The 126,666-nt window shown below is 42.8% G+C and overlaps 4 protein-coding genes and 1 long non-coding RNA gene across 10 annotated transcripts in view; 4 read left to right on the top strand and 1 right to left on the bottom strand.

Annotated features, from left to right (window-relative positions):
* The window catches only part of LOC115176012 (transmembrane protein 268), a 17,332-nt gene extending 9,677 nt beyond the window's left edge, over positions 1 to 7,655 (bottom strand). The window contains exons 1-3 of one of the 3 annotated variants that reach the window (XM_029735731.1): positions 7,552 to 7,655; positions 4,887 to 5,016; positions 4,276 to 4,370 (exon numbers count right to left, since the gene is read on the bottom strand). In XM_029735731.1, coding sequence (XP_029591591.1) covers positions 4,276 to 4,370; positions 4,887 to 5,004 — 213 coding nt within the window. In that variant the 5' untranslated portion in view covers positions 5,005 to 5,016; positions 7,552 to 7,655. Of the gene's footprint in view, positions 1 to 4,275; positions 4,371 to 4,886; positions 5,017 to 6,048; positions 6,376 to 7,551 lie in introns of those variants that run through there. The other 2 variants (XM_029735729.1, XM_029735730.1) reach the window with 2 other exon arrangements.
* A 10,382-nt stretch (positions 7,656 to 18,037) lies between these two features.
* On the top strand, positions 18,038 to 44,285 carry neu1 (neuraminidase 1). 2 transcript variants are annotated; one of them, XR_003872138.1, is made up of 8 exons: positions 18,038 to 18,279; positions 19,809 to 19,998; positions 22,331 to 22,593; positions 25,719 to 25,901; positions 28,088 to 28,307; positions 28,456 to 28,680; positions 43,607 to 43,668; positions 43,828 to 44,285. XR_003872138.1 is itself a non-coding variant. In XM_029735733.1 (6 exons), the coding sequence occupies exons 1-6, from the start codon at positions 18,205 to 18,207 to the stop codon at positions 28,674 to 28,676; spliced, it is 1,152 nt and encodes a 383-aa protein (XP_029591593.1). In that variant the 5' UTR covers positions 18,038 to 18,204; the 3' UTR covers positions 28,677 to 30,825. The 2 variants fall into 2 exon arrangements, 1 of the variants encoding a protein (XP_029591593.1); XM_029735733.1 differs by lacking the exons at positions 43,607 to 43,668; positions 43,828 to 44,285 and having other exon boundaries at positions 28,456 to 30,825.
* Positions 44,286 to 56,244: 11,959 nt separating this feature from the next.
* On the top strand, positions 56,245 to 95,893 carry LOC115176016 (protein PRRC2A). 3 transcript variants are annotated; one of them, XM_029735736.1, is made up of 16 exons: positions 56,245 to 56,558; positions 59,722 to 59,873; positions 67,431 to 67,608; positions 67,947 to 68,043; positions 68,139 to 68,232; positions 68,377 to 68,520; positions 73,176 to 73,432; positions 76,066 to 76,306; positions 76,836 to 76,959; positions 77,206 to 77,410; positions 77,599 to 77,697; positions 80,067 to 80,667; positions 83,470 to 83,735; positions 90,829 to 91,168; positions 91,420 to 91,642; positions 92,060 to 95,893. In XM_029735736.1, exons 2-16 carry the CDS (start codon positions 59,759 to 59,761, stop codon positions 95,124 to 95,126), a joined length of 6,051 nt encoding a protein of 2,016 aa, XP_029591596.1. In that variant the 5' UTR covers positions 56,245 to 56,558; positions 59,722 to 59,758; the 3' UTR covers positions 95,127 to 95,893. The 3 variants fall into 3 exon arrangements, with proteins under 3 accessions (XP_029591596.1, XP_029591597.1, XP_029591598.1); XM_029735737.1 differs by having other exon boundaries at positions 56,245 to 56,365; XM_029735738.1 differs by lacking the exon at positions 77,599 to 77,697.
* An 8,470-nt stretch (positions 95,894 to 104,363) lies between these two features.
* On the top strand, positions 104,364 to 112,459 carry LOC115176017 (casein kinase II subunit beta). Its single transcript, XM_029735739.1, has 7 exons — positions 104,364 to 104,493; positions 105,202 to 105,282; positions 105,552 to 105,654; positions 110,046 to 110,161; positions 110,291 to 110,366; positions 110,723 to 110,912; positions 111,150 to 112,459. The coding sequence occupies exons 2-7, from the start codon at positions 105,211 to 105,213 to the stop codon at positions 111,238 to 111,240; spliced, it is 648 nt and encodes a 215-aa protein (XP_029591599.1). The 5' UTR covers positions 104,364 to 104,493; positions 105,202 to 105,210; the 3' UTR covers positions 111,241 to 112,459.
* Positions 112,460 to 116,516: 4,057 nt separating this feature from the next.
* On the top strand, positions 116,517 to 118,158 carry LOC115176018 (uncharacterized). The gene is made up of 2 exons (XR_003872139.1): positions 116,517 to 116,774; positions 117,787 to 118,158. It is a non-coding gene; the product is annotated as an uncharacterized LOC115176018 (long non-coding RNA).
* Positions 118,159 to 126,666: the final 8,508 nt, after the last annotated feature.

Genomic DNA, 126,666 nt, shown 5'->3' on the forward strand with positions numbered 1-126,666 from the left:
CCTGTCCCAGACCTGCTGTTTTCAACTCTCTAGAGACAGCAGGAGCGGTAGAGATACTCTCAATGATCAGCTATGAAAAGCCAACTGACATTTACTCCTGAGGTGCTGACCTGTTGCACCCTCGACAACTACTGTGATTATTATTATTTGACCATGCTGGTCATTTATGAACATTTGAACATCTTGGCCGTGTTCTGTTATAGTCTCCACCCGGCACAGCCAGAAGAGGACTGGCCACCCCTCATAGCCTGGTTCCTCTCTAGGCTTCTTCCTAGGTTTTGTCCTTTCTAGGGAGTTTTTCCTAGCCACCGTGCTTTTACACCTGCATTGCTTGCTGTTTGGGGTTTTAGGCTGGGTTTCTGTACAGCACTTTGACATATCAGCTGATGTAAGAAGGGCTATATAAATACATTTGATTTGATTCAAGTTGTACCAGCCCATGGGGCAGGATTTTCGGGATAGCTCTTTACCCTGGTCAGGAGTGTCGTGTTCAGCATCCAAAGCAAGACTGAGGAGAGAGATAACACAGAAGAACACAAACATGGTTCTAGATGGGCTGGTAGGCATGTAGGTATGCTGGGCTGAAGTGGGTCCTGTTCTTTTATCTGACTTACAGAGGGAACGTGTGGCTGGTAGGCATCATGTCATAGGCGGATCGTGTACAGACGTGGCACATTCACTCTCTCAGAGTAAATATTAGGCCTATATAAATAAACCTCAACCTTTACTGAAGCTGTTTAATCTGTAGAACAAAAAACAAACTCTAAAAGAAGAAACGAAACAAGGAAATCAAACAGTTTAAGAACGTTATTTCTCACTTCCCTCATTAAGGTCTGTGTGAATAAGCTGTGTACCAAAAGGTCTGATGCTGTACGACTGAAGGTAATTGCCTTGTTCCGCCCCACTCCCATCCCGCTGGACACCTTCCCTTCTCCATTCATCATTGAGCGTTGGTTGTTTAGCTATCGGGAAGAGGTGTCCAGAGAATTTGGCAACATAGCCACTCCGCTCCAAATGCATCACTACAGCCATTCTAGATAAGGGGGTATTGCCACATAACCCAGTGGTCATATCAACTCTGCAGCTGTGTTCTTCTCAGAATTTCTGTTCCAAGTTTTGGTACAGGGCTTTTTGACACAAACAAAATACACCCTGGATGTGATGTTTTAGCCAACAACTTAGACTTTTGAGGTAACATCTTCAACATTAACTGCTGTTCAGTTGTCATTCCAAAGAATGATATAACCCAAAATAAAGTGCCTTGAAATGTATTCATCCCCCTTGGCATTTTTCCTATTTTTTTGCCTTACAACCTGTAATTTAAATGGATTTTTATTTGGATTTCCTGTAATGGGCATACACAAAATAGTCCAAATTGGGGAAGTGAAATGAAACAAATTACTTGTTTAAAAAAAATTGAAAATATATAAAAGGAAAATTGGTGCATGCATATGTATTCACACCCTTTGCTATGACGCCCCTAAATAAGATCTGGTGCAACCAATTACCTTCAGAAGACAAATCATTTGTTAAATAAAGTCCACCTGTGTGCAATCTAAGTGTCACATGATCTGTCACATGATCTCAGTATATATACACCTGTTCTAGAGACAGCAGGAGCGGTAGAGAAATTCTCAATGATCGGCTATGAAAAGCCAACTGACATTTACTTTTGAGGTGCTGACTTGTTGCACCCTCGACAACTACTGTGATTATTATTATTTGACCATGCTGGTCATTTATGAACATTTGAACATCTTGGCCATGTTCTGTTATAATCTCCACCCGGCACAGCCAGAAGAGGACTGGCCACCCCTCATAGCCTGGTTCCTCTCTTGGTTTCTTCCTAGGTTTTGGCCTTTCAATGGAGTTTTTCCTAGCCACCGTGCTTCTACACCTGCATTGCTTGCTGTTTGGGGTTTTAGGCTGGGTTTCTGTACAGCACTTTGAGATATCAGCTGATGTAAGAAGGGCTATATAAATACATTTGATTTGATTTGTTCTGAAACGCCCCAGAGTCTGCAACACCTCTAAGCAAGGGGCAACACCAAGCAAGCAGCACCATGAAGACCAAGGAGCTCTTCAAACAGGTCAGGGACAAAGTTGTGGAGAAGTACAGATCAGGGTTGGGTTATAAAAAAATATCCGAAACTTTGAACATCCCACAGAGCACCATTAAATCCATTATTAAAAAATTGAAAGAATATGGCACCACAACAAACCTGCCAAGAGAGGGCCGCCCACCAAAACTCACGGACAAGGCAAAGAGGGCATTAATCAGAGAGGCAACAAAGAGACCAAAGATAACCTTGAAGGAGCTGCAAAGCTCCACAGCAGAGATTGTAGTATCTGTCCATAGGACCACTTTAAGCTGTACCCTCCACAGAGCTGGGTTTTACGGAAGAGTGGCCAGAAAAAGCCATTGCTTAAAGAAAAAAGTAAGCATACACGCTTGGTGTTCGCCAAAAGACATGTGGGAGACTCCCCAAACATATGGAAGAAGGTACTCTGGTCAGATGAGAAATGTAGCTTTTTGGCCATCAAGGAAAACGCTATGTTTGGCGCAAACCCAACACCTCTCATCACCCCGAGAACACCATCCTCACAGTGAAGCATGGTGGTGGCAGCATCATGCTGTGGGGATGTTTTTCACCGTCAGGGACTGGGAAACTGGTCAGAATAGAAGGAATGATGGATGGCGCTAAATACAGGGAAATTCTTGAGGGAAACCTGCTTCAGTCTTCCAGAGATTTTAGACTGGGATGGAGGTTCACCTTCCAGCAGGACAATGACCCTAAGTATACTGCTAAAGCAAGACTTGAGTGGTTTAAGTGGAAACATTTAAATGTCTTGGAATGACCTAGTCAATCCAATTGAGAATCTGTGGTGTGACTTAAAGATTGCTGTACACCAGCGGAACCCATCCAACTTGAAGGAGCTGGAGCAGTTTTGCCTTGAAGAATGGGCAAAAATCCCAGTGGCTAGATGTGCCAAGCTTATAGAGACATACCCCAAGAGACTTGCATCTGTAATTGCTGTACAAAGTATTGACTTTGGGGTGGTGAATAGTTTTGCACGCTCAAGTTTTCAGTTTTTTTTTGTCTTATTTTTTGTTTGTTTCACAATAAAAAATATTTTGCATCTTCAAAGTGGTAGGCATGTTGTGTAAATCAAATGATACAAACCCCCAAAACATCTATTTAAATTCCTGGTTGTAAGGCAACAAAATAGGAAAAATGCCAAAGGGGGGGTGAATACTTTTGCAAGCCACTGTGTATGGATAGGCCGGGATGCGAATACGGAAACATTGCCTTTAACAGTGCCAGCAGTATAACACCCTGCATCCCACTGCTAGCTTGGCTCTGAAGCTAAGCAGGGTTGGTCCTAGATGGAAGACCAGATGCTGCTGGAAATTGTGTTGGAGGTGCAGTAGGAGGTACTTTTTCCTCAATTCTGAATAAAATACCCCAGGGCAGTGATTGGGGACATTGCTCTGTGTAAGGTGCAGTCTTTTGGATGGAATGCTAAACGGGTGTCCTAACACTCTGTGGTTATTAAAAATCCCATGGCACTTATTGTAAGAGTAGGGGTGTTAACCCCGGTGTCCTGGCTAAATTTCCAATCTGGCCCTCAAACCATCATGGCCACCTAATCATCCCCAACTTTCAATTGGCTCATTCACCCCCATAAGCTATTCCCCAGGTCATTGCTGGAAATGAGAATGTGTTTTCAGTCAAATTACCTGGTAAAATAAATCAAATGAAAGGTGCATAGCTGAAAAGGAGCGATCGGATTGAATCCCGGCCTCACTCATGGCTTATGTTTAGCTGTCATTTAAGACCTATAGCTTCAAAATATGTTTAACTATCATGTTGATCTCATGGAATGTCAGTGATTGCATGCAAAGCTTTATCTATGAATTTGAGTGCTTGCATTTCTCCAGCCCTATTCCTCAGCTTAGCAAATCAAGTGTGTGGGGTACAATTTGCTGTCTCATAAATTCAGCATTGTGGCATTAGCACGGGTCATGTTTTTCTTCATGAAAGCTTTTTAGATTGATGACATAACAGTAGGCCTATATTTTGATGAGACATAAGACAGTCTGAGAGAAGAAGTGAGATAGCGAGCTATTCTAGTTTAACCTCCCCACACAAGTGGACAGGCTGCTTGACATAGCGAGGCCCAACGGATGAGAATAAAGAGTGCCAGTGGGCGCCCAGAGAGAGAGAGAAAGCAAGAGTTTTTGTGTGTGTGTGTATGTGTGTGAGCACTGACCTGGAAGCCGTCCCTCTCCAGCAGAGCCCTGCAGAGCGACAGATCAAACCTGGGGCTCAGCATGGAGGAGGTGGGTACTGCCAGCACGCACTGACCTGGAGGAGAGAAAGAGAGAGAGGGGGGGGTGATAGATAGATAGATAGATAGATAGAGAGAGAGATAGATAGATAGATAGATAGATAGATAGATAGATAGATAGATAGATAGATAGATAGATAGAGAGAGAGAGAGAGAGAGAGAGAGAGAGAGAGAGAGAGATAGATAGATAGATAGATAGATAGATAGATAGATAGATAGATAGATAGATAGATAGATAGAGGGGAGAGTGTTAAGGTGGACAGTAACACATTCTGACAGAGATTGTAATAGTGACAACAAAGGAGAGTGATTGAGAGAGTCAAAACATAGAGAGAGAATCAAAAAGGTATAGAGGAAAAAGACCATGGGTTAAAGCGGGACATTTTGAAAAGTGTTAGTTTATCCCAAAAACTTGCCAAGAGGCAAAACAATGAACAAGGAAGAGAAACAAAAACACTGATTTGAAAGACAGGATATGCCACATGATCAGACTTTTACCCATAGTACAGTTTGATAACTATGTTACTACGCACCATTCCTCCATCTAAATGTTCTTCTGTTTTCTGGCTGGATCTTGGATGATCGTCTTAGGTCAACTTCAACATCACTCTCGTCTGAAAGCACAGAAGTCTTGTCCTCCATCTCATCCATGATGACGAGACCCTGAACGAGCAAAAACAGTGATACAGTTGAATCAAAATCCCCAACCATAATTCAGACGAAGTGACTAAGAGTGTAGTTAATGGCCAGTGTGATGACTGCCAGTGTGATATACAGCGCAGCAACACAGTTCCATTAGCCTGGTCTCAGATCTGTTTGTGCTCTCTTGTCAACTCCTACAATGACTAGAGGAGACAGCACAAAAATATCAGGGACCAGGCTACAGCTTTTTTGCTCAAGCAGAGAGATGCTTTGGCATGATTGTGAAACCACTTCCTAGTTCCCATCTATCGTAGACTGTCAGATACAGTATGTGTGTGACGTATTCACAGTGTTATGAAGTGAGTACTAACACTACAGCTTGCAAGAAGCACAAGCAGCACATTCCAGTGGCATGCAAAACAAACAAAGACAGTGAAATTTAGAAAATTTGACCAAATATTCCCTCAGTAGATAATGTTTTCCTGAGGCATAGCTTAAACTGTAATCTCAGGTATACCAGAACTAAAATCTGGTGTAATTTGGTCGCGTTCGCAGAATCTGTTTACAAGAGATGAATTATACCGTGACTCTACTGGAGAAAAAATGTCAAAGGGCTGAAGCTGAAGCTCCCTTCGAGAGCCCCCCTCTGAGACTATAACTTTATTTAGCAATGGCATCAAATGCCAAAGTTTAACTTTGGAGAAGTCAGTGTCCTACATCACTACTCCTTTTAGAACTGATTACATTGCTCTGCTATGTTATTTCAACATCTTGGAGAAACCAACAGAGTAATTAAACTGTACTGCCAAGGATTTCAGATTCAGCACTTTCAACACAAGTTTAAACAATAATTTAAGTCGTAGACTGAGTAGACTGTTTTACTGTCATTGTACTTTCCTTTACTATCCAAGTATACTGAACTTAGGTGTAGCGAAAGGCAACTACACTTGTCTTTCAAATGTGAGCTTTTCTCTTTTCTCAGGCTACACTCTTCACAGGTTTCTGTTGAAAGTGGTGAAACTGTACCACGGTTAGAAGATAGACATACTGCACCTCAATAGGCACTGTCTTCAACGCACCATACACAGCCAAATTATCGCTTTCCTTTCAGCAGCTACAAAATCTGTGAAAGAGAAATACTGAAATGGAGAAGAGACGGAGAGAGCAGCTATATTTTTGTTCTTTGTCTCCCTCTCCAATCCTCCCTCTCACCCTCTGCCGCTTTGTCTCTCTCGTTTGCTTGTTAGAGAGGGAGACACATTTTTTGCACAAATGCTGTCGGCAAGGTTGATTTCAAGTTGTCTCCGTATCCCTACTGTAGTTCTCTCTCTCTCTCTCCTGCTCACTCTCTCTCGTTCTATCTCTCTCTCCCTTCTCTCTCTCGTTCTAATTCTCTCCCCCTTCTCTCTCTCTCTCTCGCGCTCTCTCTTTCTCTCTCAGGCACACACTCTCTTACTCTCACTTCCTCCCTGCTGTAAGTGAGTTGTGACATCTTGCCAACTTTGAAACAGTTTGTCTCCATACGTTTCTGTGCACGTGTTGTAAAGAAAAGTGGATGCCTACAATGTTATGCGAATGAGTGTATGTAGCTGTGTATAACCATGTGATCTGCGTGTGTGTGTGTGTGTGTGTGTGTGTGTGTGTGTGTGTGTGTGTGTGTGTGTGTGTGTGTGTGTGTGTGTGTGTGTGTGTGTATGCAGGTTTAATGATAGAGAATAACAAAATATTTTAAGCAAAAACCATTGCTTCCGCTTGGCTGAGTACTCCCCTCGTGTTTTCTCTTCATTTATTTCCTTCCGAACTCTAGGTATGGTTTTTAAAGATAAAAACAATTTCAGAGAATCATAAAGTTTAGCAGTGACAGTGAGGTGCTGAACATAAAGGAAGACACATGACAAATAGGAGAACTCACCAGAGACTATTTAATGTAGAGTCTATTACATGATCAAGAGCTTCCTACCCACCCGCATTCAATGTAGTACAGTTACAGTATTACAGTGTGACCCTCTTCCCTTCCAACTACACTGCAATGCCTCTGAAACCAGACTCCCTGTATCCCCTTTATTCTTTATTTTACTTCCCACTTAAGCCCCCCCCTTCCCCCACACAATCTCGAACTCTCTCTCTTTCTCTCAATTCAGTTTCAATTTAAGGGCTTTATTGGCATGGGGAACTCTCTCTCCCAGCTTGTGACTCAGATCAGCCGGACCACATGACTGGTGGAATGCGGCCTATGCTTCTCAGCCCAGCAAAGAGAATAGAGTGAGAAAGTGAATGAGAAAATTAGTCCAAATTGGGTATTGTCTACATACATAACCCTATCTGTGTAGGGTCCCGTGTTAATGACATAGCAATGTATCACAACGCAATGACAACAAACTTTCTTTAACAGATGGATATAAGCTGGCGGAGTAGGATCCTACTTGAGCTATACGAGGCATCAATACACACACACACACACACCACACACACACACACACACACACACACACACACACACACACACACACACACACACACACACACACACACACACACACACTATTCCTTACCTACCTTAGATTGTTGTTGTTATTCTAGCCAGTGTGGGTGTGGATCTGGATTCCTGGGAGAACAGCAGCTGTTCTCCAGGCTGTTATGACTCTGGTCTGGTGGTCTGCTGCTGGGGGCTGGGACAGTCACACATTAACACATGCCCCAGAGCCCAGAGGGGCATAGTGAGAGGTCACACACAGGCATGCACGCACACACAAGTCTGCATGGACGGATACATATACGGGCTCCGGGACGAATGTGCACAGGTGCATGCACGCACACACACAGACACACACACACAGACACACACACACACACACACACGTACATTTGGGCGGATCACATACGGTCTTTGGGACGGCTACGCACGTACACACTGACAAATGAGAACAGGCAGAGTGATATATGTTATTGATTGTAACTTGGTACCATGGAAATCTGTATCATTTTGTGATATTAACCAGTTGACCTGAAAGAAGATTATGTAGAAACCACAATCTGATGACGCATGTGATAAATTTATGAACAATTCCACCTTGGTTATGAGTTTACAATGACGTTTCATATTGTTCTCTCTATAATTTCAGGAACTTTATGAAGACAAAAAAGTCCAAATTAAATGTTGACTTGGTGTTTCAATGGTTTATTACTCAGGACATAGCAGACCTTGTGACTGGGACATGGCACAACACAGGCATGGTGGCCAGTCTTTCACTTCACTAAAGTGCTCCGGCTAGTACGCCATCTTGTGTGAAGGAGTAAACAAAACGGAATACTTAGTTGTGTGTAATGGGAATATTTAAGATGAATAAAGTTCTTATTCAGTTAAGAGTGATTAACACAATGTTTAGCATATTTATATATTTTCCCATGATGTAATTCACATGATTTCCAGTGTTCTGTTTGTCATGGTCACTAGACTAGACGCTGTATGTTATGAATTAAACTCATATCTCTTGAGAGTGATTGATGCCAGACTGGAGGTACAAGGACCGAGGACAGACTGATTATTATTGTAGTCTGTGTGATTAATCACTGTGTGATTATGTAGCAGCTGATAAAGTCACTGCTTTTTGTTTGAGTTCCTACAAGCCTCTCGTGCTGGTGTTTACAGAACATTTAGTGCTCTCTGATTAGAATATAACGGGTGTGTCTCCAAGATGCTAGATAGACATTTGCTCTGCTTCTATGCTGGTTGTTGTTTCCCTGTTGCAACTTGTATTAAACTGTATTGATTTCTGATTGACTTTATCTGTGATTTATCTTCTCTTTTATTCACCTGGAAATTCCTATTACAATCATCATCATCATCATCATCCTCATTACCATCATGTGCTATAGGCCTGTATATAAAAATATAACCAAGGATAATCCTCCTGAGAAAAAAAACTGCATAGACCAGAGCCATATGCATAGAGTTCGGCCAGGTTATAGAACGGCTGCCATGTTAGTGCCTTTATTCTTGAAATGTTGATGATGTCACAATTTGAGAGCCCCTCTGACAATTCACTATGAAATGACCCACTGTAAACAAGCAAAACAGAGCAGCGAATTTAACAGACATTTATATGTATTAGCATTCGGGATAATGTGCTTCCAAGTCTGTACTGTGTTGTGGTGTCAACAAATGTAATTTCTGCTTTCACGGGACATCTTCATAGGTTTTGAAAACTATCAGAAATAAACGTCAACTTAGAGCACAGCACGGAAGCATCAGTTATCACTTAGCAAAGGCTATGGAGGAGAAAGTGGCGCTCTCAGAAAGTTCTGACAGAAACCGCATTGCCCAACTCTCTATATATATATGGCTCTGGCCTAGACCAGCATATACAGTGCCTTGCAAAAGTATTCATCCCCCTTGGCATTTTTCCTATTTTGTTGCATTACAACCTGTAATTTAAATGAATTTTTATTTGGATTTCATGTAATGGACAAACACAAAATAGCCCAAATTGGTGAAGTGAAATGAAAAAAAAAAATTCTAAACAATAAAACAATTGAAAAATGGTACGTGCGTATGTATTCACCCCCTTCGCTATGACGCCCCTAAATAAGATCTGGTGCAACCAATTACCTTCAGAAGTCACATCATTTGTTTAATAAAGTCCACCTGTGTGCAATCTAAGTGTCACATGATCTGTCAAATGATCTCAGTGTATATACACCTGTTCTGAAAGGCCCCAGAGTCTGCAACACCACTAAGCAGGGGGCACCACGAAGCAAGCGGCACCATGAAGACCAAGGAGCTCTCTAAACAGGTCAGGGACAAAGTTGTGGAGAAGTACAGATCAGGGTTCGGTTATAAAAAGAATATGGGGTGAATGCTTTCGTAAGCCACTGTACTGTATTTCAAGCTGGTCCATGGTGGTTTATGCTGGCCCATGGTGGTTAGTGCTGGTCAAGCTGGTCTGACCAGCTTGGTTTAGCTGTTCTGACCAGCATGGTTAGCTGGTTATTCTGGCTGACCAGCATGGTCTAGCTGGTTAGAATTACTGACTAGCTAGTCATGCTGGTGATGCTGGTATGCTGGTGACCAGTTTATGCTGGTACGCTGGTGACTATGCTGGTCCAGCATGGTCTAGCTGGTCAAGCTGGTCTACAAAACCAGGCCTATCATATTTCCCAGCATGCTCTATTGCAGTTACATTTTTAGAATGGTTATTGCTATCCGGAATCCTTGCCCTAAACACCTACCCTTACCTTAACCCTTACCTTAACCACAACCCTTACCTTTACCTTTACCCTTACCCCAACCTTAACCATAACCACAACCCTTACCTCACCCTAACCTTAACCCTTACCTTAACCATTTTAGATTTTAACTTCAATGGGGGTAGGGACTTCTCAAGGATCCCAGATAACAAGTACCTTTTGGAATTATTTGTTTAAATATATTTTTGGTTTATTGTGTTTTTGCATGTACATTGATTGATTAATTAATCTTATGCGACACAAAGATAAATAACATGCACTACCTTTCAAAAGTTTGGGGTCACTTAGAAAAGTCCTTGTTTTTGAAAGAAAAGCACATTTTATTGTAATTAAATAACATCAAATTGATCAGAAATACAGTGTAGACATTGTTAATGTTGCAAATGACTATTGTAGCTGGAAATAACATAATTGCAAAAGGGTTTTCTAATGAACAATTAGCCTTTTAAAATGATCAACTTGGATTAGCTAACACAACGTGCCATTGGAACACGGGAGTGATGGTTGCTGATAATGGGCCTCTGTACGCCGATGTAGATATTCCATAAATCTGCCGTTTCCAGCTACAATAGTCATTTACAATGTCTGCACTGTATTTCTGATCAATTTTATGTTATTTTAATGGACCCAAAAAAATATTTTCCTTCAAAAACAAGTACATTTCTAAGTGACCCCAAACTTTTGAACGGCAGTGTATCAATTTTTATAAACTAATCCAATCTGTTAGGATTTATTGCACCCGTTACTGAAATGGTTGTTCCAGCTAAACCAGCACTAGTCAACAGCATATGCTGGTGACCATCATGACCAGTCTGTCGGTCTATGCTGGTTTTCAGCAGGGAATATATACTCCTGGACAGTCTGTGGTGCAATGTGGCGTTGGTGGATGGAGCAAGACATGATGTCCCAGATGTGCTCAATTGGATTCAGGTCTGGGGAACGGGCGGGCCAGTCCATAGCATCAATGCCTTCCTCTTGCAGGAACTGCTGAATCACTCCAGCCACATGAGGTCTAGCATTGTCTTCCATTAGGAGGAACCCAGGGCCAACCGCACCAGCATATGGTCTCACAAGGGGTCTGAGGATCTCATCTCGGTACCTAATGGCAGTCAGGCTACCTCTGGCGAGCACATGGAGGGCTGTGCGGCTCCCCAAAGAAATGCCACCCCACACCATGACTGACCCACCGCCAAACCGGTCATGCTGGAGGATGTTGCAGGCAGCAGAACGTTCTCCACGGAGTCTCCAGACTCTGTCACATCTGTCACGTGCTCAGTGTGAACCTGCTTTCATCTGTGAAGAGCACAGGGCACCAGTGGCGAATTTGCCAATCTTGGTGTTCTCTGGCAAATGCCAAACGTCCTGCACGGTGTTGGGCTGTAAGCACAACCCCCACCTGTGGACGTCGGGCCCTCATACCACCCTCATGGAGTCTGTTTCTGACCGTTTGAGTAGACACATGCACATTTGTGGACTGCTGGAGGTCATTTTGCAGGGCTCTGGCAGTGCTCCTCCTGCTCCTCCTTGCACAAAGGTGGAGGTAGTGGTCCTGCTGCTGGGTTGTTGCCCTCCTACGGCCTCCTCCACGTCTCCTGATGTACTGGCCTGTCTCCTGGTAGCGCCTCCATGCTCTGGTCACTACGCTGACAGACACAGCAAACCTCCTTGCCACAGCTCGCATTGATGTGCCATCCTGGATGAGCTGCACTACCTGAGCCACTTGTGTGGGTTGTAGACTCCGTCTCATGCTACCACTAGAGTGAAAGCACCGCCAGCATTCAAAAGTGACCAATACATCAGTCAGGAAGCATAGGAACTGAGAAGTGGTCTGTGGTCCCCACCTGCAGAACCACTCCTTTATTGGGGGTGTCTTGCTAATTGCCTATCATTTCCAACTGTTGTCTATTCCATTTGCACAACAGCATGTGAAATGTATTGTCAATCAGTGTTGCTTCCTAAGTGGACAGTTTGATTTCACAGAAGTGTGATTGACTTGGATTTACATTGTGTTGTTTAAGTGTTCCCTTTATTTTTTTGAGCAGTGTATATAAAATGGAATTTTATTGCCCATATACAGTTGAAATCGGAAGTTTACATACACCTTAGCCAAATACATTTAAACTCAGTTTTTCACAATTCCTGACATTTAATCCTAGTAAAAATTCCCTGTCTTAGGTCAGTTAGGATCACCACCCTGTTTTAAGAATGTGAAATGTCTGAATAATAATAGAGAGATTGATTTATTTCAGCTTTTATTTCCTTCATCACATTCCGAGTGGGTCAGAAGTTTACATACACTCAATTAGTATTTGGTTGCATTGCCTTTAAATTGTTTAACGTGGGTCAAATGTTTCGGGTAGCCTTCCACAAGCTTCCCACAATAAGTTGGGTGAATTTTGGCCCATTCCTCCTGACAGAGCTGGTGTAACAGTCTGGTTTGTAGGCCTCCTTGCTCGCACATGCTTTTTCAGTTCTGCCCACAAATTTTCTATAGGATTGAGGTCAGGGCTTTGTGATGGCCACTCCAATACCTTGACTTTGTTGTCCTTAAGCCATTTTGCCACAACTTTGGAAGTATGCTTGGGGTCATTGTCCATTTTGATGACCCATTTGCGACCAAGCTTTAACTTCCTGACTGATGTCTTGAGATGTTATTTCAATATATCCATATAATTTTCCTCCCTCATGATGCCATGTATTTTGTGAAGTGCACCAGTCCCTCCTGCAGCGAAGCACCCCCACAACATGATGCTGCCACCCCTGTGCTTCACGGTTGGGATGGTGCTCTTCGGCTTGCAAGCCTCCCCCTTTTTCCTCCAAACATAACGATGGTCATTATGGCCAAACAGTTCTATTTTTGTTTCATCAGACCAGATGACATTTCTCCAGAAAGTACGATCTTTGTGCCCACGTGCAGTTGCAAACCGTAGTCTGGCTTTTTTTATGCCGGTTTTGGAGCAGTGGCTTCTTCCTTGCTGAGCGGCCTTTCAGGATACGTCGATATTGGACTCATTTTACTCTGGATATAGATGCTTTTGTACTGGCTTTCTCCAGCATCTTCACAAGGTCCTTTGCGGTTTTCCTGGGATTGATTTGCACTTTTCGCACCAAAGTACGTTCATCTCTAGGAGACAGAACGCGTCTCCTTCCTGAGCGGTATGACGGCTGCGTGGTCCCATGGTGTTTATACTTGCGTACTATTGTTTGTACAGATGAACGTGGTACCTTCAGGCATTTGGAAATTTCTCCCAAGGATGAACCAGACTTGTGGAGGGCTACAATTTTTTTTCTGATGTCTTGGATGATTTATTTTGATTTTCCCATGATGCCAAGCGAAGAGGCACTGGGTTTGAAGGTAGGCCTTGAAATACAACCACAGGTACACCTCCAATTGACTAAAATGATGTCAATTAGCCTATCGGAAGCTTCTAAAGCCATGACATTTTCTGGAATTTTCCAAGTTGTTTAAAGGCACAGTCAATTTAGTGGATGTGATACAGTGAAATAATCTGTCTGTAACCAATTGTTGGAAACATTACTTGTGTCTTGCACAAAGTAGATGTCCTAACAGACTTGCCAAAACTATTGTTTGTTAAAAATACATTTGTGGAGTGGTTGAAAAACGAGTTTTAATGACTCCAACCTAAGTGTATGTAAACTTCCGACTTCAACTGTATCATTGAGGTCAAAATCAATGTAAGCATAATGGCCTTGGTTCATCTCTCTCGACCGCACCTGCTGTCTCGACCTCTGAATTCTATGCTATGAAAAGCCAACTGACATTTACTCCTGAGGTGCTGACCTATCGCACCCTCTATAACCACAGTGATTATTATTTGCACCTGCTGATCATCTATGAACATTTGAACATCTTGAAAAATAATCTGGCCTTAATGGCCATGTACTCTAATAAACTCCACCCGGCACAGCCAGAAGAGGACTGGCCACCAGTCAGAGCCTGGTTCCTCTCTCTTCCTAGGTTCCTGCCTTTCTAGGGAGTTTTTCCTAGCCACCGTGCTTATACATCTGCATTGCTTGCTCTTTGAGGTTTTAGGCTTGGTTTGTGACAACTGCAGATGTAAAAAGGTCTTTATAAATACATTTGATTGATTTGATTGATTCAAGGTAGAAAAAGTAAAGTCTTGAACTTTTGAATTCAGATTTGTGTTAATGCAGACTTTTTAGGGCAAGAACATGCAATCTTATTCGGTCAGTGCTATTCGGTATAGCAAATACCCATCCGATTCAATGCTTCCCCCTTCACAGTTTTGTTTATTTATTTGCAGTATTTGACGAGTTAGTCATGTGCGGGCTTGTTTAGATTTTTTGTGCTTCTGTGGATCAGAAGGAGCGTGCATTGTGTCTTGACCAATTTGATAAGTTTGAAGTGTAGTGTGTGTGTGTGTTTCTTCGGAACAGGGCACCCCTCAAGGGGCTTACTTGAGGCGTCTCTTGGGAAGTCGATTTTGAAGAGATTAAAAATATTCCTGGAGTGATTGAAGCACGTCGGATGAATCGTGTGGTGAATGGTGAAAAAGTGAAGAGTATCTGTTGTTTTTTTTTATTTGGAGTCTCTCCCTACTCAGGTGCAGTTAGGGTATTTTAACAGAGCATTTATCCCAAGAATGATGCAGTGTGATCATTGTAAAGCTTTTGGTCATGTATCAGGTGTTTGCAGAAGAGAGAAGCTGTAACGATCGTCGTGCAGGAAGGAAGAAGTGGACCAAGGCGCAGCTGGGAGCGAACACATGTTATTTATTTCAGACTGAAATAACACGGTCAAAACAGAGAATAAACGTATCGCTACTGCTCAAACAAAAAGAGACAACAACCCACAAACATCGTGGGGGGAAAGGAACTTAAATGTGATTCCCAATCAGACATAACTAGCGACAGCTGTCTGATTGGAAATCACCCCGAGCCCAACATAGAAATAAACCACAAAGAAAGGCTATAACAAAACATAGAAAATAAACCATAGAAATACCACACCCTGACCAAAATAGCAGAGTTCCCCTGGTCAGGGCGTGACAGTACCCCCCCTCCAACGGTGCGTACTCCCGGCGCACCAACCTAAAGTCTATTAGGGGGGGGACCCGGGTGGGCGCCTCACCCTCGGTGGAGGCTCTGGCCCCGGGCGTGTTTCTCCCCCTGCCTCCACCCTAGCCCTACCCCTCTGGCCCGGACTGGACCACGGTGGAGCGGCATGCTCAGGCTCCGGAGCGGAGCCGCCGACCGGAACAGTACTGGTCACCGGTGGACCGGACACAGGCCGTGCCGGACTGTGGACACGCGCCGTGGGCCTGGTGCGGGGAACAGGGACGGGCCGGACAGGACCGGGGACACGCACCACCAGCCTGGTGCGGGGAGCAGGGACGGGCCGGACTGGCCTGGGGACACGCACCACCAACCTGGTGCGGGGAGCAGGGACTGGCCGGACTGGACTGGGGACACGCACCACCGGCTTGGTGCGGGGAGCCGGGATGGGCCGGACAGGACTTTGGACACGCACCACTAACCTGGTGCGGGGAGCAGGGACGGGCCAGACTGGACTGGGGACACGCACCACTGGCTTGGTGCGGGGAGCAGGGACGGGCCGGACTGGACTGGGGACACGCACCACTGGCTTGGTGCGGGGAGTAGGAATGGGCCGGACAGGACTGGGGACACGCACCACTAACCTGGTGCGGGGAGCAGGGACGGGCCGGACTGGACTGGGGACACGCACCACTGGCTTGGTGCGGGGAGCAGGGACGGGCCGGACTGGACTGGGGACACGCACCACTGGCTTGGTGCGGGGAGCAGGGACGGGCCGGACTGGACTGGGGACACACACCACTGGCTTGGTGCGGGGAGCAGGGATGGGCCGGACAGGACTGTGGACACGCACCACCAACCTGGTGCGGGGAGCAGGGACGGGCCGGACAGGACTGGGGACACGCACCACTGGCTTGGTGCGGGGAGCAGGAATGGGCCGGACAGGACTGGGGACGTCTGGCAGCTCGGGACAGTCTGGGCAGTCTGGCCCCTCCGGCAGTTCAGCGCAGTCTGGCCCCTCCGGCAGTTCAGCGCAGTCTGGCCACTCCGGCAGTTCAGCGCAGTCTGGCCACTCCGGCAGTTCAGCGCAGTCTGGCCACTCCGGCGACTGTTGACTGGCGGGCAGCTCCGACGACTGTTGACTGGCGGGCAGCTCCGACGACTGTTGACTGGCGGGCAGCTCCGACGACTGTTGACTGGCGGGCAGCTCCGACGACTGTTGACTGGCGAGGCTGGGTTCACGCACTTGAAGCCTGGTGCGTGGTGCTGGTACTGGATATATAGGACCATGGAGGCTTACTGGCGGTCTCGAGCTTAACCCTGGCATCGCCCTTTCTGGCTGAATGCCTGCTACCCCCTGGTAACTGCGGGGCGCTGGTATAGCGCGTACTGGCCTAAAAACACTTGGCCTCGCCATAACACCCATTACCCCGAAGCATAAGCCCTGTCCATTAACTGGCCTCCGAAAAGCAGTCCGGGGATTTGGCCTGGGGCTCCAAACTTGCCCCGCAAAACTCCCCTTGTGCCCCCCCCTAAAAAATTATTGGGGATGCCTCTCGGTTTCCCTAAACTCTTCCATCGCCCTGGAAATGCTCCTCCTTAACTCGGCCCATGTCCATCCTTCCTCTTCGTTCCTCTGCTGCTTGGTCCTGGTTTGGTGGGTTGTTCTGTATTGAGCTTAGGCTTTGCCAGACTGTTTGTTGTCGTTCGTTCGTTCGTTTCTCGTGTTTGTTATTTTTGTACGGTCATTGTTTGAAGTTAATAAATCATCAAAATGAGCATACACGTACCTGCTGCGTTTTGGTCCTCCTTCACCGACGACAACCGTGACAGAAGCAGATATGTCCAAGTTGTGGAAAAGATCATATCATGTGTTTTAAAAGGGAGGAAAATGTGACATGTTGCAATTGTGGTGGGAACCATGAAGCTACGTATTTCGAATGCCCCACAACGGTGATAGATAATGAGGTGGCCAAAGTCAGGGTTGTACAGAGCATTCCATATGCAGCAGCTGTGAAAAGGGTTCAAGGTTTGAATGGTGCACCAGAAGAGTCCAGGGTGGTGGATAGGCCTACACTGCAGGCTGCAGGAGTTGCCTTTCACAAGCAGGATCCTGATATTTTAAAGGTTAAGAAGGTGGGCTTTGTGGCCTTTATAGCTATGGTAACTAATTGCACTGCCAAGGTGGGGAGAAGGTCCAGGAAGATAGAAATCATAGTGGAGCCTTTCCTGGCGCTGAAAGATTTCTCACTGAAGGAGTTACTGGAATATTGACACAAGCCGTACCACCCTCTCAGGTTCTAGAGCCTGAGAAGGGAGATATGGAGAATTAAAAGAAGGAAGAAGTGGGAAGTTTTGTTTGTTTTTGGCAATGTACTATTTTAATTGGGGTGGATTATGTTAGTTTCACTATTACGTATGGATTTATTTGTATTTTTGTGATTAAAACCAGTCCTCTTGAGTGTCATAGTGGTCTAAGGCGCTAGAAGTGCCACTACAGACCCTGGTTTGTTCCCAGGCTGTTTCACAACCGGCTGTGATCGGGAGTCCCAGAAGGCGGCGCACAATTGTCTGGGTTAGGGGAGGGTTTGGCCGGAGGGTAGGCCGTCATTGTAAATAAGAATTCGTTTTTAACTGACTTGCCTACTTAAATAAAAAAGTCCAGTTGGTGGCGCCAATACAGCTTTTTGTGTTGTAATCCGCCATAAACCCCACTGAAGACGACGAAGAAGAAGAAGAAGAAGAAGAAGAAGAAGTTAGTCAGTCAGTCAGTCATATGACCGCGGTGTTTATGGTTTCGGTGAGGAGGAAGTGGTTGCTGTTTATTCGTCGACAGTTTTGCTCTGATGCCATAGTATCACAACGTTCTTCGTCAAAGAACGGCCGAGAGAATACTGAAACAGCATAGTCACAAGGGCTGGTTTGATGGGGGTACGAAGCCGACTCGCACTACTTTTCTCAGTTGTGCTATCGCCAAGTCTATGCACCTCTTTTGGCCAGGTAGGAAACTTGTCAGGTATTTTGACCGGTTTGTAAGTCATGTGTTGTATTCCTGAGTGTTTACCAGAATTTTTAGCTTGAGTCTGATAATTATCTGTACAAAACCATTAATCTGAAAACTTGTTGAGTATAAAAATACTAGCTTGATATGTTTTCCGGGTTATTGAAATACTTTGCAAGTGTAACTTATTTCTATGTGTGAACTGTAATGGTCTATTCATTCCTTTTCCATTGTAGTAGATGCTCCTTGTGAGTGCATACATTTTCATACAGGTCCCCCGTGGCAATCAAACCCACAACCCCAGCATTGCAAACACCATGCTCTACCAACTGAGCCACATCATCACAAACCACTTGTGCTTTGGTTTTTTTTCATGGTGATAGAAAGTCTGCAGGTACAAACCTAGATGACCAGCCTATGTACAACACAGTATTATACATTTAGATTAAGTGGTTTGTAAGGATGATACATTTAATACTGCACAACAAGTGGTTGTTTTCCCTGTTATTTGATCAAGAAAAATATTACATTTTATGGGGTTGATTTGTGTCTTTGCCCATAACTTTGCACCTTTTGATGTAAATGTTTGAGGACAGGGTTTTGTTCTTTTTGGATTCCATTAGAATGACAATCGCAGAGAACGGGACAGGGCAACAACTCTTACATTCAACTATTGACTCCTGCTAGTTACTGTTCTTAGTTATATAACTACCTTTTTGGGAAAACAGTGAGTCAAAAAAATATAATTTTGCCTGCGCTACAGATGTCTATCGGTCCGCTGATACTAGTAAAGGCCCAGTGCCTTACTTTGTATGGATGTTTTTATTATTATGAATTCTCAAGGGGTGCTTTCACCCTCAGCAACCCTACTTCATGTGGCTATGCTGTGTAGGCTTGAGTGTGAAGTCTCCTATACAGTGCAGAATTCTACACAGCTTTGCAAGATATAGCCAATCTATTTTGTAGATTGTTTACTGTAAGAACGCATAGCAGTATAATGATTTTGGGTGTGATAATGTTGTGGCGCGAGAGCTATTATCTCTGTAACCAACACTGCAATAGACTTGCGCTGTAAGTGTGCACTAACAGGCCGTTGCAAAGCTAAGCGACCAAAACAATCCAACATAACCTCTTGCACCTCAACATTTAGTAATCCACCCTGTGTTTTAATAGCAGATACGTTAACTTGCTGAATTGGTGGCATACAATATGTGAACAAGAGTAACACTTGTTCTGAAGGATCATGTCACTTGACATTACAGTTAATGATGTCATACGTTAGTGAACTTGGGTGGCACAGAGAATTATTTTTATGGACACATCCTGTTCATCTTGTTCTGTCACTGTCACATGCTGTCTTTTTATAATGGTCTCTCTCAGCAGTTATTTTTGGCTAAAATCCAAGCTTCTTCCAAGAGGGAACTTGGCGGTTTGCTTTTTGCCCACTCAGTTTCCCCTGGCCTAACCTGGCAAGTGGCTACATCTGCCAAGCAGTGAGCCAAATGAAGTCTCTCTCTCTCTCTCCCAGATTGACCCCCTGGTCTATGATGAGCAGTTGCTGTGGGTGAGCGGCGGGGCAGGGGCCGTGAACACTTATCGGATCCCACTGCTCTCCTTCACCCCCATGGGCAGTCTGCTTGCCTTCGCTGAGGGCCGGAAGAAGTCCCCCAGCGACGTGGGGGCCAAGTTCCTTGCCATGCGACGGTCCACAGACAGAGGTAGGCAGGCAGAGCGAGCAGACAGACACAGTAATGCAGGGATGGGCAACTTTGATGGGGTTGGCAGCCCCCCCCCCCAATTTTTGTTTTTAACTCAGTGGCTCACAGGTCTGCGTACCCACATCCATTCCCACACATGCAGTCAGCAAGCCTTTTGACAGCAAAACAAATCCTGCAATTCTACACATTTTGCCATGGGGCGTGGAGAAAATGTTGCAGTTTTAAAGCAAGTTTGCTGCACTTCTACACATTTTGCCATGAGGTGGAGAGAATTTAGAAAAATTATAACTAATTTCATGCAATTCTACTCATTTTGTTATGGGGTGGAGAGAAAAATTTGCAGTTTTGCAGCTAATTTCCTGCAACTGTACACATTTTGCCATAGGGAGGGGACAAATGTTTGCAGTTTTTAATATGCTATCTGATGATCAATGGGGCCCCCCCATTTGGTAATTCAACCATGATTACTACAAGTTTAGATAGTTTGCTGGCCGCTAGACTTACCAAATCAAAACATTTTTTGCTGACATGGGCTTATTGACTGACATAACAATGATGAGAACATGCCATGTGGGGAATTGTAATTGGCTCGTTTTATCTTGTTCTTGATACCATGTCTTGTTTTGAGGTGTTTTTACCTATTTTTTTTTTATTTTTTTTCCCATGTCAACGCTAATATGGCTCAAATTCACTAGCTAGCTAAGCAATGACTGTAACGATGCATTTGACAGACACCAAGTGCTCATTGTGCAAATTGTATTTATGTTTTCAAAAAACATTGGAGACGAAATATATGTCGTCAACAATCTATGCCAACCCGGCCTGTTTTGCCCAATAGTTGCTCACGTTGGAAAACGAGGAGAGGTTTGGTTGTGGTTCAAAGTTCACTGCTGCCCTTACTCTGTTACTGCTTACAAATTGGATCATAACTCTACAAGTATCAGAAATCCCACTCTGGAACTTTTGATATGTCCGTAGAGTATATTATGTTCAACAATATATTCAACATTTTGCAAAATCAAACAATACATTTTTTTCAATATTCATGTTTATATTTTTCAGTATTCATAAATGAATGTTTCAAAAATGTTTAATCAAAGTACCACTCGTATTACAGAGCAAGCGGTAAAGCTTTATATGACACCACTGTATGCTTTGTAGCACCTACAGAATAAACACTATGGAGTGTGTTAAAGGAGGCCTGGGTAAGGTCAATATGACAAATATGCCAACTTTGAGTCATTATTGGTCAATTATGCTTTTACATATATATGTCAACAATCCTTCCTCAAAATGAATATTCTATGGATTCCATTTTGTTAAAATCCCCCAAATCATGGTATTTTTTTTGTCTGGGTTTTGTGAGGAATAATTCTAATAGGAAATTCCAGGTGAACAAAAAGGAGAGCAGTAGCAGATAAAATAAATCAATGTTGTTTATTACAAGCTGCAACAGGAAGACACTTCCAGCACAGAGCAGAGAAAATGTCTAACTGGCCTTCTCTGATCAGGCTCTTTTATCTTAAAGGCCCATTGCAGATGATAACTTTATTTTCCTCTTTTATATTTATTTCCACACTGATGTTGGAATAATTCTGATAATATCCTTTCAGTGTAAGAGCTGTTTTGATATTGAGATAAAAAGGGCTACATTGGACCTTTTTAATCAAAGCTGCAAATCTTCACTTGAAGCTCCAGTGGATCTGTTTTTATCTGGATATCAAATCATTTCTGGGTAACAATTTAACTACCTTACTGTGATTTGTTTTCAATTAAAATGGTCAAAGCTAGCTTCTAAGCAAAAAGCCATTTCTCATGCAAGAATGTTGCTAGGACTGTCTGGGGGTGGTCTGAGTGGGTAGGGGAAAAGGAGCAGTTTTTGAGGGGATTTGATTGATCTGGCCTGGGTGCCCGGATTGGCGTATTTTGCACAGGGTAAAAGTTGATTGCATTAGTTTTGGAACCCGGCGGCCTTCAGTCTGGCATCAACCACTATCAACAGATATGAGAATAATCCATAACAAGTCTAGTGACCATCAACCCGCACATTGAGTGTCACAAATGGTACACTGGAAATTATGTATTACAGAAACTCCAAATATGCTAAACATTGTGTTCACTCTAAATTAAATATGAACTTTTGTTATGTTAAATATTCCCATTTCAGACAGGACAGAGAAACGCAGAGACTCGTACACGTATTTGAATTGACATCGCTTTTTATCAGTGAATCTTCACTCCAGTGCATTTCATTTACAGCACTCTACTTATGACTGATACTTTCCTCCTCCCTTTGTCTCTCTCCCTCTTCTATACCTCCCCTCCACCCTAGGTGCCACGTGGTCTCCCACCACCTTCATAGTGAACGATGGCTTCCTGGCTGACGGACTGAACCTTGGTTCAGTGGTGGTGGATGAGGAGACTGGCGCTGTGCTACTGATCTTCTCTCTGTGCTTCCACCAGTACCAGTGTGACCCCGCCAGTATAATGCTGGTGGAGAGCACGGACGACGGACTCCGCTGGAGCCCACCAAGGAACCTCTCGGTCCAGCTGGGGGTCAAGAACTTCCTCCCTGGGCCCGGCTTCGGCATTCAGGTGGGTCACCATCATCCAAGTCTTTCAGACTTCTCTTCACCTCCCCTTATTCCTCTCGCTCTTAGAGTCAATTTATATAGTTAATTTAATTAATACATATACACTGAACAAAAATATAAACACAACATATAAAGTGTTGGTCCCATGTTTCATGAGTTGAAAGAAAAGATCCCGGAAATGTTCCGTACTCACAAAAAGCTTATTTCTCCTTTGCCAAGATAATCCATCCACCTGACTGGTGTGGCATATCAAGAAGCTGATAAACAGCATGATCATTACACATGTGCACCTTGTGCTGGGGACGATAAATGGCTACTCTAAAATGTGCAGTTTTGTCACACAACACAATGCCACAGATGTCCAAGTGTAATTGGCATGCTTACTGCAGGGATGTCCACCAGAACTGTTAACAGAGAATTGAATGTTAATAACATCGTTTTAGAGAATTTGGCAGTACGTCCAACTGGCCTTACAACCGCAGATCCCGTGTAACCACGCCAGCCCAGGACCCCCACATCCGGCTTCTTTGACGGCAGGATCGTCTGAGACCAGCCACCCGGACAGCTGATGAAGCTGTAGGTTTGCACAACCAAATAATTTCTGCACAAACTGTCAAAGCTCATCGGCGTGCTCGTTGTCCTCACCAGAGTTTTGACCTGACTGCAGTTTGGTGTCGTAACTGACTGTACCGGGCAGATGGCAGACATTGTGTACGGTGTCATGTGGGTGAGCGGTTTGCTGATCTCAACATTGTGAACAGAGTGCCCCATGGTGGGGTTATGGTATAGGCAGGCATAAGCTATGGACAACAAACACAATTGCATTTTATTGATAGCAATTTGAAAGCACGAAGATACCGTGACGAGATCCTGAGGCCCATTGTCGTGCCATTCATCTGCTGCCATCACCTCATGTTTCAGCATGATAATGCACGGCCCCATGTCGCAAGGATCTTCTGTACACAAGTCCTGGAAGCTAAAAATTGCTCAGTTCTTCCATGGGCTGTATAGTCACCAGACAATGTCACCCGTTGAGCATGTTCGGGATGCTCTGGACCGACATGTACGACAGCATGTCCCAGTTCCTCCCAATATCCATAAACTTCGCACAGCCATTAAAAAGCACTGGGACAACATTCCTCAAGCTACAATCAACAGCCTGATCAACTCTATGTGGAGGAGAGGCAAATGGTGGTCACAACAGATACTGATTCTGATCCAAGCACCTACCTTTTTTTTTAAAGGTATCTGTAACCAACTGATGCATCTCTTTTGTTTTTCTCAGTCATTTGAAATTCATAGATTTGGGCCTAATTAATTTATTTCAATGGACTGATTTTCCTTATATGAACTGTAACTCAGTGAAATCATAGAAATTGTTGCATGTTGCGATTTGTATTCAGTGTAGTTTCCCCCTCTTTATTTGCCTTCTCTACCGACCTATGACGAGAGCACCTTTGTATTTCCTTCCTCGTGATTCCATTGCTGACGTAGCCTACTTTTGTGTTGTCAATTATGAGGCCAATTTCTATCATCATAACCCTTATCCTGTTATGCATAGGGGGCAGTATTTTCACGGCCGGATAAAAAACGTACCCGATTTAATCGGATTATTACTCCTGCCCAGAAACTAGAATATGCATATAATTATTAGCTTTGGATAGAAAACACTCCAAAGTTTCTAAAACTGTTTGAATGGTGTCTGTGAGTATAACAGAACTCATTTGGCAAGCTAAAACCTGAGAAGATTCTGTACAGGAAGTACCCTGTCTGACCATTTCTTGGCCTCCTTGATCATCTCTATCCAAAACAGGGGATCTCTGCTGTTACGTGACACTTCCTACGGCTCCCATGGGCTCTCAGAAGGCGGCAAAAAGCTGAATCGTGGCTTTGCAGGCCCTGGCTGAAAAACATTAGCGCGTTTGGATAGTGGCCAGTCAGAGTACTATGAGACTGAGGCTCGTGCACGAGGGGACACCATGTTTTTATTTTCTCTCTCTTTGTACTAAAACACGATTTCCTGGTCGGAATATTATCGCTTTTTTACGAGAAAAATTGCATAAAAATTGATTTTAAACAGCGGTTGACATGCTTCGAAGTACGGTAATGGAATATTTCAAAAAAAAATTGTCACAAAATGCGTCGGGCGCGTAACCCTTCGTCACCCTTGGATAGTGTCTTGAACGCACGAACAAAACGCCGCTATTTGGATATAACTATGGATTATTTTGAACCAAACCAACATTTGTTATTGAGGTAGAAGTCCTGGGAGTGCATTCTGACGAAGAACAGCAAAGGTAATAACATTTTTCTTATAGTAAATCTGACTTTGGTGAGGGCTAAACTTGGTGGGTGTCTAAATGGCTAGCCCTGTGATGCCGGGCTATCTACTTAGAATATTGCAAAATGTGCTTTCACCGAAAAGCTATTTTAAAATCGGACATAGCGAGTGCATAGAGGAGTTCTGTATCTATAATTCTTAAAATAATTATGTTTTTTGTGAACGTTTATCGTGAGTAATTTAGTAAATTCACCGGAAGTGTTCGGTGGGAATGCTAGTTCTGAACGTCACATGCTAATGTAACAAGCTGTTTTTTGATATAAATATGAACTTGATTGAACAAAACATGCATGTATTGTATAACATAATGTCCTAGGCGTGTCATCTGATGAAGATCATCAAAGGTTAGTGCTGCATTTAGCTGTGGTTTTGTTTTTTTTGACATTATATGCTAGCTTGAAAAATGGGTGTCTGATTATTTCTGGCTGGGTACTCTGCTGACATAATCTAATGTTTTGCTTTCGCTGTAAAGCCTTTTTGAAATCGGACAGTGTGGTTAGATAAAGGAGAGTCTTGTCTTTAAAATGCTGTAAAATAGTCATATGTTTGAAAAATTGAAGTTTTTGTATTTTTGAGGAATTTCTAATTCGCGCCACGCTTATCATTGGATATTGGAGCAGGTGTTCCGCTAGCGGAACGTCTAGATGTAAGAGGTTATATTGTGTATAATAATAAACCTTAGTAATAAATATTGGGGTTAATGCACCAAGGTCAGTCGTTTTGATTGAACTGTTGTGCTTTGAAAGAGTACACTATTTTGACTGTCTCCATGTCTCCGCTCACAGAAGCACTACCCTCCTGCTAAGGGGCGTCTGGTGGTGTGTGGACATGGCACCCTGGAGGGTGACGGGGTCTTCTGCATTCTGAGTGACGACCACGGACGAAACTGGAAGAATGGCGCCGCGCTGAAGAGCATCCCCTACAACCAGCCCAAACAAGACCTGGACTTCAACCCAGATGAGTGCCAGGTAAAGCTAACCAGGGAGGGAGTGAGCAGGAAAGAAAGGATGGCACACAGTACAATAGCCGTGTAGTTATTAGGCTGGTGGGAGGAGCTATAGGAGGAGGGCTCATTGTAATGGCTGAAATGGAATTAATGGAACGGTATCAAACTTATGGATATTACATGTTTGACTCTTCCATTAACTCCATTCCAGCCATTACAATGCAGTGGCGGTTCTAGACCATTTCAACTGGGGGGGCCAAGCTGGGGCCAGTTGTACTGTTAGAGGGGCCAGTTACATTAGACGTTATTGTTGTCATATCATTTTCTTCACTGCATTGCAGGCATTAGCAGGCAAAAGACCATGTTCATAATCATCATCGTTGCCACTGTCTAATAACGGATGTAAAAAAAGAACGATAGCAATAATTAGTTATGTAAAAATGATTTCATACTCCACATTTAGGGGGGGTCCAAAATTGTTTTCACAGGGGCACTGGCCCCCCCCTGCCCCAGAACCGCTAGTGTTACAATGAGCCTGTCCTCCTATAGATCCTCCTATGCCATTAGGCAACCCTCTAGTTTTAATAGTCTGTAGTTTTACTAGTCTGGTACTAGTTTCATACTTATTTGATTTAACCTTTTATTTAACCTGTTAGGGCTAGGGGGCAGTATTTACACGGCCGGATAAAAAACGTACCCGATTTAATCTGGTTACTACTCCTGCCCAGTAACTAGAATATGCATATAATTATTGGCTTTGGATAGAAAACACCCTAAAGTTTCTAAAACTGTTTGAATGGTGTCTGTGAGTATAACAGAACTCATATGGTAGGCAAAAACCTGAGAAGATTTCATGCAGGAAGTGGCCTGTCTGACAAGGTGTTGTTGTTCTTGCCTCTGTTTATTGAAGACTAAGGATCTTAGCTGTAACGTGACACTTCCTACGGCTCCCATAGGCTCTCAGAGCCCGGGAAAAAGCTGAACGATATCGAGGCAGCCCCTGGCTGAAACACATTATCTCCTTTGACAAGTGGCCGATCAGAGGACAAAGGGCTTAGGCGCGTGCCCAAGTCGACCCCATGCTTTATTTTCTTTCGTCTGTTTACCTCATTGCAGATTCCCGGTCGGAATATTATCGCTTTTTTACGAGAAAATGGCATAAAAATTGATTTTAAACAGCGGTTGACATGCTTCGAAGTACGGTAATGAAATATTTAGAAATCTTTTGTCACGAAATGCGCCGTGCGCGTGACCCTTATTTACCATTCGGATAGTGTCTTGATGCCTGCAAATAATCCATAGTTATGTTCCAACAGCGGCGTTTTGTTCGTGCGTACGAACAAAACGCCGCTGTTGGAACATAACTATGGATTATTTGGGACCAAACCAACATTTGTTATTGAAGTAGAAGTCCTGGGAGTGCATTCTGACGAAGAACACCAAAGGTAATCAAACTTTTCTAATAGTAAATCGGAGTTTGGTGAAGGCTAAACTTGCTGGGTGTCTAAATAGCTAGCCCTGTGATGCCGGGCTATCTACTTAGAATATTGCAAAATGTGCTTTCACCGAAAAGCTATTTTAAAATCGGACATATCGAGTGCATAGAGGAGTTCTGTATCTATAATTCTTAAAATAATTGTTATGCTTTTTGTGAATGTTTATCGTGAGTAATTTAGTAAATTGTTAGTAAATTCGCCGGAAGTTTGCGGGGGGTATGCTAGTTCTGAACGTCACATGCTAATGTAAAAAGCTGTTTTTTGATATAAATATGAACTTGATTGAACAAAACATGCATGTATTGTATAACATAATGTCCTAGGTGTGTCATCTGATGAAGATCATCAAAGGTTTAGCTGTCTTCTGGGTTTTTGTGACATTATATGCTAGCTTGAAAATTGGGTGTCTGATTATTTCTGGCTGGGTACTCTGCTGACATAATCTAATGTTTTGCTTTCGTTGTAAAGCCTTTTTGAAATCGGACAGTGTGGTTAGATTAACGAGAGTCTTGTCTTTAAAATGCTGTAAAATAGTCATATGTTTGAGAAATTGAAGTAATAGCGTTTCTAAGGTATTTGAATATCGCGCCACGGGATTCAACTGGCTGTTGAGTAGGTGGGACGTAGCCCAGAGAAGTTAAAGCCCATGATCGGGCTCACCTCAGTTCCTCAATCAAACTCCTCTCTGCCCCCCCCCCCCTCTTTTCCGTAGCCTGTAGAGATGGAGGATGGTAGCATCGTCATCAACGTGCGCAACCAGAACAACTACCACTGCCACTGCCGCATGGTGATGCGCAGCCTGGACGGGGGTGAGACGCTACCCATGGAGCAGCTGTTGTTTGACTCCACCCTGATAGACCCTGTGGTAGCGGCAGGGGCGCTGCAGAAGGAAGGCGTGATGTACTTCACCAACCCAGCTCACAGTACTCACAGTAAGGACTATGGGATGGGGATGGGGCCCTCTGGTGGGTAGGACAGGGGAATAGTGGTGAGCTATTATTTTTTACTTCCACCCTCAACCTTTCTGTCCCTCTCGCTTTCTTTCCCTCCCTCTCTGTCTGTCTCCTTCCTTTCTTCCAGGGGTCAACCTAACCCTGCGCTGGTCTCTGACCAATGGCACGTCGTGGGAGAAGAAGGCTGTCCAGATCTGGGCGGGGCCAAGTGGCTACTCCAGTATGACATCACTTACGAGTGGCGGTGCAGAGGACAGGAAGTTCATCTTCGTCATTTACGAGAAAGGCCACAAGGACTACTATGAGACCATCTCCTTTGCCAAGATCCACCTCTACGGTGGACTGTAGTAGAGTAAGGCTGGGGGGGTGGGTACTTGGTAGAGTCTGCTTCTAACCACTGGTCCATGGTCAGGGCCCGTATTCTCAAAGCCTCTCGGAATGCTGAACTAGGATACATTTTGCCTTTTAGTTCATAATGGATTAGATTATATAGACGGGGGACCTGATCCTAGATCAGCACTCCTCCTCTGAGATGCTTTTAAAAAAAATATAATCCCAAATATTTTTATCCACTTAATAGTTATGGTTAAGATGGGGATTGGGGAATTTCATCTGTGCTAAGGGGGAGGATGTTGAAGATTCTTTCAGGAAGGAAGGAGGACTCATTGGACTTTGCAGCCCAACTTTATTTTGATAGGTGAAGGGAGACTTGGAGAAATACGAACCACTGCTGTTGTATGGCACCAAGAATGACAGGTTTGTGCCACTTTATCCTAAGGTGGGCTTTTAAATACTTCATGATTTTATTCATTAGGGCAAAACGTAGCAAAAACCTTTCGCAACGGAAAATGGAAATTTGCTTTTCTTTATTGGATAAGTTCAGGTAGTCCCTCCCTGTTTGTCTGTTTTCCTCGATTTGGTGCCTAATGTACATTTATTAGTATGGCCCAATCACAGGTGTCCCGTCCTTTACTGAAGCTATGGTAGTCTGTAATGATTGATGGTATGTTGGTGTACGCTTCCTGTCTGGGGCTCCCATAGCTGAGAGAGGAGGAAATCCCCAACCCACATCTTTTATTTTGTGATGTGGGGAAGGAAAAAGGTTTGGGTGGGGTATGCGTCTCCAAGCCATACAAATATTGGGACAGACTTACTAAGCGTTTGCAACTGTGCTATTTCCATAGGGCAAAAAACTTGAACAAAGAGTAAAAATCTAGGTTTAGAGGAGGACCATTTTAACGCCCTTTAAATCTAGCTCCCATGCATCACAGCCCATAACAGAATGGTTTCACTTTCAGAATGGATCTTGCCAACTTTTCTCATGAGAGAAGTCTATGATGAGACAATAGTTTGTGAGGGAATGGACCTGTAAAGGATTGACTTGTCAGAATAGGACATGCACATTTTGAATCCCTTTTATTTTTTATTATTATTATTATTTTTTGAGCCATGGAGCCAGGGATCTGTCATTTAAATGTAATGGAAATCCCCCTTGTTGTGCTATCAGTCGAACATTTATTAAATGCGATTGTGCCTCAACTCAGTACCTGGCACTCCCCTTGTATGTGAAACAAAGTGACAATTTACCTCCGGTTTCTATAGCATATTTGATCAGTCTCATCTAGCTAGCACACTTCTGTCCACAGCAGTTGTAGTTGTTTCTCTCAGCTCACCTGGATGCAATCTGGATGCATGGCTACTCATTGTGGCAAGAAGTTTAATTGCCATATGTTATGGTCTTTAGGTCCACTTGATGTTGTATTTTATTTTGCATATATTTTTCTGTTATTGTAAGACTACATATCTTACGAAGTTTATTATTCTGCCTTTCCTGAAAGTGTAACTTCAATAGAATGCTTTCAATTCATGTTTGAAGCTAAGATTTGTGGTTTTAACATTTCAGATGTGTTTTTCTGATCAAGACATTGAATTCCAATATAAATAGTGATAAAGGGAGGTGTGAGTGTGATGTGTGTCTGAGTACAAATATGATATTCTGTATGTACGTTTGGATATTGTACTGATATTTTTCCAATTAGTGGTAAAATATCAGAACTGGGCTGCCTGTTTTAAAAGCAGCCATTGAACTACAGTATGTGTTCCAGATCTTTACATTTTCTTAAGCCTCTTGTCATGTTTTGGCATATCCCCTGGTCTGTAGATCATGTACTGTATTCTGTACTTCCCTGAACAGTTTGCAACTCGTGTTTCATGCTCTGTGTGTGAGCACTAGATTCATATTGAGCTTTTGGCGCAAAGACATTGGTCCATGATAAACACAGTTTACAATGTAAGATGACAGATTAGATGTAAGATAAGGTTATAAAAGAGAATACTGCAAATATCAATTTAACAGCTCTTATTATCTATGTCACATTCATAGAAGTAATATATGTTGCCTTAATATGATAATGTTGCCAGAATCTTATAGTAGAATCCCAAAGTGGGTCTTCTAAAATGTATTGTGTTATGCATTAAAGCAAAATTATAATGGGGAGAGAACAACATTCATCATTACTGAAGATACTTATTAATATCGGCAGTGCTTCAAATGCATTCATAGACATGAAACAAGTTATTTGAAAATGAACCACAATGAAGAGGAATTATTTTCCCCTAACCTTACCACCCCTACCATAATAGGAGTAAACTAATGGACAACAACACTTAGGCTTCTACTTCCAGCTTATACATACTATATACATTTTACGGACACAGTATATTTTACATTGGTTATCTTTTTTGGTTTTTAGTTCCATCCTTCATCTACCCTCAACCCCTCCCATCAACCCCGAAGACCATCCAGTTTTGATTTCTATTTGCCAAATATTTTTCAACTGTACTGTTTCACAAAAGTTCTGAAAGTATTCAAAACCCTTGACTTTTTCCACATTTTGTTAGGTTACAGCCTTATTTTAAATTTGATTTAATATTCCCCCCCCCTTATCAATCTACACACTACCCCATAATGACAAAGCAAAAACAGGATTTCTGACATTTTTGCTAATTTATTGAAATATCACATTTACATAAGTATTCAGACCCTTTACTCAGTACTTTGAAGCACCTTTGACAGCGATTACAGCCTCGTCTTCTTCGGTATGACGCTATAATCTTGGCACACCTGTAATTGGGGAGTTTCTCCCATTCTTCTCTGCAGATCCTCTCAAGCTCTGTCAGGTTGGATGGGGAGTGTTGCTGCACGGCTATTTTCAGGTCTCTCTCGATGTTCAAGCGGGTTCAAGTCCTGGCTCTTGTTGGGCCACTCAAGGACATTTCAGAGACTTGTTCCGGATCCATTCCTGCGTTGTCTTGGTTGTGTGCTTAAGGTTGTTGTCCTGTCGGAAGGTGAACCTTCGCCCCAGGATCTCTCTGTACTTTTCACCGTTCATCTTTCCCTCAATCCTGACGAGTCTCCCTTTCCCTGCCTCTGAAAAACATCCCCACAGGATGATGCTGCAACCACCATGTTTCACCGTAGGGATGGTGCCAGGTTCCTCCAGAAGTGACGCTTTGCATTCAGGCCAGTCTTGGTTTCATCAGACCAGAGAATCTTGTCTCTGATGGTCTGAGAATCTTTAGGTGCCTTTTGGCAAACTCCAAGGCGGCTGTCATGTGCCTTTTACTGAGGAGTGGCTTCCGTCTGGCCACACTACCATAAAGGCCTGATTGGTGGAGTGCTGCAGAGACGGTTGTCCTTCTGGAAGGTTCTGCCATCTCCACAGAAGAACTCTAGAGCGCTGTCAGAGTGACTAGGTTTTTGCTCTGACATGCACTGTCAATTGCCGGACCTGATATCAACAGGTGTGTGTGCCTTTCCAAATGATGTCCAATCAATGGAATTGACCACAGGTGGACTCCAATCAAGTTGCAGTAACATCTCAAGGCTGAATTTCGAGTTCCATAGCAAAGGGTCTGAATACTTATGGAAATAAGGTATTTCTGTTTATTTTTTATATATTTGCAAAAATGTATTTGTCATTATGGGGTATTGTGTGTAGATTGAGGGGGGAAAATTATCTAATACATTTTTGAATAAGGCTGTAAGGTAACAAAATGTGGAAAAAGTCAAGGGGTCTGAATACTTTCCGATGGAACTGTACATTTTAGGGACACAGTCTATTTTACATTACTTACCTTGTTATTTTTAGTCCCACCCTTCAGCAAAACTCAACCCTTCCCATCTACTGTATCTGTGAACAGTTTTGATTTTTATTTGCCATATATTTTTGAACTGTGCTCTGTTTCACAAAAGTTCTGAACCTTTCTATTCTCAGTTTCTACAGATACAATTTTTTGCTAACAGTATTATGTTATTGATTGATTGACTATGATTTTTCAGATCACCCAGCAGTGCTATCTGCAGAGTTAGCTCTAGGTAAATATTGCAATTCTTCAGCCATTCCTGGACCTGCGAACAAAAACAAGCTACATATGGACAGTACCAAAACAAATGATCTAATGATTTTGTCTCTAAGCAGCAAAATCTGCAGTGCTGGGAGGGTTGTATCCCCCGTTGCAAGAATTTTGTGTAATAATTAAAATTGAAAAATTCAGTTTTGAATCCAGCATCGTTTTGTGTATCAGTTCATAAACCATGGAATGGGTACATCAAATCTTTTCCCAACTATTTTGTAGTCTATATGGCACAGCTGTCAATTTTTTGGTCCTTAAATTAAACTGGTATACTTTATTTATTCATCACAATTTTCTTTAATAATTTTGATCTTTAATGCAGGGCTGACAGACCAGTTCCTTACTTTCTCCCTCTTTCACTTGCCTCTTCCATTTTTGCAATAAGGCTGCAATTGGTTTGTTGTAATTTTGAGTAGAGCAGACATTTCCATATCTTTGTTAGCTGCATGTGTGGCAACTCCACCAGTCCTATTTCTGATATCATTTATAAAGATTATACCATAAATGTTTTTTTATTTTTTTATCTATTATATGTGAGTTTAACCATAATATTAGTTGTAATATTTCTTCTGTCTATTCTGGTGGATTAAACTGAAATTGCAACCAACTTTCTATGGCTTGTTTTAAAAAATATTTTGGAGATAATTTCATTTTGAAGTAACAGAAAGTGAGAGGTTGTATCTGAATAAAGGGGAAAAGGCTGTTCTTGAACACGGGTTGAGACATTCTTACTAATCTGCTAGAGAACCCGTTTGGATTTAAGTATTACTTTGGTATGACTGAAGCCTTTAGTGAGAGGTCTAATGCTTTAATATTTAATCATTTCTGCCCTCCGAATTCCATTATAAGTTCAGCAAAAAAAGAAACGTCCTCTCACTGCCAACTGCGTTTATTTTCAGAAAATGTAACGTGTAAATATTTGTATGACCATAAGATTCAACAACTGAGACAAACTGAACAAGTTCCACAGACATGTGACTAACAGAAATTGAATAATGTTTCCCTGAACAAAGAGGGGGGTCAAAAGTAAGTCAGTATCTGGTGTGGCCACCAGCTGCATTAAGTACTTCAGTGCATCTCCTCCTCAGACTGCACCAGATTTGCCAGTTTGTGGTGTGAGATGATACCCCACTCTTCCACCAAGGCGCCTGCAAGTTCCTGGACATTTCTGCAGGGAATGGCCCTAGCCCTCACCCTTCGATTCAACAGGTCCCAGACGTGCTCAATGGGATCCAGGCTCTTCGCTGGCCATGGCAGAACACTGACATTCCTGTTTTGCCGGAAATCACGCACAGAACGAGCAGTATGGCTGGTGGCATTGTCATGCTGGAGGGTCATGTCAGGATGAGCCTGCAGGAAGGATACCACATGAGGGAGGAGGATGTCTTCCCTGTATCGCACAGCGTTGAGATTGCCTGCAATGACGACAAGCTCAGTCCGATGATGCTGTGACACACCGCCCCTGACCATGACGGACCCTCCACCTCCAAATCGATCCCGCTCCAGAGTACAAGCCTCGGTGTAACGCTCATTCTGTTGATGATAAACGTGAATCCGACCATTACCCCTGGTGAGACACAACCGCAATTCGTCCGTGAAGAGCACTTTTTGTAACAAGTTTCAGTAAATTATTTTTGGTAGCGTTTCTATGTTGAAAAAATATATATTCCATTCATTTCGCTTTATTATTATAATAAGTTACACTTGAATAAGTTAAGGGTCCCAATCACCCCAAAGCTTGTGACAGTGCTTCATAGAATCTGTACAGTTCTTCAACCATTGAAAGGTTGTGGAGGTCTGCAGTGGTTGTCTGTTGAGGAGGTATGGCCTTTAAATTTTTCTACGGTTAAAATATCTATACACAGCATTCAATGGAAAATGGTCCATTATTTTGGTCCCCTCCTCTCAGGAATACTCACTTAAATGTTTCACCAAATTACAAACACATACAGTACATATGGAATTATCTCAGTTTGTTACAGTACCTCTTTCTCTTCCCATGTTCCATTGCGGTCCAAGTTGACACACACAGGCCCTCCTGTCCAGCTCGCTCCACTCTTACCCTGAGTCCCGTTCTTCAAACCAATCCCTGCTTTTGTCTCGCTATCTAGTCTTTCACTTGAATGAAAATGTCGTCCATGTGAGATCTGTTTACAGTGACTATAAAGTGCTGGTGCCATTGGCCTTTGCCCATGTCTTTGTGTTACTACTGTAAACACAGGAACATAAAACTAACTAAGCACAGGAAATAAAAATAATATTCAAAACTCCTTGCACACAGAACACCCAGCTAGTGATGGTTGTAGAACAATCCTTCTACACCAGACTGACAACATTAACTACATCCTTCATTCCTATACATTTCAAAGCAATAATATGCTAATCTTTATGCAACACTTTTAACTGCCACCTGTTATAATATATTTATGTATTTAATGATATATTAACGTAATATTTATAAATGCAGTGCATTGGGAAAGTATTCAGACCCCTTAACTTTTTCTACATTTTGTTACGTAACAGCCTCATTCTAAAATTGATTAACCTACACACAATACCGCATAATGACAAAGCAAAAACAGGTTACATTGTTTTTGTTGCAAATTATATTAAAAATAAAAAACTGACATCACATTTACATAAGTATTCAGACCCTTTACTCAATACTTTGTTGAAGCACCTTTGGCAGCGATTACAGCTTTGAGTCTTCTTGGGTATGACCCTACAAGCTTAGCACACCTGTATTTGGGGAGTTTCTTCCATTCTCCTCGAGCTCTGAGGTTGGATGGGTAGCGTCGCCACACAGCTATTTCAAATAAAATAAAATTGTATTTTGCACATGTGGCCAATACAACAGGTGTAGACCGTACTGTGAAATGCTTACAAGCCCTTAACAAACAATGCAGTTTTAATAAAATAGAGTTAAGGACATATTTACTAAATAAACTAAAGTTTAAAAAAGTAACACAATGAGGCTATATACAGGGGGTACCGAGTCGATGTGCGGTGGGACAGGTTAGTCGAGGTAATTTGTTAATGTAGGTAGGGGTGAAGTGACTATGCATAGGTAATAAACAGCGAGTAGCAGCAGCGTAAAAACAAAGGGGGGATGTCAATGCAAATAGTCCGGGTGGCCATTTTGATTAGTTGTTCAGCAGTTTTATGGCTTGGGGTAGAAGCTGTTAAGAAGCCTTTTGGACCTAGACTTGGCTCTCTGCTACCTCTTGCCGTGCGGTAGCAGAGAGAACAGTCTATGACTTGGGTGACTGGAGTCTTTAACAATTTTTTGGCCCTTCCTCTGACACCACCTATTATACAGATCCTTGATGGCAGGAAGCTTGGCCCTAGTGATGTACTAGGCACGAACGCACTACCCTCTGTAGCGCCTTACGGTCGGATGTCGAGCAGTTGCCATACCAGGTGGTGAAGCAACCGGTCAGGATGTTCTCGATAGTGCAGCTGTAGAACTATTTGAGAATCTGGGGACCTGTTGTCGTGCCCTCTTCACAACTTTCTTGGTGTGTTTGGACCATGGATAGTTTGTTGGTGATGTGGACATCAAGGAACTTGAAACTCTCGACCTGCTCCACTACAGCCCCATCGATGTGAATGGGGGCATTTTCGGCCCTCCTTTTCCTGTAGTCCACAATCATGTCCTTTATCTTTGCTCCCGTTGAGGGAGAGGTTGTTGTCCTAGCACCATACTGCCAGATCTCTGACTTCCTCCCTATAGGCTGTCTCATCATTGTCGGTGATCAGGCCTACCACCGTTGTGTCGTCAGCAAACTTAATGATGGTGTTGGAGTCGTGCTTGGCCACGCAGTTATGGGTGAACAGGCAGTACAGTACAGGACGGGACTAAGCACGCACCCCTGAGGGGCCCCTGTGTTGAGGATCAGCGTGGCAGATATGTTGTTGCCTACCCTTACCACTTGGGGGGCGGCCCGTCAGGAAGTCCAGGATCCAGTTGCAGAGGGAGGTGTTTAGTCCTAGGGTCCTTAGCTTAGTGAGGACATTTGTGGGCACTATGGTGTTGAACGCTGAGCTGTAGTCAGCGTTCAATGAACAGCATTCTCACATAGGTGTTCCTTTTGTCCAGGTGGGAAAGGGCAGTGTGGAATGTGATTGCGTCATCTATGGATCTGTTGGGGTGGTATGCGAATTGGAGTGGGTCTAAGGTTTCCGGGATGATGGTGTTGATGTGAGCCATGACCTACCTTTCAAAGCACTTCATGGCTACTGATGTGAGTGCTACGGGGCGGTAGTCACTTAGGAAGGTTACTTTTGCTTTCTTGGGCACAGGGACTATTGTGTTGTGCTTGAAATATGTATGTATTACAGACTCTGCCAGGGAGAGGTTGAAAATGTCAGAGGACACTTGCCAGTTAGTCCACACGTACTCTGAGTACACGTCCTGGTAACCTGTCTGGCCATGCGGCCTTGTGAATTTTGACCTGTTTAAATGTCTTGGTCACATCACCTACGTAGAGCGTGATCGCACAGCTGATGCTCTTATGCATGCTTCAGTGTTGCTGGCCTCGAAGCGAGCATAGAAGTAATTTAGCTCATCTGGTAGGCTTGTGTCCCTGGGCAGTTCTCGGCTGTGCTTCCCTTTGTAGTCTGTAATAGTTTGCAAGCCCTGCCACATCCGACAAGCATCGGAGCCGGTGTAGCCTGTTTGATGGTTCGTCAGAGGGCATATAAGAAATCCTGCTAAGCATCCGGGTTAGAGTCCCACTCCTTGAAAGCGGCGGCTCTATCCTTTAGCCCAGTGCGGATGTTGCCTGTAATCCATGGCTTCTGGTTGACGTATGTACATATGGTCACTGTGGGGACGACGTCATCGATGCATTTATTGATGAAGCCAGTGACTGATGTGGTGTACTCCTCAATGCCATCGGAGGAATCCAGGAACATATTCCAGTCTGTGCTAGCAAAACAGTCCTGTAGCTTAGCATCTGCTTCATCTGACCACTTTCTTATTAACCGAGTCACTGGCGGTTCCTGCTTTAGTTTTTTCTTGTAAGCAAGAATCAGGAGGACGGAATTCTGGTCAGATTTGCTGAATGGAGGGCGAGGGAGAGCTTTGTACGCGTCTCTGTGTGGAGTAAAGGTGGTCTAGAGTTTTTTTTCCCCCCCTCTGGTTGCACGTTTAACATGCTGGTAAAACGGATTTGAGTTTCCCTGCATTAAAGTCCCCGGCCACTAGGAGTGCCGCCTCTGGATGAGCATTTTCCTGTTTGCTTATGACCGTATACAGCTCATTGAGTGCGGTCTTAGTGCCAGCATCGGTTTTTGGTGGTATATAGACAGCTACGAAAAATACAGATGAACTCTCTTGGTAAATAGTGTGGCCTACAGCTTATTATGAGATACTCTACCTCAGGCGAGCAAAACCTCGAGACTTCCTTAGATTTCGTGCACCAGCTGTTTACGAATATACATTCACCCCGTGTCTTATCAGAGGCCGCTGTTCTATCCTGCCGAAAAAAGCTTAAAATCCGCAAGCTGTATGTTATTCATATCTTTTTTCAGCCATGACTCGGTGAACCATAAGATATTACGTTTTTTAATGTCCCTTTGGTAGGATATACGTGATTGTAGTTCGTCTATTTTATTATCGATTGATAGTGCGTTGGCTAATAGGAGCGATGGTAAAGGTAGTTTACACTCTCGGCGACAGATCCATACAAGGCACTTGGACCTTCGTCCCTGATACCCCAGTCTCTTTCTCCTGAGAATGACGGAGATGAGGGCCTTGTCGGGCATCTGAAGTAAATCCTTCCCATCCAACTCGTTGAAGAAAAAGTAGTCCTCCAGTACGGGTTGAGTAGTCGCTGTCCTGATATGTAGAAGCTCTTTTCGGTCATAAGACACGGTGGCAGAAACTCTGTCTGTCTGTCCCGTCTGTCTGTCTGTCGTGACTTTAATTTCATTAATCTGACGACTCTAACTATAATTGTTACCCGATTTAAATGAATCATGTAACAATTAACTCATTAATATTTGGGGCACCACAGGAAAGGTTGTTTTAAAGAGATACTTATCTCCCGAATTAAATTATTAGGCAGCCTTTCTTAAAGTTTTGGTGTCAGAGTAAATTTATAATTACTGGAATTGATTTGGCCAAGTGCATCTGCACTCTCTATTCAGTGCGCTCTCTGCTTAGCAGCGTCTCTGCCCAGTTTGGCAGCTGCGCTAGTGGCAGAGGGAGATGCCCTTGCGCTTCGCGGTTTAGCGGATCTTTTTTGTTTGCTGTTTTCTTGATGATCACGCAGCGACACACACGATGCAGAGCTGTTGTTCAGCAGCAGATGATGCGCTGTCTGCCACTGACTTGTCATTCTCACTCGCCATCACTCACCGCTGTCATCAAATGGACTCATGCTAGCCACAAGTTCTGACTGAACTCGATTGTCATGAAACGCATATACAGCGATGAGTTTCTCTCCCTTTCATACAAACTTATAACGAGAAGCACCCTCAATGTGTTTTATGGAGGGAAGTGCTGAGGAACAAGTCTCTCAAAATGAACAAATTAATAAAACGACACGTCCTGACCAAACCCAGGGAGTTCTTTCAGAAAAGGGCAGAAGGCTTCAGGAAACAGTGCTTCAACAGTGGAAAAGTCAGCCAGCTAGGAAGGCATTGTTGTCATTTGTTGTCATTTTATAACAGGTGATGATAAGCAGAAATAAGGGAGTACTAACTAACTAACTCTCATAGTAGTAGATGTGAGTTTCTCTGTCAAACAATCCCCTGGCCTTGTACACAGCTAATAGCTAACAATCGCCAAAGCAAGCTAGCTACTGCAACCATAGTAACAGTACAGATGAAGATGAAAAATTATCAGGCCTAATGTACATCTTACTGTAGAAAACTGTAGAAAACGAATCTAGGTTGGAACTGTCGCTGTTAAAATAAAATAATCATTTTTATTCTTAATTGGAATAAACTGATTGAAGCAAGATGTTTTTTTAGGCAAACCACACTCACACTGTTCTGGGTTGCTCATCTACAGCAGGAAGCGGTCTCCTGCCTGACTGAGAAAGCAGTAGATGTTCTGGTCCAGTGTGGCACCACATACCTATTCGAGTCAGGGTTCTCAACTCTGACATACTTAAAAAACAAGTACAGAAACAGTTATAAATTTTTGTATATTTGCATATTTTCCTAAGCTTGGGTCCCAGGAAAACACAGAATTTCGAATTTGGGTCCCAGGCTGAAAAAGTTTAAGAACCCAAGCTATAAGGTGTATATATCTGTTTATTGATGTAATAATCATCTTATTAATCATTACCTCTTATCATATCGTCATTCTGAACAGTCGCAGCCATCTTGGATCTGCAAAAGCCCCAGCCTTACTCATGATTCAGTACTACACAAATTGGTTTAATTATTTATCTACTAGCTAACTAAATGAGAACACAGGATAACATACACACTTAATACATGAGAAAACGGTCCCTAGTGGACTGTTTAAAATATGGCGACATGTTACACAGAAAATTAAGAGGGGGGGGGAAAGAGAGAGCCTTATCCTCAATACATTTCAGAGCTATTCTCACAGTAATCATATAGTTTGCACATGAACCGCCGCCTGTTTGGAATAAGAAATCAAGAATGTATTTACATGTGAAGGTTGTTGTCGTTTAATCAGCCAGCTTGTATGGCTCTGCTTGTCCGACAGGGGTCTCCCCTTTCCCGTCTTCTACTGTTGTTCACTCTGGAAGATAGCTAGCCAGCCGTGTTGATGGTTCCCATTGGTGATGAGCGTAGTAGGATAGTCTCACTTATATTTGCTTTTCTAGATATTTGACTCAAGACAGCTAATTAGCTGTACCAGTGATTGTCTAAGAGGGGAGTTTGTTTTCCCCTTGTGTCAGTATTCAGAATTTGGACCACTTTGGACATGAACTACAGCTTGCTGTTTTTCTGGTCTAAAGGAAGGTGATTTTATTTCTTCACCTCGTATTGAGGTTCAAAGTTCGAACCATTTCAAACGCGTAGCTCCCGCCTCACGTTTCCTGGTCTAATGTTAATGCACTGTTTATAGGAGAGAGATTATCTTATACCTCCAACAATGACATTCCTATTTTAACAAAAATACTTTCAGCATTTTTCACATACGAGACTTCATACCTGTAGTGTAAATACTTTTCAGTTGACAATTTTCCACTTTAACCTTTTTTTAATGACATCACAAAATAAAAACCAATATGACATTAGTTCTCTATAGATCATCTCTGACCATTCCCCACGTTCTTATGCTAGATATATTGTTCCAGTATTCGCTTTTTGAATGTGTTAGACTTTTTCCCGCCAAAAATCTGTTAACAAAGGATATTCCTTGGTGGATTTTACTGGAGGGGAAAGAGAATCCTCTGCCTGAAGGTACCACATTCATATGTTCAAACAATAGTACGCAAGTATAGACACCATGGGACCACACAGCCGTCATACCGCTCAGGAAGGAGATGCGTTCTGTCTCCTAGAGATTGAATGTACTTTGGTGCGAAATGTACAACTCAATCCCAGAACAACAGCAAAGGACCTTGTGAATATGCTGGAGGAAACAGGTACAAAAGTATCTATATCCACAGTAAAACGAGTCCTATATCGACATAACCTGAAAGGCCGCTCAGCAAGGAAGAAGTCACTGCTCCAAAACCGCCATAAGAAAGCCAGACTACGGTTTGCAACTGCACATGGGGACAAAGATCGTACTTTTTGGAGAAATGTCCTCTGGTCTGATGAAACAAAAATAGAACCGCTTGGCAATAATGACCATTGTTATGTTTGGAGGAAAAAGGAGGAGGCTTGCAAGCCAAAGAGCACCATCCCAACCATGAAGCACGGGGGTGGCAGCATCATGTTGTGGGGGTGCTTTGCTGCAGGATAGACTGGTGCACTTCACAAAATACATGACATCACGAGGAAGGAAAATTATGTGGATATATTGAAGCAACATCTCAAGACATCAGTCAGGAAGTTAAAGCTTGGTCGCAAATGGGTCTTCCAAATGGACAGTGACCCAAGCATACTTCCAAAGTTGTGGCAAAATGGCTTAAGGACAACAAAGTCATTCAACTGTATACAGTTGAAGTCGGAAGTTTACATACACCTTAGCCAAATACATTTAAACTCAGTTTTTCACAATTCCTGACATTTAATCAGAGTAAAAATTCCCTGTCTTAGGTCAGTTAGTAGGATCACCACTTTATTTTAAGAATGTGAAATGTCAGAATAATAGTAGAGAGCGATTTTTTTTTATTTTTTTTTTTTTTTTTTTTTTTTTTTAAATTTCATCTTTATTTCTTTCATCACATTCCCAGTGGGTCAGAAGTTTACATACACTCAATTAGTATTTGGTAGCATTGCCTTTAAGCTGTTTAACTTGAGTCAAACGTTTTGGGTAGCCTTCCACAAGCTTCCCACAATAAGTTGGGGGAATTTTGACACATTCCTCCTGACAGAGCTGGTGTAACTGAGTCAGGTTTGTAGGCCTCCTTGCTCCCACACGCTTTTTCAGTTCTGCCCACAAATTTTCTATAGGATTGAGGTCAGGGGTTTGTGATGGCCACTCCAATACCTTGACTTTGTTGTCCTTAAGCCATTTTGCCACAACTTTGGATGACCCCCCTGAACAAGGCAGTTAACCCAATGGGGAGTCATTGTCCATTTGGAAGACTTATCTGTGCGCACAGATTTTTTGGTGACAGTATTTTGCTTATCATGTGAAATATAATGGTACATTTCAAACAAACTCCAGACCAGCCATTTTTATTTTTTAACTAAGCAAGTCAGTTAAGAACAAATTCTTATTTTCAATAACGGCCTAGGAACATTAGGTTAACTGCCTTGTTCAGGGGCAGAACGACAGATTTTTACGTTGTCAGCTCGGGGATTCGATCTTGCAACCTTTCAGTTACAAGTCCAACGCTCTAACCACTAGCCACTATTGCGTTAGTTAGCTGGCCTCTGACATTCATCCTCGCTTTACTATCAACTATATTTATCAGGCCTCTTTAGATGCGAGGGAAAATGAATATATTTGCTAGTTAACCATCTGATACAATTGATATAAATGCCATTACTTAGCTAACTTGAAGCTTATTTTACTCTGGACTTTTACTCTGCCCCCATCCAAATGACATTCATCACTGTTGCAGTTGTTAATGTGTGTGTGTTATTTATTTATTTATATATATATATATATATATATATATTTGTATTGTTTTATTTCACTTGTTCCCCACATCCCCTCAATGGTAATTTAGTCTGACTGATGCTCCCCCTATGGTCATTCCCCCTATGGGCAGTCTTTACTCTGCTTCCTTCTCAATGGAAATGTATTTAGTCACCACTGCTACAGTTGTTATTATGTATATAGTGATATTTACATTGTTTTTTTATTACCATTTTCAGAATTTTATTTCACATTCCTGCATGTCGGAGCTCAGAGCCTAAGATTTTCACTGTACCCTGCAGTCACAACTGCAACCCTGTACATGTGACTATTAAACACAGAATCTGGATCTCTGCTGGGGAAAAGCTAGCTAACTCCCACCATCATCACTTCAAAAACGATATATTTGCTCTCTATATCTTAAAGATTTGTTAGACTTTTGAACACTTGTCAAACTACTTCATTCTGCTGCCTGTTTTTGAAGAATTGTTGACTGAAAAGTTTGCAAGAAAAATGATCCTCCCAATTTCACTGCAAATAGACTACTAGGCTGTATTGGTTGAGTATCATTTGCCTGATGTGCACATTTACATGATTATTTAATTAGTCTAGTTAGCCAAGTTATTGATTGACTAGGCTCATTGTTATTCATGTTTTTGTTGTTGTATTCCAGGTGTAGAGGGAGTAAGAACACGAGAAAGCAGCATGCTACCAGACCACCAAAGGACCCTAGAGGTATTACAGTCAATGCTTATTAACTGGATATTGTATGTGAATTGCCCATTTATATCAATGACAGTAACAAAATGGTTGGATTGTTCAGCAACATGTGCAGTAAATGCTAACACCGCTTAGGTGATGAAAGTTACAATGTATTTGTCATCTCCCTATCAGGCGACTGCATGATGTGACAAGGGCCTGGATGGCGACCCACATCTGCTTCAAGCTGCCTGAATGAATACTGTGGCCTTCAGTGGTACCTGCCTTTGGTTACAGCAAGAGTCTCCTCATCTCTGTTTCATAACCATTTAACATGTAATGTCTATAACCACTCAAGTTCATAAAACTGCTAAGAACGCAAGAATTGACGGTTATTCACTTCGTTCTGGCTTTATTTAGACAGGCAGCCCAATTCAGATTTTTTCCACTCATTGGTCTTTTGACCAATCACAAAAGATCTTTTCGCATCAGATCTTTTTCAGAGCTGATCTGATTGGTCAAAAGACATTAGTGAAAGCTCAGACTTGGGCAGCCTATTTGTCCTATTCTTCAGTCTTGTCTGGGATATATATGTTAGTTGGCACACCTGTGTGATGTCTTATTTACGTTAATACAAATGTATTCACCCTGGAGATGAGACTTACATTGATTTTTGTCACCAAAGCACCATATATTACCCACCACTGCGACCTGTACGCTCTCGTTGGCTGGCCATCGCTTCATACTCGTCGCCAAACCGTTAGAGATATTTGGAACTCACATGTGAAAAGGTTAACATGTATTGATAATTATCACAGATTGCGTGATAACCAATTTTTGTGTTCTATGTTTGCTTTTCTAATAACCAATTTCTGTGTTCATGCAAGTGACTGATTGAATGAATCCTCACTATCAGTATCTGCAATTTGGCAGTATGCCCAGAACCTTGTTTTGAGAAAGGGATATCTCAGTTTCAAGGTCTCAGCTTGGAGAGAAGCCTCGTGAGGTATTGGTCTGTCACATGAATGAACTAGCATTAGTCAGTAACATGAATTAACCAAATGTTAATGATAAATTAATTATGAATAAGCTAAATAATGCCTATGTAATGTGTCTGTAAGCAGTGTATATAAGAGAACTAACGGGACTGCCCCGGTAGAGCTCCTGATCAACATGTGTACTTGGTGCATTGAGTTGGTTGAAACATCTCCAGTACGCTGATAATAAAGAATGATTAATTTAAGATGGACTTTGAGTGTCCCTGGGTAGAATTTCCACGACACAGGTAAAACAGTGTTTTATCCCCTACCAAACAGCCAAGCTTTCATGCATTTTGGTTTGAAGTTAGCCTTACTCTGTGGTTCAAGTTATTCTTCATGTCTGTAACATTGTCCTCACTCCCTCTGAACCCTAAGCCCTGACCTCCCATTGGCCCAGTGCTTCGGCAAAACCTAATCAGTCTCTCTGACAGGGAGTTACTTCAGGAGTAGACAGGTTTATGGTGCATAGGGATTATCCACTCCTCATATGAATGGAGTATTATATATTTAATAAATATGCATGACCTACTGGCACTGAGATGGAGCACTCCATGTTCCTGCTGTTAGCAGGCCTCAAACTAGATGCAGGGAAATGTCCTGCTTTGGAGTATGGTTGTATCCATCTCCCCCAGGCTGCTGGGAATCATAAGACAAACCTGTATAGAAAAACAAAATAAATAAGGTAACTGTATTTAGTCAATTGAAGTTTGTTTACAAGAATATTCATACTTGTAAACAGACAATAATTCTGAAAAATAAATGCTTGCAAATCTTGAATGTATTCAAATGTCAAGTCACAAGTTTGTGACCGTTAAGTCTCACATGATACAAGCTTGCGAAATTAAAATGACACATATGCAAATCGTACTTGCGGCCATGAATCTCTTTGTGTAACCATGACATTCAAACTCACGTTGACCAGTGTGGTGACTAATTTCTGCATTACCAAATGAGGATAGTTACAAACACACCAGTCCGAGTTAACTAGATCTTTAATACTTAAGATACTTTTGCAAAAGCACTTGACCCTCAATGATGCCATTGAAAAAGGTGATTACACAATGGCTACAGAGATATTTTATAGCAAAGTTACACCCCCTTCAACGTACATGACAAACCACAGATACATAGAATGGGTCACAAAGGTTAAGTTTTGTATGACCGATATCCATAAAACACAGCAGGCAGTAACTGCTATGTCAACAGGGTTCATTGTATAGCCCAGTATCTGGTCCCCCTAGAACCGTCCCTCCCTGGTACTTCATAGAACAAAAACACCATTTCATCCAATGGCATATATCAATTGTCAACTCTAGATACTCCCATTTCAAGCAAACCCCCTCTTGACCCCACTCCTGGACAGGCTCACTGGGGGGAGTGAGCCTCTAGGCCATATATTATCACAGGATAAGTGTGAGATCTAAGAGAGGACATACAAGGGTCCAGTTACTGCCATAAACCTCCCCACAATAAAGAAAAGGAGGGAGTGACTTGCTCACAGACGTTGTGGAGACAAGTCATTGGTTCCCCATTAATCACGCCATCCCTTCACATGGTTTAAGAATAGGTAAAGACACATTCACATATAAAAGACAAGTCTGACCTCTCCCCTCTCTGGGCCCCAAGTGACTGAGCCCCAGCTAAGGGAAACGTGCAACTGAAAGATACCAGAGTCCAATGGACACTTTCTAATGACAAGTATCTCACATAAGCATATTATACTAATAAAACATCTTAATTATCTGTAGTTACCCAACTAATTCTGATTCATCCACGACACCAGACCGCATGCACACGTCGCACATACATATTATTCAATCATTGCACCCACACTGCTTGCTTGCGTTTGCGTAGCCAGGGGCTAAAATAGAACTTGGTTCTATTTGTGACGCGTTGCAAGTCCTGCCTCTCTCATCTCCTCAGTGGTTTTTAGGCACATATACCCACGTGCCATCTCCTCATTGGTTTTTAGGAGCATATACCCACATGGGTAATTGAAAGATGAACTGAGGTCCACACTCCAGTACAGTCTGTTGTGGTAATGCACCTTAAAGTTGGTTGCCAACCGCCATATAAAGTCCAAAGAAGAAGCCTGAAGGAGGAGAGATTAACAGAATAACTTTTAAACTCTTTGTTTTGGGTCCACACTACACATAATACCCCAAAATGTCAACGTGGAATTTTGTTTCTTCAAATTCTTTACAAATTCCTACAAAATGAAAAGCTGAAATGTCTTGAGTCAATAAGTATTCAACCCCTTTGTTATGGCAAGCCTAAATAAGTTCAGGAGTAAAAATGTCACATAATAAGTTGCATGGACTGTGTCAAATATAATATTAAACAATTATTTCAATGACTACCTCATCTCTGTATCCCACACATACAATTATCTGTAAGCTCCCTCAGTCGAGCAGTGAATTTCAAACACAGATTCAACCACAAAGACCAGGGAGGTTTTCCAATGCCTCGCAAAGAAGGGCACCTATTGGTAGATGGGTAAAAATAAATATCCCTTTGAGCATGGTGAAGTTACTAATTACACTTTGGATGGTATATCAATACATCCAGACACCACAAAGATATAGGTGTCCTTCCCAACTCAATTGCCGGAGAGGAAGGAAACCGCTCAGGGATTTCACCATAAGGACAAAAGTGACTTTAAAACAGTTCCCTTGTTTAAATGGCTGTGACAGAAGACTGAGGATGGCTCAACATTGTAGTTACTCCACAAGACTAACCTAATTGACAGAGTGAAAAGAAGTAAGCCTGTACAGAATACAAATATTCCAAAACATGCATCCTGTTTGCAACAAGGCACTAAAGTAATACTGCAAAAAATGTGGCAAAGCTTATTACCTTTTTGTCCTGAATAGGGCTGTTACGATGACCATATTACCACCACAACGGCGGTCACGAGTCATGAAGGCAGTCAAATTCCACGTGACTGTTTAGTCCGTGACCCCCAGCTTCTCCATGAAGGCCTTCTATACACGTGATGTGAATTGGGGGCCACGATCAAAGAGTGCCTGAAGACCTGCCTCAGCAACCTGGATAGCGGTAGGGAGACCAGAGAGAGGGATGAAACAACATGATTTTGAGAATTTGTCCACTATCACAAAAATTGTGGTAAAACCGTCAGAGGGGAGATCAGTGACAAAATCAATGGACAGATGAGACCAGGGATGCTGAGGCACGGGAAGGGGATTGAGTTTCCTTGCTGGAGCGTTCCGGGGGGATTTGGATTGGGCACATACGGAACAGGAGTTGACATAACAAGTGACGTCCTGTGCCAAGGTGGGCCACCAGTACTTTCCAGAGATGGACTGAATGGTGCGGGTGATACCTGGATGTCCAGCAACGACAGCTGCAGGGATGCAAACTGGTGGGTGCCCAAAAAGGTGCCACTTTTTTTTGCACTGAAACATGCAAAAAATCCCTGCTAGGGGGAAATGCAGGTTTTAACTAATTAAACACCAAAGAATATGATCTAAATGATCAGTCTCTGTGTGTAAAATAAAAAGTGGGCAATGTGAACCTAACTCACAGAAAGCAATCCAATGTTATTTGTTACCTAGACTTTACGGCAAATGACACTCAAGTCTTGAGAAAAAAACAACACTAATATTGCAGTTAGCTATGACAACCTTTATAATAGAACGCTTGTGACCACACACAATATATATAAATATTGCACTTGGGGGGAAAAAAACATCTTAAAGTAGACCGGTGACATCAAGCGCTGGAAGCGGGAGAGCGGGAGTGGACGTAACAGGTGGCCTCTATTAAGATGAGGATCCCACGAGCTTTGTAACAGCTAGGTCTACTATATTTATTTATCAACTTTCCTAATATTAAGCACATTGCTTCTCTTTTACAACAGGAGTAAATTACCACGGGAAAAGTGTCCTCCATTCGCTATTTAAGTGCATAGATGACATGTATTTTTCCCCTGCCCCCTGGTGCATGATAATGGTCCATTTTAAATCCAAACAAATTTCAAACATATTATTTAGTATATGTAAAGACAAGACTAATAGTCTGATGGGTGAAAGTATTAGCCTATGACTTGTGATTTACATATTATCACTTGTGAATGATGCCCAGTTTAAGGCAAGAAACAATGCCTTTTTTTCCCCGACTTTTTCGAATCATAGTCGCACACCTCATGTAGCCTTATTGTGTCAGCCTTATTGCGTAAAACAGGTTTTTTGATGATAGTGGTTGTATTAATTTGGGATCTATTGCATCCCACAACTGTCCCATACTATATTTGGAATATTTGTTTCTCGCACAGAATAGAATAGGTCAACTGTTGTACTATGGGGGATAGTAGATTGACATAGGCCAGTGCTTTTGCTGTTCATTAGGCCTACTCATCTTGTTGGCTGATGAAAAGTAAATGTGGATAGTTCTTCCAATATCTTCAATATGCACCACGGAATTGGATAAGGACGCGCGCAGTTGCGTCCCCGATGTGTCTGTCTTCACCTGTAGTCTGTGAGAAAAACCCGATCACTTGATGGTGAGCCGTATGAGTGAGATGCTTCAGAGCACGCAGCACTCAGGGAGAAGGGAATTATAATTATTATGTTCAGCCCAAGGGTACAACGTTCACTGGCTGCAAAAGGCAAGGATTTTTTTAGGGGGCATTGCGGCCACACCAAGGGGATGCCGCCCGGGAAATTCGGGGCATTATCAAGTACTTGTCAAATATTGAATGAGAGACTGATGAAGTGTGTACAGCCTGCGCATAAAACAAAGCAGAGCTCATGCTTTTCATAAAACTTTTCAAATCATCCTTCGACTGTCATCATGCAATGCAATCATACATTGTATTAAAAATCTAAACATATAGCCCAACATTTGTAAAACAACTAAAGTTACATTAATAACTCTAAATGAAGCATATAGGAGTACCTATTTCTTTGTTAACCACTCAACAGAATAGCCGCCTGTGCGCACTCCCTCAAATGTTTGGAGAAAATATATTTATTTATTCAGCTTTGTTCAATTGTATTCTTCATACTATAAAATAATATAAAAGTCTTCAACGTAACTCTAAGCAAATATTGTCTGCTAAATGAACTAGTGTGGCCCACAGCCATATGGCATAGCCAGATGAGGACAGAACATAAGGACAACTCAGAGTATGCAATTCTGTTCTTCTGAAATAGACTACTGTCACGCCCTGATCTGTTTCACCTGTTCCTGTGATTGTCTCCACCCCCTCCAGGTGTCGCTTATTTTCCCCAGTGTATTTATCCCTGTGTTTCCGGTCTCTCTGTGCCAATTTGTCTTGTTTGTTAGTCAAGTCAACCAGCGTGTTTTTCCCGTACTCCTATTGCTATTCTCTTTTTGATAGTCTTCACGGTTTTGACCCCTGCCTGACTCTGGACTACTTTCCCGCCTGCCTGATCATCCTGCCTGCCCTGCCCTTGATTCTGCCTTCCCTTCGGTACCTTTTGGACTCTGAAATGGTTTTGACTCTTTTGCCTGTCCACGACCATTCTCTTGCCTTCCCCTATTGGATTAATAAATATTTTAAGACTCCAACCATCTGCTTCCTGTGTCTGCATCTGGGTCTCGCCTTGTGTCATGATAGTACGAACTGGCCATGACAGACCCAGCAGACTTGGACCAGCTCCGTCACGCTGTCTCCCTGCAGGGAGTTGTTGTTACAGGGCCCTTTTGGAAGGGCTCAGTTCCTTGACGGAACACCATGACCATGGGTTAAAGGCTATTATGGAGCAAATCAGGGAGTTAGCTCAGACTGTCTGCCACCTCTGGGAAAAAACCCAATCCCCCAGTAATTATTTCCCTATCTGTGGTGAGTTTGTACAGCCTATCCCGACTCCCTGTGAACCCTGCTTTCCTCCAGAGCGATATTCGGGGAATCATGGTACCTGCCAGGGTTTTTTTTCTCAGTGCTCGCTTATTTTTGAGCAACAGCCATATTTGTTTTCTTCAGACCGCTCGAAGATAGCATATATAATTATGCTAATGTCGGGAAGGGTGCTTTCCTGGGCTATGGCAGTTTGGGAACAACAATCTGCCATTTGCGGTCATTTGGAGGAATTCATGGCAGAGGTCAGAAGTTTTTGAGTCTCCGGTATCCGGGAGAAAGGCGGCCAGCAAACTGCTTAACTTAAGTTGAAACTCCCGTAGTGTGGCAGACTACGCGTGCACTTTTGCACGTTGGCCGCCGAGAGTGCCTGGAATCTGGAGTCTCTTTTCAATACTTTTCTGCACGAATTATCTGAGGAGGTAAAGGATGAGCTAGCTGCTCGGGAACTGCCGGTGGACCTCGACTCCCTTATCGCCTTAACCATTAAAATTGATGGACGCCTAAGGGAACGCAAGAGTGAGAGGTCTGGTCTCAGGCACACTCGTGCACCCGATATGGCGCGTTCACCTCCTATGGAATCCGGAAGTTTCCGAAGGCAGCTCTTCCGAGAGGAGTCGAAATCACCCGAGCTCTCTCGTGAATCTACGACGGGTGAGTTGGATACTCCTGAGCCTATGCAGTTGGGAAGAACTAGGCTATCAGTTTGGGAGCGCTCACGGAGGATGAATAATAACTGTTGTCTGTACTGTGGAGGGGCAGGACATTTTATAGCTGCCTGCTCTATTAGGAAACCCTTGTCCCTAGTGGGTACCAGTACTATGGTAAGTCAGACTAGGAGTTCCCTAATTCCCATCACTCGCACACCCTTTTTTGTGCTTGTGCTGTGGGGAGACCAATCTAAGTCTCTTCGAGTGCTCATTGACTCTGGGGCTGATGAGAGTTTTATGGATGCCACTTTTGCCATTCCCACTGCCTTCAAGCAGCACAGCCTTCCCCTAGTCATCGTCCTCAGGAGGTTTGCAAGACTGTGGATGTCTCTGTTATCCCTAAAAAAAATTCTGGTTGGTTTTTCTTTGGATTTCTTCCTACCATGTAAATTGTGTTATAGTCTCATACATTATTTTAACATGTATGCAAACTTCAAAGTGTTTTCTATCCAATGGTACCAATTATATGCCTATCCTGGCTTCTGGGGCTGAGTAACAGGCAGTTTACTTTGGGCACGTCAGTCAGGCGGAAATTCAGAAAAAAGGACGCTAGCCTACCTGTTTGGGATAGGGGTTCCGCTAGCGGAACGTTTCGACAACATCCGGTGAAACTGCAGAGCGCGAAATTCAAATTCAAATTATTTTTTTTTTTTTACTTTCATACATTCACAAGTGCAATACACCAAATGAAAGCCTAACTTCTTGTTAATCTAGCCATCGTGTCAGATTTCAACAAGGCTTTACGGCGAAAGCAAACCATGCTATTTTCTGAGGACAGCACCCCATCAAACAAACACATGACGATCATAATTCAACCCGCCAGGCGCGACACAAAACTCAGAAATAACGATATAATTCATACCTTACCTTTGAAGATCTTCTTCTGTTGGCACTCCACTATGTCCCATAAACATCATAAATGGTCCTTTTGTTCAATAAATTCTGTCGTTATATCTCCAAAATGTCCATTTATTTGGCGCGTTTTATTCAGAAAAACACCGGTTCCAACTCGCCCAAAATGACTACAAAATATCTAATAAGTTACCTGTAATCTTGATCCAAACATTTCAAACAACTTTCCTAACACAACTTTAGGTATTTTTTAACGTAAATAATTGATTAAATTAAAGACGGGATAAACTGTGTTCAATACAGGACGAAACAAAGTGGAGCGAGCTTTCAGGTTGTGCGCACCAACCACAACAGTACACTAGACTCGACCATCGTTCTGAACAGCCATACTTCTTCATTACTCAAAAGAAAAACATCAACCAATTTCTAAAGACTGTTGACATCCAGTGGAAGCAATAGGAACTGCAAGCAAGTGCCTTAGAAATCTCGATCCACATAGAAAACTCATTGAAAACACTGTCACCTCAACAACAACAAAAATCCTGGATGGTTTGTCCTCAGGGTTTCAACTGCCAAATAAGTTCTGTTATACTCGCATACATAATTCTAACAGTTTTAGAAACTTTAGCGTGTTTTCTATCCAAATCTTCTGGGCCTGAGTAGCAGGAAGTTTACTTTGGGCACGCTTTTCATCCAAAATTCCGAATGCTCTCCCCATCCTAAAACAGTTAAGTATTTTTTGTTGTAGTGGGAACAGTAACATTAGTAATCTCTTAACATTATACCTTAAGGAAAGTTTTTCTTTATAGAATATCTCATTTTCATAGCTGTCTGTTTACCACCACAAACCATTGCTGGCACTAAGACCGCACTCAACGAGCTGTATAGGGCCATAAGCAAACAAGAAAAGGCACATCCAGAGGTGGTGCTTCTCGTGGCCGGTGATTTGAATGCAGAGAAACTGAAATACGTTTTACATCATTTTTACTAGCATGTCACCCGTGCAACTAGAAGCAACAAAGCTCTAGATCACCTGTCCTCCACACGCAGAAACGCATACAAAGATCTCCTTCGTCCTCCCTTTGGAAAATCTGACCATAACTCTATCCTTCTGGTTCCTGCTTACATGCAAAAACTTAAACAGGAAGTTCCAGTGATGCGCTGAATTCGGAAGTGGTCCGATGAAGTAGATCGGATACTAATGTCATGACTGTCCTGTGAGGATCACAATGGGTGAGATCAGCTTGGCAATGGCTGACAATAACCAGACCATCTCTCACCTGCAAAGGGAAGGAGGGAACTGGTGTGGGGGCTTTGACACCTCCAGACCCGGTCATAAATTAAGCAGGAGAGGACTCTCTCTCTACCCTCCAGTATTGGTGAGAGGATTGTGCCTTTGTTTCACAGACTTGTTACCGCCAAAACTCTAACGTCCAAAAAGTGAATACAGGAAACAATATTTCTAACATAACAATGTGGGGAATGGTCAGTGGGGAACTATGGAAAATGAATGTAATATTGGTTTTCATTTTGTGATGTCATTAAAAACTATATAACGGAAATACTGTAACTTGAAAAGTATCTCCCCTTTATCTGTCAAGTTTTCATCCAATATGTTGTGCATATAATATGAACATGATGAAAGTATTTTTGTTAATGTGATTTTACTTTTCGAATAAAATTATTGTTTTTGATAATACTTTGCACAGTAACTAGCCCCGCCCCAAGTTAGGTCAGAGAGCTTGTCAGCATGACGGAACACCCTTTTGACCAAGAGTCCATAAAGGCTTGGAAGAGAAATCAACCTTTAGACCAGAAAAGCGTGGAGCGGTAGCCACATGTTTGAAATGGTTGGAACTTTAAACCTCAACACGAGGTGAAGAAATAAATTCATCTTTCTTTACACCAGGAAAGACGGGGAGCTGCAGCCCACGTCTTAAGTGGTCTAAATCCTGACTATCAACACGAGGAGGAAGAGGTGACAAACTCCCCTCTCAGACAATCACTGGTACAGCTGATTAGCTGTCCTAAGTCAAATATCTAAAACTTTTCGAACCATTCCATCCTACTACGAGTCTCAAGTCACCGTATGCTACTCTTTTCACCCACTGGAACCATCGGCACAGCTGGCTTATCTTCAAATAAGCAGCTTCAGAAGCAAATGGAAGAGTGAACTCTGTACAGAGTTCAGCAGCATCTGGTCTCCCATCCAGGGACTGACCAGGACCAACCCTGCCCAGCTTGGTATGGCAACTGCTTGGTTTGATTAATAAATGCATTTCTATAGCTTTCAAAATATTTTTTACAATAGTGAGGGAGTGCGAAGATTGAGGTGTGGTGGCTTGAACACAGCACCCCCTGATAGTCATCTAGTTAAGATATCAAATATTGGTAGTACCTCACTGCGAAAATGGCTGAACTGATTTTTAAGCTTTACATTTTAAAATGACCCTAGCGATCGGGGCTTTCAAAAAAAATGTATAACACACAGACAGGCAAAGAAACTTCAAACTTATTTTACAATGTATTTTCCTACTGGAAACAAGTGAAATAAATCAATGACGCATATGGAGGATAAATTCAAGGTAATGACACAGTAAATGTGGATGGAAAAGAAATGTGTTGCATTACAATGACCACCAGGGGGTACCCTTTCCATGCATACAAAATGTTTACACTTTTGGTGACTTGATCTAAATTGCACATGACCATGGCCACTGGTGGAAAAAGTACTCAATTGTCATTCATTAGTAAAGATACCTTAATAGAAAATGACTCAAGTAAAAGTAAAAGCCACCAAGTAAAATAATACTTGAGTAAAAGTCTAAAAGTATTTGCTTTTAAATATACTTAAGTATCAAAAGTAAATGTAATGGCTAAAATATACTTAAGTATCAAAAGTAAAAGTATAAATCATTTCACTTTCCTTATATTAAGCAAACCAGACAGCATGATTTTCTTGTGTTTTAATTTGCTGATAGCCAGTGGCACACTCCAACACTGACATAATTTACAAACAAAGCATTTATGTTTAGTAAGTCTGCCAGATCAGAGGCAGTAGGGATGACCAGGGATATTATCTTGATAAGTGTGTGAATTGGATCATTTTCATGCCTGCTAAGCATTCAAAATGTAACGAGAACTTTTGGGTGTCAAGGAAAATGTATGGAGTAAAAAGTACATTATTTTCTTTAGGAATGTAGTGGAGTAAAAGTAAAAGATGTTTAAAAAAGTACAGATTTAAAAAAAAACGATTTAAGTAGTACTTTAATGTATTTTTACTTAATTACTTTACACCACTAACCATAGCTGGTGATTTACGGCCTCTGACCAAAATTGACAGTGGGTACAACTTAAACTCTGCTCAGAGTTTAACAGGTTGAACTTCTGGTCTAAAAAACGTGTTAAAAACCGCTACAAAACACTCCTAAGCAACTCATAATACATCAATCAACAATAGGTTTGGAGTGTTTTGGAGCGTTTTCTAACATGCTTTAGACACATTTTCATACTGCATTGTAATCAATGGCAATGTGACAACCATTTTTTTCTGTAATGAAACAAAATATTAAAAAATGGTTTGGGTGATCAGCTACAAGCACAGAAAGAGTGAAAATAAGACACCATGTAAACATGGGTGAACTTCTCCTTTAATTATATGGTCATTCATGAGAGATGAGCAAGAGGGATAAACCATAAAATATTGAATTGCATTATACTGAGAATGAAAAACACACACTTGATTTTGTTTTAGTGTTGATAAATAGCAGCCAGACAGTGTGACACGATAAACAGTGCGTTCAAAACAACTGGGGACTCGGAAAAATATGAGGTCAAATCAGTGATCTTCAAGTACGACAGTCGAAGTTCTCGAAAGAGGTCCGACATCCCCAGTTTGAAATCCGAGTTTGATGACCGTTCAAAATACATTTCCCTAGTCTGAGCACATTTCTTCCGAGTTCCCAGTTGTTTTGAACGCGGCAACAGTAGACCGTTCACTGGTTGAACGCTACAAATACATTACGTAAATGTTTCCACGACATGACAATGTAGGGTACAGGGCGTGATTTAAATCCATGCAAATTAGAAATAATCCAACATTTTAGATCTGATAGGCCAAAACGCGGATTCGGAACTCATTATTTTAATCTGACCCCGCCCACTTTGCGTGCCCTCCGCCCCCCTCTGCACTACGGTCTGTAGTAGCCGTTGACGGCTCTTGTAGTGACGGATCAAATTCTCCTGTAATATTTTTATTTTGTTTTGTGGAAAAAGAAAAAGGAGTACAAGTAAGCCGCTTTACACACGTCAATCTCCAGTATCCCCTCTCTGGTTTTATAATAAATCAATTTGTATTTTCAGCTAGCAAGCTAGGGTAAACGTTACTTTCTAGCACCAGCGTGAGCAATTAGCTAGTGTAGTGAGCTAACGTGATTACATTATTCTGCCGTACAACCTCGAGACAAGTCGGGACAAGACCAGGTTAGTAGCTACATATTGTATTTCCTGATGTAGAAAAAATAAGCTAGTTAAATTATAGTGGATATGTAACGATGGCAACCGCAATAGATGTGTGCTAATGAGGTAACCTTAGTTAGCTAACTAATGTTAGCGTCGGCTAACAGTCACTTGCTAGCGATAATAGTGTTGGCTAACTATCTGCTCAATTGCTGTCTGGTTTGGTTCATAACAGGACGAGTTGTAGGAAGATATATTGGAGATGGCTAGGTTACTATTTTCGATTCGATAGTTATACAATAATCTGGTTGCACAACAGCCAATTGTGTTTTCACAACGTGGGTGAATGTTCAATGTGTGTATCAACGCAAGTAACGTTAGCTAACTAGCTAGATTCATTGCTCACCGGTTTGTTCTAAAGATGGGCCTACCCGCACCGCCATTTTGTTTTGTTATCTTAATAAAATAATTTGCCAAATCGCCTAGTTCCTAGTATTTGGGCTTTATACGATCCTTATTATCGCATTAAATGGGAATTATGATTGACGTATCCACTGTGATTCAACGAGGAATGCAACTAAATTCATTTCACCAACTGGATATGTATTACGAAACATCGCAGCCCCCCCCCCCCCCCCAACGTGAATATGGAGGCCGCATTAACTACCTAGCTAGCTGTTCACTGAGCTAACGTTGGCTACAGTCAATTCTATGTGCTAACAACCGTTTTTGTTTAAGCGTATTCATGGGATGTATGTTTGTTTGACCATTGCCGTTGAGTGTACTGTGTTAGCGGTTATGATGCTGATGATGGCAGGCTGTGGCTGGTCCTGAGCTCCTTTCTGTGTTAAAGGCCCTTTCCTGGTGTATTGTAGCGATGGCTTCCTTAGCTGCCCTGTTAATCCCCGCACAACATGCAATTTGCCGGCCATCCCACGACCTAATTTTCTAATCTCATTGGGCTATTGAGGCACACACGGTTCACTGTTATTTGGTAGTTTTTGAGACAATAATATGACTTGAAAGTATATTTAAATCATTAAGGCAATCTTCACTAAATACAAATTTGCATTGAAAACATTCTTGATTCATCATCTGGCATAGTTATTGATGGGGGCCTTCCTGTCTTTATTGTTGCAGTCTTTAAATGTGTCAAGTTATTTTGTCAGTTGCTCTTGTGGTTTGCAGTGCACTATTGAAAACCCATCTAACATGACACTGTTTATGCTGTGTACTTGCCATGGATCATAACTGTGTCAAGGCTTGTCACTGCTCCTTCTCTCTTGATATAACTACACGAACTCACAATATAATGATGCTGCCCATTTTCTGGCAAGATTGGCAGAGCTCAACCATTCAGTTACAGCATAAACAGTTACTGTCAGAGCTCAACATTGCAATCTTGCCAGAAAATGTTACTGAAATGTTGAGCTCTGACAATCTTGCCAAAAAATGGGCAGCATCACTATATTGTGCATGTGTATATATATACACAACATTTTGGATACACTTACTCATTCCAGGGTTTTTATTTATTTTTTACTACTTTCTAGAATACTTGTGAAGACATCAACTACGAAATAACCCTATAACCATCCTGGCGTTGGCACCACGCTCTACCAACTGAGCTACAGTGGACCTTACGTTTACATTTTAGTCATTTAGCAGATGCTCTTATCTAGAGCGACTTACAGTAGTGAATGCATACATTTCATACATTTCTTCTTCTTATTTTTTCTTCTCCGTACTGGTCCCCGGTGGGAATCGAACCCACAACCCTGGCGTTGCAAACACCATGCTCCATGCTCTACCAACTGAGCCACACGGGACCTCTGATTCATCAACTCATTGTGCAGCTTGCAATTTATCTCCATCTTGTTAAATGACATTGAGAGCAACATTTACCTCAAACAAGATGGCACTGCCTACAAGACTGAGATTGTTTTTGTAATGTTTAACAAGGTTTATACCGAACTAAAATATAATCAATCACAACATGTGTTGGTCCCATGTTTTAATGAGGTAAAAAAAAAAATCTCTCTCAAATTCTGTGCACAAAGTTGTTTACATCCATGTTAGTGAGCATTTCTCCTTTGCCAAGATAATTAATCCACCTGACAGGTGTGGCATATCAAGAAACTGATTAAACAGCATGATCTTAACACAGGGGCACCTTGTGCTGGGGACAATAAAAGGCCACTCAAAAATGTGCAGTTTTGTGACACAACACAATGCCACAGATGTCTTAAGTTTTGAGGGAGCATGCAATTGGCATGCTGACTGCAGGAATGCGCACCAGAGCTGTTGCCAGATAATTTGTTAATTTCTCTACCATAAGTTGCCTCAACGTCATTTTAGATAATTTTGTATTACGTCCAACCAGCCTCACAACTGCAGACCATGTGTAATCACGCCAACCCAGGACCTCCACATCTGTCTACTTCACCTGTGGGATCATTTAAGAAGTGGGTGGGGGTGCTGAGGAATATTTCTGTCTGTAATGAAGCCATTTTGTGCAGGAAAATAATTCTGAAAGGCTGGGCCTGGCTCCCCAGTGGGTGGGCCTATGCCCCCCCTTGACCACCCATGGCTGCTCCTCATGAAAAATCTGTAGATTAGGGCTTAATTTATTTATTTCAAATGACTGATTTCCTTCTATGAACTCAGTAAAATCTTTGAAAGTTTTGAGTGTTGCGTATATATATTTTTGTTCAGTATACATACACATAACACCTCTCTAGCTGTCACCAAATCTTTGAATTGGACAGATGTCAACCCAGTGGATTTTATTGGTGAGCAGTAAAATGGGCTCAACCCTGGTGTTGCCATGGAGGCAACCCCTCTCAAGGCAGACCTAGTAGAACTGAACATCATTTATAATGCATCACCATGGCAACTGTGCCATGGATTGCATTATTCTCTCGGTACAATATTTCCTGTGTTGACGTGTTTATTGCAATGTACTAGCTCTGCTCACACACACAGGTCTCTGTAATGCTACTGACCTGTCCTGAGCACGGTCTTCCCCCTCTCTGTCCACACTACAAACTTTGTCACGCACACACTGCAAACCAAAGACTGGAAATCTGGACTTGTTTTGTTTAGATACCTGCGTGAACTCAACACCACATTTACCTTCACTTACAGTGCTGCATCAAATGTCTCCATTTCTTTCTCTCTTTCCCAGTCTCAGGGCTCACCATACTCAATGAGCGGACAGCGCAATGTCAGAGCGCTCTGGGCAAACTGCAAAGGGGAAGGATGGCAAATCCAAGTATGCGTCTCTCAACCTGTTTGATACCTACAAAGGAAAGAGCCTTGAAGCACAAAAGCCTCTTGGTGAGTTTTCTCGTTTCCATTGTCCAAGTATTCTGTGTGTGGATAGTGCAAAGCCTCCCTTTTTAAAAGTAGAACAATGTCAGGTGTTGATGTGAGGTGTCCTGATCGGATCGTCGTGTTCTGATCATAGTTTGATTGTTCTTGTTGATACAAGTTATAATAAACAGGTCATATTATGCACTAATTTTGTCAACATAAGATCTATGGGCCGAGTTGGTTGTGCATGCACATCTAGTCCACTTTTTTAGCACGTTGCATCAAATACATCCTTCACAAGAACTGGAGTTACTCATGTTGGCTTTGGCCCCATTACATATGAATGCCTACATAATTTTTTCCCCCCCTTTGATCACTTAAACTGTGTTATTGATTTAAAAGAGAACAGATTCTTGAGACGTGACATTGTGTTGTGTGACAACTGCACATTTTAGAGTGGCATTTTATTGTCCCCAGCACACCTGTGTAATGATCATGCTGTTCAACCCTAAGGTCGATGTCCACGCCCCCTCTGAAATCAAACTTTCCTCCACATCTGCCTATGAAAAAAATGTATGGCAGTATATATGGAGACAGTTTAGTGCCAAAAAAATAAGGGGTTAAATACATCAACAACAAAAAGTTTCCTGATCTTTTATATATATATATATATATGCAGACACTTCAATGTTTTGGGACTTTTGGGATCTGTTGTTCCATGTAGTGAATCTGTTGTTCAGTTCATTTGTATGGGCTAATAGCAGGTGGGCCCAAAAAAAGTTTTTCATCAAATAATTGTTATAGATTTTTTTTTGTATACTTCAACGGGTCTTAAAATTCTAAATCAAATAGCAAAATGATCCTTGGTATGACCTTGAAACAATTCCATATACAGTGCATTCAGACCCCATGACCTTTTTCACATTTTGTTACGTTCCAGCCTTATTCTAAAATGGATAGTTTTTTCCCCTCATCAATCTACACACAATACCCTATAATGCGAAAGCAAAAACAGTTGTTCAGATTTCTAAAAAATAAATAAAATACCATAAACATCACATTTATGTAATTATTCATACCCATTACCCAGTACTTTGTTGAAGCACCTTTGGCAGTGATTACAGCCTCAAGACTTCTTGGGTATGATGCTACAAGCCAGGTTGGATGGGGAGCATCGGTGCACAGCTATTTTCAGGTCTCAAGAGATGTCTGATTGGGTTCAAGTCCGGGCTCTGGCTGGGCCCCACATTGCCATTCAGAGACTTGTCCCAAAGCCATGTCTTGGCTGTGTGCTTAGGGTCGTTGTCCTGTTGGAAGGTGAAGAACCTACTCAAGAGCACTCAGGACTTCATCAAGGATCTCTCTGTACTTTGCTTCGTTCATCTTTCTCTCAATCCTGACTAGTCTCCCAGTCCCTGCCGGTGAAAAACATCCCCACAGCATGATGCAGCCACCACCTTGCTTCACCGTAGGGATGGTGCCATGTTTCCTCCAGACGGCATTCAAGACGAAGAGTTCAATCTTGGTTTAATCATACAAGAGAATCTTGTTTTCCATGGTCCGTTAGTCCTTTAGGTGCCTTTTGGTAAACTCCAACCGGAGTGTTATGTGACTCTTACTGACGAGTGGATTCCGTCTGGCCATTCTACCATAAAGGCCTGATTGGTGGAGTGCTGCAGAGATGAGAGAACCTCCCAGAAGGACAACCATCTCCACAGAGGAACTCTGTCAGAGTGACCATTGTCCCCTCCCTGACCAAGGCCCTTCTCCCCCAATTGCTCAGTTTGGCCAGGTGGCCAGCTTGAGGAAGAGTCTTGGTGGTTCAAAACTTCTTCCTTTTAAGAATGATGGAGGCCATTGTGTTCTTAGGACCTTCAATGCTGCAAACATTTTTTGGTACCCTTCCCCAGATCTGTGCCTCGACAAAATCCTTTCTCGGAGCTCTACGGACAATTCCTTAGACTTCATGGCTTGGTTTTTGCTCTGACATGCACTGTCAGCTGTGGGAACTTATATAGACAGATGTGTGCCTTTCCAAATCATGTCCGATCAATTGAATTTACCACAGGTGAACTCCAATGAAGTTGTAGAAATGTCTCAAGGATGATCAATGGAACCATGATGCACCTGAGCTCAATTTTCAAGTATCTTAGCAAAAGGTCTGAATACTTATGTAAGTAAGGTATTTCTGTTAGTTTTTTACTGAATTTGCCAAAATTTCTAACGGCCAGTTTTCGCTTCGTCATTACAGGGTATTGTGTGTAGATTTGAGGACATTTTTGTATTTAATCAATTTTTATAATAAGGCTGTAACGTAACAAAATGTTGAAAAAGTCAAGGGGTCTGAATACTTTCCGAATGCACTGTAGTTTCGTAGAACCTGTCGCTCGGCTTAGACGGGGTTTAGACTCTTATGGGTTAATCAGCTTCATGATATGCTACACCTGTCAGGTGGAGGGATTATCTGGCAAAGGTGAAATGCTCACTAACAGGGATATAAACACATTTTTACACAGTTTGAGAGAAAAAGCATTTTGTGCTAATGAAAATGTAGGGGATTTTTTTTCTTCGGCTCATGAAACATGGGACCAACACTTTACATGGTGCGTTTATATTTTTGTTCAGTGTATGAGAAAATGACCCATTCTATGCAGTGTTCCGTTATCTAGTGAACAGTGTTCAATTCAATATATTTTGTATTGAGTGAAAGTGTGAATGTCAGTGACCATTTCTTTGTGTAGCACGTGCGCATAACGTTTAGCAAACGGGAACAAGCGTAAGGGTATGCTATGCCACTGAATTTTTCCCTTTTGGTATCGCAATGCTACTCGGTACCGTGATACTTGGAAAGGTATTGGATCTTCAGTAAAATGTTGATATTGTGACAACACTGTGTTGTGCTATTTTTGTGAAACCTAGTGAGATACTTAGCCTATAGCTGTGCCCTCAGCTGGAATCTGCTGCCTGTTGCACTGAAACATACCAAGCATTCAGGTTGTCATACATGACTCTCACTGTCAGTGAAAGAGAGAGCTCCAATACATGGTAACAAGCCATATTAGCTATCACCTAGGCCCCTGTATAAAGAATATCGTAGGATTTTTTGGGGCTTTTTGGGGTCTCTAGAATGATTTCTGCATTCGATGAGTCCGAGGAAAAGGTTAACTGAATATTCACATTTTCCTCATTGAAAGCAACATTAGAGTGAATGGTGGAAGGGGAAGGGATTGACAAACCTTGTGTGAACTGTGGTCGCTGGGTGCAGGCCCCACGGTCTGGTGGTCTAGGCATATGCAAACTAAATTATAATGTAAAAAATGTTTTGTCACATTCAACGGTGCAGTGAAAGGCGGTGTTTTACATGATGGGCCATAGCAGTATGGCATCCCTGGATAAAATTAGAGTTAAGTGCCTTGTCAAGCGCGCATATAGACAGATTTTTCACTTCGTCGTCTTGGATATTTGAATCAGCGACCTTTCGGTTACTGGCCCACCGATCTAACCACAAGGCTACCTGTCACCTTAGAGCTGCCCCGGTAAACTATCAGGGCAGGAATTTGACGAACTGACTTGTTGGAAAGGTTGCGTCATATGACGGTGCCACTTTGAAAGTCACTGAGCTCTTCAGTAAGGCAATTCTACTGCTGTTGTTTGTCTATGGAGATTGCATAGTTGTGTTCGATTTTATACACCTGTCAGCAATGGGTGTGGCTGAAATAGCCGAATCCACTAATTTGAAGGGGCTCAAAATGCTTTTGGATATACAGAGCATTTGAAAAGTATTTAGACCCCCTTTTCCACATTTTGTTACGTTACAACCTTATTCTAAAATAGAGTTTTTTTTAAAAAACAAAAAACTCTTCAATCTACACACTACCCCATAATGATAAAGCGATAACAGGGTTTTAGACATTTTCAAATGTATTTAAAATAAAAAAACGAATACCTTATTTACATAAGACTTCAGACCTTTTGCTATGAGACTCTAAATTGAGCTCAGGTGCATCCTGTTTCCATTGATCATCCTTGAGATGTTTCTACAAGTTGATTGGAGTCACATGTGGTAAATTCAATTAATTGGACATGATTTGGAAAGGCACACACCTGTCTATATAAGGTCCCACTGTTGACAGTGCTTGTTAGAGCAAAAACCAGGCCATGGCATCGAGGGAATTGTCCTTAGAGCTTTGAGACAGGATTGTGTCAAGGCACAGATCTGGGGAAGGGTGCCAAAAAATGTCTGAAGGATTGAAGGTCCCCAAGAACACAGTGGCATCCTTCATTCTTAAATGGAATACCCATACAAACATACTTTATACTCCATACTTAATGAGTATATACTTATACAATGTACTATTATTTAATTTTAGTATACTGTAAACGAACAGTATCCTTTCAGTTGAGCGTACCAGCGCTTCGTCTGTCTACCGGAAGTTGATGCAGTTGCTATGCAACCTCTTGCTAGCTTGTTAGCATAACAAATTACTAGCTAGATATCTTACAATTTCGGGTGTGTTCGTAAATTCAATCTGGAGTGCCAAAGTGCGCTCTGGCCGTATTCGCTCGCGGAGCGTTGAGTGCACACTAGACGCTCTGGCCAAGGTGTAGGGTTGATCAGAGTGTTCTGACCTCACAACGGCACCCAAGCTAACCTGCTAGCTAATTCCAGAAAACAAATGAGAGAACACCTCACCCTGACCATTTTACTCGCCCTAGCAGAGCTGGTTATGCTGTTTTCATGTTGTCCAGCGTGTTGGTGACTGTAACTGTGCTGCTGGCAGCAATTTAATTACACTTTTTTGCCGATGTTTAATGACACCGGCCATATTCAACGGGTGTTGTGCGTTCGTAAATTCATAATTTATTCTGTGCTCTGGCACAGGTACACGTCAGACGAGGGTGCTCTGAAGTCGGAGTATATAGCCAGAATTAACAATGTCCACTGAGAACGCACAATGACTTTACCACTTAGATAAGCTACGAAGGATGTGAATAATCAGGTCAAGAAATAGTTAGAACCTGATGGTCACTCTGACAGAGCTCCCGAGTTCCTCTGTGGAGATGGGAGAACCCTGCAGCACTCCCCCATTCAGGCCTTTATGGTAGAGTGGCCAGATGGAAGCCACTCCTCAGTAAAAGGCACATGACAGCCCGCTTGGAGTTTTCCAAAAGGCACCTAAAGACTCTTACACGGAACCCAAACCGGCTGCGCGTGTGCACCATTGTGCATAAATGTATTTTTTCCCCCCACACCAAATGCGATCACGACACGCAGGTTAAAATATCAAAACAAACTCTGAACCAATTATATTCATTTGGGGATAGGTTGAAAAGCATTAAACATGTATGGCAATTTAGCCAGCTAGCTTGCACTTGCTAGCTAATTTGTCCTATTTAGCTAGCCTGCTGTTGCTAGCTAATTTGTCCTGGGGTATAAACATTGAGTTATTTTACTTGAAATGCACAAGGTCCTCTACTCCGACAATTAATCCACACACAAAACGGTCAACCAAATCGTTTCTAGTCATCTCTCCTCCTTCCAGGCCTTTTCTTCTCTTGACTTTATACTGCGATTGGCAACTTTCATAAATTAGGTGCATTACCGCCACTGACCTCCTTCGTCTTCCAGTCACCCACGTGGGTATAACCAATGAGGAGATGGCATGTGGGTACCTGCTTCTATAAACCAATGAGGAGATGGGAGAGGCAGGAATTGCAGCGCCATCTGCGTCAGTAATAGAACTGACTTCTATTTTAGCCCTTGGAAACGCAGTTGCTTGTTGGCACGCGCGAGCAGTGTGGGTGCAATAATTGAATAACATAGATTTCTACATTTATTTTGCAACGCATGCGACGCGAGCGGTGTAGTCAGCCTGTCAGACCATGAGAACCAAGATTCTCTGGTTTGATGAAACCATGGCTGAACTCTTTGGTCTGAATGCCAAGCATCACGTCTGGAGGGAACCTGGCACCATCCCTACGGTGAAGCATGTTGGTGGCAGCGTCATTCTGCGAGGATGTTTTCCAGGGACTGGGAGACTAGTCAGGATTGAGGGAAAGATAAACGGAGCAAAGTACCCAGAGATCCTTGATGAAAACCTTCTCCAGAGTGCTCAGGACCTCAGACTGGGCAATGGTTCACCTTCCAACAAGATAACGACCCTAAGTACACAGCCAAGACAACACCGGAGTGGCTTCGGGACAGTCTTTGAATGTCCTGGAGTGGCCCAGCCAGAGCCCGGACTTGAACCCGATCAAACATGTCTGGAGAGAGCTGAAAATAGTTCTGCAGGGTAGGTCTCTATCCAACCTAACAGATCTTGAAACTCCCCAAAAACAGATGTGCCAAGCTTGTAGCGTCATACCCAAGAAGACTCGAGGCTATTAACACTGCCAAAGATGATTAAACCAAGAAATGGGTAAAGGGTCTGACTACTTATTTAAATGAGATTTTTCAGTGTTTTTGTGATATAAATTTGCTAATTGGTATTCGGTAGACTCACTTTTTTACAGAGGGTGCCCCATGTAAAATGGCTGACACCTTTCCAATGTTGCTTGAGCACAATTTCTTTCTACTGGCCTTGAGCAAACAAAAACTAAAATCTTCTATGCAGTTGAAGGCAACTGCTACATTTTAGGAATGGGCACGATTATTCGATATCCAAACATACGTTAGTGTTCTATTACTTGGGAGAGTATTAACAATTATTTATGTGACATTGCTATATAGCCTACAAGGATGCAGCATTACATTTGACATTTTCAATACAACTGTTTTATGACATGTTTTGTGAATGCGCCGGATTAAAAAAGACTCACTGGTAGCCTACATGTGTAGCTTATTGTTATTTTTTTAATCAATGCAAAATGTAATTAAAGTTACAGAATTAAGTGAGGAATAGGCTAGTGTTTCATATGAATGGAGTTGTTATAGACATTGGACGAGTAGTGCAACAAAATATCCTCAATTAGCCTTGTTACTTTAGCTAGCTAGCTGGCTAACTTAGCTGGCTAGCATCTTTACAGCAGTTTGATGCAGTCAAGACAGCCACTACCAGATGGTATGATAGGTTATCTGTCTATGGCAGCAACAAGTTTGTCTACAGGTTTGTCATGAGTCGGTTTACCTTCTCTCTCCCTCCATGCCACAGGTATAGACTATCACACACGCCGGCCCCTGCTCCTCTCTCGCCCCTCCCCCACATTCTGCTGAAATAACCAGAGCGCAGCGCACCGGCTCTCTCAAGCAGTGCGAGCAAGTCTCTATTTGAAGTATCTCTCCAATAAATGTCCCTTTAAAACATGTATTCCGACTATCCAGAAAAAAATATTGTGATGTTATTCGAATACCGAAATCATTTCAAATGCCCGTCCCTATTAATTAGAACCCAGCATATGTCAACTCGTGTTGTAACGCAGTTCTTACGGCGTCTCTATCGAATTCCTACATATTGTGTCGGCGATCACCACTGTCGTTCTCATGTCCCCCTCTCCCTTCCATTTGATTCTCAGTGGTCTCAAGTTACTGTGGTCTTTCTGCTAATGACCTCATCTCCCCCCTCTCTTCCTCCCCCTAATCAGTTCCCCCCCGCCATGGCCTTCAGTCTCTTGGTAAAGTTGCCTCTGCGCGGCGCATGCCACCCCCTGCCAGCCTGCCCAGTCTGAAGGCAGAGAACAAAGGCAACGATCCCAACGTCTCGCTCGTTCCCAAAGACGGCACAGGATGGGCAAGCAAGCAGGAACCAGCAGACCCAAAGAGGTGAGAAGGCCCCCCTGACATGCTACCCATGAGGCGCTCTATAGATTTGAATATACTAAGTCCTTGTCAGTGTTCGCTCTGTATACACTGATCTTTACTATGTTATCTGCAGTAAAAAATAAGAATTGACTACCGCATCTTCTAATAGTGATTTGAATGCACAGATGCTATCTTATCTCAAGAAATGGCAGCAATAATGCTGTGGAACATCGCTAATAGGCCCCATACTAGCTCGGTAATTGGCGCAATTGTCTGTCTGACTGACTGGCGCGTCTGACACTTATCCATCTGGCGTTTCTCTCCTTTTTCTCCTCTTTTCCTCTCTCTCCATCTCTCAGTACCGATGTATTGTCAGCACCGCAGCTGGAGTCGCAGCAGCCTGTGGTTTCACAGACGCCTGCACCGACCCGCCCGAGAACCCCGCCAGCTCCAGAGGTACACACCAATTCGATGCCGATGTAAACTGAAACACAAAATGGTTCCATACTGCCAATGGTGCTTAATGTTGTGCTGTTTTGTGTGTCTCTCAGGTTCCACCTCCGGTTCCGGCCACGGTTTCAGCCCAGGCCGCAGGGGCAAGGTCCTGGGCTCAGGCCAGTGTTACACATGGAGCACAAGGAGATGGTGAGTATCATACTTTACATCTGTCTGTCACTTCCCTCTCCTATGGTACTTTGCAGCAGACTTGACTGCCTCATCAATGGAGTAATTAACTCACATTTGGATATTTGACGTTGAGTAACCCCTCCTCTCTCTCGCACCATACAGGTGGAAAGGGATCAAACCAACGGTCGCCATTCTCTCGCGAGGAATTTCCCACCCTGCAGGCGGCTGGCGACCAGGACAAAGCTGGCAGGGAACAGGGCACTGCAGATCAGTTGTATGGGCCCGGACCAAGCCTCCGCCCCCCGAGTGAGTAACGCCAAATCTCCTCTCTGTATTGCTTATTGTAGACCACACCTACAGTGAAGAGGGTTGCCGACAGAACAGAAGAACCAGTGGTCAGAGCAAGGGCTTATTTTAACAACGACTATGATTGCAAAATTCCGGTAACTGTCCTAAAATTCCCACATTTTCCAGAAATTCTGGTTGTAGGATTGCCAGTTGGAGGATTACCTCCCTGCTTATTCACACCTGATACTGAGAATCCTCCAACTGGGAGGAGAAAAAAAGGAATTCTGGGAACATTTTGTTAGTGATGCACCGATATGACATGTTTGGCCGATACCGATATCCAATATTTTCCTTGCAAAAAAAAACCTGATATCGATAACCGTTATTTGAAATTTTAGCGGCATTTTAACTATTTAACTGTACTAGACTGCTTAACATACACACACATGGACGCAACGGTCTAAGGCACTGCATTTCAGTGCAAGAGGCGTCACTACAGTCCCTGGTTCGAATCCAGTCTGTATCACATCCGGCTGTGATTGGGAGTCCCATAGGTTGGCGCACAATTGGCCGTCATTGTAAATAAGAATTTGTTCTTAACTGAGTTATTTTGTTAGCATTTACGTATGTCCCCATTACCAGTAAAGCATAATCAAAACCTATTTCCTTCACTTACTTTCTGTGTTTTGTTGTTCATTTGTTCAGTCATTTCATCAGAATAAAAGTATGTACCGTAAATTCCGGACTATAAGCCGCAACTTTTTTCCCATATTTGAACCTCGCGGCTTAAACAATGACGCGGCTAATGTATGTATTTTTCCCGCTTTCAATTTTTTTCTCTCAGTTTTTTGGCGGCATGAAGCTTTCATTAAACCAATGAAATTGCCGAACGGGTTAAGGTCAAACAACTTTTTTGTTTACTGTTTAGATTAAATCGAGCGCTCTCAAACTTCCCATCATTCTGATTACGGTAGTCATTTTGTCACCCTCATGGCAAAGACACAGAGAAATGCATATGATGCAGCTTTCAAGTTGAAGGCGATTGATCTGGCTGTTGGAAAAGGAAGTAGAGCTGCTGCACGAGAGCTTGGTCTTAATGAGTCGATGATAAGACGTTGGAAACAGCAGCGTGAGGAATTGACTCAGTGCAAAAAGACAACTAAAGCTTACTGCTAATTTTTTATTTTTTGTTACAAGCCGTGTTTTGTTAAAGCCTATTTATTTTTGTTACAAGCCGTGTTTCGTTAACCTCTCTGGGCCAGTGACAATCCTAGGACATTATGTTATACAATACATGCATGTTTTGTTCAATCAAATTCATATTTATATCAAAAACCAGTTTTTTACATTAGCATGTGACTAGCATTCCCACCGAACACTTCCGGTGAATTTACTAAATTACTCACTCAACAGCCAGTGTAATCCCGTGGCGCGATATTCAAATACCTTAGAAATGCTATTACTTCAATTTCTCAAACATATGACTATTTTACACCATTTTAAAGACAAGACTCTCGTTAATCTAACCACACTGTCCGATTTCAAAAAGGCTTTACAACGAAAGCAAAACATTAGATTATGTCAGCAGAGTACCCAGCCAGAAATAATCAGACACCCATTTTTCAAGCTAGCATATAATGTCACATAAACCCAAACCACAGCTAAATGCAGCACTAACCTTTGATCTTCATCAGATGACAATCCTAGGACATTATGTTATACAATACATGCATGTTTTGTTCAATCAAGTTCATATTTATATCAAAAACCAGCTTTTTACATTAGCATGTGACTAGCATTCCCACCGAACACTTCCGGTGAATTTACTAAATTACTCACGATAAACGTTCACAAAAAACATAACAATTATTTTAAGAATTATAGATACAGAACTCCTTTATGCAATCGCTATGTCCGATTTTAAAATAGCTTTTCGGTGAAAGCACATTTTGCAATATTTTGAGTAGATAGCCCGGCCATCACAGGCTAGCTATTTTGACACCCACCAAGTGTGGTACTCACCAAACTCCGATTTACTATTAGAAAAGTTTGATTACCTTTGCTGTTCTTTGTCAGAATGCACTCCCAGGACTTCTACTTCAATAACAAATGTTGGTTTGGTTCCAAATAATCCATAGTTATATCCAAATAGCGGCGTTTTGTTCGTGCGTTCAAGACACTATCCGAAGGGTAAAGAAGGGTGACGCGCCCGACGCGTTTCGTGACCAAAAAAATTCAAAGTATTCCATTACCGTACTTCGAAGCATGTCAAATGCTGTTTAAAATCAATTTTTATGCTATTTTTCTCATAAAAAATCGATAATATTCCGACCGGGAGTCGTTGTTTTCGTTCAAAGAAAGAGGGAGAAAGTAAACATGGTGTCAGCTCATGCACGTGCCTCCAGTCTCATTGTCCTCAGATCGACCACTTACAAAATGCGCTACTGTTTTTCAGCCAGGGCCTGCAAAGCCACCATTCATCGTTCTAGCGCCTTCTGAGAGCCTATGGGAGCGTTAGAAAATGTCACGTTATGCCAGAGATCCCCTGTTTTGGTTAGAGGTGATCAAGAAGGCCAAGAAATAGTCAGAGAGAGCGCTTCCTGTTTGGAATCTTCTCAGGTTTTGGCCTGCCAAATGAGTTCTGTTATACTCACAGACACCATTCAAACAGTTTTAGAAACTTTAGGGTGTTTTCTATCCAAATCAAATAATTATATGCATATTCTAGTTACTGGGCAGGAGTAGTAACCAGATTAAATCGGGTACGTTTTTTGTCCGGCCGTGCAAATACTGCCCCCTATCCCCAACAGGTTATTAAAGCCTATTTATTTTTGTTACAAGACATGTTTCGTTAAAGCCTGTGTAAAGTTTGTTTCAATGTACCGGTAGGCACCTGCGGCTTATAGACATGTGCGGCTTATTTATGTTCAAAATAAAATACAAATTTAAATTCAGTGGGTGCGGCTTATATTCAGGTGCGCTTAATAGTCCGGATATTACGGTAATTGACAGTGATACAAATGGTAGAATTTTGCCATAATTGAATAGATCATGCTAAACGAGGTTGGAATGTTATATAAAATCAACAAAAGACAATTTGTTAATTTGACAAAAATCTGTTGAAATCACTAAGCTATGGATTGTGGATCAATGACATGGGGTATTAGTCTACTCAGTGACACCCAGAGAACATTAGCGTCATAGCTGTTATTGCAGTACTCTAAAACTGTGAATTGAGCCACATTTGTCAACCTATGTGTATTGAACACTATTCCCGAGGCCCAAAATACTGCCTGGATGTTTTGGAGTGTGATAACCGAGGAGGACGTTGGGAAAAAATACTTGGGTATTGAGTCATCTGTTACCCCATTTCATTGATCCCCAATCCTTAGGTAAAGATGTACAGTGCAATATGAATGTCAATACACACAATAGGCTGATGATGATGGGGGGGGGATTTCACACTGTCACAGTCCTGCTATAAGAGCTACAACGTTAATATTTGCATGAACTCTTCACAGTTGTGTTCTGTGGGTGTCACCGAGTAGACTGATAGCCCATTTCATTGCTTCACATTTCAATCCTGTTTGACATGATCTAGTCTAAATATGGCATGATTTCACCAATTGTAACCTTCTGCATCACTTTCGAAGAGGTACTTTTATTTTGGAGGCAAACTGCAAATTCCACTATTATGCCAAATCCTTATTGTGGCTAGCTTCACAACCCGGTCGGTCGAGCCTCACTAGCCAGATGAAGCTAGCTGGATGCTTATAACGTTAGCTTTGGGCAACATGGTAGCTAGCTGGCTAGCTATTTATTTTCATGAATTTAAGTTCAGTTTCAATAGGCGAACAACAAGTGGCTACCTAGCTAATACTTACACACAAGCTAATACTTACACACATTGCTAAGAATAATGAAAATGACTGCAGTTTCTACTGGTCATTGTTTTCAGGCTGGTTGTATTGGTGCTAGCTATATACCAAGCTAAAGCTAGCACCCCAGAAGTAGCAGTCGAACAAATAATGCTTTATTACCAATGCGGTATTGTAAACACATCGTTCGTGGCCAGTGTTCGCTTGTTTGCAGACATTTTTGTACAGCAAATAGCGCACTTGGTAGTGTGTACCCGTGCTCAACCATTCAGCAAAAGCCAACATCACCCACAACAGACAACGGTTGATTGTCAAGGGTAATGAATTCCATTATCTTGGCGTTAATGGATTTCGCCTTTGAGTTGTCTCGCTGAAATTTTCTTACTCTTTCAAATGACTGCTTGACTTGTTGACTGCTCGATCCACACAGCAGACATTGTGGGCTAGGTTAGGAATGCTGTGTTGCACGTGTTGCGCAAAATTTTACGTGGCGTCATTATACGCCATGTACCTACGTTATATAGGTATGCACATCAGCTTTGACATCGGTTTTGCACATTGGCGTTAAACTAGACATCGGGCTTATACCGATGTTGGCATTTTTAGCTAATATCGGCCGATTCCGATATGTTCACCAATATATCGTGCATCCCTAATTTTTATAACTAGGACATCAGCTATGGCATGATTCTATTGCATGTGTAGTATTCATTTCTGAATACAAACACTGCTATAAGTGGCTCCTATTCCCATCCATTTTTACCTATTTTCCTCGTTTTCCCTTTCTCTCCCCAGACATGACGAGCTGGCGGGACGGTGGGGGCCGTGCCCTGGCGCCCACCGGAGAGGGGGTCGCAGAGGGTGGCCCGGGCGGGGTGCTGGCGTTGGAGGGGGCGGCCGGTGGTGGCCAGGCAGGCCCCCCTCCTCTCCAGCAGCAGCAAAACCCCCAATCCCATGGGCTGCCTAGGAATCCCCCCGCCGGCAGCCCTGGCCTGCCCCAGCCCCCCATGGGCCCTGGGTTCCCCCAGTACAGAGGGATTATGCCTCCATTTGTAAGTCTACTCCTGAGCTGTGTTTGAATACTCATACTAACCGTACTATTTGTGATGTAAATTGAGTATATGGAATGCTGATTGGTCATAGTATGGATATAGTTAGTATGTCAAAAGTTCCCGGATGTCATAATATATTTGTATACAAGCAGTGGACACTATTTCTGTGCTTTTAGGGCCCATAATGCAATTCTTCAGAAAATGGGCATGGCTTCATAACGTTTTCGGGTTTTGAAGAAAAATGCGGAAAATATGCAGCCTTGAGTAAAATGGTCAGTGTGAGGTGTTCTATCATTGTGTCTTGAAGTAGTTAGCAAGTTAGCCAGTTAGCTTGGGTGCTTGACTGCCGTTGTGAGTTAAGAACGCTCGGATCAACCCTACTCCTCGTCCGAAATCGTAAAATGTCTAGTTAGTCATTTATTTTGCTAACAACCTGCTAAGAGGTTGCATAGCTACAGCATCAACTTCCGGTAGAGGGGCGAAGCGCTGGTACGCTCTCAACTGAAAAGATACCGTTTGGTTACAGTATACTAAAATGAACTAATAGTATGTAGTGTATATACTTTTTAAGTATGTAGTATTTAGTTTATGTATTATTATTTTTGTTAACCTTTTTAATTAGGATAGTCAGTTAAGAACAAATTCTTATTTTCAATGACAGCCTACACCGGACGACGCGGTGCCAATTTTACGCTCCTATGCGACTCCCAATCACAACCGATTGTGATACAGCTTGGATTCGATCCAGGGTGTTTGTAGTGACACATCTAGCACTGAGATGCAGTGCCTTAGACCGCTGCGCCACTCCCCCGATTGTATAGAGTATGTTAGTGTGGGTATTCGAACACAGCTCTGGTATAATCTCTGTATGTGTGCTCACAGGGGCTCTATCTATTATAGCTACAGCGCATTCGGAAAGTATTCAGACCCCTTGACTTTTTCCACATTTTGTTACATTACAGCCTTATTCTAAAATAGATTACATTGTTTTTTTTGTACACACAATACCCCATAATGACAAAGCAGTTTAGAATTGTTTGTAAATGTATAAATAAATTACAAAAATATCAGTTACATAAGTATTCAGACCCTTTACTTAGTACTTTATTGAAGCATCTTTGTCATTGATTACAGCCTCGAGTCTTCTTGGGTATGACACTACAAGCTTGGCACACCTATATTTGGGGAGTTTCTCCCATTCCTCTCTGCAGATCCTCTCAAACTCTGTCAGGTTGGATGGGTTGGACAGCTACTTTCAGGTCTCTCCAGAAATTTTAGATCGGGTTCAAATCTGTGCTCTGGCTTGGTCACTCAAGGACTTTGAGACTTGTTGTCTTGGTTGTGTGCTTAGGGTCGCTGTCCTGTTGGAAGGTGAACCTTGGCCCCAGTCTGAGGTCCTGAGCGCTCTGGAGCAGGTTTTAATCTGTGATCTCTCTGTACTTGGCTCACTTCATCTTTCCCTCGATCCTGACTAGTCTCCCAGTCCCGGCCGCTGAAAAACATTCTCACAGCGTAATGCTGCCACCAACATGCTTCACCATAAGGATGGTGCCTGGTTTACTCCAGATGTGACGCTTGGCATTCAGGCCAAAGAGATCCATCTTGGTTTCATCAGACTTGTTTCTCATGGTCTGAGAGTCCTTTAGGTGCCTTTTGGCAATCTCCAAGTTGGTTGTCATGTGCCTTTTACTGAGGAGTGGCTTTCGTCTGGCCAATCTACCATAAAGGCCTGATTGGTGGAGTGCTGCAGAGATGGTTGTCCTTCTGGAAGGTTCTCCCATCTCCACAGAGGAACTCTGGAGCTCTGTCAGAGTGACTATTGGGTTCTTGGTCACCTCCCTGACCAAGGCCCTTAACCCCCTATTGCTCAGTTTTGCCGGGTACACAGCTCTAGGGAGAGTCTTGGCGGCTCCAAACTACGACTTCCATTTAAGAATGGAGGCCACAGTGTTCTTGGGGACCTTCAATGCTGCAGAAATGTATTGGTAACTTTCCCCAGATCTGTGCCTCGACATGATCCTGTCTCGGCGCTCTACATTCAATTCCTTTGACCTCATGGCTTTGGCTCTGACATGCACTGTCAACTATATAGACAGGTGTGTGCCTTTCCAAATCATGTCCAATCAATTGATTTTACCACAGGTGGACTCCAATCAAGTTGTAGAAACATCTCAAAGATGATCAATGGAAACAGGATGCACCTGAGCTCAACTGAGTCTCATAGCGAAGGGTCTCCATACTTATGTAAATAAAGTATTTCTGTTTTTTAATTGTAATGCATTTGCCCAAATTTCTAACAACCTGTTTTCGCTTTGTCGTTGTGGGGTATTGTGTCTAGATTGAGGAAATGTTTTTATTTAATCCATTTTAGAGGAAGGCTGTAACGTGACCTTTTCAAAATTCCGAATGCACTGTATGTTTCCATCCATTTGGCGAATATTTTCAAGGGGATAGACAAACGGTGGCACAGAAACAGTGTTAGAACATCTCACTGTTAGAGGTGTGCGCACAGATGGTCTCTCACCCTGTTACCCACCAGTGTAGCATTAGTGTACTGTCAATCTCTGCTTTTGTGCATCTCAGGGTCTCTAAATGTCTTCTACCTTCTCTCTTTCTGTGTGTGTCTCTCTCAGATGTACCCTCCCTTCCTGCCCTTCCCGCCTCCCTACGGCCCCCAGGGGCCCTACAGGTACCCCCCTCCTGGTGAGGCCCCTCCCAGGTTTCGCCAGCAGGGTCAGGACGGCCGCGGGCGTCCCCAGGGCGGTCCCCGTGGTGGGGGAGGAGAGATGGTGAAGCGACCCTCCATTCTGAAGCAGGATGACCTGAAGGAGCTAGATGAACTGGACCACCAGGACGGAGACGAGGGCTGGGCAGGTGAGAGAGCGGAGACGTCAGGACTCATGAACACTTGTAATTATTGGTAGAGTATACTGCTCAGAAAGCAGTGGCAAGTGTAAAAAGTCATCACATTAAGAGTAGAGACCTGTACACTGTTAAATTGATATGAGAACCTTAAACAACGTGGGACAATTGACTGGATAGCCTGAAAGTATTACAAGGAAGCCAGCCACCTTCATTATTTTAGAATCCAAGTGACACTCACTCTCTATCATATCAATTGTATGATGCTGATATGGTGGGAGTTTGCTAATACATGGAGAAACACAGCGGGTATCACATTTGACTGCATCATCTCATCTCATGGGTCCAGTAGTGCTTTGTGTGGGGGAGGGGAGACATCAGGTTTATCCAAGTGGGGGAGGGAGAGATGAGAAGCATGCATTGTTTCAAGTCTCCCTCATAGCGTGTGTGACTGTGTATAATGGTCGAGGATGGCAACGGTGCAAATGCGTTCCACGTGTCCATTGTGCTTCCCCTCTGAACCGTTGAGTCTGTCAAACAGGGGCACACGAGGAGATCGACTACTCGGCCAAGTTGAAGTTCAGCGATGATGAAGGAGAGGAAGATGAGGAGAGGAACGATAGACCCGAGAGGAGTGAAAGAAGCGAGAGCAAGAACGGCTCACGGTATGTCCCACAGTACCTGCCCAACATAACAGATTGACATGGTGTGGAAAATACAGTTTAAACGTTTAAAACTATTTTTGCTGTGCTAGCAATCCTCCTTTCTGCCAAGAAGACCCATACGCTCACATAAATTGTTTCTGAATTAATAAATGACGGAGCCAGAATGTAATGAATTCTTGAAATGGTTGTTGAATGTGGGATTGCTTTTGACGTGACAAACGTGTCGTCTCTTCTTTCCTTCCCCAGGGAGATGCAAAGGTCTCAGGAAGGTCCCCCTCAGGTGGTCCAGCGCTCCCGAGTCTCTGACAGCGGAGTGGACAGGGACACCCGCCGCACCCCTCCCTCCAATGCCGACCACGACGGCCCCCCACCCCCCTCCAGCAAGCCAGGATGGGCCGAGGAGGGGGGCAAGAGCGGCTGGGGGAGCCAAGGTGCCCATGCCACCTACCAGGTACGACCCTCGGCAAGGGCTAGTCTAGTGGACTTTCAGAGGCATCTCAGGGCTAGTGCAAGTGAACAGTGACCATTTTATAGTAAAAAGCAGGATTGCTTTGAGGACATGGATATTAGCGTATTTAGCGTAGTAGGTAACTAGATGCATCTGGCTAACTGTAACCTGTGGCTGCATGTACACTACAGGGGCGTAGGCCTGGACTGGGTGGGTCCCGGGAGCAGCCCTCCCCCCCACCAGGGCCTCTCCTCCACCAAGGACAGGGGCCTTACTCCTACTACCGACAGGTATCTGCCTACCTGGGGAGAGAGAGGGCCTCGTGTGTGTGTGTGTGTGTGTGTGTGTGTGTGTGTGTGTGTGTGTGTGTGTGTGTGTGTGTGTGTGTGTATATATATGCGAGAGTGTGTGTACAAAACATTAGGAACACCTGCTCTTTCCATGACCAACTGGGTGAATGCAGGTGAAAGCGAAGATCCCTTATTGATGTCACTTGTTAAATCCACTTCAATCAGTGAGTGCGTTCAGAAAGTATTCAGACCCCTGACTTTTTTCACATTTGGTATGTTACAGCGTTATTCTAAAATTTATTAAATTGTTTTTTCCCCTCATCAGTCTACACACAATACCCCATAAAGACAATGCTACATTTTTGCAAATGTATTTAAAAAAAAAACTGAAATGACATTTACATAATTATTCAGACCCTTACTAAGTATTTTGTTGAAACACCTTTGGCAGCGATTACAGCCTTGAGTCTTCTTTGGTATGACGCTACAAGCTTGGCACACCTGTATTTGGGGAGTTTCTCCCATTCTCTGCAGATCCTCTCAAGCTCTGTAAGGTTGGATGGATAGCGTTGCTGCACAGCTATTTTCAGGTCTCTCCAGAGATGTTCGATTGGTTTCAAGTCCGGGCTCTGGCTGGACCACTCAAGGACATTCAGAGACTTATCCCGAAAGCGCTCCTGCATCGTCTTGGCTGTGTGCTTAGGGTCATTGTCTTGTTGGAAGGTGAACCTTCAACACAGTCAGGTCCTGAGGGCTCTGGAGCAGGTTTTCATCAAGGATCTCTCTGTACTTTGCTCTGTTCATCTTTCCCTTGATCCTGACTAGTCTCCCAGTCCCTGCCTCTGAAAAACATCCCCACAGCAGGATGCTTCCACCACCACCATGCTTCACCGTAGGGTTGGTGCCTGGTTTTCCCCGGATGTGACGCTTGGCATTCAGGCCAAAGAGTTCTGTCTTAGTTAATTCAGACCAGAGAATCTTGTTTCTCATGGTCTGAGAGTCCTTTAGGTGTCTTTTGGCAAACTCCAAATAGGCTGTCATGTGCCTTTAACTGAGTAGTGGTTTCCGTCTGGCCACTCTACCATAAAGGCCTGATTAGTGTAGTGTTGCAGAGATGTTTGTCCTTCTGGAAGGTTCTCCCAACTCTATAGAGGAACTCTGGAGCTCGTCAGAGTGACCATCGGGATCTTGGTCACCTCCCTGACCAAGGGCCTCCCCTGCTCAGTTTGGCCGGGCGGCCAGCTCTAGGAAGAGTCTTGGTGGTTCCAAACTTCTTCCATTTAAGAATGATGGAGGCCACTGTGTTCTTGGGGACCTTCAATGCTGCAGAATTGTTTTGGTACCCTTCCCCAGATCTGTGCCTCGGCACAATCATTTCTCGGAGCTCTGTGTATAATACCTTCGACCTCATGGCTTGGTTTTTGCTCTGACATGCACTGTCAAATGTGGGACCTTTTTATATAGACAGGTGTGTGCCTTTCCAAATGATGTCCAGCCAATAGAATTTACCACATGTGGACTCCCAATCAAGTTGTAGAAGCCTCTCAAGGATGATCAACGGAAACAGGATGCACCTGAGCTCAATTTCGAGTCTCATAGCAAAGGGAATACTAATGTAAATATCTGTATCTGTTTTTTTTATCTTCAATATGTCAGCAAAAAAATCTAAAATCCTGTTTTCGCTTTGTCATTGTGGGTTATTGTATGTAGATTGAGGACTACAATTAATTGAATCAATTTTAGAATAAGGCTGTAATGTAACAAAATGTGGACAAAGTCAAGGGGTCCGAGTACTTTCTGAATGCGCTGTAGATGGAGAGGAGACTTGTTAATTAAAGGATTTTTAAGCCTTGAGACCATGGTGTATGAGACATGGATTGTGTATGTGTGCCATTCAGAGAGTAAATAGGCAAGACAAAAGATTTAAGTGCCTTTGAACAGGGTATGGTAGTAGGTGCCAGGTGCACCGGTTTGTGTCAAGAGCTGAAACGCTGCTGGCTATTTCACGATGAACAGTTTCCTGTTTGTATCAAGAATAGTCCACCACCCAACGGACATCCAGACAACTTGACACAACTGTTTGAATCATTGGAGTCAACATGGGCGAGCATCCCTGTGGAACACTTTCTACACCTTGTAGAGTCCATGCCCGGACTAATTGAGTGTTCTGAGGGTAAAAGGGGGTACAACGCAATATTAGGTGATGTTTTTAATGTTTTGTACACCGTGTATAGCCGGACAGCATTTTCACACACTTTTTTGCGGATCAGTTATTTGAGTTATTCATAACATCCTAGGAAAGTTTTTTTTCTCATATTGCAGCAGAGTTTGTTGTCATGTGTGTCCTCATTCAATCTCTCCTTACCCAGGACCGCAACTCCCCTAATCAGTCCAGCCCGGTGGTAGCCCCTGAAACTGTCTCTGCCTCCCTGGCCCCCGGGAAGGCCGCCCCCTCCTCACAGCTCCAACTGCAGCAGGCTACTTCCCCCGTCCCCGGAGGCCCCACCCCTCCACCTCAGACGACTGGCCTGCTGGCCCCGCCCCCCGGCGAAGATGAAGAGGAGACATGGCGCCAGCGCAGGAAGCAGTCCTCCTCGGAGATCTCGGCCGCTGTTGAACGCGCCCGCCGGCGCCGCGAGGAGGAGGAGCGAAGGATGGAGGAAGAGCGGCGTGCGGCCTGCGCTGAGAAGCTGAAGAGGCTGGATGAGAAGGCCCAGCAAGGTGGTGGTGGGAGCAGCGGAGGCTCCAAGCCCCCCAGTCTGGACGGCAACTCCACCACGGCCGGAAGCCCCAGCCCTTCCCTGTCGGCCTCAGCCTCCTCCCCCAACATCAGCCAGCCCCCGTCCCCCTGCGTGGACCTTGAGGAGCCCCCCCTGGCTGCCCAGGCTGTTACCAGGGACCTAGTGCCAGGGCCCAGTCCCACCGACAGACAGAGGGCCAATAGCAATAGCAGCTATGACTCCAATGCTGGTGAGTTTTGACAAGAGCTATGACGGTCATAAAATTGTCAGCAGGTGATTGTCATACAAATAACTGCAGGTTGCAAGGTAATTTACCATTAATTAACATAAACATGTTTAGCATCTCCTGGCTTCCATGCACAGCCTACAAGCCAGTGATGCGGCGCTTTGGAACATCTACATTTTAAAGTCTAATAAATCCATTTAATAAAGCCTACACATCACAATAAATATGTTATTTATTTTGGGCATGCCTAAAGAAACATGATATTAAGAAAATATAGCCTACTTCAGATGAACATATTATGAGTCGTTCTTATGTTAGGCCCTGATCTGGCTCTGCCATGTGGCTGTGGGCTACAGTAGTTTGCAGACAAGATTTGCTTATAATTCCCGTGGCATTATATTACAGTAAGAAGAATACAATTGAACATAGCTGAATAAAATAGAAGATATATTTAAATGAAACAGGTCCTCCTAAATGATTAATTGTGTTATTTATTAAACTTTAGTTGTGATTCAAACGTTAGGCTATATGTTTAGATTTTTTTAATCCATTTTAAGGCTGTATGATGCAACTCTAATGATGATTTGAAAAAAGTCCCATCAAAGCCATGAGCTCTGCTCTGTTTCTTGCGCAGGCTGCACACACTAGAGGTCGACCGATTATTGGATTGCTGAAAAAAGCTGATGCCGATTTAAAAAAAAATAATAATAACAATTACAACAATACTGAATGAACACTTTTATTTTAATATAATACATAAATCAAATCAATTTAGTCTCAAATAAATAAGGAAACAAGTTCAGTTTGGTTTAAATAATGCAAAAACACAGTGTTGGAGGAGAAAGTAAAAGTGCAATATGTGCCATGTTAAAAAGCTAACATTTAAGTTCCTTGCTCAGAACATGAGAACATATGAAAGCTGGTGGTTCCTTTTAACACGAGTCTTCAATATTCCCAGTTAAGAAGTTTTTAGGTTGTAGTTATTATAGGACTATTTCTCTCTATACCATTTGTATTTCATATACCTTTGACTATTGGATATTCTTACAGGCACTTTAGTATTGCCAGCCTAATCTCGGGAGTTGATAGGCTTGAAGTCATAAACAGCGCTGGGCCTCAAGCATTGCTGAGAGCTGCTGGCAAATGCAGTAAAGTGCTGTTTGAATCAATGCTTACGAACCTGCTGCTGCCTACCACCACTCAGACAGATTGTTCTATAAAATATCAAATCATAGACTTAATTATAATATAATAAACACACAGAAATTCGAGTCTTTGGTCATTATAATGGTCAAATCCGGAAACCATTATTTCGAAAAAACAAAATGTTTATTCTTTCAGTGAACTACATAACCGTTCCGTATTTTATCGAACGGGTGGCATCCCTAAGTCTAAATATTGCTGTCACATTGCACAACCTTCAAAGTTATGTCAAAATTATGTAAAATTCGGGCAAATTTATTACGGTCTTTGTTGGGAGGAAATGGTCTTCACACAGTTCGCAACAAGCCAGGTGACCCAAACTGCTGCATATACCCTGACCCTGCTTGCACTGAACGCAAGAGAAGCGACACCATTTCCCTAGTTAATATTGCCTGCTAACATGAATTTATTTTAACTAAATATGCAGGTTTAAGGAAATATACTTCTGTGTGTTGATTTTAAGAAAGGCATTGATGTTTATGGTTAGGTACATTTGTGGAACGATTGTGCTTTTTTCACGAATGCGCATTTGTTAAGTCACACAAGCTAGTTAACTTGGTAATATCCTCAACCATGTGTAGTTAACTAGTGATTATGTGAAGATTGATTGTTTTTTATAAGATACGTTTAATGCTAGCTAGCAACTTACCTTGGCTCCTTGCAGCCACCAGGTCCTTTTGATGCTGCACTGGCGTAACAGGTGGTCAGGCTGCCACGCAGTCTCCTCGTGGATTGCAATGTAATCGGACATAATCGGCGTCCAAAAAGGCCGATTTTACCGATTTATGGAAAAATGTAAATTATATTTAGATTTGTTTAACACTTTTTTGGGTTAGTACATGATTCCATATGTGTTATTTCATAGCTTTGATGTCTTAACTATTATTCTACAATGTAGAAAATAGTAAAAATATAGAAAAAAACTGGAATGAGTGTCCAAACTTTTGACGGGTACTGTATGTGTGAAATTTGTTTTGATTTAGAATGGGCCATTATCATACACCTGTCGGTCACAGGCAGGGGGAAAAAATGCATGTCATCTGTATGCACTTAAATAGCAAATGGAGGACGCTTTTTCCGCAGTTCATTTTCAGGCCAGTCCAGGTAGGCTACTCCGGTTGTAAAGCGAAGCAGTGTGCTTAATATTAGGATAGTTGAGAAATAAATATAGTAGGCCTAGCCTATAGCGGCGTCAGAGAGCAGTTTTTGAGAAGCCTATTTACTATGACTAAATGGTCACATGGAATTTGACTGTGGTCATGACTTGTGACTGCCAGTGTGGTGGTAATACGGTCACTGTAACAGCCCTAGTTTTGACCCAGCATTCTGGTGTTGTCTACGTAGTTCAACTTGGTTAGCCGTTTGATGTGAGTATCTCTAAAAAGGTTTGTTTGGGCCAGTCGACAAAAGGCTTGTATGTGTTTCGCCAAGCGGTTGTTCATCTTTGAAGTTGTTGTTTTATCACGTCTTAACTTCACAATAGTACCTTTACTGACCTTCCTTAATTGTATAGCACATGACTTGGTCTTATTCACATCTGCTTACCTCTTCCAACAACAAGTGGCATATCATTCCTATATTCTCTCCCTTTCCTCCATCCAGATGCCCAGGTGTGTCCCCAGCCCCCCACTCCCCAGCTGCAGCAGCCCCCTCTGGAGGTCCCGGTGCCTGGGGAAGGGAAGGCGGAGATCCTAGGTAGTGCTCACGTCCGCAGTGGAGGAGGAGGAGGAGGTGGTGGAGGAGTGGTAGACCCAGTGAAGGTAGAAAGCATGGGAGGAGGAGCAAGTCGTCAAGCCAGCGGACCCCCCGGACAGGGCTACTCCAAGTACCAGAAGTCCCTGCCTCCCCGCTTCCAGAGACAGCAACAGGTCAGTCTAATAACCTATTGAAGTCATTACCCAATGGTAAATCTATGGGTAATGATCTTATGGACAATATTTATCTTCGCTATGCTGCTCCCCAATGGCAGCTCCTCTGAAATATATATTTAATTGGTCACTGGAAAACAGTCAATATCCAAATGTATGGTAGCATGCTGAGGTGTGTCCAATTCCAAGACAACAAATTCCTTACGTCTGCTAATAGTTGACCAATCAGTCTACTCCCTTCAATCAGTAAGATATTAGAGGGTATTGTGAGTAAACAAATAAGCGAGTACATGGAAAATAATGATTTGATCACAGCCAATCAGCATACTTATTGCAAAAAACATTCTACCGCTGCATTGGTTGACATGATTGATAATGGCTCGGTGCTGTGGATGATGGCAAGTTTTTGGGTATACAATTTCTAGATTTTAGTGCAGCATTTAGATTTAGTGGGTTGAAAAATACTTTCAACTGCCGTTTTTTAAAATTGTTTAAACGATAATATAGAATCCTTTAACCTGATATGGATAGGGGGCAGTATTTTCACGGCCGGATGAAAAAAACGTACCCGATTTAAACTGGTTACTACTCTTGCCCAGAAACGAGAATATGCATATTATTAGTAGATTTTGATAGAAAACACTCTGAAGTTTCCAAAACTGTTTGAATGGTGTCTGTGAGTTTAACAGAACTCATATGGCAGGCAAAAACCTGAGAAAAAGTAAACCCGGAAGTGTATGATCTGAGAAATGTAGTTCTTCTTTCTAGTCCCTTTCGAAATTACAGTATCTGTGCTGTTACGTTGCACTTTCTAAGGCTTCCATTGGCTGTCTAAAGCCTTCAGAAAGTGGATTGAGCCTTCTCCTGTCTCTGGGCAGAGTATAGGAGCTCAATTACTGAGTGGTCTGCCTGAGGACAAAGAGATTGGATATATGCGTTTCTGCGAGCGCGCAGTTTTTTTCTTTTCCTCCTTGAATGAATACACTATTGTCCAGTTGGAATATTATCGCAATTTTACGTTAAAAATGCCATAAAAATTGACTTTAAACAGCGTTTGACATGCTTCTAAGTACGGTAATGGAACATTTTGACTTTTTGGGTCTCGAATTGCGCTCGCGTGTTACCCTTTGGATAGTGACCTGAACGCACAAACAAAACTGAGGTATTTGGACATAACTATGGATTATTTCGAACAAAAACAACATTTGTTGTGGAAGTAGCAGTCCTGGGAGTGCATTCTGACGAAGATCAGCAAAGGTAATACAATATTTCTAATACTAATTCTGAGTTTAGGTTGCCCCGTGATGGCGAGCTATGTACTCAGAATATTGCAAAATGTGCTTTCGCCGAAAAGCTATTTTAAAATCTGACACAGCGATTGCATAAAGGAGTTTAGGATCTATAATTTTTTAAATAATTGTTATGTATTTAGTCAACATTTATGAGTATTTTTGTAAATTCACCGGAAGTTTTTGGTGGGAATACATTTTCTGAACATCACACGCCAATGTAAAAAGCTGTTTTTGGATATAAATATGAACTTGATTGAACAAAACATACATGTATTGTATAACATATATAATATATATGTATAACATAATGTCCTAGGAGTGTCATCTGATGAAGATCATCAAAGGTTAGTGCTTCATTTAGCTGTGTTTTGGGTTTTATTGACATATATGCTTGCTTGGAAAATGGCTGTGTGGTTTTATGTTATACATTATGTTATACAATACATGCATGTTTTGTTCAATCAAGTTCATATTTATATAAAAAAACAGCTTTTTACATTAGCATGTGACGTTCAGAACTAGCATACCCACCGAACACTTCCGGTGAATTTACTAAATTACTCACGATAAACGTTCACAAAAAACATAACAATTATTTTAAGAATTATAGATACAGAACTCCTTTATGCAATCGCTATGTCCGATTTTAAAATAGCTTTTCGGCAAAAGCACATTTTGCAATATTCTGAGTAGATAGCTCGCCATCACGGGCTAGCTATTTTGACACCCACCAAGTTTGGCACTCACCAAACTCAGAATTACTATAAGAAAAATTGGATTACCTTTGCTGTTCTTTGTCAGAATGCACTCCCAGGACTTCTACTTCATCCACAAATGTTGTTTTGGTTCAAAATAATCCATAGTTATGTTCAAATATCCTCTGTTTTGTTATTGCGTTCAAGATACTATCCGAACGGTGACGCGCGGACGCGTATCGTGACAAAAAAAATCTAAATATTCCATTACCGTACTTCGAAGCATGTCAAACGCTGTTTAAAATCAATTTTTATGCGATTTTTCTCGTAAAAAAGCGATAATAATAATAATAAACCAGATTAAATCGAGTACGTTTTTTATCCGGCCGTGAAAATACTGCCCCCTATCCCAAACAGGTTAAAATGGTGTATAATACTTGTATGTGTGAGAAATTTGAATTATGAGATTTTTGTTGTTTTGAATTTGGCGCTCTGCTATTTCACTGGCTGTTGGCGGGGTGGGATGCTCCCAGAGTGGTTAAAGAAGGATTTTTAAGCCTTGATACATCAAATCAAATTGTATTGGTCAATTACACTTGTTTAGCAGATGTTATTGCGGGTGTAACAAAATGCTTGTGTTTCTAGCTCTGACAGCGCAGTAATACAGTGAGGGGAAAAAAGTATTTGATCCCCTGCTGATTTTGTATGTTTGCCCACTGACAAAGAAATGATCAGTCTATCATTTTAATGGTAGGTTTATTTGAACAGTGAGAGACAGAATAACAACAAAAAAATACAGAAAAATGCATTTAAAAAATGTTATAAATTGATTTGCATCTTAATGAGGGAAATAAGTATTTGACCCCCTCTCAATCAGAAAGATTTCTGGCTCCCAGGTGTCTTTTTATACAGGTAACGAGCTGAGATTAGGAGCACACTCTTAAAGGGAGTGCTCCTAATCTCAGTTTGTTACCTGTAAAAAAGACACCTGTCCACAGAAGCAATCAATCAATCAATCAATCAGATTCCAAACTCTCCACCATGGCCAAGACCAAAGAGCTCTCCAAGGATGTCAGGGACAAGATTGTAGACCTACACAAGGCTGGAATGGGCTACAAGACCATCGCCAAGCAGCTTGGTGAGAAGGTGACAACAGTTGGTGCGATTATTCGCAAATGGAAGAAACACAAAAGAACTGTCAATCTCCCTCGGCCTGGGGTTCCATGCAATATCTCACCTCGTGGAGTTGCAATGATCATGAGAACGGTGAGGAATCAGCCCAGAACTACACGGGAGGATCTTGTCAATGATATCAAGGCAGCTGGGACCATAGTCACCAAGAAAACAATTGGTAACACACTACGCCGTGAAGGACTGAAATCCTGCAGCTCCCGCAAGGTCCCCCTGCTCAAGAAAGCACATATACATGCCCGTCTGAAGTTTGCCAATGAACATCTGAATGATTCAGAGGACATCTGGGTGAAAGTGTTGTTGTCAGATGAGACCAAAATGGAGCTCTTTGGCATCAACTCAACTCGCCGTGTTTGCCAAGTTTCCTAAGAGCTAGAAGCAAGGCAGCCCTCTCTGTCGGCACCATTTTTTAAATTCATGGATTGTGTATGTGTGGCATTGAGGCTGAACTGGCTAGACAAAAGATTTAAGTACCTTTTGTACGGGGTATGGTAGTAGGTGCCAGGCGCAGCAGTTTGACTGTGTCAAGAACTGCAATGCTGCTGGGTTGTTCACGCTAAACAGTTTCCTGTGTGTATCAAGAATGGTCCACCACCCAAAGGACATCCAGCCAACTTGACTCAACTGTGGCAAGCATTGGAGTTAACATGGGCCAGCATCCCAGTGGAACGCTTTTGACACCTTGTAGAGTCCATGCCCCAACAAATTGTGGCTGTTCTGAGGGCAAAATGGGGTGCAACTCAATACTTGGAAGGTGTTTGTCTTGAAAAAAAAAACACAAGATAGAGAGAGATGGATGGATGGATATTCATTCTCTAAATAAGCTTTGTTGCACAATTAAGTCAATACACTACATTTCAAACAGAATTCTAATGAATTCAGGGATTGTAAAATTATACCTAGGCTAAGTTATAAGCCTTTCACAACCATAAGACCAACTAATAATGCAGTTATTTTATAAAAATAGTTAAACCTGCTTTTTTTTCTTTCAATAATCACTGATCTGGCTTCCATGTCTTATCTATGAAAATCCCCTTTTTGTTACAAATTTAACCAAAACCATGCACATCTAATAATGACAAAATAATTGTAGAATTTATTACAGAAAATGAACACAGGATTCCAAAACAATCTCTCAAGCACCAGCCCAAGTGCTAGCAAAAAAAGCCTGCTAATCAATTTCAAGTCTTGCCAACTTGGATCTATTTGCTAGCTAACAAGGTAGAACAGTTATGAACCCTCCTGTCTGTCTCCAACTGTTTGAACTGTCCACGTTGTTTAGATGTTAATTAAATGGCCTACCTAGCTATTATTTCTTAGAATGAGAATGAGTTGTCAATTCCTTACATAAATCTGCATTTTATGCTCATTGCACATTTATGACACAGACTACACAGCTAGCACATCTGGCTAAAATGCTGCCAGCTAGCGGTACCGCAAGGCTGCGCGCAACAAAATGAGCATTCATTTTCCAGAATCAATATTCTTTGAGTAGTTTTTGCTCTCTGTCAATTTTGTTAGTTGAGCCAATAAAAGGGTATCCTCTGTTACAGTAAAATGTCTCAATGTGTTTTGGTGTACATATGACCGATTTCTGTTGGACTAAACCTCAAATACAAATAGCGAGTTTAAACTGCTTGTCAGAGAGGAAGACGTGGTCTTTCATCTGTTGCGAGTGGCTTGGGGTGTGTGTGTGTGTGTGTGTGTTTTTATTTTTTAATTTTTTTTATATATATATATTTTTTTTATTATTATTTTTTTTGTGGGAAGGTGCACACAGCACAGAACGAGCCAAGGAGACGAGACCACGAAGACATGAGATCAAGCGGACATAAACGCTGATAAAAACGAAATAATGTGATTCTTGTGATTCTGGCATTTGGAATTTTGCGCTAAAACATACATTCAAATGAATCTAATTAATGCTTTATCGCCCAGCCCTACACGCATGATTAAGTAGCTTTGGATAAAGCGTCTGCTAAATGGCATACAGTGCATTTGGAAAGAATTCAGTCAGACCCCTTCACTTTCTCCACATTTTGTTACGTTACAGCCTTATTCCAAAATTGATTAAATAGTTTTTTCCCCTCATCAATCTACACACAATACCCCAGAATGACAAAGCAAAAACTGTTTTTTAGAAATGTTTGCAAGTAAGTATTCTTACCCTTTACTCAGTACTTTGTTGAAGCACCTTTGGCAACGAGTCTTCTTGGGTATGATGCTACAAGCTTGGTGAACCTGTATTTGGGGACTTTCTCCCATTCTCTGCAGATCCTCTCAAGCTCTGTTAGGTTAGATGGGGAGCGTTGCTGCACAGCTATTTTCAGTTCTCTCCAGAGATGTTCGATCGGGTTCAAATCCGGGCTCAAGGACATTGAGACTTGTCCCGAAGTCACTCCTGCGTAGTCTTGGCTATGTCCTTAGGGTCGTTGTCCTGTTGGAAGGTGAACCTTCACCCCAGTCTGAGCGCTCTGGAGCAGGTTTTCATCAAGGATCTCTCTACTTTGCTCCTTTCCTCTTTCCCTCGATCCTGACTAATCTCCCAGTCCCTGCTGCTGAAAAACATCCCCACAGCATAATGCTGCCACCACCATGCTTCACCGTAGGAATGGTATTGGTCAGATGATAAATGGTGCCTGGTTTTCTCCAGACGTGACGCTTGGCATTCAGGCCAAAGAGTTCAATCTTGGTTTCATCAGACAAGAGAATCTTGTTTCATCCACCTCTGGCCTGCTCGCCTCCCTACCTCTGAGGAAGCACAGTTCCCGCTCAGCCCAGTCAAAACTGTTCGCTGCTCTGGCACCCCAATGGTGGAACAAGCTCCCTCACGACGCCAGGACAGCGGAGTCAATCACCACCTTCCGGAGACACCTGAAACCCCACCTCTTTAAGGAATACCTGGGATAGGATAAAGTAATCCTTCTAACCCCCCCCCCCCCCCCCAAAAGATTTAGATGCACTATTGTAAAGTGGTTGTTCCACTGGATATCTTAAGGTGAATGCACCAATTTGTAAGTCGCTCTGGATAAGAGCGTCTGCTAAATGACTTAAATGTCATGGTCTGAGTCCGTTAGGTGCCTTTTGGTTAACTCCATGCGGGGTGTCATGTGCCTTCTACCGCGGTGCTTCCATCTGGCCACTCTACCATAAAGGCCTGATTGGTGGAGTGCTGCAGAGATGGCTGTTCTTCTGGAAGGTTCTCCCATCTTCACAGAGGAACTCTGGAGCTCTGTCAGAGTGACCATCGGGTTCTTGGTCACCTCCCTGACCAAGGCCCTTCTCCCCCGATTTCTCAGTTTGGCCGGGCGGCCAGCTCTAGGAAGAGTCTTGGTGGTTCCAAACTTCTTCCATTGATGAGTGATGGATGCCACTGTGTTCTTGGGGAACTTCAATCCCGCAGACATTTTTTGGTACCCTTCACTAGATCTGTGCCTTGGCATAATCCTGTCTCTGAGTTCTACAGACAATTAATTCGGCTTGGTTTTGGCTCTGACATGCACTGTCAACTGTGGGATCTTATATAGACAGGTGTGTGCATTTCCAAATCATGTCCAACTAATTGAATTTACCACAGGTGGACACCAATCAAGTTGTAGATATATCTCAAGGATGATCAATGGAAACAGGATGCACCAGAGCTCAATTTCGAGTCTCATAGCGAAGGGTTATAAATACTTTTATGTAAATATGGTATTTGTTTTTTATTTTTTATATATTTCTTAAAAACCAAACCTAAACCTGTTTTTGCTCTGTCACTATGGTGTATTGTGTGTAGATTGATGAGGAAAAAAGTAATAATTTAATCAATTTTAGAGTAAGGCTGTAACGTAAGAAAATGTCAAAAGGGAAGGGGTCTGAACACTTTACGAATGCACTCCATATTATAACATCTCTCCCATTTGGTGTCTTCAGGAGCAGCTGATGAAGCAGCAGCAGCAGCAGTGGCAGCAGCAGCACAGCCAAGCAGCCCAACAGAGCCAGCAGCAGCTCCCACCTCAGCAGCCTCAGCAGGGCACCCAGCAGCAGGGCCCTTCTCCGGGGGCCACCACACAGACCCAGGGTCCCAAGCAGCAGCAGCCAGGGTCCCTTCAGTACCCTCCACAGGGCTCCTTGGGCCGCGGCCCCCTGCCCATGAACTTTGACCCGCGCTGGATGATGATGCCCTACATGGACCCCCGGATGATGCAGGGGGGCATGCAGGGTCGACCTCCAGGGCCCATGGACTACTACCCGCCCAACATGCAACATGCAGGTGGGTACTCATGGTAGTGTGGTTTGATATATGAAATATTCAATCAAGGAGTTAGTATTTTGCCATAGGGCAGAATCTGAATTTGCAGGTCAATGGCAGATTTGTGCAAACCAGATTCAAATTTAGAATTTTGAGATTATGATAATGCAATAACGTTTATATGCTATAGGAAATGGCACTAGGTTGCCTGCCGTCATTGTTTATAATTGAGTATGACTTTTTTTCTAATGTAATACCCATTTCTGTTGCAGGGATGATGGGGCGAGAGCGCTCCGATTCGGGGGGCTCTGGTTCGGACACCTTCGACAGGCAGCAGCACCCGGGACACCCGAACCGTGGGACACCTCCCATGGATCCCAAACTGGCCTGGGGGCCTGAGGTGTTCCCTGGGGGCAGCGAAGGCAGGGGACTGAGCTCCCCTCTGAGACAGAAGCAGGCACTGGAAGAGGATGATGTCAGTGGCAAAGGGCCTAGGTAAGACGGAGGGGGGGTGTCAGATGTCACACACACGATCATTTAAAGGGATACTTTTGGCAATGAGGCCCTTTATCTACATCCCTAGAGTCTGATGAATTTGTGGATACCATTTTTATCTCTGCATGCAGTTCAAAGGAAGATGCTAGTTAGCTTTGGCTCATGAAACTACCTCTAATTTCCTTAATACTAGAGACATAAAAGTGGTACCCATGAGTTCATCTGACTCTGGAAAAAGATAAAGGGCCAATCCCGAAGTATTCGTTTAATGATCAAATCATACAATACTGTTTGAAAAGGAAAATAGGTATTAGTTGAAATGAAATGAGATTAATATATGAATTCAGTCAGTTTTATAAGTACAGTATACGGTTTATGGAATAAATGTTTTTATTAAATCACCGGTTTTTATTTTAGGAGTGACACCCCTCCAGTCCGTGGTATGCGAGAGGGAGGGCCAGGCCCCATCCAGCAGCCCAACTCTGTTTCGGGCTCCTCCAACCAGACCCCACCCCCTGTGGGCACTCTGGTGGGGGGCCAGGGAGGAGGCAGCCACCACCCCCACCACCACCAGTCCTACATGGGTGGCCGGGGCAACTACAGCAACTTTCCCGACCAGGGCTCCCGCATGGCCCTACACCAGCAGCAGCAGAGGGGGAGTGGTGGAGGCTTCAGCCACCAGGATGAGGGCCAGGGCCACAAGGGTGGCCAGCAACAGGGACAGATCTGGGGGGTCTCCCACCCCCACTACGACCGCAATGGGCGCACTGACCTCTTCCCCCTGGAGAATAACAACCTCCACCACCCTCAACACCAACAACACCATGGTCATCAACAACACCAAGGCCCCTCCCACTTTCCCCTCCACCCCCACAAGCCAGAGAATGGCCGCGGTGAGAGAGGAGTCGAAGCCCCCAAGAAGGGTGACCCCTCGCCCCCACTCCAACAGCCGTCCCTCTCCTCCTGCTCATCCTCTTCCTCGTCATCCTCAGCCAGGGAGGACGGCAGCGGCAAGGCGGTCCTGCATCTCCTCCCACCTCAGCGCAAGGCTGACACAGGAACCGGGCAGAGACATGATGCAGGAAGCAGCAGAGAGATGAAGCAGGATAAGATGGGCCACAGCCACTCTCAGTCCTCTGTGACATCTCAGCAGTCCCAGCAGCAGCCCCAACAGCAGCAAAGGCAGGGCCAGGAGCAGCACCACCACCGTGATCCCAAGCCCAACCAGCGGGAGCGAGGGGGGAGGGAACACAAGACTGAGACCCAGTGGGGGCCACGGCCCGGCAGCAGCAACGCAGGAGGCCCCTCACACAACAGGAGAGGAGTGGGCGGAAACAACCGCGGAGGGGAGGATTCATCCAATCACCCAACAGCGTCTGACCACAACAAACTTTCCGGCGGCCAATCGGGTGGCAGCAACACCAACAAGAGGGCAGGGCCTATCAAGAGGCCTGTGCTGAAGGAGATGAAAAGAGAGGGTGGGGAGGGTGAGGGAGGAGAAAAGACCAGCGGTGGAGGCTCTGGAAAAGACAAAGACGGAGGCAATTCATCAGTCAAGCAGGAAACATCCTCCGGCCCACAGAGCTCCTCTGCAGTGTCTGGTAAAGAAGAGCCGGCTCAGACCGGTCCCAAACCCAGAAACGGATGGAAGGACCGAGCGGCGAACGAACGAGGAGGAGTGGGCAAGGGTCCCAAAGACGGTGTCAACCCCACCCCCTCATCAGGGTACTCCGGCCCCCCATCCAATAGGCGGGACAGAGAGCGCTCGTTGGAGAGGGGCGGGGGCGCATCATACCACGGCGGCTCGGCCCGTGGCAGCAGATCCAGCCGAGGACGAGGTGGCGAGTTCTACGGGCGTGGCCGGGGTTATCGGGGCACTTACACGGGCACGGCCGGGGTTGGCAGCGTTAGCCGTGGCAGGGCAGCAGGCAGCAGGAGCACCCGAGACTCCCGAGCTGGCGGAGGCTACCACCAAGAATTCAATGATGAGGCATCGGGGGCAAGGCGCAACCGAGGAGGGTCGCAAGCCAACCCGGGGCGCGCCCGTAACCACAGCGAGACCCGCAGCGAGGGTTCAGAATACGAGGAGGTCCCCAAGAGGAGGAGGCAGAGGGGGTCGGAGACGGGCAGTGAGAGTGCCGCCAGCGACCTGGCCCAGTCGGACAAGGAAGACCGCAAATCCAGCACCAAGAATGGCAGCGGCACAGATAACTTTACCAGTGGCGGCTCCGCCCCATCCAGAGGCTCCCAGGCCCGGGTGTTCACCCCCAGAGGGGTGCCCTCTAGGAGGGGTAGGGGGGGTGGTGGCGGCGGCGGGGGAGGAGGAGGTGGCAGCATCTATAGAAGTGGCGGAGGAGGAATGGCTGGAGGTCACAGGTCAGGATCCAGGGCCGACCCTCAAGGCTGGGCCTCCAAGTCCTCAGCCTCGGTCCGCAAGCAGCAGGGCCCAATGCAGTCGTCTGCACCCAAAGACACGGGTCGTGGAACCAGTGGGGAGGAGAAGTCAGTGGACGGAAGCCAAGCTCAGAATCAGGGAGGAGCAACCCCTCCACAATCTATCCTTGCTGCACCTACTCCAGCCCCACAGGGCTCCATGGAGAATGGAGGAGTTGGGACCCAGCAGTCCACGGCTAATCCCACTACCAACTCCAGCGGGCCCCTTCCTCTCTCCGGCCCGGACAGGTGTGGCTTCCCTTCCATCCCCCGGGATGGCTTTGAGCGCCCCCCGAGACGCCGTCGCCACGGGCGCTCTCAACACCAACAGGACAAGCCACCGCGCTTCCGCAGGCTGAAGGAGCGAGAGAACGCCGCTCGCATCAACGGAGGAGGACGACCCTCCTCGCCCTGCCAGAATTACATTCAGGATGTCACCGATGTCGCTCAGAAAGCGGTGCCCTCGACCGGCACTGCCCCCAACGCTAACCACATTGCTACCACAACTACCAACAACAACAGCAGTACCGGCACCCATCTTGGAAGCGCTAACGCAAACAGTCACCACCATCACTACAACCAGGGCAGCTCTGGCCCTGCCCACTCTCAGCATCACCACAACCCAGCAGGAGGCGCCAAATCCCCTGACTTCTCCAACCAGAACTCAGACCAGGCCAATGAGGAGTGGGAGACCGCCTCCGAGAGCAGTGACTTCACCGAGTTCCGGGAGAGGGAGGGAGGAGGAGGGAAGTCCTATTCCTCCCATCACCATCATCACCCACCCGGAAGAGGAGGTGGGGGGGGAGGAGGAGGGGTCGGAGAGCGAGAGATGACTGCGAAGGAGCAGGCAGCAAACAAGAGAAGCTTCTCTAGCCAGCGTCCCGGTATGGAGCGACAGAACAGGAGGGTCAACGCTGGAGGAAGAGAGGGAGGAGGGGGAGGAAGAGGCACGCGGGGCCCGCCCAGTGGGGGAGGAGGCGGAGCTGGAAACGGAGGGGGCCAACGCGGTGAGCGCCGTGGAAACTGGCCCTCACCCAAAAACAGGAAGTGAAGTAGAAGATCTGAAAACATTTCAAATGCATCCCCCTGCCCCACCCCTCTTCTTTATCCCTTTCTGTATCTATTGTTCCTTCAGCCTCTTATTGGTTCTCATCCCTTAACATATTAGCACATAGTTATGGAGACAGTGTACACACTCATGTTAAACCCCCCCCTCGCTTCTTTCTCCATCCAACTGCTATCTACCGTCCGTTATTGTAGTGTCACTCTGCTCCCCCCCTTTTCAGTTGTCCCCCCCCCACCCTTCAGAATTCCACCCAAATTTAGGTTTGATTAGACACCCTTGTTCATTTCGAACACACACCTCTTTTGACTGAGAACATAACAACAACAAAAAACATGTTTGCATTTACAAGCACAATATGACATATAACAGACATACACAACCACGTGCAGTAGTGTGTGTACGCAGTGTGACATGCCATGATAAACATGTTGGAGGAATTGGCTAGCCAGGAGAAGGCAGATTTTTATATTGATGTTACCTGTGTATATTTCTACCACGCTTTTGGTTGGGGTGGTATTCGGTAGGGCAGTTATCTTCATTATATTTTCCCACATGGGGTGGTTGGGGGGTTCAGGTTCTTCTTTCAACGAGAACAATTGTACCATAGATTATAATAAAAATTCTCTACCTTGTTTTTCCCCCCTCCTTTGTCAGTTTTGTTTCACCCCGCCACCCCACCCTTGAAACAGTTAGGTATGTGTATTTTTTTCTTCTGCAAAGCAGGTCATTAAAATACCTTTTTATACAACTCCCCCCACTTCCCTCTGAGTTTTTGATCTCCTGATCTGTTTAATTACTGTGACAGCCACAGTAGACCAGTTGAAGTACTACTGCTCACCCATCCACACTCTCCTCACATTGATTGTGTCTCGAATATCAATGTATTTGCTGCTTGTTCAGAACTAGGCTGTGTGATTGAGTTTTTGTTGACCTGCTCTTATTACTTTCCAATGCTCTTTTGGTTCTGTTAGAAAAAAGGCTCCCTCAACATAGCATTTTCTTCTCTGTTTTGCAGAAGAAAGATTCTCTCCTGTTCATTTTGATATTTGTTTACCCTAAGAAGACTGAATTGATAGCTTGAATGCTTTATATATACACACGCGCGCGCGCGCACACACACACACACACACACACACACACACACACACACACACACACACACACACACACACACACACACACACTACCGGTCAAAAGTTTTAGAATAACCTACTAATTCAAGGGTTTTTCTTTTTTCTACATTGTAGAATAATAGTGAAAACACATGGAATCATGTAGTACCCAAAAAAGTGTTAAACAAATCAAAATATTTTATATTTGAGATTCTTCAAATAGCCACTTTTTGCCTTGATGACAGCTTTGCACGCTCTTGGCATTCTCTCAACCAGCTTCACCTGGAATGATTTTCCAACAGTTTTGGAGTTACCAAATATGCTGAGCACTTGTTGGCTATTTTCCTTCACTCTGCGGTCCGACTCATCCCAAACCTTCTCAATTTTTTTGAGGTCGGGGGATTGTAGTGGCCAGGTCATTTGTTGCAGCACTCCATCACTCTCCTTGGTAAAATAGCCCTTACACAGCCTGGAGGTGTGTTTTGGGTCATTGTCCTGTTGAAAAACAAATGATAGTCCCACGAAGCCCAAACCAGATTGGATGGCATATCATCACTTCAGAATGCTGTGGTAGCCATGCTGGTTAAGTGTGCCTTGATTTCTAAATAAAATACTGACAGTGTCACCAGCAAAGCACCCCCACACCATAACCACCTCATCCATGCTTTAGGGTGGGAAATACACATGCGGAGATCATCCGTTCACCCACACTGCGTCTCAAAGACAGTGGTTGGAACCAAAAATCTCAAATTTGGACTCCAGACCAAAGGACAGATTTCCACTGGTCTAATGTCTATTGCTCGTGTTTTTTTGCCCCAAGCAAGTCTCTTCTTCTTATTGGTGTCCTTTTAGTAGGGGTTTCTTTGCAGAAATTCGGCCATGAAGGCCTGATTCAGTCTCCTATGAACAGTTGATGCATCTGTTACTTGAACTCTGTGAAGCATTTATTTGGGCTGCAATTTCTGAGGCTGGTAACTAATGAACTTATCCTCTGCAGCAAAGGTAACTCTGGGTCTTCCTTTCCTGTGGCGGTCCTCATGAGAGCCAGTTTCATCATAGCGCTTGATGGTTTTTGCGACTGCACATGAAGAAACTTTCAAAGTTCTTAATGTTCCGTATTTACTGACCTTCATGTCTTAAAGTAATGATGGACTGTCATTTCGCTTTGCCTATTTGAGCTGTTCTTGCCATAATATGGACTTGGTCTTTTACCAAATAGGGCTATCTTCTGTATACTCCCCCTACCTTGTCACAACGCAACTGATTGGTTCAAACTCATTAAGAAGGAAAGAAATTACACAAATTAACTTTTAACAAGGCGCACCTGTTAATTGTATTGCATTCCAGATGACTACATCATGAAGCTGGTTGAGAGAGAATGCCATGAGTGTGCAAAGCTGTCATCAAGGCAAGGGTGGCTATTTTAAGAATATCATCTCAAATATAACACTTTTTTGGTTACTACATGATTCCATATGTGTTATTTCATAGTTTTGATGTCTTCACTATTAATCTACAATGTAGAAAATAGTAAAAAGAAAGAAAAACCCTTGAATGAGTCGTTGTTCTAAAAAAATGTAACGGTTGTGTGTGTGTGTGTGTGTGTGTGTGTATATATATACACACACACACACACACACACACACTACCGTTCAATAGTTTATATATATAGATATTTTTGCATGAAATTTCTTGTCAGGGAGAAATCTGTTCACTGAAAATGCGAGAAGTAAATACGAAGTTATTTGATCTTATTTTAAGATACTGTTTATTCTTTTACCTTGAGAAAATGTTTTTTTGCTTCAAGAAATGAGTCCACACCTATAGTATAAAGAAATGGTTGGTCTATTTTTATTGAGCAAAGTTGTTACATTATGCAGCAGGTATCGTACTCGGTGTTAAGTTTGGCCATCGGCATATTGTGCTTTTATTATATTTATCTGCTGTCCTACTCAATGCAGGAAGGCTCTCTACTTAAACACAACTAACTGCACTGTGCTGTAGAAGAGACACTTGTAACCAAAGTAAGGCGGGCAAGAGCTCCATATTGAGGAAGTATTTTCAAAGCATACATTAATTCAAGATGGCCTCTCCAAAACCTCGATGGCAACTAAATGGCTCAATTGAACTGAATCTTGGACTACGGTGGGAAGTGGCAAGGGTGGCCTGTGTTCACACCACTGATTTCCCACATTTCCAAATACATTTGCAAAGTATAATATTATTCTCCAAGAGTGTTATAGGGAATACAAGGGTTTAGAACTTTTGATTTCACTGACAGATGTATCACACGACTAACAAAATGGCACACAGCTTGTTTTGAAGATTTGATGGGGGGGCGCATCCTACCAAATAATAGATTAAATTATAACTTTTTTTTATCTTCATCTGCATACATTTTTCACAGCTTGTAAGTTGGGGTTTGTTTGTTTACTGACAGCCACCGTTTTAAGATTAGCTTTGGGATGTTGTGAGTAGGGCATTTGAGTGTGTGTGTGTGTGTGTGCGCATTTTCTGGTGTCTATAATATCTTATTTGGGGGGGGGGGGGATTATGTGGATGGCAAACACTTTTGCCTTGTTTTGCCCACACATAGTTTTAACAACTATATTAAGACAATTCTACCGTTTTTTTCTTATATACATTCACGTATATACATTCAAGTGTGTGTGTGTGTGTGTGAATATATGTTTATCCAAATGAAGTACATAATCAGTTCTTGGGGTGTATTGAAATGTTTACCATACTCTCTAAGGCAGGCAAAATGAAGTGGGTGTATTTTATTTTTCACTATGACTTCTACTGAGCATGACCACATCCATGGGTGCAGCTCACCTTGCCTGTGAAAACAGTGGTAGCCATACACTTAACACAGTCTCGTATGAGCCCTGCATCCTTCCTTAACACTTACTGTTGATGTGCTCATATTGTATGTACCCATGTTTAAAGAAAAAAATAGTGTATTCTTGAAAACCTCAAAGATTGTACTATATTTCCAGCATCACCAAGGTACCTGGAGTGGTTAAAGCTGTTCTATAATTTATGGTTTATTAATGGAGCCGTAATATACACACATGTATGTATGTATGTATGTATGTATATTGGTGTGTATCTAAGTTTTTGTCTACCCCAACTTACATTCCCACAAACTAATGTTGCCATTTTTTAAGTTCAAGGGAGCAATGTACAAGCAGAGGAGTGTCTTATACAGAGAAAGTTAAATAAACTTTTTGTTTTAATGGAAAATCTGGTTTTGTTTTGATTTTATTATGAATGGCCACCCCCTGTAAAGAAGAGGTGGACACAAATTAAATCTATATTATTTTAACCACCTGGGCAATGGTAGGTGGTTACGTATAGTGCATTCGGAAAGTATTCGCACCCCTTCAATTTTTCCACATTTTGTTACGTTACAGCCTTGTTCTAAAATTTATTAAATCGTTTTTCCCCCCTCAACAATACCCCATAATGACAAAGCAAAAACAGGTTTTTAGAAATGTTAGCAAATTTATTCAATACATTTTTTTATCACATTTACGTAAGTATTCAGGCCCTTTACTCAGTACTTTGCTGCCAAAGATGCTTCAACAAAGTACAATCACAGCCGGCAATCACAACCTCAGTCTGAGGTCCTGAGTGCTCTGGAGCAAGTTTTCATCAAGGATCTCTGGGTACTTTGCTCTGTTCATCTTTCCCTTGATCCTGACTAATCTCCCAGTCCCTGCCGCAAAAAAACATCCCCACAGCATGATGCTGCCACCACCATGCTTCACCGTATGGATGGTGCCAGGTTTCCTCCAGACGAGATGCTTGGCATTCAGGCCAAGGAGTTCAATCTTGGTTTCATCAGACCAGAGAATCTTGTTTCTCATGGTCAGAGTCTTTAGGTGTTGTCGTGCCTTTTACTGAGGAGTGGCTTCCATTTGGTCACTAACCATAAAGGCTTGATTGGTGGAGTGCTGCAGAGATGGTTGTCCTTTTGGAAGGTTCTCCAATATCTACAGAGGAATCTGGAGTTCTGTCAGATACCATCGTGTTCTGGGTCACCTCCCTGACCAAGGCCCTTCTAGCTAAATTGCTCAATTTGGCTGGGCGGCCAGCTCTAGGAAGAGTCTTGGTGGTTCCAAACTTCTTCCATTTAAGAATGATGGAGGCCACTATGTTCTTGGGGACCTTAAATGCTGCAGAAATTTTTTTGGTACCCTTCCCCAGATCTGTGCCTTGACACAGTCATGCCTCAGCTCTACAGACAATTCCTTTGCCCTCATGGCTTGGTTTTTGCTCTGACATGTAGTATCAACTGTGGGACCTTTTTTATATAGACAGATGGGTGCCTTTCCAAATGTCCAATCAATTGAATTTACCACAGGTGGGCTCCAATCAAGTTGTATAAACATCTCAAGAATGATCAATGGAAACAGGATTCACCTGAGCTCAATTTCGAGTAGCATAGCAGAGTCTGCAAAATAAGGTATTTCTGGTTTTAATTTTTTATACATTTGCAAAAGAAATCTGAGCCTATTTTCGCTTTGTGGTATTGTGTGTCGATTGATGAGGGAAAAAAAGATTTAATTAATTTTAGAATAAGGCTGTAACGTAACAAAGTGGAAAATGTGAAGGGGTCTGAATTCTTGCCTAAAAAGGATAAACATTTAAAAAGTTTCAATTTTTATTACATTCGTTGAGGATGGTCCTCCTCTGACGAGCCTCCACGGCTCTATGCCACTACATGCTCAGCCATGCATTGAACATTGCAGTATTTTTTGTGAACAGTGATTGAGTTACAGTGACTTCAGAAAGTATTCATACCCCTTGACTTATTTCTAATTTTGTTGTGTCACAGCCTGAATTTAAAATGGATTAAAAAATCCTCACACAATCATGCAAAATCCCCATAATGACAAAGGGAAAACATGTTTTTAGAAATGTTTGCTAATATATATTAAAAAAATCAAATACAGAAATATCTGATTTTCATAAGTATTCACACCCCTGAGTCAATACTTTGTGGAAGCACCTTGGGCAGCGATTACAGGTGTGAGTCTTTCTGGGTAAGTCTAAGAGTTTTCCACATCTGGGTTGTGCAACATTTGCCCATTATTATTTTCAAAATTCTTCAAGTTTTGTCAAATTAGGTGTTGATCATTGCTAGACAACAATTTTCAGGTCTTGCCATAGATTTAAACAGATGTTTTAAGTCAAAACTAACTAGGCCACTCAGAAACATTCACTATCTTTGTAAGTAACTCAAGTGTAGGTTTGGCCTTGAGTTTTAAGTTATCGTCCTGCTGAAAGGTGAATTCATCTCCCAATGTCTGGTGGAAAACAGACTGAACCAGGTTTTCCTCTAGGATTTTGCCTGTGCTTAGCTCCATTCTGTTTATTTTTAATCATGAAAAACGTTCCAGTCCTTAACCATTAAAAGCATACCGCATAACATGATGCAGCCACCGCTATGCTTGAAAATATAGAGCAATGGAGTGCTCAAGTTGGTAGCCAAGAAGTGCTTTGAAAGTCTGATCCAACCATCATCCCGGAAACCCTAGACCCACTCCAATTCGCATACCGCCCCTAACAGATGACACCATCTCAATCGTACTCCACACTCCCCTTTCCCACCTGGACAAAAGGAACACCTATGTGAGAATGCTGTGCATTGACTACAGCTCGGCGTTCAACACCATAGTGCCCACAAAGCTCATCACTAAGCTAAGGACCCTGGCACTAAACACCTCTCTGCCTATGGATCCTGGACTTCCTGACGGGCCACCCCCAGGTGGTAAGGGTAGGCAACAACACATCTGCCATGCTGATCCTCAACACGGGGCCCCATCCTGTATTCCTTGTTCACCCACGACCGTGTGGCCAGGCGCAACTCCAACACCATCGTTAAAGTTTGCTGACGACACAACAGTGGTAGGCCTGATCACCGACAACGATTAGACAGCCTATAGGGAAGAGGTCAGAGACCTGGCAGTGTGGTACCAGGACCACAACCTCTCCCTCAACGTGAGCAAGACAAAAGAGATGATTGTGGACTACAGGAAAAGGAGGGCCGAACCAGCCCCCATTCACATCGATGGGGCTGTAGTGGAGCGTGTCGAGAGCTTCAAGTTCCTTGGTGTCCACGTCACCAACAAACTATCACGGTCCAAACACACAGAGAAAGTCGTGAAGATGGCACGATAACGCCTTATCCCCCTCAGGACACTGAAAAGACTGGCTCTATTGATACACCACCCAAAGTGTAATTAATAACTTCACCATGCTCAAAGGGATGTTCAATGTCTCTTTTAATATTACCCATCTACCAATAGGTGCCCGTCTTTTTAAGGCATTGGAAAACCTCCCTGGTCTTTATTGTTGAGTCTGTGTTTGAAATTCACTGCTCAATTGAGGGACCTTACAATTATCTGTATGTGTGGGGTACAGAGATGAGGTAGTCATTTAAAAAATAATGTTAAACACTATTATTGCACACAGAGTGAGTCCATGTAACATATGTGACTTATTTAGCCTTGCCATTACAAAGTGGTTGAATACTTATTGACTCAAGACATTTCAGCTTTTCTTTTTTTATTAATTGTAAATATTTTGAAAAACATATTTCCACTCTGACATTATGGGGTATTGCTGACAAAATATCTAAATTTAATTCATTTTAAATTCAGGCTGTAATACAACAAAATGTGGAAAAAGTCAAGGGGTGTGAATACTTTCTGAAGCCACTGTATAATATTAGCCTAAATTATGACTATCCAATCTACTCACCACAGTAGGAAATCTTACATAAGTCTGCGAATGCAATGAAAGATGCATGGGATGCTTTATTATAAAGGTGCATTTTTATGGTGAAAATTTGCTTCCCCAAACTTAAATCATGCGCTGCCTATGGGAGCGAGGAGGACAGAGGAAAAGAGAGAGACCCGACTCAACTCAAACTAAACTGTTTATTGTCCAGCTATTCTGCTCCAACTCCAAACCCCTACAACTGAAAAGATAAGAGCATATCACCGCTTTAAAAACAGAGCTGAGAGCTCTCCATACAGAATGGTTCTCATATATTCTATAAATATCCAATGCTTTTTTTGTCTACCCTACCCCAAACCCATGATCATTTATATCAATAATGTAATTAAATATTTATTTATTTGACACATTGCAGTTTTACCATCTCACCAACTGGAGGCGCTGCAGCACCCATACTTCGCATGTCTATGCCCGTATGCAAATGCATGTTCACACACACAAATAAACAGTCTTGCACATCAGATATAAGCCCTTTGTTTACTATACAATGTGAAGGAACAGTCACAATCACAGATCAGACAGATAGACATACCAAAGTGATCTGCATGTATTATCCAGCTCATCATTGACACCATTTGGCCAAGAGGCAGAAGAACAGCTGCATCTGAGGGGTTTGTTATAATATTTCCAGTATCGGACAGGAAATTAATGAGAAGATTAATGTACATTTTCACAATTCTCAAGATGCTCACAGAAATGCTGACTTGCAGGGCAGCTAGCTATGTATACTAGTGGCTACTCTCTGATGCCACAGAACAGTGCAGTGTCAAACCTATTGAGCGGTGTCTCTTAAAAGGGGTCTGAATACTTCCCGAATGCACATCATGGTCTTGCAGATTGATGATTAGTGTATGGAGGACAGGACCTTGCAATTTATTGGATTAGGGAATACTGCTCAGCTATGGTACTGGTGTTATTTAAATCTGGACAAAGAAAACTGCATTAATAAGAATTGACTGGCTACTACAAGCCATGTAAAGTCAATGCCGCCACTACAGAACTTGGTCACCTTTGTTACAGCATGATATTCACGAAGGACCCAAAAATATGAGGAACCGTATTCCTGCATTGCCCAAAGTAGGCATATATCTGTAGAAAAGTCATTACAAGCAGATGAGGAAATATCAAAGATATTTGTTATAGCTTCTGTTCCCATCCTACATTTTATACTTGACAATATATTAATCATATTAATCATATAATAAAACCTACGTTTTTCAGATTTTCAGTTGATAACAAAAAATATTGTAGTTGTTGAAAGACTTATTAAACTACAGTATCCATAGACGTGTCTCTGAATTTGTACGTCATCAATTTGCCTACAACGAAAACCTCTGCAGTGGTTAACTGGGAGGTGGTGTCCTTTTAATTTACAACACTAAATATTACGATTATTATATTTTACTGGCGTGAAAATCACTTAACAGGGGGTAAGTTACCTGAATTACTATATGTTTTCATATGAGACATGATATAGTTTTAGAGGACTTGCGACTAAAAACTGAACAAATTTCATCCGGCCTAGTTTGGACGTTGCGCCATATTGAATGTAACTGCTAGCTAAGGATGTAGCTAACTAGCTATCATTTTCTTCTGCTGGTCATTTAGCATAACTCTTGTGTATGCTACTAACTACGATTGTTGATGTGACATAGGTATTTTCATGGGTAATATCCTTATTTCTTACACTTCCAATGTCAACTACCAATATTTTAACTAGCTACTGTAACGTTAACCACACACATTTGGACGGTCGGTAGCGCGAGCAAACTAGTAGGTAAGCCTCTTACAGTTAACTACAACATGTTATCTAGCTAATTGCTCTGTTATGATTTATAAATGTGTCTTTGAGTGTAGTTAGCGACCTATAATGTTTGTGTTGCTAAAACTATCAAGTTCAGGCCGTTTTCACTTGACTGAATTCAATCGACCCCTCAAACTAAACTCTGGACTTAAGTCAGTTCCACTGTATTTTTTTCATTGTTCCCCTCTAATCATGGACTGAGTTAGACCTGGGACACCATGTGGGTGCAATAAATTATCAAGTAAAACCGAAAATCTGCAAGCTCCGGGGACCTCGTAGTGTAAGAGTTGCAATAGGCGCAAATCTATGTCTGTTGAATGTCTTTACCCATTAGTCTCCCGAGATGAGCAGTTCAGAGGAAGTGTCATGGATCTCCTGGTTCTGTGGACTGAGGGGAAACGAGTTTTTCTGTGAGGTCAGTATCTACCAACACCCAGAGCAATATTGTCACTCATTGACCAAAAAGTTAATGTCAGCTAAGACATGGGTGGCCAACCCATATCCTGTGTGTGCAAAAACCTGATTTGGCTAACCAAGGTCCCGATGGGCAGGTGGTGAGTTGAGGGCTGGAACAAAATCTTATTATTCACAGCCACCTCTTACTACACAAACTCTTCCAAGAAGGAATAGGTTTGATATTTCTCTCATTTCCATCACCCCTTCTGTCCTCTCGTCCATTGACAGGTGGATGAGGACTACATCCAGGACAAGTTCAACCTGACTGGGCTCAATGAGCAGGTTCCCCACTACCGCCAGGCTCTGGACATGATCCTGGACCTAGAACCAGGTCAGACCAACTCCAGAACCATCTCTACTGCACTCGGAAGTACAGAACATTCCACACAATCTAAATCGGAATACCAATGTTATGGTTGCATCTAGGGTTGTGGCAGTCACAAAAATTGTCAGCTGGTGATTGTCAAGCAAATAACTGGTTGGTCTCAGGGTAATTGACCGTTAATTAACTAAAACATATTTAGCATCACCTGGCTTCCCAACAAGCCACTGATGCAGGCCTTTGGAACATCTACATTTTAAAGAGTCTTATATAGCATACACCTTCACAATAAATCCATTATTTATTTTAGATGGGTCTAAAGACTCATGATATGAAGAAAATGTAGTCCATTTCAAAAGAACAGAATAGCATATTGAGTTGTCCTTATGTTAGGTCCTGATCTGGCTATGCCAAATGGCTGTGGGCTACACTAGTTCATTTAGCAGACAAACTTGCTTAGAATTCCATGGCATTATTTTATAGTATCAAGAACACAATTTTTTTTTTTTTACTTTAGTATATTTAGTAAATATTTTATTTCATTAAGTAAGCATTTCATGCTAGGGTCGAAACCTGTTGTATTTGGCGCATGTGACATAAAATTTGATTTGATTTTAGCGTAAACTGCAGCTTAGATTGCAGCCCAAATAAATGCTTCAGAGTTCAAGTAACAGACACATCAACATCAACTGTTAAGAGGAGACTGTGTGAATCAGGCCTTCGTGGTCGAAGTGCTGCAACAAAACCACTACTAAAGGACAACAATAAGAATAGACTTGCTTGGGCCAAGAACACGAGCAATGGACATTAAACTGGTGGAAATCTGTCCTTTGGTCTGATGAGTCCAAATTTGAGATTTTTGGTTCCAACCGCCGTGTCTTTGTGAGACGAAGAGTTGGTGAACGGATGATCTCTGCATGTGGTTCCCCCGTGAACCGTGGAGGAGGAGATGTGGGGCTGGTGACACTGTCAGGGATTTATTTAGAATTCAATGCACACTTAACCAGCATGGCCATCTGGTTTGGGCTTAGTGGGACTATCATTTGTTTTTCAACAGGACAATGACCCAACACATCTCCATGCTGTGTAAGGGCTATTTGACCAAGAAGGAGAGTGATGGAGTGCTGCATCAGATGACCTGGCCTCCACAATCCCCCGACCTCAACCCAATTGAGATGGTTTGGGATGAGTTGGACTGCAGAGTAAAGGAAAAGCAGCCAACAAGTGCTCAGCATATGTGGGAACTCCTTCAAGACTGTTGGAAAAGCATTCCTCATTAAGCTGGTTGAGAGAATGCCAAGAGTGCAAAGCTGTCAAGGCAGAGGGTGGCTACTTTGAAGAATCTTTTATTTAACACTTTCTTGATTACTACATGATTCCATTTGTGTTATTTCATAGTTGATGTCTTCACGAGTATTCTACAATGTAGAAAAATAAAGAAAAACCCTTGAATGAGTAGGTGTGTCCAAACTTTTACTGGTACTGTAGGTACTCCTATATGATTCATTTAGAGTTATTAATGTAACTTTAGTTGTTCTACAAACGTTGGGCTATACAGTGCCTTCGGAAATTATTCAGACCCCTTTACTTTCTCCACATTTTGTTAGGTTACAGCCTTATTCTAAAATTGATTGAATTGTTTTTTCCCCCTCAATCTACACATTTTTAGAAATGTTTGCTAATTAATAAAAACAAACTGAAACATTTACTTTACTCAGTACTTTGTTGAAGCACCTTTGGCAGCAATTACAGCCTTGAGTCTTCTTGGGTGTGATGCTACAAGCTTGGCACACCTGTATTTGGGGAGTTTCTCACATTCTTTGCAGATCCTCTCAAGCTCCGTCAGGTTGGATGGGGAGTGTCGCTGCTCTGCTATTTTCAGGTCTATCCAGAGATAGTCGATGTGGGTTGAAATCTGGGCTCTGGCTGGACTAAAGGATATTCAGAGACTTGTCCTGAAGCCACTCCTGCGTTTTCTTGGCTGTGTGCTTAGGGTCGTTGTCCTGTTGGAAGGTGAACTAGATCTCTCTGTACTCTGCTCCATTCACGTTTCCCTCGATCCCAGTCCCTGCCGCTGAAAAACATCCCCACAACATGAACATGCAACTACCATGCTTCACCGTAGGGATGGTGCCAGGTTTCCTCCAGACGTGACTCTTGGCATTCACGCCGTAGAGTTCAATCTTGGTTTCATCCGACTAGAGAATCTTGTTTCTCATGGTCTGAGAGTCTTTTAGGTGCCTTTTGGCAAAATCCAAGCGGGCTGTCATGTACCTTTTTACTGAGGAGTGGCTTCCGTCTGGCCACTCTACATTAAAGGCCTGATTGGTTGAGTGCTGCTGAGATGGTTGTCCTTCTGGAAGGTTCTCCCATCTCTACAGAGGAATCTGGAGTTCTGTCAGTTACCATCGGGTTCTGGGTCACCTCTCTGACCAAGACCCTTCTTCCCCAATTGCACAGTTTGGCCGGGCGGCCAGCTCTAGGAATAGTCTTGGTGGTTCCAAACTTCTTCCATTTTAAGAATGATGGAGGCCACTGTGTTTTTGGGCACCTTGAATGCTGCAGACATTTTATGGTACCCTTCCCCGGATCTGTTCCTCAGCACAATCCTGTCTCGGAGCTCTACATAAATTCCTTTGACCTTCTTGGCTTGGTTTTGTGGGACCTTACATAGACAGGTGTGTCCCTTTCCAAATCATGTCCAATCAATTGAATTTTCCACAGGTGGACTTCAATCAAGTTGTTGAAAGATCTCAAGCATTATCAATGGAAACAAGATGCGCCTGAGCTCAATTTCGAATCTCATAGCAAAGAGTCTGAATATTTATGTAAATAAGGTATTTCTGTTTTTTGTCAATACATTTGCAAAAATGTCAACCTGTTTTTGGCCTCGTCGTTTATGGGGTATTGTGTGTAGATTGCTGAGGATTTTTGATTTTAAAAAAAAATGTTAGATTAAGCTGGTAACGTAACACAATGTGGAAAAAGGCAAGGGGTTTGAATAATTTCCGAAGGCACTGTATGTTTCGATTTTTAATACATTGTAAGGCTGCATGATGCGACTGTAATGGTGACTTGAAAAGGTTGCTTGAAATGCATGAGCTCTGCTTCATACACACTTCATTAGTCTCTCATTCACAATTTGACGAGCACTTGAGAATGCCTTGAATTTTTAACTGCGGCATCCCCTTTGGCCGTAATGCACCCTAAAAGAATCCATGCCTTTTGTGGCCAGTGGCCGTTTTGCCCTCCTTCCATCACGTGATCGGGTCTTTCTCACAGGCTACAGGTGAAGACAGACACATCAGGGACGCAACTGTGCGCGTCCTTATCCATTTCCGAGGTGCACGTTGAAGATATTGGAAGAACTGTCCACATTTACTTTTCGTCAGCCAACAAGATGAGTAGGCCTAATGAACAGCAAAGCACTGGCCTATGTCAATCTACTATCCCCCATAGTACAACAGTTGACCTATTCTGTGTGAGAAATAAATATTCCAAACATAGTCTGGGACAGTTGTGGGATGCGATGGATCCCAAATTAATAAAACTAGCATAAAAAAACTGTTTTACGCAATGTGGCTGACGCAACAGATCAGAACATTTTAGCTTAAAATGTTGATAAACTATTAGGCTATTTCTTCACATTCATAAGCGCAGCAATGCAAACACGGCAGTAGGCTATAAACGTGAATGTTCCATTAGCGGAAAACACCATTATCAAAAGTGACAGCAAATGCGATTATGCATGTAATGTTTTAATTATAAATGCATTTTTATGTTAAATTATCTTCCCCAAACTTGAAACTCATGCACTGCTTGTGTATGCCAGTTAGGCTCTATACCCCTTGTAAAGCGGATTCAGGTGCTTCATTTTAAGAAGTTATTTGGCCACTTTTTGTTGTGATATAAACCTTATAAAAACACATCGGCCTATGGGCTAGGCGGCGACTGATTTTTGAAAAAGTCGCAATAAAAAGGCAGTAATTTGGCTGGGAATCATTCACAAGTGATAAGCTAATATTGTGACCCATCAGACTATTCTTGATTTAATCTTGTCTTGACATATACTAAATATGTGTGAAATTTGTTTTGATTTAGAATGGACCATTATCATGCACCTGTCTCTAAAGCCTTACAGAGTACAGACGAGTTTATTATTAAGGCACATTTAAGTTCACATGTTCAAGAAGGCATTTCTGCAGGAAAAACAGTCAAGTTTTAAATTCCTCTCCTGTGAAGTAGTGATGTATGTCATATGCCCAGCTTTCTGTAATGTGTCACAGTTATGTACATGTGCACAATTCTGCTTTCGTGAGTAATCTTTAAATCAAATCACCATATGAATGGCCTCTTCCCCTATCTCTTATAACCTGTTCCCTTTTCTCTCTGTTTTACAGATGAGGAGCTGGAGGACAACCCTAACCAGAGTGACCTCATAGAGCAGGCAGCAGAGATGCTCTATGGGCTGATCCATGCACGATACATCCTCACCAACAGGGGCATCGCTCAGATGGTACAGCAACTACCCTTTTCTGTTTCCAATGTTTGTTGAAAGGCTGCATGTCAAATGTATGCAGCATGTCAATTGTATGCCGCATTTCTCTGGAAACGTTTTTCACGTTTCTCCATCTCTCTTTCTCAGTTGGAGAAGTATCAGCAGGGGGACTTTGGCTACTGTCCCCGAGTCTATTGTGAGAACCAGCCCATGCTTCCCATTGGTGAGTGTGTGTTGGTCTTGTTTGAACCATTACCACTCAGTTGACACTGGTTGTTTTGATCCACCTCAGAGCACTATTTGCATCATGGCTTTGCATGTTAATAGGTCAGTCTTTGTCATCCAGCCACATTGCAGCATTCATAACCCAAACTATGCAAAGCAGATCCTCTATACAGTCCAGTATCTCTGAATCCTCTGTGTAAGGTTTTAATGTATCATATCACAACCATGTCAGATCCAGTCTAATGTCCAAGAGACACCTGGATGAATACAATAGTGTGCTCGAGCATTTCATAATAACTTCAGACCAGTAATGTCTAAATTCTTCCCCCTCTCCGTCCCCCTATCCCTCCCTAGGTCTGTCGGACATTCCAGGCGAGGCTATGGTGAAGCTGTACTGCCCTAAGTGTATGGACGTGTACACTCCCAAGTCCTCCCGGCACCACCACACGGACGGGGCCTACTTCGGCACTGGATTCCCCCACATGCTCTTTATGGTGCACCCCGAGTACAGGCCCAAGAGGCCCGCCAACCAGTTTGTGCCTAGGTCAGTACAACTGTGTCACCCTTCAATAGGGATGTGCATTTTCGAGTCATGCCAACATAATGCACTGAAAGCAAAAGGGTCCTAGATCAATTTCTACTCACTGATAACAGATAACTTTCTAAGAAATTCCAAGTACATACCAAAGAGTCATGTAAAATAAATGTTACCATAATCTCTTTATAAGACCCCTATCACACTCTCATCAAGATGTAATGAATTCTCATGTCCTCACAACAGGCTCTATGGATTCAAGATCCACCCCATGGCTTACCAGCTCCAGCTGCAAGCAGCCTCCAGCTTCAAGAGCCCTGTCAAAGCCATCCGCTAAAGCCCAGAGAGGGAGTGGGAGAAAGAGAAAGGGATGATTGAGGAGACGGGTCATCTGCACAAAGCTCCATACAGATGCCTCCTCTCTGTCCTGCAGACTTTATTATTTAGTTTAGATTAGAATGATTGAGAACAATGTGTAAAGACAAAAACGCCCAGCTTTCTTTCCCAAACCCTTACACACACACACATTTAGGATTCCATGCATCTACGTTACCAAACTCATCAGTGCCGAAACATAAAAGGGGTAGGGGAAGAAAGTCCATGGATGTTATTGGATTTGACACTGCTGTTTCTTTCAGTGATATTACCACATGTTGCCCCTATGAACTCGCTCCACGTTGAGTTGTTTTCGGTCCTGTCTTTGGCACAGTTTGGTAAAGGGTCATGGTAGACCATCACCACTGGTTGAATAACAATTCCTCTGCTACCCCCATACCCATGTACACTGTGGCTGGCACTCAGAGACCGCTTGGTTGATGATAAGGACAAAGTCTGTCACTAAGGGTGTTGCCATTTCACCTCTTCTGTAAACCATTGTTTTACCAAGGCACTCGTGCAGGCTTGTATCACTCTTTTATTGTGTGATACTCAGAGGCCAGTGTGTCAAGGCGGTCATTCACAATACAAGTGTTCTGTCAAATTTGCCTTAAACTTTGAGAAACTGCACAGGTGCTGTGGTTTATAGGAAGTGCACCTCTAGGACATAGTATAGCTGTGAATTTTTACACGCTAGATGTAGGATAGACCACGAATAAACCTGAAATGAATGAAATGTTCTAGAATGACCAGGAAAATACATAACCCACCTGCTGTCTCTGCGTGTCACCCAAAACAACAGTCCTGTGTGTGCGGCACTGAGAATGTCAGCTCTGTCACATGTTGCTGGGTTAGTATCACTGCAAAAGTACACATCTCTCTCCACAACTGCACTGATTTAACTGGTGTCCCTCCACACATTATAGTAGTATTATTTATGTAAAATCTAGCGACAGAAAATCAGTTTTTATTTTGTGATGCAGTTGGGGTTTCAGCGCCCTACTGCAGGTGTACATTTGATTCCTAGTTGCAAAAAGTAGAACTCTTGATATGTTTTGATCCAGAACAGTAAGGATGATTTGTCAAGATTATATTTAATGTAGGTCTGTTTTTTTTTGGGGCAACTGTGGAAGTGACCAGGATTCAGAATTCTCAATAAACGTTGTTTTCTTTTCATACAATTATGTTGATTGGTTTATGTATAAATTAGATTGTTATTTCTCCATAGTCACCATGACATTTTTGTAAAAAAATTAAATCCCTTGAAAGTATGGGACTACTGTATGTCCCTCTGAATCTTTTAAGAGACACCACTCACCACTCAATAGGTTTGATATTGCACTGTTCCGTTGCCTCACTGTGGCCAGTAGTGTACATAGCTGCCCTGCAAGTCAGCAGTTCTGTGGGCATCATGAGAATTGAGAAAATGTACATTCTCATTCACTGATACCGGAAATATTGTAACAGCTGTACTTCTGCCTCTTGGCTAAATGGTGTCAATGATGAGCTGGAGAATACATGTAGACCATTTTGAAATGTCTGATCTGTGAAGGAGAGTGATGGAGTGCTGCATCAGATGACCTGGCCTCCACAATCACCCGACCTCAACCCAATTGAGATGGTTTGGGATGAGTTGGACCGCAGAGTGAAGGAAAAGCACCCAACAAGTGCTCAGCGTATGTGGGAACTCCTTCAAGACTGTTGGAAAAACATTTCAGCTGAAGCTGGTTGAGAGAATGCCAAGTGTGCAAAGCTGTCATCAAGGAAAAGGGTGGCTACTTTGACTGGTACTGTATGTCAGAGTATCATTGGAGAAATGGATTTTGGGAAAAGGCTATTTTCTTGCCTGCCAAAATCCCACTTCCCCCTTCAATCTTGGGACTGCAAGGCCTGGCATACTTCAGAATAATTTTGGTAGCTCATGTTGACCAGTAGTGTGTGCCACAGAAAGTATTTGATTCTAGACACAAAATTAAGGAAATTAGAAGGGGGGGATTTCTTGCATGCCGAAATCCGCCCCCCCCCCCCCCCCCCCCCCCCTCACACTTTTTATCTTGGGACTGCAAGGCCTGGCACACTTCAGAATCATTTTTGGTGACCTATCATGCCCTCTGATGTGTGGCATAGGAAGTATTACACTCTAGTCACAAAAGGAAGTGGTTATTTCAGCCATAATAGTTTTCAGAGCCCTCTACTGTTCTCTCTACCCATCCCCCAATCCCCCATCCCATCGTGCTTTTCCCTCTAATGGCTTTTCCTACATTTTTTTTTACACTTTTTCTGTTTTAGTTTTTAAGAATGTAGGTACAGTAGTAATAGTAACAATAATAAATCCAAAATGTGTACTCTGGGTGAAAAATAAATATGTAAGTCAACATGAGTGCATATCCATAATCATAGTAAACTGTTATAATAATAGAAAGATTTTTTTCAATAAATGTATAATAATTTAATAAACAAAACTATGACTGTATTTGTATTTAGTATTTATTATGGATCCCCATTAGCTGCTGCCAAAGCAGCAGCTACTCTTCCTGGGGTCCAGCAAAATTAAGGCAGTTTATACAATTTAAAAACATTACATTACATTCTTCAGATTGCACAACACATTGTGTGCCCTCAGACACATACTCCACCACTACCACATATCTACAGTACTAAATCCATGTGTATGTATAGTGTGTATGTTATCGTGTGTGTGTGTGCATGTGTATGTATGCGTCTGTGCCAATGTTTGTGTTGCTTCACAGTCCTCGCTGTTCCATAAGGTGTTTTATTATCTGTTTTTTAAATCTAATTGTACTGCTTGTGTCAGTTACTTGATGTGGAATAGAGTTCCATGTAGTCATGGCTCTATGTAGTACTGTGTGCCTCCCATAGTCTGTTCTGGACTTGTGGATTTTGAAGAGACCTCTTGTGGCATGTCTTGTGGGCTGTTACGGATACAGGTATCCTGTGTGTATTTGTTTTCTCTCCTTCTGCCCTAGTCACAGGTGGCAGTCATCAGTCGCCAATCTGAAGACACACCTGCTCCTTTTCATTTACCCAATCACATCCCCTTGGTTTATAAGAAACCCAATCAGTTGTCACTAGAGCCATCTCTCTTTTGTTTTTGTGCTCTTGTTTTAGTGGTAGTTCAAAATGGCAACTTTTGATTTGAAATCCTTTTTGGATAACCCTACGTGGGAGGTTTTTGACAAATGTCGTAGAGTTGATTTACTGACCTTGGCTGACCATTATTCTGTATCTATTCCGCAGAGTTCAGTTAAAGCAGAGGTTAAACAACTGGTGTTAAATGTTTTGTTGGAAGAGCAAGCGCTTGTGTTACCGCTGCCTGAGCCTACCACCCCTGTAGGGGATGTTGCCATTTTGAGCAACTCTCCCCACTGTCAAACGGTGATGCCCTGAGGAATGGCCGTTCGACACAGCTCCAACTGGAGGCGGAAGAGAGCCCAAATTAGGCGAGGACATCTCCATTTGGAAATGTGTAAAATTGAGGCAGAAAGAGAACAGCGGCAGTTGGAGTTCAAAATGCGCCAGATGGAGCTGGAGGCAGAGACGGCGAGGCTAGCCTCCGTTCCTGCTGTGCCTGTTAGTGAGCCGACCTCACCAGCTGTAGATTCCTACACGTTGGACATTAGTAGGCAGATTGCCTTGGTACCTTTGTTCAGAAACAGAGGTTGACTCCTATTGTGTTTTTGAACATATAGCCGTAGCATTGAAATGGCCTGAAGAGGTATGGTGCCTATTACTTCAGTGTAAATGAACTGGTAAAGCCCAAGAGGTTTTGTCAGCGCTACCTCTTGAAGACAGTTTGAATTATGAAGTGGTCAAAGCTACCGTTCTTCGCGCTTATGAGCTTGTTCCTGAGGCATACTGTCAGGGCTGCGTCAATTCAATTCTGGTATCAGAACAAAATGTAACACTAGGCTACTGAATATATTTTCAGCTGTTTATTAATAGAATTAGTCAAGCAGAATAAATGGTAAATGCAATCTTCGTATATACGGGTTCACTGTAACACCTCGCAGGGCAAACAGAGAACTGAAATTACATAAATTCTTCCTTAAATACTTCTTGACAGACGTAGTTCCCTCTCCCTGAGGGCCTGTCATTGTAGAGGCTTGGGTGTGGTTTAGACTTACTCCAGCCTATCGTTGGCGTGCAGGCTGGTCCCAGCCTCTAGACGCATCTTTGTTGCCAAGCATAGTTGTCTTCTAGCTTATCTTCGTGTGTGTACCCGAGAGTCAGACACCCAAGGACAGTGCCTGTTCTTGTGCCACAGCCATTCTCCCCTCTATCAGTTCCTCACATACACCTGTCCTTGAGCGGCCCGACAACCAGGCATTGTGTGTGTGTGTGTGTGTGTGTGTGTGTGTGTGTCACGAGTCTACTCAGCCTACACTACTAGCCAGCAACCCTCCAGTTAGTCATGTCTATTATATGTCGCTCAATCTATGTTAATACAATATAAACCTCTTATGTTTAGCATTAGTATTCATAAGTTATGCACCACAACTAATTTTATTATATAGGTTTAAATAGTTGTATTATATTGGTTATGCAAACAAATAGTTGGTTAAACCCTAACAATACCGACAGAGATTTAGGTCTCATAGAAAATATTCTAGTAAGACTTGTGTGGAATTTGCTAGAGACAAGGGAAATCTGATTGATAAATGGCATGTTGCTAACAAGGTAACTGATTTCAACTCTCTCCGGGAATTAATCTTGTTGGAAGAATTAAAAAATTGCTTACCCGAACGCATTGTAGTTTACCTAAACTAACAGAAAGTATCCTCCCTGTCAGAAGCGTCTGTTGGCAGACAAGTTTGTGTTGACCCACAAGAGCGTGTTTTCGGCTCATACTGAGAGTAGAGCCACTGAGTTGCCTACTTTTAGCCCAAGTCGGCCAGCAGTACATCAAGCACGCCAGAAAAAATGAGGCTCAAACTCCTGATAGAAAACGCCAATCTTGTTTGTGTGCCACATTAACATGTTGAAAGCATACCACACCCGACCATCACCCAGTTAGATAGTTCAAAAACAGCGGCAGGTACTGTCTCCTCTGCTTGTCTGCTATGATAGTGGACTGTCATATTAATGATGTTGATGGATTAGAGTTGCGCAATACTCAGCAGCAGTGTGTTAGATTGCCCAACTCAGAAATGCTGCTGTCTCTCCAGTCAGGTCTGGTTCATTTAACGGACGGACAGGCCGACGATATTGTGAGGCTACTACAGTTTCCCATGTCTCTTTAATGACGTTCCTACTCGCACAAACATGTTGGAACATGACATTCATGTTGGAAATGCTGCCCCTATCAAGCAACACCCATATTGTGTCAACGCTTCTAAGAGGAAGATAATGAGGGATGAGGTGAGATATTTGTTGAAGAATGACCTGGCTACGCCGAGTTCAAGCCCTTGGAGTTCTCCTTGCATTCTGGTTCCTAAACCTGATGGTACATCCAGGTTATGTACGGATTATCGAAAGGTAAATTCTGTCAATGCCAGATTTGTTCCCGTTACCCAGACTGGACGACTGTATCAACACTGTTGGTGCAGCTACGTATGTAACTAAATTAGATCTGTTAAAAGGTTACTGGCAGGTTCTGTTAACCTCGCGTGCTTCTGAGATTTCTGCCTTTGTGACCCCAGACAACTTCCTACAATACTCTGTCATGGTTTTTGGGATACGGAATGCACCAGCCACTTTCCAACGACTGGTTAACTCGGTATTAACTGGCGTTCCAAATTGTAGTGCCTACCTTGATGATCTAGTGAATTATTCGTCTGAGTGGTCAGATCATGCTAACTCTCTAAGGGTAGTATGTGAGTGTTTGGCAGCTGCTTCTCTAACCCTGAACTTGGCAAAGTGCGAGTTTGGGAAGGCCACTGTTGCCTATCTTGGCAAAGAGGTCGGCCATGGACAGGTGCGCCCTGTTGATGCCAAGGTCTTGGCTATAACTGCGTTCCCCGCACGTTTCTCTGCGGTAGTTGCTCCATTGACCGATTTGCTCAGTCTGGCTAGATCGTTTGAGTGGTCCCCTGATTGTCAGGTAGCTTTTGATACTGCTAAAGCACTCTTATATAATACCCCTGTACTTGCTGCTCCGGATTTTGAACAACCGTTTAAACTTGAGGTAGATGCTAGTGCCAGAGGTGCTGGTGCTGAAACGCATGTATTTAAATAATTATGTTATAAGAAACCTATACTATTCCCTTGTTTCCTGTTTCTGCAGAAAAATACATGTAAAGATGTATAGACTACTTGACATTATGTTTTGCTAGATAACCTGAGCCAACTGTGCCACTTCTGTGGGGAGGTGGACAATAATGATGAAGACACTAACTGCTTGTTCACATTTTTAGGAGTATGAATTTTCATAAGCAGTAATATTTCTAGAGTTAGTATCATCCGCTTTGTCTGATAATGAAATAATTGCAATTCAAGAAAATGTATTTAATGTTTTAAATATATTAACATTTTTCATCATAAATTTCAGATTGGTTGTGACCGCTGCCCACGATGGTTCCACCAGTCCTGTATGAAAACCATTCCATCATTGGAGGATTATGTCTGCGCTGCCTGTCAGGACTAGGTTAGGCTTGAGTTCCAGGCGATGGTATCACCTGGAAATCTTTCCATAAAAATGACTAAATGTTCAGTTGAGCTGTTGCAGGTTTCCAATATTTGTTTATGCTATTTATTGTCTCTTTATATTTGATTTGTCATTTAATATCTTATTATGCAAAGATCGAAATTTGTATTTCTTATTTAATGTTTGTTAACAAGCTAAACTTTGATGTTATTGTGTGACAATATTTGTGTATTATCATTATTTTCTTAAACATTACAAAATGTTTCTAAAACAAAAGTGTATGTTTCTTTATACTCTAATTTTTCTTTCTGAGCTACCAAAATGATTCTGAAATGTGCCAGGCCTTGCAGTCCCAAGAAAGAAGGGGGGGTTCGGCAGGCAAGAAAATAGCCTTGCGAGATCCCTTTCTCCAATGATGTACAGTATCAGTCAAAGTAGCCACCCTGTTCCCTGATGACAGCTTTGCACACTCTTGCCATTCTCTCAACCAGCTTCACCTGGAATGCTTTTCCAACAGTCTTGAAGGAGTTCCCACATATGCTGAGCACTTGTTGGGTGCTTTTCCTTCACTCTGCGGTCCAACTCATCCCAAACCATCTCAGTTGGGTTGAAGTCGGATGATTGTGGAGGCCAGGTCATCTGATGCAGCACTCCATCACTCTCCTTCTTGGACAAATAGCCCTTACACCGCATGGAGGTGTGTTGGGTCATTGTCCTGTTGAAAAGTAAATGATAGTCCCACTAATTCTGAATAAATCACAGACAGTGTCACCAGCAAAGCACCCCACATCATCACACTTCCTCCTCCATGCTTCGTGATGGGAACCTCACATGCGGAGATCATCCGTTCACCTACTCTGCGTCTCACAAAGACGCAGCAGTTGGATCAAAAATCTTACATTTGGACTCATCAGACCAAAGGCCATTGGTGGTGTTTCTTGGCCCAAGCAAGTTTCTTCTTATTATTAGTGTCCTTTTAGTAGTGGTTTCTTTGCAGCAATTCGACCATGATCACGCCGTCTCCTCTGAACAGTTGATGTTGAGATGGGAACTCTGTGAAGCATTTATTTCTCGGCTTTAATTTCATGTTGTGTTCCCTCAGTCGGGTGAATGCGTCATCCAACTTTTCTCACAGTGCTCATCAAAACCCTTTGAGAAAACAATATAATCTAGATACACCAGCAGAGTCAAGGGCCAGGTCTTCCAAGCACCACCTCCATGAGGCGCTGGAATGTGGCCGGCGCATTGCATTACCTGAAGGGCATACGGGTCCACTTGAACCGGCTAAAGGGAGTGGTCACAGCAGTCTTCATTTGATCCTCACTCACCGCAACCTGGAAGTATCCAACGTCGAGAAGATGCAGGAGTTGCCCAAAGCATCTAGGGACTCCTCCACATGAGGAAGGGGGTAAGCATCCTTGCAGGTCACCTGATTCAACCTCCTATAATCGCAACACAAGAGTACACTACCATCCTTCTTGAAGAAGATGACTGCCGGCAAAGCCCACGTAGTGCAGCTTCCTTTCAGTGTTCCTTGTGACACCAAGTTGTACACCTGTTGTTCGACTTTCTGGAGAACTTGAGGTGAGAGCCATCTATGTCGTTGCTTAATTGGCTCTGTAAATCTCCCGTTGGTATACAATGCATCACCACTGTTGTGGCCATAGTCAAATCAAATCAAATGTATTTATATAGCCCTTCTTACATCAGCTGATATCTCAAAGTGCTGTACAGAAACCCAGCCTAAAACCCCAAACAGCAAGCAATGCAGGTGTAGAAGCACGGTGGCTAGGAAAAACTCCCTAGAAAGGCCGAAACCTAGAGAGGAACCAGGCTATGAGGGGTGGCCAGTCCTCTTCTGGCTGTGCTGGGTGGAGATTATAGCAGAACATGGCCAAGATGTTCACATGTTCATAGATGACCAGCAGGGTCAAATAATAATAATCACAGTAGTTGTTGAGGGTGCAACAAGTCAGCACCTCAAGAGGAAATGTCAGTTGGCTTTTCATAGCCGATCATTGAGAGTATCTCTACCGCTCCTGCTGTCTCTAGAGAGTTGAAAACAGCAGGTCTGGGACAGGTAGCACGTCCGATGAACAGGTAGCACGTCCTGTGAACAGGTCAGGGTTCCATAGCCGCAGGCAGAACAGTTGAAACTGGAGCAGCAGCACGGCCAGGTGGACTGGGGACAGCACCTGGAGCATTTAAACTCAGTTTTTCACAATTCCTGACATTTAATCCTAGTAAAAATTCCCTGTTTTAGGTCAGTTAGGATTACCACTTTATTTTAAGAATATGAAATGTCAGAATAATAGTAGAGAATGATTTATTTCAACTTTTATTTCCTTCACCACATTCCCAGTGGGTCAGAAGTTTCCATAACACTCAATTAGTATTTGGTAGCATTACCTTTAAATTGTTTAACTTGGGTCAAACGTTTCGGGTAGCCTTCCACAAGCTTCCCACAATATGTTGGATGAATTTTTGTCCATTTCTCCTGACAGAGCTGGTGTAACTGAGTCAGGTTTGTAGGCCTCTTTGCTTGCACACGCTTAATCAGTTCTGCCCACAAATTGTCTATGGGATTGAGGTCATGGCTTTGTGATGGCCACTCCAATACCTTGACTTTGTTGTCCTTAAGCGATTTTGCCACAACGTTGGAAGTATGCTTGGGGTCATTGTCCATTTGGAAGACCCATTTGCGACCAAGCTTTAACTTCCTGACTGATGTCTTGAGATGTTGCTTCAATATATCCACATAATTTCCTGCCTCATGATGCCATCTATTTTGTGAAGTGCACCAGTAACTCCTGCAGCAAACCACCCCCACAACATGATGCTGCCACCCCCGATGCTGCCACCCCCATGGTTGGGATGGTGTTCTTCGGCTTGCAAGCCTCCCCCTTTTTCCTCCAAACATAACGATGGTCATTATGGCCAAACGGTTCTATTTTTGTTAAAAAAGTACGATCTTTGTCCCCATGTGCAGTTGCAAACCGTAGTCTGGATTTTTTATGGCGGTTTTGGAGCAGTGGATTCTTCCTTGCTGAGCGGCTTTTCAGTTTGTCGATATAGGACTCGTTTTACTTTGGATATAGATGCTTTTGTACCGGTGTCCTCCAGCATCTTCACAAGGTCTTTTGCTGTTGTTCTGGGATTGATTTGCGCTTTTTGCACCAAAGTACGTTCATCTCTAGGAGACAGAACGCGTCTCCTTCCTGAGCAGTGTGACGGCCATGGTGTTTATACTTGTGTACTATTGTTTGTACAGATGAACGTGGTACCTTCAGGCATTTGGAAATTACTCCCAAGGATGAACCAGACTTGTGGAGGTCTACAATTTTTTTTTCTGAGGTCTTGGCTGATTTCTTTTGATTTTCCCATGATGTCAAGCAAAGAGGCACTGAGTTTGAAGGTTGACCTTGAAATAAATCCACAGGTACACCTCCAATTTACTGAAATTATGTCAATTAGCCTATCAGAAGCTTCTAAAGCCATGACACCATTTTCTGGAATTTTCCAAGCTGTTTAAAGGCACAGTCAACTTAGTGTATGTAAACTTCTGACCCACTGGAATTGTGATACAGTGAGTTATAAGTGAAATAATCTGTAAACAATTGTTGGGAAAATGACTTGTGTCATGCACAAAGTAGAAAAACGAGTTTTAATGACTCCAACCTAAGTGTATGTAAACATCCGACTTCAACTGTATGTAATCTTTTATAACTAAATCACTTGAACTCACGTCTCTCTTCTGATGTCGGTAACAATTCTTTGATGCCCATCCCTCCGGTGGGTAGCTAGCTAGCATCACGCCGGCTGGTAGCTAGCTCCATCGATGGAACTCACGTTAAGCCCGAAGGCAAAAATTACAGTCATTCTGTGATATGGAACAATCCTCTTCCAGAACCTGAACATACTTTTTCTCCAACAATACTCCAACATGAGTTACTTTCTGAATTCGGCTCCTCTCTACTTGTTATCGTTCTTTAACTCTCTGCTCCTTTTGCAACACATTTGCCTGCGCACTACCTCGCGCCACCTCTCCCCAGGACCTTTTTAGAGGCTCCCTTGATGTCACCTGGCTCATAGTAGTTTTGGAAAGTCCCTGAACAGAACATCAAAATCCCTATCCCTAGACTTCGCCACAATTACACCCTAGATCAGCTAGATAGAAAGAGTAAGCAAGGCGGTATTGAATGTGTCTGTCTGTCCATGTGTCACTGTCTGCCACCTCAAATATTTCTCTCGACCTGTGTGAACCTACGTTGTAAACTTTCATTCATCGGCTAGGTTGTAGCCTATTACTACATGAGTATCATGTAGTAAACCTATCGATGTTACATTGAACTGGGTGAATGGAATAGGAATGACAGTAATCCAATATGCTGTAATAGAAATAGAGCCATGTCCATGGAAAAAAAATAATCATCCTCCCTCATCTTAAACGGCACCTACCACCACTGACTTAGTTGGCCTAGGCTATTGGCTATATAAGATCATTTCTTCTTCTTTCTTTTTCTGTTTATAAACGCATTTCACGCAATTCTAATACATGTTATATGACTGTAGAAATGAGCAGAATCTTTGTTTTAACGAGACAAAAATTACAGGGTAGTATAGGCCTATAGGCTACTGCTGATCACTACTAACAACCATGTCTGCAAGCATCTAATCTTGGCCTATGAAAAGGGGAGACAGAAATTATACAAAATTAAGTCCATCTAACCTGGAGGAGGAAATGATTGTCCAAGAACAAAGTTTCAAGTTGCACCGATCTAATGATGAGTGAATATGCGCACTCACCTGGGATATGGACGATACTCTCTGCTGGTATCAATAAGGCTATGGATTCACAGTCCTTTGACTCCCTTCACCTCCCCACGCAGCTAGACACAGGTCGCCTGCAGCTCCAACTCCACATGTTGGGAGGAGTCACAAAAAAATACCCCATACAGCACTGACCCAGAAGCTGTTTCAACTTTGGCCCAGCTTCACCCACAAACAAGAGGACTCTTCAGAGAAGTAGAAACCCTAATCAAACTGTGCCTCTGTCTTCCGATCTCTGTCGCATCCTCGGAGAAGACGTTCTCCACTCCTCACCACCTTTTACTTTCCTAAAACAATACTTGTCACAGATTTGAGCACTAAATGCATTAGGGCATTGCATGCATAGGCTTATGCATCCACTGTATGGTAAGAGCAGTAGAGAGCTCACATCACACAAGCCATTGTTTATAGGGGTTATATGTGCGTCTCTTCCTTGGCCTGGGCTATTGTTTACATTCAAGACAAGGTTGTTTTTATTGTCAGTGTAGCCACTCATTTCGGTAATTTGTGTGGTATTAAAAATTATTCTGCCAACGCCTTCTCTCATGTAAATGACATAGAATTGTATGAAATGCGTTTATAAAAGGCTTATTTTTTTGAGCCTGCTAAATAATGTTCCCCATGTGTGAAAATCCTAAAAACGCATCTACTCAACTGTATGCCACTACACAAATGCAATTATAGATGCATGCAATGCTTTATTATTGTCACGGCTGTTATAAGGATTGGACCAAAATGCAGCGTCGTCGTTGTTCCACATATTTATTAAAGCATGAAACTGAATGCGATACACTTAATTACTAGAACACACAAAAACAACAAACCATGACGCAGAGAGACAACACACTACTCAAGAAATAATCACCCACAAACAACGGGAAAAAACACCCCTACTAAATATGACCTCCAATTAGAGTCAACGAGGACCAGCTGCCTCCAATTGGAGGTCAACCCAATAAACCTCAACATAGAAATAGATAAACTAGAACTCAAACATAGAAAAACACAAAAACACCCCCTGTCGCGCCCTGACCACTCTACTATAGAAAATTACATTTTGCTAGGGTCAGGACGTGACAATTATGAAGTGGATTTTTTTTCTCAACCCAACTCAAAACGTCTTCCCTCTGCCATGCGTACGGACGAGCAAGCACATGATCTGAGGTAAAATGTGTGTGTGAATGTATGACTAATACATTCAATCTCTATTCTATTCTAAGGGCTTACTTTGTGTCTTAATTCCTGGCAATTCTGGCAACGTGGTGCATCACATGTTTGTGACAACTTATACAGGGCTTATTCATTTACAGGAAGTTACTACATTTCCATAGAGCAACACATTTGAAGTTTTGGAATGGCCTAGTCAAATTCCAGACCTTATTCCAATTGAGATGCTGTGTCAGGACTTGAAACGAGCAGTTCCTGCTTGAAAACCCACAAATGTCACTGAGTTAAAGCAGTTCTGCATGCAAGAGTGGGCCAAAAATGTTCCACAGTGACGTGAGAGACTGATCAACTACTACAGGAAGCGTTTGGTTGGAGTCATTGCAGCTAAAGGTGGCACAACCAGTTATTGAGTTTAAGGGGGCAATTACTTTTTTGCACAGGGGAATTGTGTGTTGCCTAACTTTGTTAATTAAATAAAATAAGTATACATTTGTTTTGTTATTCGTAAACTCAGGTTCCCTTTATATAATATTAGGTTTTGGTTGAAGATCTGATAACATTCAGTATAAGACAATATGCAAAAATAGAGAAAAACAGAAAGGGGCCAATACTTTTTCACAGCACTGTATCTACTCTATAAGATATTTCAAATGTAAAAAATCTGCTTAATCTCTGAAATGTTTTCCTTAATGTGTTTTTCTGTGTAAACAAAAAAGACCAGTGCCATGGCAAAATCCAAAACTGTGAAGCCTTGCCAGTGACTATATGTTATGAAGACTATTGTCTTCTACTTTTTCCCAAAGACAGTGCTGCTCCTCTTTAGTAAAATGAGCAGTATGCAACCATGTGCCTGCCCTGACTCCGTCCTCCGTCACATTTTCCAGGGAGAGGAGGAGTGCCTACGTGACTCAGGAGTTTTGACCACAGCATTAGGAGTAAGGCCATGTCCCTCCCTTGGTCTCTCCTTTGTTTCTTACTGATATGACCATTATTTAACAAATGTGTTTCTGTGATCAAGTGTTTGCTTTCTGGGTAGTGCACTCAAGCGATTGCATTGGGCAACATACAGTAATTTTAAAAAATAGAAGAGTGATTGAATTTGTATGAGAGGATCCAAAAGAATCCTCAAAAGCTTGCTCAGTCGATCTGTGTTTGAGTGTGCTTGTGTATGTTATGTTGTATGGAAATACATGTATAATCTGAAGTTGGAACAATGAAACACCAATAGTTTAACAGCACATTATCCGTGACAGTATGCCTGTTGCTCACAGAGTCATGTGACATGTTCCCCTGAATGCCTGCTGCCTTCACCACACCTTTTCCTTCGCAAATGTTAAAAAAAATATCTTACTCCTAGTCCTAACATCTACAGTAGGCACTTTCTTACAATTGTTTTTAAAAAATAATTTTGAGCCAGCTGCAACTCCAGAAAAAACACTTTTGGAGGAAGAATTCTTGTCCACAATGACATTATAATCAAAAGCTCTACCTCTCCAATTCTTCCCATACTCCTATTTCTCCTTCTCTCTTGTATAACTCATGGGATCTCTTCTGCTGCAGTGACTGATCAGAATAGAGATTAGCATTGTTGTTCACTCCCAAATGCCCTTTGCATTAATGACAACAGTTGAGAAACATGTCAGAGACTCTGGGATCTGTGGGCAAAACAAAGACTGCATTCAGGGTTTGAAGTAATGACTCCGATGAAGGCATTTCATAACTGTTTCCCTCTGAAGAGGAGACACAAACGCCCCTTAAAGCCACACACAGTCTTTCCTGCTCAAAGTCACCGACCACGCATATGCACATAGTACCACAAACAATATTTACTCAATCACATAATATCTTGCAACAGGGTAAGGAAACTGATTCAAGATAAACTCAAGCAGTCTTTCAAAAGTAACCAATATTTGCTTTTCCAGTTACACCGGTGGGAGTCAATGTTAACTAATTCGCTAACTCTTTTGTCTTTTGCTGACTCAAACCTGAAAGCGGACAAAGATTAAAATGAGAGACTGACATATCATGAGCACAATTTAGAGATGCTTGCACAGACTGCAAGACCAGACTTCCGACTGGGCACACTACTTCATTTCATTGTGGATAATTGGGTAATATTTGATTGAGACCTTGATCAAAGATTACAACCTACTGTATAGTCACCCACTAAAAAGTTAGTTGAATTTCCAATGTGTTATCACTATGCTTTCAATCAACTAAAAGAACATCCACATTTCAATGGAAAAACAATGTCTGAATTTTGGTTAAGTGGTCACTCAACTGTCTATCACTGCACATTCAACCATTTTAAAGCACATCAAAGTTCAAATGGGAATACAATGTCCGATATTTTGTTTATTTATACAACAGATTAATGTGATGTCACTGTGCTTCCTCTAAACGCAGAACCAAATGACCTGAATTGCAGTTGAGATTACATTAAAAGTACAAGTAATCAATGCCGTTTGAAATTCTGCGCAGATCATTAGGCTACAGCATTTGTGAAGATCTCAACAGACCTGTGATGACCTATGCATGCGACCTTGAACACGCAAACTTCATATTATTACATAATAATACACTTAGAGTTACAGTAACCTCAATGTGGCCATGGATGTGTTACTCATTTTAAGGTTAAATGTGAGATTACTTTGTAAGATTATAGCCTTAACTTTAGGCTATTTACTGTATTTAAAAAAAGTAATATTGAATTGTGTTTGATTGACGGCCAGTAACTGAAAGGTTACTGGTTCAAATTCCCGAGCTGACTAGGTGAGAAATCTGCTG

This window comes from Salmo trutta, chromosome 36 (genome assembly GCF_901001165.1).
Source record: "Salmo trutta chromosome 36, fSalTru1.1, whole genome shotgun sequence".
In the NCBI taxonomy this organism is placed as follows: Eukaryota; Metazoa; Chordata; class Actinopteri; order Salmoniformes; family Salmonidae; genus Salmo; species Salmo trutta.

Coding starts and splice junctions, on each gene's coding strand:
- neu1 (XM_029735733.1), top strand. CDS start 18,205: ATGGGGGTACGAAGCCGACTCGCACTACTTTTCTCAGTTGTGCTATCG. Junction 18,280..19,808: donor TATGCACCTCTTTTGGCCAG/GTAGGAAACTTG, acceptor TCTCTCTCCCAG/ATTGACCCCCTGGTCTATGA. Junction 28,308..28,455: donor CCCAGCTCACAGTACTCACA/GTAAGGACTATG, acceptor CCTTTCTTCCAG/GGGTCAACCTAACCCTGCGC.
- LOC115176016 (XM_029735736.1), top strand. CDS start 59,759: ATGTCAGAGCGCTCTGGGCAAACTGCAAAGGGGAAGGATGGCAAATCC. Junction 68,521..73,175: donor ACCAAGCCTCCGCCCCCCGA/GTGAGTAACGCC, acceptor TTCTCTCCCCAG/ACATGACGAGCTGGCGGGAC. Junction 76,960..77,205: donor GAGAGCAAGAACGGCTCACG/GTATGTCCCACA, acceptor TTCCTTCCCCAG/GGAGATGCAAAGGTCTCAGG.
- LOC115176017 (XM_029735739.1), top strand. CDS start 105,211: ATGAGCAGTTCAGAGGAAGTGTCATGGATCTCCTGGTTCTGTGGACTG. Junction 110,162..110,290: donor ACAGGGGCATCGCTCAGATG/GTACAGCAACTA, acceptor TCTCTTTCTCAG/TTGGAGAAGTATCAGCAGGG. Junction 110,367..110,722: donor CCAGCCCATGCTTCCCATTG/GTGAGTGTGTGT, acceptor ATCCCTCCCTAG/GTCTGTCGGACATTCCAGGC.